This window comes from Sceloporus occidentalis, unplaced genomic scaffold, assembly GCF_023333645.1.
Source record: "Sceloporus occidentalis isolate IW3139 unplaced genomic scaffold, rSceOcc1.0.p SCAF_8, whole genome shotgun sequence".
Lineage (NCBI taxonomy): Eukaryota > Metazoa > Chordata > Lepidosauria > Squamata > Phrynosomatidae > Sceloporus > Sceloporus occidentalis.
Genome location: NW_028316988.1, coordinates 10,170,466 through 10,314,644, shown reverse-complemented (window position 1 = coordinate 10,314,644; position 144,179 = coordinate 10,170,466). Strand labels below are relative to the sequence as shown.

At 45.3% G+C, this 144,179-nt stretch overlaps 1 protein-coding gene across 3 annotated transcripts; it reads left to right on the top strand.

Annotated features, from left to right (window-relative positions):
* Positions 1 to 40,194: 40,194 nt before the first annotated feature.
* Positions 40,195 to 138,393, top strand: LOC149307851 (adherens junction-associated protein 1-like). 3 transcript variants are annotated; one of them, XM_089534515.1, is made up of 6 exons: positions 40,195 to 40,791; positions 79,154 to 79,902; positions 109,612 to 109,699; positions 117,267 to 117,509; positions 121,934 to 122,066; positions 134,268 to 138,393. In XM_089534515.1, the coding sequence occupies exons 1-5, from the start codon at positions 40,763 to 40,765 to the stop codon at positions 122,004 to 122,006; spliced, it is 1,182 nt and encodes a 393-aa protein (XP_089390641.1). In that variant the 5' UTR covers positions 40,195 to 40,762; the 3' UTR covers positions 122,007 to 122,066; positions 134,268 to 138,393. The 3 variants fall into 3 exon arrangements, with proteins under 3 accessions (XP_089390641.1, XP_089390640.1, XP_089390642.1); XM_089534514.1 differs by lacking the exon at positions 40,195 to 40,791 and adding an exon at positions 48,065 to 48,141; XM_089534516.1 differs by lacking the exons at positions 40,195 to 40,791; positions 121,934 to 122,066 and adding an exon at positions 48,065 to 48,141.
* Positions 138,394 to 144,179: the final 5,786 nt, after the last annotated feature.

Genomic DNA, 144,179 nt, shown 5'->3' with positions numbered 1-144,179 from the left:
GGTGGGATTTTCAGGCTTTGTGGCCATGTTCTAGAAGAGTTTATTCCTGACGTTTCATCAGCATCTGTGGCTGGCATCTTCAGAGAATGCTGGCATGGAAGAGAGTGGTGTGTGTATCTATATACTGCAGTGATGGCAAACCTATGGCACTCATGCCAGAGGTGGCACTCAGAACCCTCTCTGTGGGCACCCCAGCACAGAGTTTGCCAGAGTTTGTTACTAGAAAGCCAGAGGGATATGGCACTTTGCAATAAATAAGTGGGTTTTGGGTTGCAGTTTGGGCACTCGGCATCTAAAAGGTTCACCATCACTGATATACTCTGTGATCCTGGGTAGGGAGGAGTGATCTCTGACCAAATGATGTCCAGCCAGCTCAACACCAGAACTGGATTTTATGCCTCTTATCCAAGACAAGTCACCAGTTGCTCTGGCTCTTCAGAAAGGTCCCATTAAGCCACCTGCACGTGTCCGCCATTGCCGCCGGTCACTTGTTCTCAGGTCTGAATGAGGCACCTGCCCATGTGGCTGTTGTTGCATGTCTTCTTCTGACCTCAGGGCAAAGTGACCCACAATAGGGGCAATATAGTGATTGGCTTAGCAGGACATCCATACAGTCAGTTGCCCAGCTTCAGAACTGAAAACAATGCAACAGGTCCAGGAGACTTTACATTGTGTCCAGTCCTGGACACCACAATTCCAGAATGACATTGACAAGCTGGAGTGGGTCCAGAGGAGGGTGGCCAAAATGGCAAAAGGTTTGGAAGCCACCGAGCTCAATAAGGAGCAGCTTAGGGATCTGTGAATGTTTAGCATGGAGAAGAGAAGGTCAAGAGGTAACATGATGGCCATGTTTAAATATCTGAAGGGACATTATACTGACGGTGGAATAAGACCATCTTCTGCTTCTCCAGAGACTAGGACTTGGAGCAACGGATGCAAAGTACAGGAAAGGAAAGTCCACTCAAACATGAGGAAGAACTTTCTGATGGCAAGAGCTGCTTGACCATGGAAGATGCTGCCTCAGAGAGTGGTGGAGTCTCCTTCTTTGGAGGTTTTTAAGCAGAGGCTCAGTTGCCTTCTGTTCAGGGTGCTTTTATGGACCTGGGGGTCTCTTCCAACTCTATGATTCTATGTGCCAGAATTGTGTTAGGGACATACTTCACCTTACATGTTGTTGTTGTGTTGCCTTCAAGTCGTTCCTGACATAGGAGGAACTTCCTGACAGTAAAGAATGCACTCTCTCGGAGGGTGATAGAGTCTCCTTCCTTGGAGGTCTTTAAACAGAGGCTGGATGGCCATCTGTCAGGGATGCTTTGATTTGGATTTCCTGCATGGCAGAAGGGGGTTGGACTGGATGGCCCTAGTGGTCTCTTCCAACTCTACGATTCTATGATTCTATGATATGGAGACCCTGAGAGGAACCTTCCATTGGGTTTTCTTGGCCAGATTTGTGCCGGTGTAATCATTTTGTGCCTGGCTACAGGGATGTACCCATACGCCTCTACAAGCCTGCTTTTGAAACCCTCCATTCTTTCATATAAGGGCAACATAAGTGACAATGCACATCCTTGTAGCACCAGAGATGCAAACTACAACTTAGGTCTCTCTGTAGGAACATTTGCAAAGAGAAGGATGCTGGACCTGAGCGTCTGACGGGAGAAAGTGCTGGCACAAAAAAACAAACAAACAACGGTGGCGGTTTTAAACTTTGTTGAGTCGGAAAGAGGGGGGAAAAGGTGTTGTTATGGAAACTAATTGCCCGTATTCTCCCAAGGAAACCCAGGTTCAGTTTCAATGCAAAGAGACACATCAGGAAGGCAGAAGGATAATATTTCCTTTAAAAATAGAGGGAAATGAATGACTCCGTCTCCCTGTGTTCATGTGGATAATGGTTCGGGAAGGAGGACCCGTGGCATTTTGAACTGGGCCTTTGCATGCGCCGTGTGGGTGGTTTCCTCGCCGCTCAAGCTAAACATGGCAGAATCCAAGGGAGGGAAATGTAGGTGGCTTAAGCTCATTGTCTGCCTCCTCAGATGCACTATTATGTGAAAGGTGGGGATGTGCAGAATCCTTGACGAAAGAAAGTACTTGGTTCATTCTTTCAGACTTTGTACAATGAGACCTCTGGCTTTCCTGTGAAGAAAACATACAGGGGCCAGTAAACATTTATTTTTGTAAAACAAAATACCTATACATAAAAATATAGTCATCCCTCTATAAATGCAGATGGTTTATCCACTGATTCAGGGGTGTCACTTGGAAAGTGTGGGGTGTATGGACACCTTAAAGTGGGATGACACCACCGCTCCCCAAATATCTGCCTTTCTTTTGCAGAAACAGGCTGTCCACCTGTGTCCCTTTAAAATTTTACAACTGTAGGGTGATTCCATCCTATGGATTCTTGGGATCTGCAGTTTGTTGTGGCACCGGAGCTCTCTGACAGAGAAGGCTAAGCATCTTGCAAGAATACAGATCCCAGAAACCCATATCATTGAACATGGCAGTTAAAGTGGCGACAAGCTGCATTCATTCTGCAGTGTTGATAAGAGATGAAGGCCTGGATGCTATTGGTTGGCTCATTTAATTGAGAGGATTTGCACAAATGTTGCAATGATACTACCCTGGTTGGGACCACCAACAAGATTCATATGAGGTTTAATTAAGGAAGTAAAACCATGCCTAAGAGTATCGGTCCATAGTGCCTACTTTAAGGTATCAAGAGTCTGTGAGCTGTGGTCAGGTGAAAGCCACGTTTTGCTACTGGAAAATGCAATGCAAGAGATAAAACAGGTGTCATGTGGTCCAAGATCAAAGACATGGTAGAATAGAGCCAGAAGTGTCCTGCTTACCTCCACGGAGGAGAGTATACCAAGGAATAGTCCAGGGTCCAGGCCAAGGGTCACACAATACCAGTCAGTCAGTCCCAGCAAAGGGCAAAGACGAGACCATAGTCACAAGGCAAGTCCAGGGGTCAGATAACCAAAGTCATGAATCAAAAAGCAAGGAACACAGGAACAACGAGACTGCAAAACTGGATGTCGGTTGCAGACAACTTCTGCAGCTGGAGGTCTTTGAAAAGGCCTCTGCTTCTCTCAGCTGAAACCTATTAGCTCTCCTCTTGGCTTCTAGCACTCAGCATCCCTCAGTGAAAACTATTGGAAGAACACCTCAAAGGCTCCTTGACCTGCCTTGGCTCCACAGATCCTAGCACTTGCAGCCTAGAGTCCATAGAGTCTGTTTCTCCCTTTGCATCTTCCTAAGCCTCCTCTGGGACTGGAGATCCAGGCAGCCCCAGATCTGCCCCTGTCTCAGCTTCCTCCGTGTCTTCAGGGCCTGAGTCTCCTGACCGTGCCTCTAAGTCAGGCCCAGGCCAGTCTATGATAAGATGTTCAGGAATTATCTGTAGTCCAGTCATTAAAGACAGCATCCTTTAGCTCTGCTCTGCCTGAGACCTGGACTGAAGCCTCATACTGCATCTGAGAAGAAGAGTCTAAGAGTGACACCTGCATCTCCATCTTTCTCTGAGACCTTGAGGTCTCCTTCTTCTCCTCTTCCACTCCTACTCTGATCATGAACAGAAGGAGAGTTTGGCTGGGTCTTTAGGTCTCTGTTGAATGTCTTACCACCTGGTAAGTCTTCCCCTTTTCCTCCTTCATCTTCTTCTGAAGAACATTCAAGGGAGAACCATGACACATAGGTGAAGAAATGATAGAGTAGACAACACAAAGAAGGAATAATAATAATAATAATAATAATAATAATAATAATTTGTTTTATTTATATACCGCTATTCCAAAGATCATACCGGTGAACAGCAAGTAAGCTAATTAGCAAGTAAGCTAATTTGCCCCCAACAGTCTGGGTACTCATTTTAGCGACCTTGGAAGGATGCAAGCCTGAGTCGAGCTTGGGCCCTTTTGCTGGTCTTGAACTCGCAACCTTGTGGTTTTGATTGCCCTGTAGTGGAACATACACAGGTCCTCCACCTCCAACTCAGGAGATCCTTCAAGATGGTGGCATCTCAGCTGGTTTTCTAGGGATTGTGTCACCTTATCCAACATGAGACCGCCAGAGAGTAAATGCCTTCCCTGTAATACTGGTCTACCTTCTTAGATACTTCCTTTGAAAGGAACATTGATAAATCAACTGTAGAAGAAGCATGGATGAGGCGGACGGTGGAAAGGTTGGTGGCCTTTTGGTGTCCCTCAGGCAAGAACATCAATTCACTTTGGCTCTGCTGCTTTCGAAGTTCATTCATTTTGTCCAATCGGCTCCGCAGCCAATGCTGAGGTAGCAACCGAAGGCTGGGCATCCAATTTGGCTGGGCTTCCCTTGGGCAGCCGACTGCATGTTTGTTTAGTGTCTTTCGGCTGAACCCTTCCTTCCCTCGTCTGCAAGGGGCACTGGCTTGTCGGAGGAAGGCTGCTGGTTGATAAGGAATGTGGCAATTAGGAAGGTGCCAGAAATTGGGTATTAATAGAAGTGCTATTAGAGGATTTATGGGGAATTTAAGATGCAGTGTGTTCGCTTCCACGAATGCCTTGTCTGTTTAAGAGCGGTAATTGCCTATTACCTTGCAGCTTCTGATGAGAAACACGGAGAGATACAGCGTATATGCAAAAACTGAGTGCCAGTTCAGGGCGTCTGTCTGCAATTTCAATCATGAGACTTTAATAAAAAATCTCAAAGATTGCAGAGAAGAAGGGAGGGAGGGAGGAAAGAGGGAGGCTTTGAGTTGGGTAAACTAAGGCACTAACACACTTGCCTCAGCTACATAGTTACATCTGTATAACTAAAGTCTATATCTGCAATGCAGAAATCATTCAGTTAGGCATGACTTTATTTGCCATAACTCAGTGCTATGGAATTCTGGGATTTGTAGTCTGTAGTGGCACCAGAGCCTTCTGACAGAGAAGGATAAATATCTCACCAAACTAAAAAAATACCCTTCAACACCCATAGCATTGATCCATGGCAGTTGCAGCGTTGTCAAACTTCCAGCTGTTATTATTATGGCAACTAGACAGACCCATCAAGTTGGTTCTCGAATGGTGAGCCAACACAATGGATGATTCCAGTCCTAATTGGTAATTCCAATGGATTTATCTGGGACTATCAGTAGGATTCAGGACATATTTCCCCCTTTCTCCTGTCACTTTTCCTTGCACCAAAGGATGCTGTCTGGGAGCAATGCTGCCAATTGCAGGCACATAATGAAACCTGTGGAAAGAACATAGGAATCTGGAGAGCTTTTGAGAGGAGTCGGTGATGTGTTTGGCAGGTGTGAGAGAAACAACTGAGTTACGCATCGGGAAGATTGACGGAGTGGAGTGAAAAGGGGAGATCTCTCCTCCTTTCCTTGCAAAACAAAATTCCCTCCCTTCAGCCTCACGGCCCCAAAGACTTTCAGATGTTATATAGAGAAAACAAAAAAAGTAAATGAAATAGTAGTCAGAAAAAAACAACATAGCATTCTCTCTTGCGTATTCCCCTCTCCCTCTTTTATCCTAAAAGCAACGCTTGGCTTCTTGATACTCTTTCCATCCCAGTCACCTGGATTGGAAGGATAAGGCCAAGGAGCACAAGGATGCCGAAGGAAGGAAAACCAGGATTAGAAATCGGCCCGTTGTGTTTGAGCTTCCATTTGGGGCTGGAGATTATCCCATAGAATTATTCCGAGGATAAAAGCATCAAATTGGGGGTTGATGGGGACGCAAGGGACAGTGTGTCCAACCCACTGCCATCCAGGAATACACAGCAAAAGTGCTCCTAAAGTTGCTCCTCTAAAGTTCATTGTCCTTCTGACATGGAAGTTCTCAACTACAACTGGTCTGGACATATCAAGGCAACCTGTTGAAAGAAATGGTCAGCCGTCATGAGAGGAGGAGGATGGTGATGATGATGACGACAGAATCATAGAATGATAGGATCATAAAGTTGGAAGAGACATCTACCATAGACTTGACTATAAGTTGACCTCATGTATAAGTCAAGGGCAAGTTTTGGGGCCAAAATTATGGATTTTGCTATGACCCATGGATAAGTCAAGGGTAAAATTTAGGGCCATATAGCAAAGGATCTGAAGGATGAAGCAAAGCTTTCCTTGGGGGACTGATGGGACATTTTGCCTTCATGATAGGCAATCCCTGAAGGCTCAGGTTTGGGTCCCCAGGAGGATATATTTTGACCTTAGGGCCTGAGATTCCACACCTAACTTTAAAAGAAGTGACCCAGCCCCCCTTGGAATTTGGAGCAAAACTTTGCCTTGAATCCACAGGGGAATTCTCTTCCGGATTTCGACACCTCCCAACCTCAGCATCTCTCTCTCTCTGTTTCATTTCCTTCTTGTTGCTCTCAGGTTCATCCGCATGTGACACAAGGCTGGAGAGAGCGAGGAAGCCTAGACGTCTCCTTTCCCCTTTGTTTGCTCCTGTTAATTGACACCTTCTATTCCTGGCTGATTCCCGGTACCTGGCTCTTCCTCATCTGCATGCCATTTGCATTGAGAAGAACCCAGTGCAACTCTTTCTCAGGCACAGAAAGGCTCTTTTATCATATGAGAGGGAAGGCATGGAAAGTGTTGGGAATACCAATTTACACTCCCCTGGGTTTTTCTGCTTGGTTCTAGCAATGGGCGACAATATTCCCTTCAACAAGCTCCAGCTTGTAACTGGCAGGTTCAGTCGAGATCTTTTCCTGCAAACGGCGAAAGCCGGTGGCTTCCATGACAGTGGGGCAGCAAATGTGCTCTGGAATTTTGTACCAAACTCAAGACCACAAAGACAGACACCCCAAATGTGTGCAAATACATCTTTACTGTTACTGTAGGACTTTATACTAACCCCAAATGCTTCTGTTTCCCTCTGCGGCAAACTCTCAAAATGGTGGCAGGAAGTGGTGAGTTCCTGTCACCATTTTGAGAGGGACCGCCAAAGAAGAAAAGAGGTAATTGGGTTTGCTGTGTGTGGTTGTGTGTGTCTGAACCCCATGCAATTGTGCACCCTGATTTGAAAAAAACATGACAACCGTGGCTTTTTTGGGTGGAAACAGGAAAGTGGACAAAACTGCCATTTAGAAACGCACTGGATAAAGGGGAAAAGGCCACTGAGAAGTGTAAATATTTAAGGGCTGCGATCAATAAACGTATTTGTCATGCAGCCTGAGACGCACATGGTAATTCGCTCGACAGAGGAAAACATGTGTTGCCAAAAAATGAATTAATCACTCCCGACCGCCGCCTGGAGCATCCATCGCCTGCCAAGGGCAAACGGAGTCACCCAAAGTTATGTTTCCGCTGGCACCGATTGGGGCATTAATGGAGACCGTGTTGGGTTCGGGTTCCTCTGATAAAAAGACAACACAACCAACGGGCGAGAAGAAAAAGGCAAGAAAGGGCTTGCCGATAGTGGTGAAAAATGCCTTACTCCCCTCAAAACCAGTGTTGGCAGTCCCAGCGTATGACTACTTCTGGGGAGGATCCATGTTGTTCTGCCCTTAAACCAAGTTTGCTCCAGACGAAGCGAATTTGGGCTAAGCCCCACTGTTTCCCAGAAACCCTGGAATGACTTCTGGTTCTTTTTAAGCATGTAGATAGTGGGATCAGATCTTCAGATAAGCATTAACTTAACAGATCTGATGAAGTAGTCTCAGTCTACAAACGTTTATGCTACAAAACTCTTTCTCTCAGTGTTCTCTTCCTAACAAATAGCTTCCCAAAGGATTCAAGACAAACTGGACCTCAACGGCTGGATCTCAAAGGCAGTAGCTTTTGGTCTTGCTAATGGGATTTAAAGTTAATTTCCAGGATTGAATCTCCCAGTTCCCAGATCCATGAATACCCTCCCATACCATCTGAACTGAGGACAACCAAAACATCATAACCAAATTAACTCCTTTGCCTGACCAAGAAGCCAGCAGAGCTTCGAAAGCTTGCAATATACATGGTGCGCATTTTGGTTGATCCAATATCACTGTTTTGTGGATTTTGGATGAGGCTGTACTTTGCTATATGGCCAACATGTCTAGCCCTGGATATGTTTTCGTTCTCTCGGTTATTCCCAAAAGTGCTAACAATAATTTTTTGTGTAATGATCCGGAGTAACCTAGGTATGTCTTGGAGTTCTACCAGTCTTTGCTTCTAGTGAAAACCTGCAGTTTAGGGAGGAATATCTAGAATATTCTGGAGAGCTCTAGTGTGTTACTAAAGTACAAATCCTAGGATTCCATAGGATGCAGCCATGGCAGTTAAAGTGGAACCGCAGTGCTATAAGTATATAGTATGGAAAGACAACTGGTCTTCTTGAGTCCTAGTCCAATTCTCAAACCATCTCAGAGATTGGAGGGGTCTCATTCATAGGGTCAGCATAAGCTGAGGTTGACTTGAAGGCAGTCAACATATACACAAACACACAAACACACAAATGCAAGCCCCGAGCAGAATGCCAACCAGCGCTCGTATCAAAAAAGGGGAGTCAGTAGGAGAGTGGCCTACTCTCGAAATAATACTGGCTTGTAGCATTTCAAAGAAGGATATTACACAACTCTGTGCGATCTTGCCTTGCCACTCTGAAGTCTATTTCGAGAATCAAAGACTAATATATCTGTTCTTGCCTCTGTGGTGTGAATTTTTTAAATATATACTTTTTTATTATTATTATTATTTCGGTAGAGAAATATTCCGTTTCAACAAGCAAAGCAAAGCCACACACAGTAGATTAAAAGAAATGTTCTCACCCCCGGGGAGGCTGCACCGCAATCTTGCTAAACAGCCGAGTTGAGAAAAGGGAGAATAACTTAAAGAGTGTGCTTTCGGAAAAAGAACTCTCCAGAAACAAGAGTGCGGAGTCAGATGCTGGGCAAGCCTGGTTTGGAGCCAGGATTTGGGATGATATGAAAGGAGAAGGCTACAACCTTGAGGTTCGTCTGTTAGAAAGGGGCAGGATGAAATAGAGTTAGGGAAGCCATGTCAACATGGAGAAAAAGAGACGTATTCCATTTTGGACTGAACTGTTTAGATCAAGCACAAGACCAAAAACAGGTAGAACATGGGTCCATACAATCATAGAATCTTAGAGTTGGAAGAGGCCGCAAGGGCCATCCAGTGCAACCCCCTTCTTCTGCCATGCAGGAACTCTTCATCAAAGCATCCCCATTGACAGATGGCCATCCAGCCTTTGTTTAAAGACCTCTAAGGAGAGAGAATCCACCACTTTCCAAGGGAATGTATTCCACTATCGAACAGCCCTTACCTTCAAGAAGTTCCTCCTAATGTTGAGGTGGGATCTCTTTTCCTGGAGCTTGCATCCATTGTTCTTGGTCCTTTTTTTCTCTGGAGTAGCAGAAAACAAGCTTGCTCCCTCCTCAATATGACCTCCCTTCAAGTATTTAAACAGGGATATCATCATATCACCTCTTAACCTTCTCTTTTCCAGGCTAAACATCCCCAGATCCCTAAGGCGTTCCTCATAGGGCTTCATGGTTTCCAGACAGGTCCAATGTGGTAAGAGGCCCTACCTCTGTGTTCCAGTTGCCATTGCTCTGGCCTGAAGGAGAAAAGGACAGCCAGGCACAGCTCCATCATGGCTTGGCCCAGCCACTTGTTCAGAAGCGAACTGTTTAGAAGCGTTCCTGAAAATCACCTCCTGTGGGATGAATCAGGAACGGAATGGGAACTTCTGTCATCGTCCTTGTTCTAGCGTGCGATAAAATGCGTGATAGCCCCCATTCTGTTCCCATCCCATTTTCATCACACCCCAATCACGTCCCAAGGGGCTATGCGATAAACTCCCATGTTTCATTTGCCATTGGTCTGGCCTGAGAGGGAGAAGAGCAGCCAGGGACAGGCAAGGTCCAATGCGTCTTCCAGGGCAATTTTCCAGAATGCCCTAACTCTTGGAGGCCTGACTGTTGCCAACACTAGCTTAGTTTAGATGCCAATGTAAAATGTGGCTGGGAAGGGGATTAAGTCTCACAGGTCCTGGCTGCTCTTCTCTTCCTCAATGGCCATAGCAATGGCAGTTGGAGCATGGAGAGAAGGTCTCACGCCAGCCATTGGAGCCCAGGCACAATGGAGCTGTTTCTGGCTATTTCCAGGTAAAAACCCACATTCAGATTTTGGTGGGTCATTGAGATTGAGATTCTCTGGTTTGGTCTCAGAGCTGTAAAAGTTGGGGTCAGAGGCCACATGTGGCCCACGGGTCAGACTTCCCCTGCCATTGCTTCAGAAAGCACTAATACTTGAGCATAAGGCCATAAGCAACGGTAGTATGCTGGAGACACCATTCCAATAAAGTACACTGAATTCCTGTGGCATTCCCGGCATGAACTGGGTGGGCAGACGCTTTCCATATGTAAGTCAAACCTACCAGATGGCCCCGAAAAGGCGAAGATTTCTCTTAAGGCCCGTCCCTCCCTGGTTGGAAGTCGATAGGATATTTGTATTCAGGAAAGGCCCAGGCATCATTATTCTAAGTTTCCCCCTTGATTAGATATATCAAAGGCATGTCTTGAAGAGCCCAGCGCTTTACATCGCCAGGGCCTTACGATAAGTGAAAAACGGTCCGACAGGCCCTTTTCAATTTCCTTGTTAACACCGATTCCTACTTAATGATCCACCGGCGAATCCATGCCGTTCATTTGTAAAACACACTGTTTGCTTTCTGGGGATGGTCTCGCTCGCTGTCACTCACGCCGAGGCCTCGGCATATCAATTGGCAAACTTGAACGCGAGGGGACTTCTTTAGCTGGGAAGGGAACGTCGTTTTTACTCCCCCCCTAGAACTACTTAGCTGTTTTGTCACTCCGCTTATCTCCCGCACACCCTTGTGATAGGCATTATCTGGACACCAGTTTTCCTTTCCTGATAGCCAGCTTCGCTTTCTGCTTTTTGGGTGTCATGTGGAATGAATGCAGAGGTGAAAAAGCTCCCTGCAAATATGTAAAGCGTGATTGCACATTTGAAAGACAGGGAAAGAGGGGAATCATTCACCATGATCTCCTCTTCCAGAGTTGGGACAATGCCCCGGGAGGACATGATTCCAACGGATGTAAGGATATAAGGCATGATGCAGTGGTTGGAGAATGCAAAGCTAGGGTGGCCAGATGGAGATTTCAGATTACTTTGCATGGCTGTGAATGCCAACCAGAAAGAGCACCAACTCCTCTGAGATGTGGTGCTTGAAGGCATACAACTTGAATGCACACAACAGTTGCAGAGGTCTATAGATACCGTGGACTGATGGAAAGGAAAATGAATGGGTCCCAGAGCAAATCAAACCTTTAGTCGTCTTCCCAGAAGCCAAGATGACTAAAGTGGGACTGTTGCCTTTGAGAGTTCCTCAGGTTTAGGTGGAATTTCTTCTCTTGGTGTTTGAATCCATCAGTTCATGGTTTAGTTTCTGGAGGAGCAGAAAACAACCTCACTCCATCTTCTATGTGACATCTCTTTCAAGATGGCTACTCTTTGGAGACAGTGTGGCATAGTAGTTTGTGTGTTGGACTAGGACTCCAGAAGACCAGGGTTCAAATCCCTGTTTGGCCATGGAAACCTATTGGTTGACCTTGAGCAAGTCACACACTCTCAGCCTCAGAGGAAGGCCATGGCAAACCTCTCCTGAACAAATCATGCCAAGAAAACCCTAGAATAGCTTTGCTTGAGGGTTGCCGTAAGTCAGCAGTTCTCAACTTGTGGGTCGTGACCCCTTTGGGTCTAAGGCCATTGGAAAACACATATTTCTGATGGTCTTAGGAACCAGGACACCGTTCCTCTATCCATCTTTTATGGTTGGTGGTCACCACAACATTAGGAACGGAACTGCATTAAAGGGTCACAGCATTAGGAAGGTTGAGAACCACTGCCTTAAGTAAAATAATGACTTGAAGGCAAACAACAGCAACAACAGTTGCTGCTGATGTTGTTGCCACAATGCAGAAATAAAGAAGTTTGACACCACTGTAACTCCCGTGGTTGAAAACTATAGGTTTTGAGGATCTGTAGCTTGGAGATGCACCAGAATAGCAGGTTGGATGAAGGTGAACCATTTCAACCAGAATGCTGAAGGAGAGGAATATGGGATCAAGCATGAGAATCATCAAGGGATTGAATGGAAAGTATTGGCTCCCCCTTATGGAGACCCCAGATGGGATTTATTGGGAGACGGTTGTTTTGCAACGATTATTTCTTCCCAAGGGAGAGACACGGATGCCAAGGTTCACACTGGCTTTTTGAAGCTGGGGAATTGGAGAAGGTGTGTTCGAAGATTAAGTCTTACAAGATCCAGGGGAAATTAATTCCTCTGACACTGAAGGAGAGGAAAGAGACAGGCGGGTAGACTATAAAATTAATGAGATCCTTCCAAAAGGAAGATAAACAATTAGACACATTAGGAAAGAGGGAGAGGAGAAATGCAAACCTGTTGCCGCCCAAACCACGGAAACTAATTAAACCCAAAATTACAACGTAACCGTGTGGAAAGGCAACAACAACAACAACAACACGGAGAACCGAATGAAAAAGAAAAGAGAGAAAATAAAACAAGGGTGAAAATTAACAGGCTTAATATTGCTCTGGCATTACGATTATGAACAAGGGCGGGTGGCTTGGAGAGACTTGATTAAATTCATTTATCCTCGGCCGCAGTGGCACACAGAAATAAATGCCAAGGTAGGGCAGGATGAAGCCTGGAGGGGATTAGCTTTACCTTGGTCTGTGTGAAGCAATTCAGACGTTGCATTGGGACCATTTTTGGGAGGCCAGTCGGCGACGTCAAGGACCTTTGGCCAGTCTTCAGAGTGGGCAAATTTCAAGTAGCCCAGACTGAAGTCAAGTGGAACCATGATGGAACCTTTGGCTTCATCCTGGCTTCTTAGACTGCAATGTAGATGGTAACATTTGCAAGGAAGAGCATGGCGATGGCGGATTTGGGGAAACGGAGTGGCCATGGGAAGATCTCCAGGTTTAAGTCTAAAAGAGCTGTCCAAGGCTCATGGCAACCCTGTAGAGGAGACATCTCCAAGACTTCCTTTCCTCCACTGTTCTTCTAAGCTCTTGCAGATTGATACCCATGTTCTCCTTAATTGAATCCATCGATCTGGTGGTCTTCCTCTTTTTCTATCACCTTCTACCTTTCCGACTATTATTGTATTTTCCAGTGAGTCTTTCCTTCTCATGATGTGGCCAAAGTACGGCAGCCTTGGTTTCTTCATCTTGGCTTCCAGGAAGAGTCCAAGCTTGGTCAGTTCAAGGACCCATTTGTTGGTCTTGTTGACTGTTGGTATTCTTAGCACTTTTCTCCCAAACCCATCTCAAATGAATTTATTTTCTTCTTATCCTCACAATGCTATGAAATCCTGGGGTTTGTCGTTTGCCGTGTGACACCAATATTCTCTAACGGAGAAGGCGAAATATCTCACAAAACTACCAATCCCAGGAATTCAGGGCACTGAGCCATGAGAGTTAAAGCAGTATCAAACTGCATCATTTCAGCAATGTAGATTAGGCATTCATTCTGTCACCCTCCTCAAAGTCATCTCTAGGGAAGATGCTAGTCCTCATTCTTGATGGTAAAGGATGCAATTTCAATGCCCAGCTTTTAATCACCAATCTTTTAAAAGCCTGTGTTTGTTGTCACAACTGCTATACATCACTCTGCTTCTTGGAGGTTACCCATCAGAGAATCCTATTATGTCAAGAGGCGTGTGATTCTGCCATTGGGGTAAGAGGCTCATGCACCATTGTAAATCTGAGGGGGGAAATGATAAATTACCAATGAGATTGCTTGCCAGATTCCATATTGCGGCAGAGCCGTCGTGAATTGCAACAGAGAAGCCAGACTGACCTTGGACAGCAAAGATGGCAAGAAGTTCTGAGAAGGCATCCTTAACAAAGATCTCCTCCAGACTTAATTTCCAGCAACATAATAATTCAACCATCAGTTGAATAATATATGGCTCAGCTAGCCAAAAAAGAAAGCAAGCAAGCAAGAGAGAGAGAGTTAACCTTAAAGAAAATCATTAACTGCATGTCTAAGGTCATTTAGAAAGTGGGGATGTAGATGTTGCTAGAAACGAAGGACGGTAGGTAGGCCAGCTTTGGAGACTTTGCATTAAAGAAGAGAAACGACTTTATATATGCATGTTTTCTGCTTTCCTGAATGTTCTCTCTGGTTTTCCCAAGAACAAGATGTTACTGTCTGAAGCAATCCCCGTGTTCAACTGTTGGTACCTGCAAGTAGACAAGGTGATTAAAAAACACATTATGTAATTGTACCATCCCATAAATTCACTGGCGAGGCGCACAGTCTTCGTCGTGAGCTGAGCAGAGGGTCGAAAAGAAACCTGGCAACATCTGAAGAAACGTGGTTATAATCAAGCTTTCTATTTTCCCAAACTGGCCAGCTGGAACATTTAGGAAGTCCGCAAGGAGGAATGGAGGAAAATGCTGTTGGGTTTGACAGTCCCGATGAAAGGAGAATTTTTGCATCTCTCAAAATGTGTCGAGGGGATATAAATTAGCTGATTTCATGCCGAACACTGCGTTTTTGCATGGCTAAGAAGTCGTCTCGGAGAAATTAAAAATGCACGCAAAATATTGGGTGTTTCTTGAAATGAAAGCAAGGAAGCTAATTCAAGCAGACCCAGGAATGCACTTCAGATTAATGGGGGGGGGGGGGGGGGAACCGGAGTCATTTCTTGCAAAAGTAAGTTTGCAATAGTCGGGGGAAATGCATTTTAAAAAAGGTTGGTTTTCATTGCGAGAGATAAAAACAGCAAAGTTTTGCCACCTCAAAACGAGGCTGGAAGGAAGGACAGATGAAATTGGAAGAAAGTGGCCGATATGGAATGATTTCTCCACAGAAGATGGTAGAGCCAAAGGTATTCCAGGGATCACCTTGACCAACGCTGGAAATGCACAACGCAAGCAACTCTGTCCATTCAACCTCTGTTTGAAAACCTCCAATGAAGGAGACTGTTGTAATTGGTAGATCAAGACATATTTTTGTGGCCTACTGGGGTCTTCTCAAACCTTCATACTCACTGTTGTACCGCCCTTTGAGAAGGCAGTGGACACAATTTAGCCTCAGGTATGAGGGTTTGGAGGGTGGACATCACAGAGCCTGAAACTCAGTAGCCCCAAACTGTTCATAATGATCCACCATGGTCTGGAAACCATTCCCTATGAAGGACAACTTAGGGACCTGGGTATGTTTATCATGGAGAAGAGACGGGTCAGAAAAGGCAGGATAACCATGTTTAAATAGTTTAAGGGGTGCCATATTGAGGATGGAGCAAGCTTGTTTTATGCTGCTCCAGAGGACAGAGCAATGGATTCCAGCCAAAGCAAAGATATTCCGCCTCAGCGTTAGGAAGAACGTCTTGATGGTAAGAAATGTTGGATAGTGGAAGACGCTGCCTCAGGGAGTGGCAGAGTCTCCTTCTTTGGAGGTGTTTAATGGATGGCCATCTGTTACAAGGAGCGCTGGGATAGTGTCTTCCTCCATGGCAGAATGGGACTGGGTTGGATAGTCCTTGGGGTCCCTTCTGACTTCATGATTCTATGATTCTAAGTCTTGGGAGACTTGAACCCGCAACCAGTTCCATTGCACAGCAATCCCTGACCTCTTCTCCTCCGTGTACTTTTTCTGGTTCAATGTTTACAGTGGGGATGTTTTTGTCGAAGTCGGGTGGCAATTTTTGTGTCTACTGTAGCCTGCGTTTCTCCATCGTTCACCCCGCTGCTATTCAGTCTTACATTTCCCTTTCATTACCTTTTCCCCTGGACTAGTCCCACTCCACCATATATATATATATATATATATATATATATATATATATATATATATATGCACAGCTTATTTGAGTGTGTTTGTGTACGTCTCTGGAACATCTCGTTCCTTCCCCCCCCCCGGGGGAGCTTTTCATTTGGGTAATGACATTTCTTAAGATGTGCAACATCCTCATCAGGGGAAGAGAGAGGGAAAGAAAAGCTGAGAGATGCTCCTCTTGAACGGGGGAACTTAACAGAAACATGCCAGAATGCAAAGCCCAATTGTCTATGTTTAATGGAAATAAATTGTTTCCTTTAACAAGGAGGAGGCTGAATGGAGACGGCGACTTGAAAGGTGTTCTGCGCCTTATTATCCTCCGATAATTGGGGTTGCAAGCATCTCTCCAGTCCTTTTCTGCTCAGCACCTGTCTCTGGAGCACCGTGTGAAGTAGGAAAGCCTCCAGGATAAATTGCCATGCCTTTGGCAAATGAGCGAAAGCCAGCCATATTCTATGGAATGCAGACACAGCCAAATGAGGTTTGATTCTCCTGGAGCATAAGAAAAACACCTTGTCTCTTTCTCAGGTGGAAAATAAATCAGTTTGGACTTGATTTGTTAGAGGAAAGTTGCTTTTTCTCACCTCTGGACACTTGATGCAAAAAATGGCATCCTTCGCCTTGAGCAGCTGCCCATCAATAAGGCTGACAGAGTCCGTCAGAAAATCTAAGCAAATGCACAAACATGTGCATATTTTCAAAGGAGAATGGCTAGAACGCACTTAAATTGTAAGGATGTGTGTGAGGAAGGGATTCACAGGCTGAGATTTTGGATCAGGCAGGTGGGTTACAATGATCCATCTCCACCAGGGTTTTCCAAACTTTGGACCTCTAGATGTTTTGGACTTCAGCTCCTTACTTTGGTCAAAGACCGTAAATAAAATTGATTGATCCATTGACTTCAGCTCCCAGAATTCCTGGCTGCTAGTCAAGTGGCTATGACTTCTGGGAGTTAAAGTCCAAAACACCTAGAGGATCAACGTTTGGAAATCGCTGATCTAAACACTTCTATGTCTTCTCCCCAGAGTAGCCATCAACTCCCAATGAGCCCATTGCTACTACTACTATTGCTGCTCCATGGGAAGCGAGAGGAGGATAAAATCCCAGAATCCTAGTTGGAAGGGGCCAAAGAGGTCATTCAGTCCAATCCCCCCCAACTCAAGGCAGGACTATCTGGTAGAGCCTCCCCAGCAGGGAGTTGTTTAACCTCTTTTGGAAGAGGTCCAGAGAAATGGAGCTCACCATCTCTGAAGGCAATTGGTCCCATTGCTGAACCACTCTTACCACCAAGAAGTTCCTTCTAATATTCAGTCAAAGCCTACCCTCCTGTAACTTAGTCCAACATTCAGGTCACTACACCACACACTGCCCTCTGTCCTTCCACATTTGTCCACTTTTGACATAAAGAAAGGTGGGAGAAGATGCAGAATGGTTAAAGGAAGGCCAAGAACTTGGGGAGATGTATGTGCATCACATAGCTATGGAGATGTAGCTACATCTCTCAATGCGAGTTTCCTAAAATTCAGCTTGTAAGTGGTACAGGCCCATTCCTCCCAACTGTCCTGCTTACCTTTACTGAGGGAAGTATACAAAGCAATAGTCCAGAGTCCAGTCCAAAGGTCTCACAATACCATTCAGTCAGTCCCAGCAGAGGCGAGAGCATAATCACAAGGCAAGTCCAGAGGTCAGGAACAACGAGGCTGCAAGACCAGATGTTGGCTGCAAAGATCCTCTGCAGCTGGATGTCTTTGAAAAGGCCTCTGCTTCTCTCAGCTGAAACCTATTAGCTCTCCTCTTGACTTCCAGCACTCAGCATCTCTCAGCTGAAAACTATTCGAAGAACACCTCAATGGCTCCTTGACCTGCCTTGGCTCCACAGATCCTAGCACTTTCATCCTAGAGTCCATAGAGTCTGTTTGTCCCTTTGCATCTTCCTAAGCCTCCTCTGGGACTGGAGATCCAGGCAGCCCCAGATCTGCCCCCAGAGTTTATCACATGGCAGGAATTACTCTTAATTTCGAATGAAAAGAAAGTGGGACCAGAATGCATTCATGTGAATTTGCTAGTTCAATGAATGTATGTGAATTCGAATTGTGGTCAAACTGACTTCTCACTGCCCGAAAATAGTTTGCCATTGCCCGTAATTGCATGTGATCACCTCTCACACAATAATGTTAAACCCCATGATTGCGTTCGGACTGACTTCCCATTGCCCCAAATTGCGTGTGGTAGTCTATCACACAATAATGTGATAGCATTCGGATTGCCATTGGATTATACTTCCAATTTCCCTTGTCTGATAATGTCCCTAGTCTCAGCCTCCTCCATGTCTTCAGGGCCTGAGTATTCTGACTGCGCGTCTAAGTCACCCCCAGGGCAGTCCATGACACCAACATGGACAGTTCAGTGTTGGCAGAGAACAGGGAGATGAGTGGTTTTGCATCCAGCTGTTTTCCTGTGGCCAGATGTGCTGCCACAGACGTCCACAGGGACTTCCAGAGATCCCTGGGAGATCCTGCAGATGATGTTCTTGCAGCATGTCCAGACACATCCCATTCTATCCTTCTGCCCATGGAGAATGAGCTTCTTGCAAGGTGAGTTTTTTGGGGATGGGATTTTGTTTGTTGCATGGTCAGGACAGAATTCTGACTTCCCTGACAACTCGAAAAATGCGTAGAGGTGGCATAGATCCAACTAATGCCATCATTATTCATTAACTCGGTGGCAGCCAAAGTATCTCATTTGGCAATGCTTATGTTCTCCAAGTCTGGAATACATTTTAGGACATCTTCTATCGAAACCAGGAAATAATGGAGTAGGAGGTCGGAGTGATCTCAAAGGTCAAAGCTACGGAATGAGGACAATCCTCTCATCCCTCATTTTTTCTGTCACGATCTTCTCAGACGTCTCTCTTGTGGCTCTGCTTAAGATGTTATTTTGTTCCCTTGGAGTCTCTAGGCAGAACACACACAGAGCATCACCGGTCTGCAATGCCCCCGAAAGTCACAATTCCCAAAGCTAGTCATGAAGGCTGGCGCATTACCCATAGCGATTTGCCAGCCCTGTTGAAATCTGAAGTGCATTTGTCAAACTCATGTTGTGCCAGCCCTGTATCCCGCGATCAAAAGTGACATTATGTCTTCATGCTGCAGCAGTGCTCCTTCTGGAACGTCTCACTATATATATATATATATATATATATATATATATATATTTGAGGGGGGAAATCCTCTCTGTGCCAAATTGTCTTGTCTCATCTCATCAGATCCCATCTGTTTTTCTCCAGTATTAACTTTTGCAACAATGCCAACTTATCTCTTCTGAGGCCAGCTTGAGACTAGTTCCCTCCGGGATAGACAACTTTTGGTACCTTTAGAGGGATCGATCCTCAGTAAATTTGGCATTTTGATTAATTAAAGTGTTTGTATCTCATTCTTTGTTGTGGGATCTCAGGATACCTTGCAAATAAAACAATATGCACAATTCAAAACAACTTCATATTAAACTTAGTTTAATTACATTAAGCACATGTTTGGGTGTTGGACTATGGAGATCAGGGTTCGATTCCTCACTTGATCATAAAAATCTACTCAGTGTCTTTGGGAAAGTCACACTCTCTCAGCCTCAAAGGATGGCAATGGCAAACCCCCTCTGAAGAGTTTGGCCACCTTAAGGTTGCCATAAGTTGAAAATGACTTATAGACATGCCCATGTGGACATGCATGTAGACATGTCCATGGGCACATGAACATATCCATGCCCATGAGGAATGAACATAGACATGCCCATGGGGACATGAATGTAGCCATGCCCATGAGGGCATGAACATGGACTTGCCCATGAGGACATGAACATGGACTTGCCCATGTGGACATGAACATAGACATGTCTATGGAAACATGAACGTAGCCATGCCCATGAGGAATGAACATAGACTTGCCCATGTGTACATGAACGTAGCCATGCCCATGAGGACATGAACATAGACATGTCTATGGGGACATGAAAGTAGCCATGCCCATGTGGACATGAATATGGATTTGCCCATGTGGACATGAACATAGACATGTCTATGGGGACATGAACGTAGCCATCCCCATGAGGACATGAATGTAGACATGTCCATGAGGACATGGATGTAGATATCCCCATGTGGGCATGAATGTCACCATGCCCATATAGACACAGAATGAACTCCATGTAGACTATTCCATAATCTTCCCTGTAGGCCTCATAACTCCGACTGCAGCAATTGCTTTAATTTACACTATTTTAAAAACTGATTACTCTTTGCTAGTAACTTTCCACGCTTTGACATCAGTTATCAGGTGTCACCATCCCGGTTGAAATTTAAGCAGCCTTGGCTTAAGCGGCACCTTGGCAAAGGTTGGGAGGCTCATTCTGAATTCCCACTGACCGGCGGTTTCGAAGAAGGCAAGGCTTTTTTAATGGAAAAAGGGAAAGTGCAAAATGAAAAGATGCTCGGATTAGAGGAACAGGAGGCCAAAGCGCCGGGGGAGATAACAGTCAGCAAACAGTGCCAGCGGATGCCAGTTCATTGCGGCCGGCCCTGCTGCATCTAATTTGGATCAGATAGCCCTTATCGGAACCAGGAGAGCTCACATGTTAATCCGCCATGCGTTTTTGCTCCGGTGTGTATGTGTGTGTTGTCTTATCAGGGTTACACAAAGGGCAGGGGCCATCACTGAAGAAGAACTATGCCCTGACGCTTGGTTACAACCATTGGATATATTGTCCGCTTCTGCATTCATCGGAGAAACTTGAGATATCAGAGATATTGGCAGAGAGCCTTGGGCAGAGATGGTGCTACGGGGAGAAATCGGGAGGCTAATTGAATAATTTTTTAAAATTATTATTATTATTATTATTATTATTATTATTATTATTACTTTTTCAATATATAAACACACACACATGACATACTAACATTTAAAAACCCGCTTAACAAAGAACAAAAGTTTACGGGATTTAAACGAGAGTCAAATTAGAGAAAACGTGGAAATGCCTGAAGTTTATCACACGGCGTCACTGTTAACGTGAAACAACGCAAAGTCAAACCGGAGAAAAACGGCAACGTTTTTACATTTGGGAAATTCCGAAAATTAAAAGGTGGCGTTTTTCTCTGCTTTAAGTTCGGTTTAACTTTGCGTCGTTTCACTTTAGGAGCAATTCGTTGCGACAAACTTCCCAAATTTGCAGGTTCTGTTTAAATCCGAATTTAATTCAACTCTCGTTTAAATCCTGTTTTCCCGTGGGATTGCTTTAAGAATAATAATAATTCCACCTCAACATTAGGAGGAACCTCCTGAGAGTAAGGGCTGTTCGACAGTGGAACACACTCCACATTAACAGAACATTGAAATGTATTTTCCTGGCTTCTAGGCTTGGAGCAATGGGCCTTTTCCGTTGGCAGGGAAACTATAGCATCTGCCCTCTCCAGCCGAGCCGAAATTCTCATTTATTGATTGAAATAATTAAATCCTCCCCTGTATCTAGAGATCCCAGGACAGCATGCAATAAAATCAATTTAATCGTTTTAATACAATTTGGAACAGTAAAACATAATGGTTGTGATGTTGTATTGGGGTTGCACAACATAAATCACTACTACGGAGTTACACAGCACTTGTGTTCAGTGCCAGCATTGAACAAGACTGCGTCTTGAAAGTAGATTTGCAAATGGATGCCGCATGCATTTGGGTGCTATTGGTCAGCGGCTGTAGTAGGTCCTCACCAGGAAAGGCTCTGTAGTATCACCGCAAAGGTTTTGTAGATCCAGTGGCTCTTGCCAACTTAAAACCAATCAACACTTTGGGATTTGCTCGCCGCAATAAATTTTTGCAGCTGAACTGAACAAACTAACTGACCAACAAGGTTGCAACTGAATATCTCCTGGAGGATATTTTAAACCATCATAAAAATCACGGTGAGCTTGCCCTCTCCAAAAGCTTTCAATAAATCTCTAAAAAGTCTTCTCTCCCCATTTAATTTCTTCCCAAGGGGAGTCCTTTTCTCTCCCAAAGAACTTTTGACTCAGTACAACTTTCCATCACCTTCTTCCAGGGTTTGAAGGTGGATCGGTAAAGGCAAAGGCAAAGGTAAAGGAGGAACCCACAAATTACTCAAGAGGAGCCCGAGGCAACTATTAAGCGTCCAGGAAAATGGACGACCTTCTGAAATATCAGGACAGATAAAACACATAAATTAACAAAAAGGGAGTGATTGGTCAGGCATCGCTACGTCCGTTCCTAAAAAAATGTGTTACTCTCCGGAACAAAGCGGCTGGATTGCCAAGGACATTTTGCAGCCCAAAATGAACTAGGTTCTAGGAGAGTGAAGCAGAAAAGGCGAATCTCCTTCACGGCGCTGCTCTCGACGGAAGTCTTGGAGGAAGAAAGACTGAGCAAAGTTTGGAGTTTATCTCTCCTACTCAGTATTTGCAAAGTGGCATCCTTTGCGCTTCTCAACCTTCCTAATGCCGCGACTCACAGGTTGAGAACCACAAAGGGGTCGCGATCCACAGGTTGAGAATGATAGATTATAGTGCTGTTCAACCCCCCAAAGGGGCCGCAACCCACAGGTGCTGGGGACGTAGACCACACTTTGTAACACCATTGTAGGGGATGGTCACTCACCATACATCTCAATATTTGTAGTTTGTGGTGGAGCCAGAGCTCTCTGACACAGAAGGCTAAATGCGTCACCAAACTACAGATGCCAGAATCCCATAGCATTGAGCCATGGCAGGTAAAGTGGCGCCACACCGCATTAATTCTGCAGTGTAGATGCAGCCCCAAAGTGTTGATTTCCACCACGCAGAGATGATATGGGACCTTCCCTGTTATTTTCAAGGAAAGGAAGGTGGGCAAGTGGAGCCAGGTCAGCCTCATGGGAAGAACATATGGCGGGATCAGCAATAAGAGAGTAGATTTGCCCCGAGCGTAGACCTTATTCGGAAGCCTGCTTGAGTCGTTTCTCCCTGTTGTGCTCAAAAGGCTTTAGCAAGCAAATGTCTTTGTTCTTCTGGGCTTGCCATAAATATTCGGTGTTGACTTTAATGTAAGGGCCAGGCGTTTCGGTCAGCCATTGTGGGATGATTCATTCCAAAACATCCCATTCGAGAGGAGATGCAGTGCGCTTTCCTTCCATGCGCACCAGATGCAAAAGTTGGAATCCTATTTGATTCTGAAGGATGTTAAAGCCGGGAGAGAAAGATGTTTGAGTAAACCTTTTTTAACAACAACAACAACATTTTATCTCTATTCCACCTCTCCTTAGGATCAAGGCGGCTTATAGCAACAATAAAATTCATACAATATAAAATAAGTCCCATTATTCCCTCCTTCCTTACACGAAAGCATACAATTCCAACATAACACTAATAAAATATAATTTAAATCATTAAAACAATCCATTTCCCCCTGACGTTTGCCCATTTCACTGAGCGAAGCCCCTTTGGGAGCTTCTCTAAGTCTGTCCAGAAAATTCAGAAAATCCGTTTCTCTTAAAGAAAAAAAATCCATCTCCAAATGGAATTTCATTTCGGGGTAAATCCAGTTTTTCTCATGGTCTTGGATTCAACCTTCTCTGACTGAGTTCGGGGGTCATGCAAACAGGTGAGGAAAACAAATGCCAACAGACAGAGGAAATTTGTTTTAAGAAATGTTCATGAATTTGAAAGCCGCAAGAGAACAGAGTCTTGCAGCCCAATATATTGAAACGAAAGCAGGAAGGAAATGCAGGTTTGGAGAAATGCATCAGAACTGATACTGTAAGATATTCCTGTGACTGTTGTAAGTCATGTCTCTCAATCTCTCTCCTTCTCTCCTTCTTTTTCTCCTCTTTTCACTTTTTACTAATATTAGCACACTTTACCGCCATTCTCTGTTCGCTCTCTTCCGTGGAAGCATAGGTTTTTAAACCCAGGAGCTTGTATGAACGCTCCACATCCCATATGTTGAGAACATGGGGATGTTTTCCCTTTTTGTGCAAGATTTCTTAAAGGAGAACCAAGATGGAAAGAGGCATTGATCCCTGGCTGCACCAGCTGAACTCCTAAAGAAACCTGACCCTCTCCCAGGGAGCTGAGTGCGAGGCTCATGTTCTCATGTCCTTCGTTCAAAGGCCTCTTTTCTCAGTGCTCAAAGGAGATCAGCATGACAAGCATTCGCTTCTCTATAACAGGAGATGCGGGAAATGTCAGGTCAGGAGGACTCTGGAGACAAAAAGCATTCTGTGCCCCTTTGAGGCTCAGCCAAGGCAAGGCCTCCGCCTTGTACGAAACAGAAGGCCTGCAAGAGGCGCACGGCGGGGTGGGTTTCCTGTCAGCTTGGTTTCGACAACAATTTTGCCCGCATCCGAAACATCGGTTGTATCCAAAAAAAAGTTGAGATCTTCAACAATGGACTGCAGAAGAGTTCCTTTGCTGAAGTTGGAGGCTTTCACGGAGGCTGGAGTCCATAGATTTCTTTTGTGTGGCTGCATTCTGGAAGAATTTATTCCTGACATTTCGCTTGCAACTGTGGCTGCCATCTTCAGAGGTCAGTTGCATGGAAGTATATGGAGTATACATACTTGTGGGACCCTTGTTTGGGAGGAAGTGGTTTTGCGTGTTAATGGTGGAGTTAGCATTTGTGCATTGTACTGTGTTGAATGGCAAAGATGTGTTGTGTGTGTGTTTTGGGGGGGTATATGTGTCTATTTAATTGGTAATTTGTTGCTGGCAAGGAAACCTCTTGATGTAAACCACTTCCTCCAAGAAAAGGGTCCCATAGGCATATATACCCCACACACTTCCATGCCGCCAACCTCTGAAGATGCCAGCCACAGTTGCAGGCGAAACATCAGGAATAAATTCTTCCAGAACACGGCCACACAGCCTGAAAAACCCACCGAAAACGTCCTCCGCTCCAGGAGTTTTCTGACCCAAGGCTGTCCCAAATCCCTCCCATTGCCTCTGCAATCTGGAGTGGCTTTCTACATACATGTCCCACTATGCCACCTGCCAAAATTGTTGCCAACGTGAGTAAAAAATGCTCAGCATTGATCATATGGCCAGGAATATTGCTGTGACCACAAAGGGAGAAGCTTATGCTGGTGGCACCTGGTGGCACAGTGAGATGCATGTATGAACAGCCACCAAAGGTCTCTCCAGAATGCTCTCAATCTTCCTGGAAGATCCAGAGCAAACCAAGTTTTTAGTAACTGGATTACTATAGGGATGGCCCACATTCAGTGTGGAACTGTCCTGCCCATGTCAACACAGTCTGCACCTGGATCAAGCCTTTGGCCCTCCATCATGTGGACAAGGCAACGTGAGAGTTGGGGGGAAAACTGGTGTAAATGGCCTGTGTAGACATGCAGACCTGCTGTCAAGGAATCATAAGATTAGGAACAGGAATCGCATTCTGAATTTGGAAAGATTTAAAGGAGATATCTCTGATGTCTTGGCACCGTAAAGTATGGCACCTAGCTCTGGTGGATCTAAGCAACTTCGAATAGCTAAAGGAAAGTAAGTAAGACACAACTTTGCATGGTTTGGAATTGGGGAACAACAAAAACAACATAATGTTGGTCTTTCAAAGGCATGCAAGTCTTTTTGGCTGTCTAAAGAAACCCTTTCGACATCTTTTATTTCAAGCATTATGGCTGGGTCATTTCATTGAAAAGTCATTTTGTGGACTGCTATCAGGAGAGAAGAGGACCAGAGGATCTTGTCTTGTGAAATGGGCGTTGGTTGAGGGCCTGGGCCCATTGAGGCAGCCATTTTGTCTCTCTGGAATTGGAGCCGTCGGTTGCCTCCCTCTTCCACTTTCTGTGTTTCTTGTCCAAATAGTATGCTTTCTGCTTGCTGTTTTGCTGCTATGCTTTCCAGTTCCGCCAGCGTACTAGGCTCATGTCTTGCTATTTCACTGCTTTCTAAGAGAGGTAAGAGGAGCTAATGAGAAGGTGCTGTAATAAGCAATGCCATCCTTCTTGCTCACAAAACGTAACCTCAGCCCAAAGCCGGAGCGTTTAAGTGCGTTCCCTCCTTTTCCTCTCCTGCTCCTGGTGGTTCGATGAAAACATATCCAAGCGAACGGCTGCAGCGAGTTGTGCAATAAACCAGAGTTTAAGAACATGTAGGCAAGGAAATCAGAGTTGATGAGAAACCAAGGAGCCCTGGAGCCACAACTCCATGGAAGAAAACTCATATATTCCAACAAGAGACTGAGCTCATTAGCTCTAAAAGGGTTCAGAGCTTTGCAAAATCCCATTTCTTTTTCAACCTTCGCCCGCCTACAGACACAACCCCAAAGCCCATGAGAAAACAAGGAAACCAAATGACATTCGGTTTCCGGAGCAAGGTGTTGTGATAGATAGCTACACAAACACACACATGCACCTGATATTATAAAAGGTGGGAGCGAAAAGATGCACTTATCTAGGAAGTGAACCAGGGAGGAACAGGGATTAGTCCTTCTTTGTGGATTCCTCCTTGTCTGAAAAAGGCAGCCAGGTGTGATGCTCTGCTATTGGCAAGCCACATGAATTTTGCATTTGGTGCAGTTAGGTTTAGTGAAAGAGAACCAGGTGCCAAATCTTGATTCAGTATTTCACAGATGAAATGTTCATGGACTTAGATTGGGAGGGAGCTCCTTTAAGGAATCAAGGGGATTTAAAGCAGTGTTTCCCAAACTTTGGTCCTCCAAGTGTTTTGGACTCCAGCTCCCAGAATTCCTGACTGTTGGCCCAACTGGCTAAGGCTTCTGGGAGCTGAAGTCCAAAACAGTTGGAGAACCAAAGTTTTGGAAATACGGAAAGTGTCCTCATCAGCATCACCGTTGTTGTTGTTGTTGCATGCCTTCAAGTCATTCCTGACTTATGCTGACCCTAAGGCCTATCATGGCATTTTCTTAATGGCTGTGAACCCTTGTCTCCAGAGCTGTAACTCCAACCCTACGCCATGTTGGCATAGCTAGCTAGAGAGAGAGAGATAGATAGATAGACAGACAGACAGACAGACAGACAGACAGTTGTGTTGTTGTGTGCCTTGACATCCTTTCCGACTTATGGCAACTCTAAGGCAAAGCTGCCATGGGGTTTTCTTGGCAAGGTTTCTTCATAAACCTTTGCCATCGCCATCCTCTGAGGCTGAGAGAGAGTGACTTCTTCAAGTGGGTTTCCATGGCCAAGAAGGGATTCGAATCCTGGTCTCCAGCGTCACATTCCAATGCTCAAACCACTACACCGCACTGGCTCTTTATTGAACGGAGACATTATGGAGATGCCCAATTCCCGCAGATATAAAATCCCATACCAAGACGTAAGTCCCCAATCAGATTCTGGCCAGGAGAAATCTGAATGACCCCCGAATCTGCTGGCGCTCTTTATGAACAAGTGAGCTTTCAGGGGAAAGAAAAATGGGGAAAACAGAGCTACAAGGACAAGTGACAAAGGCACTTCCGTAAAGGAGGTGAGCGGCTTGAAAGATTCCGCGGCATAAATATATTTTGGGTCATTGCTGCTAAATCATTGCCATTGTCCCATAAATAAAGGCAGGCAAGTGCGGCTCGTGTTGGAGATTTCTTTACATTTGCTTGGAGTCCTGTTGGTTTGTTGGTTGGTTGGTTTCTCCACGTCGAAAAATAAACCAGTCAATCTTTCTGGCTGCTGAACGTTACTCAGCATGTTTGTGTTTGGTTTGGTTATCTTGTTTTGTCTTTTTTCGCCATCTGCTTGGTTTTCCTTGGCAATCGGTTCGAGGTTTGGCTTTGTTGTTGTCACCGCCGCCGCCGTTTTCCTCGCAAATCCAGTTCATGTATATATTACATTTTCAGAATTTTTTTTCCTGACTAATAGAAAGGAAAGAAAGAAAGAAAGAAAGAAAGAAAGAAAGAAAGAAAGATGTAATTGTATGCGGATGCATCATCTGTGATTTCTCCATTCTTCCCAAATATTCCTCCTCCTGCATTCACACATTGCTTCTCCCTCTAAGAAAAGCAAACTGGTCAGAACTTGAATCTTTTTCTCCTATATATGTGTGTGTGTGTGTGTGTGTGTGTGCGCGCGCGCAATTAGTGTTGGATCAGGGCAATCTGTGCTCCCCGTTTGTGGTGTGAGATTGCTAACAACTCAAGGCCCTAGATATCAATGGTGAGGATCTCCAAGAGAGAAGAAAAATGCTTTTCCTCATACAGTTTAACCTCCCCTGACATGCTTTATAGATCAGCCCTCTTATCTGATGAAAGCGGTGGAATTGGAGTCCATCATCTGGAGAGAAGAGCTGGATTTGGGGAGAGGTTGCTCTCTTTTAAAGAATGATGATGCCACCATGATATTCCAGGTAGAAAAGAAATGAGGACGGCAGGCATGGGGCTGCTTTGCCACATAAAACAGATTGTTATATTATTTCTTCTGCTTCCCCTTCTCCTCCTTCCTCTCCTTCCCCTCTTCTTCTTCATCTCCTTCTCTTCTTCATCACCACCTTCTTTCCTCCTACTTCCCCTCTCCTTCATCTCCTTTTCTTCTCTTCCTCCTTCTCTTCTTCATCACCTCCTTCTTTCTTCTTCCTTCCCCTCTTCTTCTTCATCTTTCTCTTCCTCTTTCTCTTCTTCATCACCTCCTTCTTTCCTCCTCCTTCCTCTCTTCATTTCCTTCTCTTCTCTTCCTCCTCCTCTTCTTCACCACCTCCTTCTTTCTCCTCCTTCCTCTCTTCCTCTCCTTCTCTTCTCTTTCTCCTCCTCTTCTTCACCACCTCCTTCTTTCCTCCTCCTCCTTCCTCCTCCTCCTCTTCTTCCTTTTCTCTTCCTTCCTTTCCTCTCCTCTTTCCCCTTCTCCTTCTTTTCTTTCCTCCTCCTCCTCTTCTTCCTCCTCCTTCTCTTCATCATCTCCTCTCCCCTTCCTCCTTCTCCTTCTCTTCTCTTCCTTTTCTTCCTCTTCCTCCCTTTCTTTTCCTTCTTCTCCTTTCCCTCCTCCTCCTCTCCTTCTTTAAAGTTCATGACCAGTGCTTTGAATTGTATATGTATGCATATGCACATATATGTATACACATGTATATCTTTTATATCCCCTCCCTTTCCCCTGAACTGAATTGACAAGCTAGCTGGGAATTTGGGGAGCTGAAGTCCAAAACCCCCAAAGAACCAGTTTGGAAACCACTGAAATTCAAAGCACTTCTTGTTCCAAGTGTTTCAGGCAAGGGACACTCCACTTGCACACAGCCAGACCAGTGGGAGTCACACGCTCTTCAATTAAAATAGAGCCGCAAGTTTATTAATGCATTACAGATGGATAGGAGAGGGTTTATTAATATTAAAAGGTCTATTAAAGGAGTTCAAACTTCAACCAAATTTCTATTCAACCCCCAACCTGGACTGTGTACACCTCTCTGTTTCATCTTTAATACATTTTCCAAAAAAAGCCCAACCCAACAATATCCTTCTCTCAGTCTGGTTTCTTATATTGTTGTGAAATGTATGTGTGAACGCATTTTTAGTAGTACTTCATGTATGCATTCCCTATTTCATAAACTTGGCTTGTGCAGATTCTTAAAACGTACACATTTTGGCTGCATCCACCTTGCAGAAATAATCCGGTCTGAGACTGCTTTAACTGCCATGGCTCAATCCCAGCAAATCCTGGAAATTGTAGTTTTACAGGGTTTTTAGCCTTCTCTGCCAAAGAGTGCTGGTGCCTCACAAAACTACAAATCCCAAGATTTTGTAGGGTGGAGCCATGACAGTTAAAGTGTCAAACTGCATTACTTCTATAGTGTAGATGCATGCTCAGTGACCTAAAGAGTCAAGGAAAATATGACCCTCCAAATAACCCAGTCCTGAGCTCTATAGTGCTATTTCTTTACTCCAGATACAATGCTATTGAGCTGGAGCTTCTGGAAAATCTTCAAGAGAAGCCTTACGCAATGCATGCGACTAACCATAGACTGTCAACAATGGCCAACGTTGGCCAAGCCCAACTTGAGTTGACCCATTGACTCAATGGTTGAATGGTGACTCAACACATTGGTCTCTCCTATTGATAGTTGGGCCTAGTCTAGATGGGAGCAGCCCATCAGATGACGGCCACACATAATCCCAGCAGGATTTGCATTTATTAAGTGGAGTAGCAACGCTGGGGATTTAATTATAATGAATTTTTTTTGATGGTGGAGAAGACTCGAGCAATATCCGTGCCGCCAACTCTCTGCTTCCCCAGCTCAGCTTTCACTATGAGTTTGGCTCCTGATCAGCCATCAGTGAGACAGTAAAGTAATAAACATCCCTGCAACTCGGGAAGTTGTGTTATTAACCCTGACGTGTTAGTTGCGGCATAAATCAAAGTCTAGTGAGCTGTCAGGAACCACATGCTCCTTCATCCCTTGGTTGTACAGAGAGGGAATGAGAGGGAGACAGATAAGTTTATCACATTGCCCCCAGGGACGGTCTCAGTGCACAACGAAAGGGAGTGGGGTGGGACTTGAAGGTGGCTAGGGATGCATTTTATCACACACTGGAACACCGCTGCTGCTGGACGTTCCCATTCTGTTCCCAGTCTGTCCCAGAGGAAGTGATTTTTGGAAATGCTTCTGAACAGTTCCTGAAAATTGCCTCCTCTGGGATGGGTTGGGAACGTCCGCTGGTGGCGTTGCAGAGTGCGATAAAATGCATCCCTGGTCGCCTTCCGGTCCCCTCTTGCTCTCTTTTGTTCCACGCCGAGACCGTCCCTGGGAGCAATGCGATAAACTATAGAGAGAGAGGAATCCAAGATTTCTTCCTTGCCAAGACCAGAACAAGGAAGGGAATCCATTGTGAGGAACCAGTTCACACAATCTGTCTCTGACAGTATATTGACCACATCAGTTGTGGGTCTTTTTGCTTGGAGAGCTTCTGGGTCATCCCTAAGGTCAGACGTTGGCCTGCAAAAGAAGAAAATAAAGAGAAGGAAAAAGGGGACGTGGGAAGGGTGTAGAGCACATAGGTGTTTACATTCATATAAGCTGATCACATTTCCAAAGCCATGTTTTCTTGGAGTTTGTGTTCATAAAGAATATGCCCATGGGCAGCTAAAGCACTGAGATCTTCTGACCATTGAGCCGTCATTGGAGAACATTTGTCCTTCCAACCTTGGAGAATAACTCTTTTCGCATGCAGGATGTTAACCATTAGTTCAGTTCCACATTGCAGAGATGTCAGTTTAAAAAAAAAAAAACACGGATGTCTACAAACGCCAAAGATTTTTCCAATACAAATTTAGTACATGTTGCAATAAGCTATTCCACTGGAGTTGCATGGTGCTCTGATTTTAATTTGATCTATTGCCTTGCATTAACCATCCTTCTTGGCTTGTAGCTTGATGCAATTCAGTAAATGCGATGTTTCTTAAACAACAGTGATTGTATTCTTCTTCGGCGTCATTTATCAAGGACACAGACCAATCCATGCCATTGGAAACACCAAGGAGAGGAAGCCACAAATGAAGGAGGCAAAAGGAAGAGACTCAAAGGAATGAGGACTACCATGGACTATTGATGCGCAGTGTCTTGGCCAAGATTCATAAAGAGGAGGAGGAGGAGGAGGAGGAGAAAGGAAGAAGGAGGCAAGAAGGAAAGATGAGAAAGACGAGGAGAAGGAGGAAGAGGAAGAAGAGAAGGAAGAGGAGGAGATTGGTGTCCAGGACATTTTATCTGAATTCCCTTTGCCCCCCAAATCTTGAAGACTTAAGATGCTGCAAGTCACATATCCTCAACCTCAGGGAAAAGCAATGGCAAACCTCCTCTGAACAAATATTGCCAAGAAGACTCTATGATAGACTCGCCATAAGTCTATTAAGATTGCCATAAGTCGGAAATGACTTGAAGGCACACAACAACAACAATGACAAATATTAGCAGTCGGCCCAGAAAGCCTATTTGACCTTGCCATCGTGGATATGCAAAACCCTTCCTTTTGAGTCTGCTTCAGAAGGCCCCCGTCATTTTACAAAAACCATTGTCGCACGGGGAAAAGTGTGCATGGAGTTCAATTACTTAGTCAGCGGTAATGCAGGAATATTCCTTTCTGAGGAAATTGGAAAAGCCTGAATGGCAGGATCCCTTTCTCGGGGAAGAGATGAAATAAAACAGTGATTAGAAGAGAATGCTCTACATAGGCGAATGTGCAGTAATACATCTGCTATGCATTGATAAATAGCACCATCAAATAATAGGAGCCCCAGGCATCGAGACGAGGGCAAGGGAGGGAAAAGGTACTAAAAATGGCTTGCATAAGTAGATAGACGCATAGCTTCCTCCTCGGCTCAGAAACTCCTTGAGTATGATTTTGCAAAAAATTTAAACATAGGTACTTGGAGAGAGGAAGCCAGGACGAAATGGCTGCAAAGGGGACTTAGGGTGGGATCTGGAATCAAGGGATTGTTTTCTGCTTCTCCAGAGACATGGAGCAATGGGTTCAAGAAATTCCACCTCAACATTAGGAAGAACTAATATAGAATCTCGTTTCATGAAAGTATGGACCAAGTCATGTTCTATCAGCAGTGGTTGACCTCAGTTCTCCCACAAAACATGCCCAACTTTATAACAACAAACAGTTTATTAATTTATATACCACTTCATACTGAATTAACAGTGTCTAAGCGGTTTACAACTGTAAGCTAATTTGCCCCCAACAATCTGGGTACTCATTTTAGTGACCTCCTCGGAAGGATGCAAGCCTGAGTCGAGCTTGAGGCCTTTCGCTGGTATTGAACTCACAACCTTGTGGTTTTGAGTGAGTGGCTGCAGTAAAGGCATTTAACCACTGCACCACCATATCGAGTTTACAAGTCCAACTGGGAATTGTATTCCAATTCTTAAGCAAGTGGTTCCAAAATTTTGGTCCTCCAGATGTTTGGGACTTCAGCTCCCAGAATCCCTGAAGGTCGGTCAAGCTGGCTGAGGTTTCTGGGAGCTGAAATCCAAAACACCTGGAAGACTGAAGCTGAAGTCCGAAACAGCTGGAGGACCAAAGCTGAAGTCCAAAACATCTGGAGAACCAAAGCTGAACTCCAAAACACCTGGAAGACCAAAGTTTAGGAACCACAGCTGTAAGAAAATTGTACACATTCTCTCTCTGTCTTCATCGTGTGATGGTCCTTCTGTCCTGTCCACATTGAGCTTCCAAATGGTAGTAGCCCTTGAGGAAATGCAGAGTAGGTGATGAGGAACAGGTCAGTTTCTCTTGACAGGGATAGTCTAAAAATAATCTCTGTGCCTCCTGTGCCCCATTGGCTTCACCGGGGCTGAGAAGCAAGCAGTTGGCTTCTTAAAAGCCAAGGTGCTCACAGGTTACTAGCCTTCAGGGTGATGGGACAACCCAAATGTGTCCAACTGGAGGCTTATCCTAATAAAGGGTGAGCAGCGCTGTTGGCTACTGATGGTAAAGGTGTTGCATTAAAATTGGACGCAGCTGCTAATGGGAATGGGCAGGCTGCTCCTGGCATAGATTCCCATTTTCTTGGGCATAAGAATTTATCAAACAGTGGTGAAATGTAGCTCCACTGGTGCTCACGTTTGGGCCTATGGATGTCCTGCCAAGATGATGGAAGATGATGGCTGAATCCATCTGAGTCGGAGAAGAAATGGTTAAGTCAAACGGGTCTTGGTTGCAGAGGCAATTCTTCGATGCTCCTTGGTAACCGTCTCCAGGAGAATATCTTTCTTTCCACCCACAGGCGATTTAGCAGATGCTTCCGTCAAGGGCATGATCGAGGGCTCCCAAAGCAATGGCTGGCAACGTTCCTGCGCACCACCCATTCATGGGGGGAACAAAAGGGTTACAGAGAGGGTGGGACAGGACAGTGCTGGTCATTCATGGCCCAAAAAAGGAGAGAGAGACATTCACATCCCCAGAAGGACTGGGCTCTCTCTGGGCAGATGCGTGTTGCGCAGAGCTGGGTGGAATGACTGGTGAAAACTGCTTGGTGGGATTGCAGAGTTGGGGGGTAGCAGGAGTCATGGAAGGTGTCTTCTCCAGTGGTGCTCAACTCCATGGTCCTCCAACCTTCATCTCCCAGAAGCTTCAGCCAGTGGAGGGGTGATGAGGCATTCTGGGAGCCGATTTCCAAGGGATCCGGAGCATCAAAGGGTTGGAAGCCAGGGCCTACGCTGGTGGTTCTCAATATTTGGTGTTTTTGGACTTCAGCTCTCATAAGCGAGGCCAAATTTGGAGAAGTTCTGGGAGCTCCCGGAACACTGCTTTTTGCACTTTGAACTTAGTTCACGGCCATTGAAATAAGCTGAGAATGAAGGCGGAAGTGGAAGGAACCGAAAAGTGGGATGGCAGAGGATTAATCTCTGCCAAATGAGGACGATTGGAAGGCATGCATGTCTATCATGTCTGCCCTCACTCTGTTTCTAAAGGCTGAAGATCCTCAAACTTTTGCCACCTTTCCTCATAGGAGAGTTTCTCCAGTTCCTTGGACAGTTAGGTGGCCCGTTATGCTCTTTACCTTTAGATCCACCCATAACTATGGCCCTGTACAGATGGGCCATTAAGCATGTCCTGGCGACATACTAAGGTTGCCTCGGGGCATTGCTTATATACACCCTGCAACCCTAGTACGTCACCAGGACGTCAAAATGGCAGCGCCCTGTCTACATTTTGACGTAACAGCCGCAGTGCGTCCAAACAGCATGGCGCGGCTGTTACGTCCTGGTGCCACTGCAGGGCGCCTGTGGCACCCTTTCAGTGGCGCCGGAAGGAGCTCCAAAACGGAGCTCTTTTCATGCTGCTTATCGCTGGCACAGCCTTTACATGGCTTTCTCCCTTTCCCTGCCACTGTCGGGGTGTCCTTGGGGCATGAAGCTTCCCCGAGGCCTGGAAAAGCAGCAGATTGGGGCATCCAAGGCTGTTGCTGTGGCAGCTCAGGCCCCAATCTGTCAAGGAAAGGGGTGGGTGCAGGCCGCTCCAAAGGGGCAGTCTGTATCCCACTCCAAAGGGGCAGTCTGTATCCCGCCTAAGTCTCTTGGAAAAGACATTCTTATGCTTGCAGAAATATCTGATTGTTTATGCAGAGGATGCATTTCCCTTCTTAGGCTCTGCCATTTCTCTTTTGTAAAGAAAAGCAATAGTTTCATTGCATTTTCACTTATTCTTTGCAAGACGGTGATTTTGAAGGCTGGGAAGCTGCCCCGAGTCTTGCTTAGAAGGTCAGGTTCCAAATCTTTCTCTCTAAATAAGTAGGTGTTTTTATATTGTTTAGGGGAAGCCAGGAAGCATCAGAGAAGATTGTGAAGGCCACAGAGAGCATGGAAGGAGAAGCTCTCCACTGAATTTTAGAGCCTGGCTTGGGATGAAAGCACCCACCCACTGGGCAAGGCAGCCCTGGGTGATAAAAGGAAACAGCTGGGGATAATGCTCCATCTGGGAGCAAGTCTGGAGAGCATGAGGAGGTGGAGAGAGACATGCCAGTTTCCACAGAAGGAAGCCTTGCAGACAGAGGAAATGGAAAAGGAAGGAGGGTTTGCTCAGGAAAGCCTTCTGCTCTGATGGAACAGAGTTAAGACGAGTTCCTTTTGGGGGAGCAGGGGCTTCACTTCCCAGCATCCCCTGACCAGCATGGCCACTGGACTCTGGGAACTGTAGTCCAAAGAAAGGGAGGAAGAAGGTCCACCAAAGGTATTCATGGATTAGGTTCCTTAGATGGCTCCTGTAAAGTTCAGAATGGAGGTAAAACCTTGTGCCGAACCATCACTCTGCTGACATGAGAGCCATTGGTCTCTGTTGCTTATTCCAAAGAGACCTCAATGAAATCCTTGAGCTGAGATTTTGGGATGAAGGTGGATTCAGGTGAACTTCCAGCGGGTTCCTCTAAGGATTCATCCTCTTCTCCAAAGCAATGAAATTCTCGGAACTAGATTTTGGGATGAAGGTGAGCTTCCGGTGAGCTTCCAATGGGTTCCTCTTCTCTTCTACTCCCTTCCAGTTCCTGCAAGCCTTGCATCACCCTCCCAGGAAACATGCTGTTTCATATTCCTGTTTTTGCACATTCCTTTAAAAAATGAAAATTGCGATCGAACTTGTGAATGTCACACCTTCTTCTCCACCGAGCCCCGGCCTGCCGAAGACTCTCAAGAGCATCAATGGCCTGGTATTGAGCAGATGGAGTCGGACAGACATTGTCCCTCATCCAAAGTATGCCTGAGCCTGCTATCTCCATCTTGTCCCTGTTTTGTCCTATCCCTCCCTGCCTCTTCTTCTCCAGGGACCCGGGTGAGAACATTCCTCCCAGTTGCCATGGAAACCCCATCATTCGGCCTGATCCCAATTTCTTTGCTATTTCTCTCTTTCCCTCCTCCTTTCCTCCCTCCTTCCTTTTGCTTTTGGAAAAGTGAAGAGAGAAAGGCTCTCAACTGGCCAAGAGGCAAATCGCTGGGTATTAAAAACTCCAACTTGTCGCCTGTCCGGTTACAATCAGGTTTCTGCAAAAACACAATGCTATTGTGGCATAGTGGTTTAAGTGTTGGACTATCATTCTGGAGGCCAGGGTTCGATTCCTGTTTGGTCATGAAACCCATTGGGCGAGTCACACTTTCTCAGCCTCAGGGGAAGGCAATGGCAAACCTCTTCTGAGCAAATCTTGCCAAGAAAACCCCATAATAAGTTTGCCTTAGGGTCACCGTAAGTCAGAAATGACTTGAAGGCATACAACAACGGGTTCTCTAGTGCATTCCCAACAACTACAAGGGCTTTGCCAAACTACAAATCCCAGGTTCCCATCAGATGGACCTTCGGCAGTGAAAGTGATATCGGACTGCTGTTATTGTATTGTGTGGACATCCCCCATTTTTGAAAACAAATAGAGAAGAGAAGTGACTACAGGGAGACAGATGTTTCCCAGTTTACATTCAATGTTGGAAGATAGACGGAGAGATTTATCTCCCGTTCTCATGGAAGCAGAGCTCAGGATTATGCAACAGAATGGCAATGCAAGGATGCCATCCATCACGCAGCACAAACAAGCGGCGTACAGAACAAGGAAACATATTCGACAAATTCGTGGAGGAGTCAGACTACCCGTCTCTGTTTGCAAGGTTAGGAGGATGCCTGCAAGGCATCATCCACTTTCATGGGAGCAAGTCCCACTTCTCAGTGGGCTTTCCTTCTGAGCAAATATGTATAAGATGGAGCGGCAATGTTGCAAATAAATGGTATCTCCTGGTCCAGAAGCAGTGTACCTGACTGGACACAGGACAAAATAAAAGAGGTGGATTATTGACCATCATACTTTTTACCATTCTCAAGGGCATATATTGCCTTTAGGGTCACCAGACTAAAAGGGCTGCCAAACTATTGAAATAACGCTCCATCTTTCTGAATCTGAACTCTAATGTGGCGATGCCCAAACTCCGGTCCTCCAGGTGTTTTTGGACTTCAGCTCCCAGAAGCCTCAGCCACCTTGGCCAGTGGTCTGGGATGCTGGGAGCTGAAGTCCAAAACACCTAGAAGGCCAGAGTTTGGACATCACTGCTCTAATGCATAGTGTGCATAGTCTTGCATAGTATCTTATGCATAGTCCTGCATAGTATGCATAGTCTTCCATAGTATCTTAGACTTGGAAGGGATCCCAAACACCAACTAATCTAATCCTCTGTCATAGTTTAGAGTAAAACCTGGAGCAGATTTAGCATCCCACGAACATCCAAAACCGTCCTTTGCTGGGGCTGCCTTTGCTTCACATTTCAATCAGAGCAGCTGGTGGTTCTCAGCAAGCTCTGGCGCTCTGCACATGCTTTCCTATCATGCCTTTCCCCCGCTCCAAAGTGAAGCCTTGGCAAGTACTACAGCTCACATGTACGCTCTGGTGGGTGTATTTTAAAGGCAGGCTGAGCCTGCTTTCTTGTGCAAACCATCACTTTTCCCCAGGAAGCCGAGCAACGCAGTGACAGAAATCGCACGCGGAGCCCAAACAATTCCCCACCAGAGTATTCACCCACCTGTAGGCCGTGACAGAAAAGTGACTCACAAATCCAGATTATGCAACCAAATATTTCAATATTTGGAGGACTTCATATGAAATATCAGATGGGGAAAATATATTGCAGGCCCATGAGTCTGATTTGGAATCCTTTCAAGAAAATCAGAGAGAGAGAGAGAGATCCAGGGTGCATCTGCACTGCAGAAATGATGCTGTTCGACATTGCTTCATCTGCCATGGCTCAGTAATGCTATGGAGTTCTGGGATTTGTCATTTGGGTGATATTTAGCCTTCTGGTTCCACAATGAACTACTGATTCCATAGCATTGAACCATGGTTGCTAAAGTGGTGTCAAAGTGCTTCATTTCTGCAGTGCAGATGCAGCCCTAGGCAGGGCTTTAAAAGCACTGTCAAAGGTGCCGACTCAGTTTCAAGAAGGTTCGGCATTTCTTTGACAGCAACTTTATATTTTGTATTGAGAAAAAGAGGATGATGAATTTCTTCCTCCTTCCCCATCCTTTTATTTATCTTCAACACAATTCCATAGGATGGCACTGCAGCACTCAAAGTGGTGTCAAACCGCATTATTTCCACGGTGTAGAAGCATCTTATAACCGCACCTTCCCTGCAGAGGCAGCAGAGGTCAAGAAGACCTCTAATACACAGAATAACTAATCTGGGTTTATTGGATGCAAGCTGGACAAAGTCTTTTGAGAAAGCTCTTCTCTTACTTAGGTAAAATTAAGCCTATTTTGCTATTGTATTATTTTTTTAAAATGGTGTTTATGGGTTGCCTTGAAAACTTAGCTCCAACAGATTCAGACCCTCCTTTTACAGAAATTGCTACAATCAGTACTATTTAAATATAAATTGGGAATGACTTGAAAGCACACAACAGCAACAACAAAATGTGCACACACACAATATATATATATTTCTTTTCTGGGCTTAAATATTTAAAGATATGTGCACACACACACACACAAACACACAATATACTTCTTTTCCATGCTTAAACCCTTGATGAAGATATGTGTCCACACACCCACCCAAAATACATTGCTTTCCTGGGCTTAAAGATATGTGTTCTAGATACACAATACCCTTCTCCTCCAGGCTTGGAACCCCACCAACCCCATGTCCTTCTCCAGTCTTGAAGATGTGCCCCCACCCTTCTCCTCCAGACTCCAACCCTTGAAGACATGTGTCCACTCAATGCTCTTCTCCTCCAGGCTCCAACCCTTGAAGACATGTGTCCACTCAATGCTCTTCTCCTCCAGGCTTCAACCCTTGGAGATATCATCCATCTATTCCCCCCCAGGTTTCAACCACTGGAGTATTGTGTCTACAAACCCATAATCTTCTCCTCCAGGCTCCAACCCTAGAAGACATGTGTCCACCACCCAATGCTCTTCTCAACCAGGCTCCAACCCTTGAAGAAATGTGTCCACCACCCAATGCTCTTCTCCTTCCGGCTCCAACCCTTGAAGACATGTGTCCACCACCCAATGCTCTTCTTCTCCCAGCTCCAACCCTTGAAGACATGTGTCCACCACCCAATGCTCTTCTCAACCAGGCTCTAACCCTTGAAGAAATGTGTCCACCATCCAATGCTCTTCTCTTCCAGGCTCCAACCCTTGAAGACATGTGTCCACCACCCAATGCTCTTCTCCTTCTGGCTCCAACCCTTGAAGACATGTGTCCACCCAATGCTCTTCTCCTTCCGGCTCCAACCCTTGAAGACATATGTCCACCACCCAATGCTCTTCTCCTTCCGGCTCCAACACTTGAAGACATGTGTCTACCCAATGCTTTTCTCATCCAGGCTCCAGCTCTTGAAAAGACCTGTGTCTACCTGTGCAATGACCTTTGGTCAAAAGTAATAAAACTTGATTTGACCTGTGTCTACCACGCAATTCTCTTCTCCTCCAGGCTCCAGCCCTTGAAGACATGTGTCCACCCCCCCATACCCTTCTCCTCCAGACCACAACCCTTGAAGACATGTGTCCATCACCCAATGCTCTTCTCCTCCAGGCTTAAACCCTTGAAGAGATGCCTCCATAGACACAACACCCTTCTCCTCCAGGCTCCAGCCCTTGAAGACTCCTGTCCGGACCCCCTCTCATTCCACCCTCCGCTCCCCCAGAGGCTGTGGCAGTCTAACCGATGCAGCCAATGTTCTTTCACTGGTGGACATCACAGCCCCTCCTGTGAAAACAAAAGAGGGAAGTCATTAATGGGGGGAATCCCCCTTTTGAGGACCCTCTATAGATATTTGCAAGGGGATGCTTGCTAGCAAGCGGGGGATAAAGGGGGGGGGTCTTCCTCCTCCTCTTCCTCCCTCCCTCTAAGAAAAATTGAGGGGTTTGTGACGTCACGAGGGAGGGGAGGGGGGAGGACCAGAGCTCCAGCGACCGGAGGAGCAGCAGCAGCGAAGGAGCATCGCAGCTGCCGGGCCGGGGAAGAAGGCGAGAGCCGGCCCGGCTGCCTTTGCTTGGATGCTGGGGGGCTTGGATTGAGCTTTGGGGGGCCCTGAGAGAGAAGAGGAGCCCCCCATAAGCCACCCCCTCCTTCCCTTGGGTGGAAGAAGAAGAAGAGAAGGAGGAAGGAGAAGAAGAAGAGGAGGAGGAGGAAGAAGGAAAGAGCTCTCCTTCTCCATCCTTTCCCTGGCCATGGCTGGGAGGGACCCTTTTGGGTGGGACCTCCCCCCACAGCAATGGCAGGGGACCCCTATCACCTCCACCTCTTAAACTTGGTGGCCAACTTTTGCACCTCCCAAAAAAGGGGCCCCCTGATGCAGAGGTTGGACTGAATCTGGGAGCAATTGAATCTCTTGAATGTTTTTGGAATTTTTTTTCTTGGGGGGTGCCCTTCCTTTCTGCTGAGGTCCAGCCCCTAGGTAGGACCCATGGCTGGGCTGGCCAAGAACTGAACCCCCAAGCCAGCCACCCCTCCCGCCTCCATTTTGGGCATCCCTCGGCGTAAGGATGTGGATGCAGCGGTTCTGGGGGACCAGGTAAGACCCCTCCAAGACGTTGGTTGAGTTTGATGGCTTCGGGATGGGATGTGGAGTGTCTCCTTTGGGGAAGAAGGTGCACAAGATGACCTAAATGCCCCCCCCCCAAAAAAATCGGTTGGCTTTGACAGAAAGCTTTCCCTTAAGAGTTGAGGTGACTATGCGTCGTTGATGATGATGATTTATGATGGTGATGATTTGGGGGGTGACCTTCCTTTTTCATTTTAAACCCAAGGGACTAGAAGCACGAGGATTCAGTTCCTCCAAAGCAAAGGGAGAAATCTTGGTGGACCATCCAGGTTTTGCAACATCCAAGAGCCTTTCCATCCAGGAGCTCTTCTTCTCTTAGTTTCTTGGGTTGTTATTTGGCATGGCTGGTTCTCCCCCCCCCCTCCAAACAAATGGGCTCCTTTATTTTTTTGGTCCCCTCCCCCCAGAAGATGCATCCCTTGGAGGACAGCTCCATCCCTCACAAGCCTTCAAGGAGAGGATAGATCCCCAAATTCCCTTTGGGAGGAAGGTGGAGGGACCTTCAGAAGGATGAAGCACCCCAAAAGCACCAGGGTTAGGCAGAAGCCAAAAGCACACCCCCCCCCCCACACACACACAAAAATCTGGTTGGGCTTTTGTTGGTCCTCTCACCCCAGAAGGTGTATCCCTTGGAGGAGAGCATCATCCATCTCAAAGGATGGGTCCCCAAATTCTCTTTGGTAAGAAGCACTTTCAGAAGAAGGATGAAGCACCCCAAAAGCACCAGGATTGGGAATGTGGATACATGGAGCTCTTGTCCTTGGAAGTGGATGCTGGTTCATTTCCGCCCCCCTCCAATAAAAATCTCATTGGGCTTCTTTATTTTTTGGTCCCCCAACCCCAGAAGATGCATCCCTTGGAAGAAAGCTCCATCCATCTCAAGCCTTATAGGGAAGGATGGGTCCACAAATCCCTTTTGGGAGGAGGGATGGAGGTATCTTCAGAAGAAGGATGAAGCATCCCCAAAGCACTAGAATTGGGGATTTGGATCGATACTTGGAAGTAGATGCTGGTCCTCCCCCTAAAAAAAAATCCTCAGCCGCTCCCCAATCTTAAGCATGTATTGGGGTCAAAGGGATTGCGCAGTCTAACCGAGGGGGGCTGTGTTGTCTGTTTATGTAGGTCAAGTCCCTTCTTCCCTAGATGCCACAAACTGGGGTGACTTCAGCCTTTGAACCCTGGGACCTGCTCCTGAGGAAGTTTATAGGGCATTGCTTTAAAAACAAGGAAGGCAATGGCGAAAGATATTGGGAAGACTAGGTGGGATAGGGAGGGAGGCTACACAGCTAACTTGACTCATGGACCCATGGTTTTCAGGTGGCTGAGGGTGAAATGGCATAGCTGTTGTGCAATCTGTATTTTTTGTGTGTGGTTGTGTGTCTGTCCCTGTCCTCTTGTGGTAACTTGTGGGGCAACACACATGCAGAGGCATGCATGGAGCCAACCTGTCAAAACTTGCACACATCTTGGGTGTACTGGAGTCTTGTCAGGGCAAAAAGCAAGAGGAAAATTGTATATGTGTATATGTGTGTGTGTTGCTGCAATGACCAATTGTGACCCATCTTTTCAGCCCTTATTGTTATTATCCATAATAATATCTTTGGGACATTTGGCTTGCAATCTTGTTTGGGGCAAGAGTTGGGAAGTGGGACCGATCAGTTTTCCGGTCTCTGCCTCCAGTTCCAAGGATTGCATCGATAATATTGGTATTGTTTAAAAACAAGGATGCATCTCAATTTGAAGGTGACAGCCTTTCCTGGGAGGCAGTGTGTCTGTGTCTGTGTGTGTGTTGGAGAAAAGGGAGGGCGAACGCCAGATTGTCCTTCGCATGTCTGTCCACTGGGATGCAGTAGACTCCTGGTTTGGGTAGAAAGCGGGCAAGGAATGGGAGTTTGGTTTCACACACCTGTAAAGGATAACGAAGAAGAAAAGGGAGAAGTAGTGAGAGAGAGAGAAGGTCCCTTTCACTCTGCTGGACAGGTGGACAACTCACAAGATTTGCAAATCGGTTATGCAACACACTTAGTTGTGGGCTTAGTCTCCCAATTTGAAGGAATTTTATTTTATTTGCCAATAAAACCTCCCGTTCTTGGCACGTATGTATGTGCCTTCAAGTCATCTGCTGATTTATGGTCTTCTTAGGCAAGGACTCCTCAAAGGTGGCTTTGCCGTTATCATCTTCTTAAACAGAGCCTACAGCACCAATGGTGGTCTCCATTCAAGGACTAGCCAGGGCTGACTCTGCTGAGTTTCCAAGATCAAAATGGCTGGTGCCATTGCAGAATCTAGGCCCGGGAAGGGCATTGGCTGGGAGACGTTTCAAGTGTGAACCTCCCCTGCAGGTTGGACCAAGCCCGTAGTCCTCTTTCCATGGAGACTGAGGATTTCAGAACAAGCCCAGCCTGGATGCTGACCTGGGTGTCCACTCTCCATTCCTAGGCAAATGCAGGAACAGGTCCTGAGAGGTTGGTTGGACTGTCTTTCTGGTCTTTTCTGTCTGGACCGAGAAGCACTATGGTTGAGCTACAGCTTTCTTCAAACCAGAGGGAGCATGCCACCATTTTCTTTCAACAGTGGTGGGAACACCTAGTCTTTTTTTATTCCTGCCTCCTCCCCTCAAAAGCATTGGATGGGTTCATGAAAGATGTATCTCATTTGCTTCCAATCTTGGATTCCCTTTCCCCCCACAACTGGAGAGGAGTTGCCTTGCATGGAATGAGCCCATGTGTCCTTCTCACCTTCTATTCTGATGAGTGGTGGGACTCCAGAATTTCATGGTGAGATATCTTTCCCTTCTCCGCTTGCTGTCTATAAAAGAGGTCAGACTCTGTGTGGATACAAGATGCCAAGGTTTGAACCTGGGACCTTCTGCAGTGCTTCCAGTGCTGTGGGCATCTTGGTCGTTGAACTGTCATCATGGATGCCAGTAAGGATCATGGCCAGGGAGATATGGCTTCTTTGCTTTCTGCTGGATCTTGGATGGAATGGGTTGCTTAACCAGCAAGGGGTTAATCTATGGCACGAAGGTCCTCTAAGGGTCTCCATGTTGGTAGTGGGTCTTCATTATTTCCTCCTTGCATTCTTACCTAGCCCTATCAACCATGTTCTCCTTGCTAGGTCTTTTTGGGTTTCTGGTTTTGACATTGGCATATCTGGCAGGGCTTTCTGATGTCCATCATGTACTGCACAACAATAGCTAAGAAACACCAGTGTGTTGGAATCTGCTGTATATTCTGATATTAGTTTGCTGTCATGGCCTTTTTCATCACAGGGAGGGCATTTCACAATCTCCACATGGATCTGCGCAACAGGGGAAACCCTCTTCTACGGACACGAGAGCTAATTGGGTCTTTTCATTAAGTGCACTGGTGTAGAAGTCTTATGTAAGCCCTTTTTTGTTGTTATTACTGTTGGAAAATAGTATAAACCGACACACGTTCCCACTCTTGCTGCATCTGGGGACAGGAATGAACACGAAAAGAGTTAGCTTTCGCCTGAATAGCTGCTTCTCAAATAGTTGCCTGTGAAGGGTTGGCGGGCAATCTGTTTTTCCATCTTTTTTTATGCCTTGCGGATGGTGAAAATAAGCAAGTCTGGGGTTGCAAACTTAAATCCGAACTATGAGAAACTGAAAGAAGAGGGGAGAGAAACCTTGGAGAGATAAAGACATGGTCAAACCAGGAGTGACAGCAAAACTGATGCAGAGCCAGATCATAACCCACCTCTTACCAATACAAAGCAAATAGCACTAGAAATAAAAGTTAAGAGTCCAGGATTAATTTGTCGTACTGCAGTTCGGGAAATGATGTTCTTCTCTGTGTGTGTTTGTGTGCTTTGTTTTGTTGCTGGTGCTTTGTTCCTTCCCTGCAAAATCCTTCCCCTGTTTTGCCCCCCCAAAAATGCAGCAAACATCTGGATGGCCCCAAAGGCCAGCATGTTGCAAGACCGAAGCACGTTGTTTTTGTGTTGCATTTCTCTCGCAGTGTGTGCATATGTGATTTGTCTGGACTTTGGGTGGTAGAGGTGAGAATCTGTTAGACTTGTTTGTTGCATCTGGTGCTTCTTGTTCTTGTTCGTTCTTCTGACCATGAGGGCAATAAAATTCGCGGATATCTTCCTAGGAACGTGAGCAGAGGCGATCCAGAAGAACTGGAGGAGGGAAGACCTGGAAAGCTCTTTCAGAGGAGCTGAAACCAACCCAATTGGGTGATTGCTTGGAAAAGGAACTGTGTTCTGTTCCCCAAAAAAGTCATTTTAGGGATTCGGGATCTGAATCCATAACCCATGGGGTCGATATTTTGGAGGGTTGCAACCTCTAGTACACACTATTTTGCACCAAGGTAGGGATCCAAATGCAGCCTCCTCTACTAGGGTTGGGACTCTCCAGTTTGGCGCCACTTTGAGTCTGTATTTCTGTATTGGGAGCTGTAGTTGGGCGGAGGAGTTACTATCCCTCAGATCTATTATATTATCTTTTTTTGGTAGCACTGAGGCTTTAGTATGTGTGGTGCTTTGCAGGATATGCACTCCCTGCAAAGCAACTTTACTCACTCTGTGTAACAGGTGAGATAGATTGTAAACCAGGAGGGAAGATAAAGCTCTCCATTGGAAACATCTACCATAGCCTTGCAAACCATTGGAGCAGCCAGGATACAGTAAGTATGGGGAAATAACCATCTTCAATAATTTAGAATATTCTTTCAAATTTTAAACATATTCTACAGGGATTATATGCCTGATTTACTCCACTTACTTAGACTGAATAGGATATTTTATTTTGCTGTTATTTCAGGTACATCTGTCAGATCATTGCCTTATAACATGGGGTTTATTTGTGAACAATATACTATATTCCCATTTTTTGGCCTTATTTTCCAATGAAGAAGATGCTATGCATTTGGATATTTTTATACTTTTCATTTTGTATGTTGTTTGGAAGTTCGTATACGTCTTATCTTCCAGGCACTTTGGATGTCAGGTATTTTTATACTTTTCATTTCATATGTTCTTTGGAAGTTCATATACATCTTAATTTCCAGGCACTTTGGATGTGTTTATACTTTTAACTTCTGTCTGCTGTACTGTCAATGCCATGGAATTCTGGGAATTGCAGTTTGTTGTGGCACCAGGGTCATCTGGCAGGAAGGGTGCACATGGCTACAATTCCCAGAATCCCACAGCATTGAGCCATGGCAGTTAAAGTGGTGTCAAACTGGATGATTTCTGCAGTGTGGACGCAGCCCTATGGGCCTCCTTTCCTCATGAGTCTGGACTGGTTCCCTCTCTGCTCTTTTTTCACCAAAAAGCAAATACTTTTTGATTAAAAACAAGCTTTTCATGGTTAAGTAGTTGCGGGATGGTTGCCTTTTTATGGGGTGCGCATGCTTCTTTTTTATCTTTAATGCAAATGTTAACACGATTTTCCACCTCTTAAAATTAATGACATTTTAATATGGTACCTTGTTTCACTGAGCTTCAGTTATTTTTATAAGTACTGAGCACTGTAAAGGCAACATGTAAGCTGCCTTGTGGTCCCATGTTGGGAGGAAGGTGGGATTTTGATCAATGAATCAATACTATTGCCTATGCTTGGGACTTCTTAGATTAGGACAAAGTGGTCACCAAGAGAGGTGGGGGAACACGGTACATTATGGATGTTGGGGTGGAGAAAATAATTTATCTCCCCTCCATCTTCGATAATGCTTGAATTCAATGTTGTCTAGCAAAATAGACCTCAACTGGAAGACTCAATGGTCAAGAAGGACATTGACAAGCCAGAACATGTCCGGAAGTGGGTGACCAGGATGGTCAAGGATCTGGAAACCAAGCAAAGGTCTTCCTAATGTTTAGGTGAGATATCTTTTTATGTGATTTGAGGCTGGATAGCAAGCTTTATGTGGAGTGACTTCTGGAGCTGGGTACATTTAGCTTGGAGAAGAGAAGGCTGAGTTGATATGAGGGCCATCTTTAAATATCTGAAGGGATGTCATGTGGAATATGCTGCCTTGGAGTGTAGTGCAGGCTTCTCTGTGGGCTTTCAAACAGAGGCTGGATGGTCATTTCTCCCATGGATTGCTTGGATGGTGACTTCTTGCATGGCAGAATGGGGTTGGATGGGATGGCCCTTGGGGTCTCTCCCAACTATATGATTCCATGGTTCTATGGACGCTGTTGATGTTGATGTAGATGCTGACCTTCCTACATGGCAGAATGGGGTTGGACTGGGAGGCCCTTGGGGTCTCTTCCGATTCTAGGATTCTTAGATGGAACTCTTCCAGAATCTAGACCCTGAACCAATGTTTTTTAAATCGCAAGAAAAGAGATTCCACCTAAACCTTCGGAAGAAGGTTTAGGTTGCCAGGGCTTAGGTCAAATGACAGTTGTTTGGAAACTGAAACAGGCCTTTCTTCATCCTGTGTGCCACACTTTTCTCATAAAGCAAAAGGAGAGATGTGGAGGGAGAAACTTCACCTTGCTTTCTGAAGAGAGGACAGTCTTACAGAGGAAAGGAACAGAGGGATTCAAATCCCTCTGTTTCTGTTCCATGGAATGACTGCAGCCATAATGTCCGGAATATGGCACAAAATGTGATGCGCGCAGTACGTTGGCATCCACACATACAATGGAGTGATGGATGGGAAGCTGAGTCAGTTGAATGTGGAACAACAACCCCCTGACTGTCTTTTCTTCTGAATCAGCCAGCCTTTGGGTTGGGAAAGACAAAACTGCTAGACAGAGAGATTCCCTTTTCTTGATCTCTGAAGAAAATGCCGGAGTGGCAGTTTTCTCTTGTATCCTCCAGCGGTCAAGCCCAGTGGCCTATGCATTCTGGCATAGTAACGGTTGTGTTTTGCTTTCTCTAAAAAGCCTGTCTCTCTCCATCTCTTTCTCCTTCTCCTAAACAAATTGACTCCCGGACCTTGTAGTGCACTCTTTCCTCCCAGACCGGCAGTTCTGCTGCGACCTTTCGGAGGGCTGCATCCTTACTCATCCGCGTCCACAACAATTACACCTTGGATTGTTGTGTGCGTCTGGATGCACAAAGGCCCAGGCCTGACCATCTGCTTCAGGGGCAATGGGGCAACTTATGTAACTATGATTAAAATAGGTAATTGCAATGGTTCCTCCCAAGGAGAGGAATGGGGAGGGCAGTGAGTGCGAGAGAGAGAGAGAGAGAGAGAGACATAAGCCGCTGCAGAGAGCATTCTGCTGGCGCCTTTTCTGATGCATCAATGCTGCTGGATCCGCTCCCCCCAAAAGAACAGGGATGCAGCATGAGAAACATGGATGCACCATGTGGCTTGGAGATCATCACCAGAGGTGAGATGCCAGACTGGAAACACAAACCTTGTGCCTCTTTGGTCTGGTTTATGTTTTGGGATGTGCTCATGCCAGCAGGGTTGTCTGGGGATGACTGCAAGGGAAAAATATATTAGCAAATATCCAAATTGCAGGTCGAAACATTGGAAACCTTGGTGAGGAAGACACTGGACATATGAGAATCTCACAGTTTGGGACTTTTTCTGGGTGCAAAATGCCCATAGGTGTTGTTTTGGGTGTCTTGCCTAAGTAAGGTCCCTGTGCAGAAGACATAGTTTTCAGTGCAGAAGAGAATATTTCTGTGAAGAACATGCCCTTTTTAATAGTAATACCAGAAGCTAGTGAACTGTTGCTGTAGGTTTAAGTATGAACTTTGAAGGAGATGCTCAACTTCCCCGAGTTGCTTCCCTTTTGTCCACATTGCTCTCTTTCCTCCAGCAAGGAGGGCCCTTTGGATCCAGGCAGGCCTTTGAGATTTAAGCTGTCTAGTGCATGGGTGTTGTTGTTGTGTGCCTTCAAGTCGTTTCCGATTTATGGTGACTCTAAGGCAACCCTATCATGGGGTTTTCTGGAGCTGAGAATATGTGGTCGTCCAAGGTCACCCAACAGGTTTGCATGGGATTAGGTTTGCATTGTGTTTTCCCACATAGCAAGGGGTTGGATTGGATGGCCCTTGTGGTCTGTTCCAACTCCATGATTCTATGAGCCAGCAGTCTGGTGATGTAGCAAAGGCAGCCAATGCTATTTTAGCCTGTATGAATAGAATCATCATTTCCAAGGTAAGAGAAGTACACTCATCCTTCGATATTTGTAGATTTGATTATTCACAGATTTGATTAATATGGTCTCTCTAGGAATATCTAGGTCCTCCAATGCAACTCTATGGTCAACTTTAAAAGTTGCACTGAAAGACCTAGAGATTCTTAGAGAGAATACTCTACTAAGCCTTTGTAACTCCTCCCATGCAACTATATGGTCAACTTTAAGTAAAAATCGCACTGAAAGACCTAGAGATTCCTAGAGAGAATACTCTACTAGACCTTTGTAGCTCCTCCATCGCAGTTCTATGGTCAGTATCTGCCGGACGTTGACCAAAGAGTTGCCCTGGAGGACCTAGAGATTCCTAGAGAGGTGTCCTCAGGTAAAAACATGGTGCTTTGGTTATTTGCAGTTTTTCCATATTCACGGTGAGGGTCTTGTGCCCCTAACCCTAGTGAATGTGGAGGGACAAGTGTAGTAGTAATCCCACCATATTCTATCCTGGGCAGGCCTCCTCTGTAGCCCAGCATCCAGTTCTGGACACCTCATTTTAAGGAGGAGGCAGACAAGGAACAAGTTTGGAGAAGGGCAACGATGACGATAAGGGCTATGGAGAACAAAACATATGAGGAAAGGTTGAAGGAGTTGAGCATATTCAGCTATGGGGTGACATGGCCACACTCTTTAAATACTTCAGGGTTGTCACAGAGAGGAGGAAGTAGACCTGTTCTCTGCTGTCCAGAGGACCAGGTCTAATGAGTTACAGGAGAGTAGATTTTGGTTGAACATTAGAAGGAACTTCTTGGTTCAGCAATGGAACCCGTGACCTAGAGAGGTGGGAAGGGGGCTATGTTTCCAAAAAAAAGGATGGACCTGGTAGGGATTTTCTAGCTGGAGACCCTGCCTTGGGCAGGAGGCTAGTCTAGGTGGCCCATGGGGTCCCTTCCAACTCTAGTGTAGTGGAGTCTCCCTCCTTGGAGGTCTTCAAATGGAGGCTGGATGGCCATCTGTCGGGGATGCTTTGATTTGGATTTCCTGCATGGCAGGAGGTTGGACTGGATGGCCCTTGTGGTCTCTTCCAACTCTATGATTCTATGTAGTTGTGGATAGCTAGAAATGAATATCTCAAGCTCTGCTTGTTCAGCGGAAGGACCATCGGGGTAAGTTTGTTTGTTTGTTTATGAAGCCATTCATTTCCTTGCTCTTCTCTCCCTTCAATGCCTCTCAAGGTAGCAAACAAATACAATTATGGGCATGAACAATAAGTAATCATTGCCAGTTCATTGACATACACAACACAGCGGTGGGAACAATGAAACAGCTGGCCGGCAAACAAGGGAGAACAAAAACGGAGTTGTTTGCCATAGCAGGGAGATGTTGGAACAACAGAGAGGGATTCAGCTGGATTTCCCAGGCTATAGAGGTCTCAAGGTGGGTCGCACAGTCAGAATGGGGGCTCATTCACAGATTCACTGTAAACTGTAGTGGCGCCACTGGAAGTGACACCACACCACTTCCACTCCCAGAAATTAGCCGTGTTTTGCCAATCTTATTTCCTTGGAGTTTGGGATAAGGTTGCCGTTTCAGGGTCATCTCAGGTCCTGAGGTTTCCAGGCCAAAATCCGAGACCTAGATGTGGCCTCCAGGGAAGCCATTAAGCAATATGCAATAAGCACCAGCCATGATTGTTCACAACTGATCATTCAAACACACAACACACACACAGGACATATTTTCCTGTTTGGAAATTAAGGCAGGGATTTTTCTGGGCTACTCCCAGATCAAGGTGAAATGAGGGGATTGTTGTTTCTCATTAGTTTATAAAGATGGGATAAGGAACATTTAATCTAGCCTCCTTGTTTCTAGCCAGAAGGTGAGCTCTTGCTCCACATCAACTAGAAGGAAGGGAGCTCACTAAATGCATGGACCTTCTGTTTCAAATATCTGCCTTCAATGGTACACCTAGTATATTTGATACCAGGTGCAGATCATTTTTTCATACCTCCTATCCTCTCTGCAACAGCTTTTTCTGGGTCTGGAGGACCTAGTGCCCAGGTAGAAGAGTGAGTTGACCCACTTTCTCACCTGACAGCAGACCCAAAAGGCACCCTTCCCAATAGTGCACTGAGGGATCCCCTCTTCTGAGGTGTCACCTGGTGATGTACGCACTCCATGCACCCCCTATTGACTCCTTTGTAGCCCTTACGTCTTTTCTGGATATGAGGCCACCAGACCTAGAGAATTCAAACTCTCCTCTGATACCTGGAGATGACATCAGTCAGACCCAGACCCAGAGATCTGACAACCCTAGTTTGCGATGTTGTGAGGAAGTGGGAGGCAAGAAACTCCAACAACCCACGTTTTTGTAGCAGTTTTGGACAATCTTGGCTTTAGGATCTTGGTGTGGGGAAAGGAAAGGGCTCTCAGTAGCTCTTGGTGGGAGCAGAGGCTAGAGAACTCTCATGTTTAAAAGGCACTATACCTCTAAATGACATTAGTCTGTTTGTTGGCTGGTCTGCCACAGAGGCATTTCGTTGGTCATTGAGGGATACAGGAGCATAGGGCTAGCTTGGTGGTTTTGTGGAAAGCATACTGCAATTTTGTAGAAGGCACATTGCATTGTCAGTTCTGTGGTCCTCCAAATGTTGTTGGACTACAATGAGGAGGAATTCTGGATATACTCATTTCTAGCAACCCACAGCCACATAGATCTTGAACCTTATTTCTAGCTACTCATAACCAGATAGAGTTGGAAGGGACCCCATGGGCCACCTAGAATCACCTCCTGCCCAAGGTAGGATCTCCAGCTAGAAATACCCAGAGTACCAAGTACCAATTGCAATTGGACTGCAGTTCTGGCCATTGTAGTCCAACAACATTTGGTGGTGGGTCTTCTGTGGTCCTCCAAATGTTGTTGGACTGCAATGCCCAGAATTCCTCCTCATTGCCTATACAGGCTGGGAATGATGGAAGCTGATGTTGAGGGCCACATGTTCTCCAGCCATGTTCAAGATCGACTGTGGCATGGTCCGCTTGGCCATATAGTCTTATTTGCAAGCTGTTTCTAGAGGGACACACTGAGCCTGAGAAGTTACTTTGAAAAGCATACACACGTGTTCTTCTCAATGGACAATTAATGTTCTACATTTCTACATTGATCGCAAGTCGCACTGGTTTAGCACGCAGGTTTATTTGAGCGGAAGGAAGCACCGCAATTTTGTAGAAGGTACATTGCAATTTTGTGGAAGGCGCACTGCAGTTTGGTAGAAGGCACATTGCATTGCCAACAGCACTGTCTTTCTCTTCATGAAAGAAGTGAGCCACAAATTGATTCCAAAGAGCAAGTCCACCAGCCATTTATAGTTCTCCTTGGGCCATTTTTGGCTTTTTGGCTTGGGGCAAAGGAGGCAGGAGCTTAAAGCATCCCTTCCAGCACTTAATATCTCTGGTTTTGATAAGGGTACTGGGGCTGCAAGATATCCTAGAAGGCTTTTTTTCTAACCTTGGATCCATGGATTCTGGCTATATTTGTGTCAGTTCACTGGTAGGAATGTTAATTTTCATCCTTTTCAGCCTTGCAGCCAAAATCGATAATTTTGCTTTCCCCTTCTCTTCCCATTGTGAAAACATCTTTGAAAATTGTAGTTTTTGAAGACTATGTGCAGTTTGGACTTTATTCTTTGCATATATATATATATATATATATATATCCCCTGTGCATTTTTCCTATCAAAAAGGGCATTTTCTGCACAGAAAGATTCTCTTCTGAAAACCATGCTTTCTGCACAGGGACCTTGCTCTGTGGGCAGAAAAATGCCATTTTTCTGTGCAAAAACAACACCCATGTGCATTTTTTTTCACCCAGAAAAATGCCTCAAATGGTGAGATTCTCATTTGTTCAGTGTCTGAGTTTCCTGAATGTTGGATTTGGATATTTGCAGATATTCTTTCCATCTCTGTTTGCTAGACATGTACTTTGAACATGCTTAGAGGCACAGTAACCTTCATTGTCACTTTATATAGTAATGGGTTCAGAGGGAGCAGACTTTGTGGTTGTCTTTACTGGGGTTGCCAGTTTAGGATCTTTCCAGTTTGGGCATTGCTGGTGGCAATGCCATTAAACATTATGCATTACATATCAAATATTATGCATTATATACCTGTCCGGGAAAGCAGCCAAAGGGCTGATAAGGCAGCTAGTTCCCAAACAAACAAACCCCCTCCCAGCACAGCAAAGTCAGTGTAAGCTACACAGTCCTGGAGATTCACAGTAGTTCTACCAAAAGGGATTACCAAGAGAATTGTCAGACGGTCCGAGGTTCAGGGCAACAGATAGGCAGGTCGATAAAGCAGTCCAAGGTCAAGGTTTCCGGGTAGTCAAGACAAGAAGCCAAAGGAGCCAGAGACAGAGTCTTTCCTCTAAAAGAGTCAGATATCCACTGGCAAAGAACCACACATGCTCTAGGTGCTTAAGAAGGCAAGGAGCCGGCCTTCAGCTGTGTCTGATTACAAAGACGCTTCTGATAAAGCCTCCGAGATCTTCGAAGGCCCTCTCTTTCTGCTTGACGCTCATTGAAGGTAGGCACACTGCCCAGATCCTCCTCCGTGTCCACAGCCTCGGCACCAGGCAAACTTGACTGCTGAATCTCTGGAGGGGCCATAGACTCTGCTCCAGCAGAACTAGGGCCAGCCTCTGGCTCCTCCATTACAGGTTCAAGCCCCAGGGGCTCTGGCTCCTCCATTACAGGTTCAGGTCCCAGGGGCTCTAGCTCATCCTCCGAGTCCTCCAAGCCATCCTCCAGGCTGGGCATGACAATACCAAACACTCTTGCTCACCGGTTGCCATGCAAAGCGACATACCCGAATGTTGGGAATTAAGACAGAAAGCTAAAGGGGCTGTTCCCAGATCAAGGGGACTATTCCTTCTCACTTACTCAGGGAGATACGACCAAGAACATTTAATCTAAGATGACTTGCTTCTAGCCAGAAGATGGATCCGCAGAGCAGAGTGGAGGGTGAGTGCTGGATCCTGGGAAAGAAGGGGGAAGCCAATTTTGTAAATGCATTTTAGTAGTTTAGTCACCCTCCTGCAGAGTTTTCGGAGCAACAAATTTATTATTATTATTATTATTATTATTATTATTATTATTATTATTATTATTATTATAAATTATAGCCAGCTGCTGCTTTACTATCTGAGCTGGAGGTTTGTACACAACCTTTTCCTCTTGCTTGGAGGTGAATCCAGCAAAGTGGAGGAATTTGCACCTTTGTCCCTTGTCTGGAAATGACAAAAAACTGGAGACTCGGGGCCAAGCCTTAAGATCTGCCAACCCTCACCCTGAAAATTTCACACCAGCCAAAGCCCCACAGAAAGAAAGGGATTGTCTTGGCCTCTCTTGTCTTGCACATAGATGCATCCATTAATTCTCACTGCAGCAAGGGGAAAAACCAAGCAAGTGCGCGTCAAAGCCATGGGAGCATATGTCTCTCCTCGGCCGCTCCAGGCATCCCTGCCAGGCTGGAACTGCATCCGGCTTTTTGCAAGCTCCCCCCCCCCCCCCACTTCTTCTACTTCTTCTTATAAGCAAATAAAGCGGGAGTTTTATGGAATTGAGCCCCTGGCTTTTCTGCAATCTGCGGCCGACATCAGCTGCAGGCTTTGAGCAAAGCAGTGGCTCCGTTTCTGCCATGGCGGCGGGATTTAAAGGAGAGAGTTGTTAGAACCAGCTTTCAGGCCCTGGTTTATAGCTCTATAAATGGGAAGCTGAAGTGCATCGACGGACTCAGTATAAGGCAGCTTTCTACAGTCCCGTAATGATGCGGCGGAGTGTGTGTGTGTGTGTGTGTGTTTCAGCTGTCACATTTCCATTTCGGAAAAGGCTCTTGCTCAAGCTTCGCCGGCAGAAGGTCCCAGGTTTAATCCTCTGCAGCAGCTGCTGCCACATTGCAGAGTTACTGCAGTTTGGCACTGCATTAACTGCCATGGCTCCATCTTATGGGATCCTGGGATTTGTAGCTTGTTGGAACACCAGAGCTCTCTTGACCAGAGAAGGCTAGATATCTCACAAAGCCCAGAATTCCATAGCACTGAACTGCATCAGTTCTGCAGTGCAGATAGACCCAGCTTGTCTCTTGCCTTTCCAGAGACTAGAAACATGAGTCAATGGATTCAGGTTGCGACCAAGGAGGTTCTACCTAAACATTAGGAAAAACTTTCTAATGGCCAAAGCTGTTTGACAGTGGGATGTGGAATATCTCAGAAAGTGGTGGACTCTCCATCTTTGGAGGTCTTTAAACAGAGGGAAAGTGGGCATCTTTCAGGAGTGCTTTGGTTGTGCATCCCTGGAGGGCAGAAAAATTGGACGATGGTCCGTACAGTCCTTTCCAACACTCTCTGATTCTGTGACTATATCTGTGACTGGTGGATGGATTCAGTCAGGGAAACCTGAGTTTGTAAGACCTCTATTGATAAAAGAGATGCTTGGAGGTCTCTCATTCATAAGGTCACCATATTAACAACAACTGTTCGCTGGTTTTGCAGTTCGTGGGGATCACAGAAATGGCATTGTGCATTCTCCATTGCACATTGGCTTTGCAATTTATGGGGACTGATGAAATTGCATTGTGCATTTTTTGTTATTGCACAAGAACAAGAAGCCTGTGCCTTGGAAGATGTGTCATGGGCTGCACAATGGGGGTATTCGAATGCTGTAGGACAACCACCTAGTAACTATGCGAGTATCGATTAATGCTATGCAAAGGTGAGCAAAAGGACGGATATGAGTTGGATGTGAGGATGGCATGGTGATAATGACGATAGAAACTGCACCGTTTTTCCCTCGCAACCAAAACCTTTGATCCCTTCCTTCCCTTGGGAATGTATTAGCTCCAGCTTTAATTTCTTTTTCTCTCTTTGCCTTTTGCTAACGAGATGCAAATTAACGCCAGGAAAAATCTGACTCACCCAGCAATTAGATCTCCCCCAAAGTTGTGTGCCCAACAAACTGGCACAATATTGTTGAGGCTTTTGACAAAGTGACGAGGCGAAAACCCCAGAGAAGCCACATCAGTGAAGGGGAGATGAAAGAGCCTCCCGGGTGACTCACGCTCACCTTTCTCTTCCCCTCCGAGGGGATCTCGGCTTGAAAGGGAACCCAAATGCCACAGGAGGGGACCCTTTTCTCTTTAAGATGGTGTGGAACGAGGATGATAAAACAAATTGGATTTCTGAGGTTGCCCTCATGCAAGCAATCTATATGTGCCTATTACTGGGGGTCTGCGATTCTCAGTTCTTTTGTCGTCCGCTGCTATTGTCCTTTTTCAGGAGGAGTTTAGAAGTTGTCCAGGCATTCTCCATTGGGATCGGTTGCTTTTTAAGGGGTGCAGTTCCCTCATCTGTAAACTTCAGGATTCCTCTGAAGGGGACTTTCCTTCCTCTATAACGGCGGTTCCCAACCTGTGGGTTGGGACTCCTTGGGGGTCGAATGACCCTTTCACAAGGGTCACTTAAGACATATATTTCTGATGGTCTTAGGAACTGAGACATGGTTGGCGGTCACCACAACGCGAGGAACTGTATTAAAGGGTTGTGGCATTAGGAAGGTTGAGAACCACTGCTCTATAACTTTATGGCCATGCCTGCATGGACCAAATAAAATGGCCTCCCCTGTCCGGACAATGCACGGCCCAATTCGGGTGTGAGCAGACCAGACAATGGCTGGCCCGTTCAGTACCAAAACTGGGGTATACCCCTGTTTTTGTGGATTAAAAATGTCCCCAGTTGCTCCAGGTCTTCATGGAAGATCGGGAGCCCTCCATTCCAGTACAGGGCAGATATTTGAAACAGGTGCTGCTCTATTGCCTGGATTATCTGCCGCGGCCACCAGTCATTCGTTCTGAGGTCAGAATGAGGGTCCCATGCCCAGGACAAGGAGAAATTGATTCAAGGTTTAGGGAAAGAGACTCCACCTCAGCATTAGGAAGAACTTCTTGACGGTAAGAGAGCTCTTCAATGGCGGAAGACACTGCCTTGGAGCATGGTGGAGTCTGGAGGTTTTGAAACTGAGGCTGGATGGGCAATTGTTGGGAGGGCTTTGGTGGTGTCTTCCTAAACATCCTTCCTAAACATCCATGGCAGAATGAGGTTGGACTGGATAGCCCTTGGGGTCTCTTCCAACTCTAGGATTCTATGTTTCTAAGACTTAGCATTTACAGAAGCAAGCCTAGCAGTTGATCCATGCTCATGTGGCATTCTGTGGGTCTACTGGAAGCCTCCACAATGGACATCCCTTCTCAGCATAGGAATCATAGAATGCTAGAAGAGTTGGGAGAGACCCCAAGGGCCATCCAACCCTATCCCATTCTTCCATGCAAGAAGATACACAACCAAAGCCCTCCCTGTGACAGATGGCCACCCAGACTCCACCACTCTCCAAGGCAGTGTCTTCCACTGTCCAACAGTCCTTACCATCAAGAAGTTCTTCCTAAAGTTTAGGTAGAATCTCTTTTCTTGTAGTTTGATGGAGTTTCTATCTTGATGGAGTTCCAACCGTAATGGAGTTCCTATCTACTGGTGGAAAGTAGATCCCTTCCCAGCCCTGCTCCCCATAGGTATCCTTAGGGTCAGTCTTGCATCTCTGTGAGGTGGGGCGGATCAGCACAGAAGCACGATGCAGGTGGAACTCCATCCATGACAAACAATGCCCCCAAACATCCTTTACATGAGTGGACATTTGCCCAGTTAAATGGTCTGCATGACTTGTTCTCACAATCTGTTTGTACAACATTGAAAAGAATAACGGAACTAGTGTTTTTGTCCAAAGAGGAATTGCTAAATTCACCTTGCATCATTCTTTCGGCGAAAGACGGGATCAAATGCCATTCCTGGAGGTCTGATTTGCTTCTATGGAAAACAAGCTGTTGTGAGTCAAAATGATTTCTCCCCCAGCTTCATCCTTGACCTGTTCGATGCTGAATTGTTTGTTTTCTGCTGCTTGATGCCCAGGTGGGGAGAAAAAATGGAGATGGCTCTGGAATTGATTAGGTAGACAATAAGGACGTGAGAGGAGGCCAAGGGCTTTCTGACACACGGCAGAGCAACCTGTCAGGGAGAACGGGCTCATTTTTCATCTCCTGGCTGGGGGGGGGGGAGATGCCTTATCTAGCCAAGCCGCATCTATCAGAGTCGGAGCCAAGGATGCCAACGTAGCGAGTATATGGCAACATGATCTGGGTCCATCAGGAAGTTGGAGGGCAAGAGATGACGCCTCCCTTTCGATATTAATATTGCCTTTTTTCAGGTGAGACATTTCAAGGGAAGGCACCTTCGTTCCATAAATAAGATAAAGAGTTCTCAGAAGGGAGTTTGCCATGCGTTCCTCTATATGATTAATAATTAATTCACAATATTTGCTGCCCAAAATTGCACCGTTTTGATCAGTAGAGGAGTGTAGATGCGTGGTGTCGAATTTGGGTTTATTTAGTAGGAAAGTAATGGTGTTGTGGTGTGAGTTCTGGACTAGAACGCCGGAGACTAGGGTTCAAATCCTGGCTCGGCCATGGAAACCCATTGGGCATATCACTCTCTCTCAGCCTTAGAGGATGGCAATGGCAAACCCCTTCTGAAGGAACTTGCCAAGAAAACCCCATAATAGGTTCAACCGTAGGGTTGCCGTGAGTTGGAGATGACTTGACGGCACACAGCAGGCAATAAAAACTAGCCCTTTCTGTGTCATTGGATTGCTGCTAGTGTTTGGCTTTGATGCTGACAAGGACTCCAAAGCCCATCAGCCTGGTGACCAAGACCATGCTCAGTAGAGAATGGCCTCTACTGAATTTTTTGAGGCTGACAACTTGCTCCTGGACAGCAATCTGTAATTAACACCCCTGTCATTTGGGCTAGAAAATACCTTTGAGCTGGGTCAGGGCAGATCGATACAGCAATGAACTGGAATGGCTTAGCAATTGAAGGCACTTCGTTCCAGAGGGAGAGGAAAAGAGAGAGAGAAAGTCCCTGAGGTTGTGCTCAGATCTTTATGCTTGGGTTTGGCTCTCTCCCAGGCTCACCTTCCGCATTGCATCGGCCAGAACTGGAGTCATGGGTAAAGGCGCATGACTTCCCAGGACTCAGGGAAAAAGAGAAGGCGAGAGCTTCAAAAATGGCCTTTTGGGTGGCAAATCCTTCCACTTGCAAGACTGGAGGTGCATTTCAGAAAAGGCAGTGTGTGTGTGTGTGTGTGTGTGTGTGTGTGTGTGTGTGTGTAAAACAATGCAGACAGCTTTGGGGGAAAAGGTCCACAGCTGATAAATGCAAAGCTGCTTGGATCTGTGGGGACTTTGTGCATAGGACACAAAAAAGGTGCATTAGGAGAAATAGGGACATTGTTGCTCACATTATAGAAAATTCACATGGAGAATGCATTTTGATGCAAAGAGGAAAAGCAAAGCCTCCCAGCCTCTTATGAAGAGAGGATGGGAAGAGAATGCAGATGGGCTTGAAAGAAAGGCAACACAGTTAAGATGCAGGTTATTTTTCAACGTTTCTAAAGCTAAAGATGGTTATTATTAAGGTGGGAACGTTCTCTATCATTTTTCCCCAGGCAATCTTTGGGAGATGCCTTCGAACCCTGAGCAAAGAAACCTTTGCTGGATGCCCCAGAGTAAAGCTCAGTGCCAGCAAGAGATGCCAAGTTGGACCGGAGTCCTTTGCCAGGGGAGATAAACCATGCCAGCTGTGTTTGAGGTTTTTGTGAAGAGGAGATACAACGCAAATTCCTCCCTGAGATGGCATCATTCACCCCACCAAAAAAGGAGCCAAATTGTAGCTTTCTTGGAGAAGCTACATTTGGCAGTGACTGCCAACCACAAGGCCAGAGAGCTATAGGCATTCTTATAGACTCAAGTTGGGAACCTAATGTGTTTTATTTTGGGGGGGAAGGGGCTGAAAATGTCCCTGTCCTGGGCAGCTGCGGTGGGTGGCTTCCATGTTAGTGGGATCTCCTCAAACTTTAAACTTGGGGTATAGGGTTCAACCATGTTGCTTGCCCTGGTTTTCGTCTCTGAAATGTTGGGGAGTCTGGCCTACCTGCCCAAAAGGCATGAAACCCTATCTGATCTTGGAAGCTAACCAGGGTCAGGCCTGGTTAGTACTTGGGTGGGCAACCATCAATGACTGCTAGGTGCTATAGAAGAAGGAATTGGCAAAACCACCTGAGTCTTTCTTCCCTAAGAAAGGAAATCTAGGGGGTTGCCATAAGTCGACATGAAGACACACACAAATATCTTAAAAGGCACCAGATCCTGACTGATCTTGGAACCGAAGCAGGGTCAGCCCTGGTTAGTCCTTGGATGGAAGACCAGCAAGGAATGCTTGGTGCTGTAAGCTCTAGTCTAGAGAAGGAAATGGGCAAAACCACTTCTTTATTTTGGGGGGATTGTAAACCGAAGTTAGATGTCCGTCTCTTGGGAGTGCTTTAGTTGTGCATTTCTACATGAGATGCATATGTGTTTGTGTATGTGTGCGTGTGTAGGATTTGAACAAGATGGCCCTTGGGGTCCTTTCCAACACTATGATCCTATATTCCATTTCTTGGGCATGTGAAAGGCAGGATTCCTGGGGCAACTGGTTGTCAATTACGCAAACGGAAAGTCCCCCGACCTGTTGCGATGTTCTTATGATCTCCTTGTGTTCGTCTGTGTCTTTTGGCAGACTCTTGCATCTTTTATGTCGGTTATAAAATCTACTGTACTTGGCCCAAGGACACGAATGTACTAGCGGAGTTCGGGGCTGGTTCATTTCCACATTCCGTTTGTCTTTTTGTTGTTGTTGTTGTTATCGTACTGAATTTGTTAACGCACCTGCTCCATCTTGCTGTACATTTTCGGCAGCTCCCCAAAGTCCAAGATGTATGGTTATTTGCACGTCCTGCGTGTCCTCCAGGCTCTTGTACGATATTTTCTGGACTGCTAGGCTTGTCCTCACTTGGTGTGTCTGTTAATATGGCAAATCTCTTGTTGTTTAAAAGGAAAACGATTATGTAAGACCGGCGAGCAAACCGAGTCGGTTGGGGGGGAAAGGAGAGGCTCACAGGCTTTCTTTGCAAGCGACTCTATTGTTCACATTCTCTCCTTGTCTAGCCTTTCAGGCAGACCATGAAAAAGCAACAATATTTTATGGGTATCTCTCTCTGTATGTGTGTCTCTGTGCCTTCAAGTTGCCTTTTGACTTATGGCTATCCTTTGGGTTTCGTAGGGTTTTCTTGGGCAAGGAATCCTCAGACGTGGTTTTGCCAGTTCTGTCCCCTAAAATATAGCCTACAGCATCTAGAATTCATTGGTGATCTCCCAGGGATGGCCCTGCTTGGCTTAAAATAAATTCATGAAGGTAGAGCCATCAACATCTACTAGTATGGTTTTGGGTGGGTTTTGGGGGCTCTGTGGCCATGCTCTAGAAGAGTTCATTCTTGACGTTTCGCTGCCAGCTGTGGTTGGCATCTTCAGAGAATGCTGGCATGGAAGAGAGTGGGGTATATATATACTCCTCCCTACCCAGGGTCACACAGTACTCACACACACACACATCCCACTCTCTTCCATGCCACCATTCTTTGAAGACACCAGCTACAGATGCAGGCAAAACGTCAGGAATAAACTCTTCTAGAACATGGCCACAGAGCCCCCAAAACCTACCACAGAGCCCCAAAAACTATGGATGCTGGCCATGAAAGCCTTCGACTTCACATCTACTAGTATGGCTGGTTCTACATCACCTTTTGTATCAGAAGCTATGAGCTGGGTATGTTCACCTTGGAAAAGAGAATACTGAAAGGTGATATGATTGTCGTTGATGTTGTTGTTATTGTGTGCCTCCAAGTCACTTTTTGCTTATGGTGATCCTAAGGTGAACCCATCACAGGGTTTTCTTTGACAAGTTTCTTCCAAGGGGGATTGCCATTGCCAATCTCTGAGGATGAGAGATTGTGACTTGCCTAAGGTCACTAAGTGGGTTTTCATGATTGACCGGGAAACTGGACCCTGGTCACCAGAGTCCTACTCCGGTGCTGAAACCACTACACCAAGCTAGCTCTGTACCCAAAGGTCTATCGAGTAGAAGCTGGCTGACAGTGGTGCACAGACTATAGTCTAGACTGGACTTTAGTCCAGATTGAAGTCCAAGCTTTTGGACTCCAGCTTGCAAACCACTCAAACAGCTTGGCCAACAGGAATCCTGGGAGATGAAGTCCCAAAGATCTGGAGGACCAAAATTTGAGGAGCACTAGGGCATGAAGCAAGGGAGTCCAATTATAAGAAAAATGAGTCTACCTAAACATTAGGAAACACTTTTCTTCTTCTTCTTCTTCTTCTTCTTCTTCTTCTTCTTCCTCTTCCTCTTCCTCTTCCTCCTCCTCCTCCTCCTCCTCTTCCTTCTGCTTTGGTCAAACATCTCCTGGAATCTTGTGTTCAGTTCTAGACACTAGAGTTCAAGAAGGACATCAAGAAGCTGGAAAGGTATCTGGAGAAAAAGACCAAGGTGTTAATAATAATAATAATAATAATAATAATAATAATTATTATTATTATTATTTATATCCCACCTCTCCAATTGGATCGAGGCAGCTTACAACATTAAACAGCATCAAAATGCATTACAATACCAAATAATAATTAAGATCATAAAAACCACATCACCTAAAAACCCACCCTCAAATTTAAAATATTTCAGACCAAATCAGACCAATTGCCAATAAGTGTTAATAGGACTGGAAACCAAGTCTGACGAGGATCGACTTACGGAGCTGAGTAGGATTCAAAGATATAGCCATGTTAGTCTTTAGAATCGGTATGTTTTCGCTGGAGAAGAGAAGACCTAGAAGTGACATGATGGTCATCTAGAAATATCTGAAGGGAGGTCATAGAGAAGATGGTGCAAGTCCAGAGAGACAAACCAATGGTTCCAAATGACAAGACAAGGGATTCCACCTAAACATTAGGAGGAACTTCTCGACTGTAAGAGCTTTTCAACAATGGGATGGACGACTTCAGAGAGTGGTGGGATCTCTTTCCTTGTCATTTGGAACCATTGGTTTGTGTCCTGGTGGGTCCTCTTGGGAGGTCTTTGGACAGAGGTTGGATGAGCGTCTTTCAGGATTTCTTTAGCTGTGTATGGTGAGGAGTTGGTATCCCTTCCAGCTCTCAGATTCTGTGATTCTATGATCCGCCGTGAAATGGGTTGATTGTGAGTTGAAATATAGGGGCTGACTCTTGAATATAGGTTTTTGGAAATTTGGAAATAATTGTAGTTCCATGCTTCCCAGGGAAGGATTCTCCCAGCCTCCGTCTTGGCGATCCGCTGCCGGGCTTGGCGTGTATTTGGTATGCCAAGGATGGGTTTTCGCATGGAGCCGAATGAATGCAATGCATGGGGCAGGTGCAGGTTTCGGTTTGCACAAAACCCCTTTGTTGAAACCAGACAAACTCTGAACGTTGAGAGTGACAGAAAGGAGGAAGGATTGCCAATGAAAACCTCCACTGTCTCTAAGCCTTCTTAGTTAATGCAGACAGTGTTTGGGAAAGCCCTTCCAAAAACGGACTCAACTTGAAACACAGGCAATGTAGAAAATGGATGCAGGCCTTGTTATCGTGAAAGGGCAAGAAAAAAAGAAGATTGATACTGCAGTCGTATGCCTTTTAGCAAATCGTATCTGACGTTAATTTTATTTTAAAAAAATTTAATCCAATTTTTATTTGTTGACAACCTTTGGCAAGGAAGAAACAGTGACAGGCTGCATCTGCACTGCAGAATTAATGCAGTTTGGCGCTGTTGTTACTCCAACCTGGAGACTGAGGATGATGAGGATCTGTATTTATATCCAGCCAGAATTGGGATTTAAGGAATGCAATCCAGTTAAAACAGTCAATGTTAAAATGGAATTAAATGGTCAAAAACTATTTAACATATGGCTATTAAACACCAGAAAAGGCCATTTAAAAACATCAGAATTAAAAACAATACTTTCTATGAAACATACTCAGTTTGGAAAGCCTGTCAGAAGAAAAGAAAAGGTCAGCAAGGAGGAGGCCATTTGGGTCTTTCTAGGAAGGGAATGCCAATACTGAAAAATATGATCTGTCAGAGCAGATCCATTAAATCAATGATTCCGAAACTTTACTCTTCCAGGTGTTTTGGACTTGAACTCCCAGAATCCTTGACTGTTGGCCAAGCTGCCTGGGGCTTCTGGGAGTTGAAGGCCAAAACACCCGGAGGCCTGAAGTTTGGGAAGCACTGCATTCAATGAACTTCTTCATAGTGTAACTGCAGCATAATGTGACTCCAGCATGCCTTCACTCTGATCCACACTGCAGGATTAAAACAATCTGGCACCATTTTAACTGCCATGACCCCTGGGATTTGTAGTTTGGTGAGGCACCAGAGCTCTCTAACAGACCAGGCTGAAGACCTCACAAATCCCAGGATTCTGCATGATGGATTCATGGCCGTATAAGTGGTGCCAAACTGCTTTAAATCTGCAGTGTAGATGCACCTTCTGACGGGGTTTAACTCTAGCAAAGTGCAACTCCTGCATTGCATAACTACAGCATAATGCAACTCCTGCATAATTTATTTCTGGCAAGGCACACAACCTTAGTAACAGCACAACTCTGGCGTAGTGTAACTCTGATGTATATTTACACCATGCAATTGCTGTAGGGGATCTTGAATAGTGTTTGCTGGTTACCTTTACAGGAAAAACCACCTTGGGAATCACTGTAGAAGCTTGCAGGTTGTCTTCATGAAGGACAGCTTCTCTCTTTCTCTTTCTCCTTCCTTCCATCCCTCCCTCTGCTTTCCAAATATCCCTTGGTATAGTGGGCTCAGCAGGCGGCTGCCTCCAGATTTGCTCTCCCTTGCTTCTCTTTGCCTGCGAGGCCTTGAAATAAAAGAGCCGCTGAGGCGGCGAAAGCTGGGCTGTTCCTGCTCTGTGGTTTCTAAGGGATGAAAGTCTAAAGCGCTGGATGTTTGCAGGGAGTCCAGGCCTAGCAGCATGGCGCCTCTGATATTGCAGGATAGACAATGCGCCACCGCGGCAGTGGGGTCAGAACAACGGGCGCATAAGGAAGCATGGCTCGGTCCGCGAGAAAATAAATAACCCTCCCAAGAGGGTCTGTTTCAGGCTGCGGATGAAGATATATAAGCTCCGATGACATCTTGGCGCAGTTTCTCCTTTATAGGATCATACCAGAAGCTTTAGCCAACCTGTGTATGCTAGGCAAGTGGTACCTATAACCCATTCCCATGTTGTGACAGGCTGGCATTCTGCTCTTTGTACATGGCCTTACATGTGTGTGTGTGTGTGCAAAAAAGAATGGAGTAGTTTTGTAATGTCCATAACTATCCAAAGCAGTGATTCCCAAACTTTAGTCCTCCTGCTTTTTGGACTCGTATGGGCATTCATTGTGTAATGGTAGCCAATGGTGCAACTGATGTGCCATGGCTTGATGTGGGATGGGCACTGAACCACATTGGAAGACTCCCCAGTGTGCACCCAGGCACTGGCTAGGAAGGGCCTAGTGCACATCAGGTTCGACCTAGGTTCGAACTAGGGTTGCCATAAGTCAGGAACGACCTGAAGGCGCATAATAACAAACAACAACGTATAACTAAGGATTAAGCGTGTAAGTTACAACACATAAACATAAGATTAAAATGATCATTACATAGTAAAACCACCCAGGTTAAAATATACTGATTTAACATTCATAGTTTAAAATTGATTGGGTAGGCCTGCCAGAAGAAAAAGGTTTTTAATGATGTTTTAAGCATGTATAGCTATTGAATTTCTCCCAGCAGGTCATTCCCCAGTTTAACACTAGCATCTCAACTATCATGTGTCCATCCAATGGAGCCCTGGGATTTGTAATTCGGTGAAATGCTTCTGAGTCTCACCTGAAAAGCAATAATCCTACCCCCCCCCTGAACTCCAGCACCAGAACTATCTCTGAGAACATTTTGAGATTCTCCCCAAATTACAGACCCCAGAACTGCATGGGACAAAGCCATGGCAGTTAAGGTGGTATCTAACATCTCTAGCTATGTAGTGCAGGTATGTTCCCTTGAGTTGGAAAGAAGGTCCTCTTTGGGTTGAGGTTCACCATCCTAGGAAGACCTTCATTGACTTCCATGGATGTGATGGACACCAGCTCTGTTGGGAACGGGGTCCACTCAGCAGCCTGCTTCTCAAATGGTGTAACCACTGAACCTGCCTGCCTTCTTTCCTCACCTTGACTTCCCATCTCTTGAGAAGACAGCAGAGGCCACCATCGCTCTTCTTCTCCCCTTTTGGCAGCAACTCCGGAGATGAAGCTATTTCACCCTCTGCTAACTCTCCTCATTCCAACTATCAACTGTGAGCTAGTGAGCCTTTGCAGATGGAATGAGAGGAGAAAGCGCTGTGCAGAGATGGAGGGGGGACGGGGAAATGAAAAGATCCATCTAATGGTTTCTTTAATGGCTTCCTCATGAGAAAATGGGCACAAGGTGGAGATGATGCTCCTGATGAAGCACATAAATGGGTATATATATATGTGTGTGTTTGTGTGAGAGAGAAGGTTGGTCTGCCCACTTTTGCATCCGGACCCATCCACTTTGCATCTACCCACTCCTACATTGGGTTCTTTGCCCTTCCTACCTTTATTTGGCTCCACCCACAGTCCGTCTTGATCTTCTGCTCATGGTCAATGTATGTTGTAGGAACGTCCAAAGACATGTGCATGTGTGAGTCTGTCCGACATCCCTGTGCAAATAATTGTCCAGGCTTGCCAACCAAGCCTTTGGCTCAATGCAGTATTTGTGGCTCTGCGTAATATGGAACAATTCCCCAACCATAGTTTTCTGAGGGTCTTTCATAATAATTATTATGATGATTATTATTTATATCCCGCCTCTCCCTTCCGGGATCTAGGCGGGTAACAACAGTCCAATATAACAGATATACAGACAGTAATAAAATTTCCCTAATCCCCTTAATCCTCCCTCCTTCTGCTAAAATTACACATAAACATCAAGATAAGATACAATATCCCCAGTACAGTGTACTTAGTTACAAATTTTGTAACTAAGGATCGATGTAGGTTGAATTATTCCAAGAGACCATCAGGAGAGGCGGTAAAAGAGTGAATGGATCCATTTGGTTAATTCAGCTGGAAGTTAGTCTGGAAAGTCCTGCCGGAAGAGACCCATCTTCATCGCCTTTTTAAACGCCTCCAAAGATGTAATATGGTGGATCTCTTCCGGCAGGTCATTCCATATTTTAGGAGTGGCAGCTATGTGGCCATGTTCTCGAAGAGCTTATTCCTCACATTTCACCAGCATCTGAGGCTGGCATCTTCAGATTCCCCAAACCTTCTGGATTCCTGGACACTGCAGTCTTTGAAATGTGCTCACAAGTGAAATTAAAAAACCCAGGCACTTCACTAGGATCTCATCTCAGCCTTTTGGAAGCAAAGCTCAGTTTTCTAGGATTCCCTGCTGTGGTCACCCTCCATCCAGCCTCATCAAAGCCACAAAGGAGAGATGTCCTTGGGAACGTCAGGTTTTGGAGCTCGCTGTGATCTCCTCCCTCTTTGCTCAGAGGCTGGAGATGTTGGCTGCCGTCCATCCCAAGGAGAGGTCAGGAGGACGAAGTCTCAAGGTCCTCAATCCGGCAGCGTCAGAGCTGGCGCCGGGAAACAGCAGGTCTTCTCAGCCCCGGCGTCCAGCAAATGCAGATTGCAAATGCAGCATCAGCAGTTCTGCGTCTGGCCTTTTTAAAAAATAAGGGCATCCTTATTCACGGTCTCATAGCCATGAAGGTTTTATTGAGAACATAATAGTGACGCTCGGCTGAGAAGGGGAGGAGGAGGGAGAAAGGGCTTGTTTCACAAACATGTTTCTCCCTCCACCCTTCCTTCCTTGCAGTATTATCCAACTCTATAGTTAGAGGTAAAATGTTGGACTCCAAGAGACCAGGGTTCAGATCCCTGCTCAGCCGTGGAACCCCACTTTGGGCAAATCATACTCTTATCATCCTCAGAGGATGGCAATGGAAAACCTCTGAATAAATCTTTTCAAGAAAGGTTTATGATCTGTTCACCCTAACTTATGGCAGTCCTAAGGTGAACCGATCACAAACCTTACTTGGAAAGATTTGTTAAAGGCACGTAGCAATGACAAGAGTCTCCACCTTGCATCCAGAAGCTCCCAAGTTCATGGCATGCTTTCCAAGCATGGAAAGACTCATGTCTGGAACAATGGAAAGCTGGTGAGTGTGCACCAGAGATTTGTTGTTGCGCTGATGTGCCTCCAAGTTGATGCCGATTTATGGCGAACCTATGCTAGGGTTTTCTTGGCAAGGTCTATTCAGAGGAGATTCATCCTAACCTTCCAATCTTGGACAACCCTCCTAAAAACAGATATAAGAAAGAATGTCCCCAAAATAGAAGCCGGAAGTGATGTCACATCACTTTGGGCATGCTGAAATGTGTTGGTGAGCGCAAGGTGGAGTTGTCCACTTCTTGTGGACAAATGGTACAGTTGTCCACTTCTGGTGGAGACCTATGAATCTTAGCCAGGGAAGACCAACCATGTAGTGTAGGACATCAACTGATAGAAGTTCCAGTTAATGTCTAGAAATTGAAGTTCAGCACCTTCTGGAGTCTGCCTGCTTGAGGACCACTGGATTAGACCATACAGAGCTAGACCGGCTTCTTAGCTGAATCAACTAACTTGATAGAAAGCCGCCTCGCTGTGGCTCATTCGTCTGGGTTGGCATGCCCTCTTCATGATCCAGTCACTCTTAGCTGGGGCAATACGTTGCTACTCATGTGTCTCTAAATGCACACCCTTTTGGAGAAGTGACACACTGTGAGAGGACATGCGCCTCTGGCAGCACAGCGCTCTTGATGGGGAATGAGGATGAAGTTGAGTCATTGGCCAATGGCATTATGTTGGCCTTGCAATTTAAGGGTAAACATCAGGAAAGCTTGGGTCACACAGCGAAGCGTGTTTGGAATCCCTTCTCCCCTTGTCTAGCTGTGACACATTGTGCCTGGCATTAATGTAAATGTGCTCTTTTGGGTTTGCTGTGAACTCTCAGAGCTTTCTGAGGCTTCCCATTAGCCATCTGAACAGCTGGCAGCAAATGTCAGAATTCAAAGAGGGACATCACAACGCACTGGGAACCTGGTTCTGATGCAGCTCAGACTGGGATCAGACAAATCCAGAAAGAGTGAAATGCAAATAAAGAGTTGGGTTATTCATTACAGCATCCCAGGATACCTGGAGAACCCAATGGGCCTCAGCCTAATACCCAAAGCCCTATGATCATTGTAGAGAAGTACTGTAGTGTTGTGCTTGTGGACTTACGTCTGCAAAAGCTCATGCTAGTAGCTTCTTTCTTACAGCTGGTCTCAAAGGTACAGCAAGATCCCTTTGCACACTTACTATAAAGCCAAATTCAAAGATATAGTCATGTTAGTCTGTAGAATCAGTATGTAGAGAGATCTTGTAGCACCTTTGAGACTCACTGAAAGAAAGAAGTTGGCAGCAGGAGCTTTTGTAGACTTAAACCTACTTCCAAATGCATCCGACAGAGTGGACTTAAGTCTACAAAAGCTCATGCTGCTACCTTCTTTCTTTCAGCTGGTCTCAAAGGTGCTACAAGATCCCTTTGCACACTTAGTATAAAGAAGTTAGACTAGGGTTTTGGAAGCTAAGCAGGTTGAGTCCAGTTAGTACTTGGGTGGGAGGCCTGAAATTTTGCAATGCTGTTCCTGGCGGTCAGAGCTGGCAACATGGGGCTGGATAACCCAATGCCTTGACTTCTCACCAGGCAGATTCCTGTGTTCCTATATTTTTTCATTGGAGAGGGAGTGTGAGAAAGCAGACGTCACGATGCCACTTTCATTTGTAACATGTTATTCCTGCCTTGAAGCATCGCTTGGAACAATCATCTTGTCTGTGAAGCAGCCAAGGAAACAACAGAAGAGGAAAAGAAAGGTTCATTCCGAGAATGAACGGCTGGGTATTTTATTTTTTTGGCTTGCTTTGGCGACTGAAGGAGCTCAATGCCCTATCCAGCCTTGTCACACCCGGAGCACTAAAGCGACAGCCTGAGGCCAATGTGCTTGCAAAGTCAGTTTTGCTCCAAGGGGTTGCACAAAGTCTGTCCTTCCCCATGGAATAGCCTTTTATCACTCATTAAGCCAAACTGCATAATGTTAATCTTTGTCCTCATTGTGTTGCTTTTCAAATGAACTGATATCAGAATTCGCATTCACTTGCATGACAAGCTACTCTTAGCTTGGTTGACAATAAGTGCAAATGTATTGATCCTAGAGCTGGGGGTGTTGTGCGCCTTCAAGTCATTCCTGATTTATGGTGATCCTAAGGGAAGCCTATCATGGAGCTTTCCAGGCAAGATTCCTAGCCCAACTTTCAAACCACTACACAATTGCAATGGTGCACACAGGTGGAACTAGGATGGAGGAAGACCTCCACCCTCTACATTCCTGTCTGCTGGTTGCATGTATCTGCCCAGGGTGATTTGGGGCCAGGAGATGGACCCAATCCCCATAAAGAAAAAATACACTCTTCTGGATGTCCTAGGGTCCTCCAGAGGTCCAGGAGAAGGTTGCCCTTGGGGCAAGTGAGGGTCACCAAGGGCAATGTATCTGCACAAGCACATGTTTTTGGACTCTGCTGAGTTTGCTTGCAAAGCTCCTGAGTTGCCTGGCCTTCCGTCTCAGCTGTTTCAAAGGTGATTTTGCTCTGTGTCCACTGAGACCCCCATCTCATTATTCCTTCTTAATTCTTATCTCTGATAAGCTTCCCACCGAGGAGTCTCTGCAGGCCTACATTGGATTGCTGATGATCTTGTCACCAGGAAGGCAGGGAATATCTTAAGATGCACTTCAAAAGCAGCATATGTGACGTTCACAGAAATTATTCCCTTCGTCGAACTTTTCCCCATTGTTTTGATGTTTTATTAAAAATCCATTTCTGCCAGCTCCCAACCTCAGCTGCTGATTTCTTAATGTATTTCTCTCTCTCTCATTCTCTCTCTCCCCTTGACTTGATATAGTCTTCGGAGAACAGCTCCTACTCTCAGGAAGTTCTTCCTAATGTTGAGGTGGAATCTCTTTTCCTGGAGCTTGCATCCATTGTTCCGGGTCCTGTTCTCTGGAGCAGCAGAAAACAAGCTTGTTCCCTCCTCAATATGACATCCCTTCAAATACTTAAAGAGGGCTTTCATATCAGGTCTTAACTTTTTCTTCTCCAGGCTAGACATCCACAGCTCCCTATTCCTTATAAGGCTTAGTGGTTTCCATACCTTCTACCATTTTGGTCACCATCCTCTGGACACGGTCCAGCTTGCCCCCAACTGTGGTGTCTAGAACTGGACACAATATTCCAGGTGAGGTCTGACCAAAGCAGAATAGCGTTGGACCATTACTTCACTTGATCTAGACCAGTGGTTCTCAACCTTCCCTCATGTTGTGGTGACCCTCAACCCTAAAATTGCGATGTCTCGGTTCCTAAGACCATTGGAAATATGTGTTTTCCGATGGTCTTAGGGGACCCCTGTGAAAGGGTGGTCGCGACCCACAAGTTTGGAACCGCTGATCTAGACACTATATTGATGCGGCCTAGGATCATATTGGCCACCTTATAACATTCCTGACTCATGTTCAGTTGTTGCATTCCCAGCTGATGCTGAAATTCAACCTCACATGAGAAGTTCCTTTTGACACTGGTAGAGGATTGAAATAAATAAGTAGAGACGAAGCGAGCTATTTGGACTCAGGCCATTTTCATGATTACATCCTACTTTCTCTCTGTAAAACATCTCTTGGAGATGGAAATGACTTAATGACGGGAGATCTGTTGCCTTCTCCAAGTGACCCAAGCACTCCATGGCTACGCCATCCTGAAATGGATATATCAGGAAGGCAGCAAGGAGGAACCATTGAACAACAGAGGTTTTGAAAGAAAGGTGGTATGGAGATAATGTAGGCAGCTTCCCTGGTTAAAACAAAATCTCCTCTCAAATCACTGTAGTCTCTCCTTCCCAAAGCAAAACAAATGCTCCGCCACCCTTCAGCCCCACGGTAAGCATGCCTGAATCATCCTGATTATAGCAATTGCCGTAAAGCTCTTTTTGCCAAAATGGCTTTGCATGATTGCTCAGTCCATTACTAATTTGTTTTCAGGGAAAACACCTATTTTCTAGATTAGCAGCCAAGGGTAAAGTATCCCCCCTTCTTTCCTTCCTTCTTTCCTTCCCTCTCTCCCAGCTCTCTTTCGGTCCTTTTCGGTGTATATAAAATGCTTAGAGGGAGAGCAGAAAGAGGCTGATTGCTTCTTGCTTGCGTCGACTTGTTTTTATTGCTCAAGAGCGCAGGTGGAGGATACCTTTTGCCTCGGAGAAGCACATCGGGAAAGGGAGGCCACAGACGGGGAGAGCCAAATCTTCTCCGTATTTTTGATCAGAACAACCTGTCGGTTCGTGGCAATTGCAAAACACAAAGATGTGAGGAGGCAAGCTGAAAGCTAGAGTGTTTTGTCTCATGTTGGATGGCGGTTCGGTGGGTCTTGCTTTTCGCTCAGACTCAGTCTATTGAGGGTAAATAGGGTTCGGCGCCTTGAAATAGCAAATACTGTATAGACTCATGTATAAGTCTAGAAATTTAGGTTAAAAAATTGACCCAGAAAACCCTGATTCAACTTATGCATGGGTCAATATATGAGAGAGAGAGAAAGAGAGAAACCATCCCCTAGTGAAAGGCAAGAGTTCAATCCGCCCTGGAAGCACTGAACCCCTGCTACTCTCTCATCCATCCAGTCTTTAAAATGAGCACAAATAGTTACGTCTGCTGACATTTTGTAAGTTCTTTCACATTATTTTCCTTTGCTTTGTCATTTCTGTCCTTCATTTACATGCCCTTAAATTATATACTCCGACTTATCCGTGGATCGTACCAAAATCCATAATTCTGGCCCCAAAATCTGCCCTCGACTTATACATGAGGTCAACATGAGGTATTTCCTATTTCTCTGCTCCGCTGTGTTGGATATGGACATCTTTGTGTTTTAGAAGGCTTTCATGGCCAACATCCATCGTTTTTTGTGGGTTTTTCGGACTATGTGGGTATGTTCTGGAAGGGTTTATTCCTGACATTTTGCCAACACCTGTGGCTGGCATCTTCAGAGAATCCCCCTTGAAGATGCCATAGCCCAAAACCCCCACAAAAACTATCTTTGTGGGGGGTTTATGCATTATTCAAAGGTACACCTTTTCCGTCATGTTTTACCTTCTGAGGAAAACATTCCTCCCTCCATTTTGGACCTGTGTGCCATTTTAGTCCAGTGCATCTGCGTCATACGCGGGTTTGAGCATACACTTAAATCTGTGGAGATCCATGCGGGAGCGTGCAGGGTGCAAGGGGTGGCGTGTCCCATTGGAATGAATGGGGTGTGTGCTCATGGTGCATGCACGCTGTCACCATGGGCACAAGCCCCATTCAAGTGAACGGGGGTCAAGCATATGTGCTATTTGGCTTACACGGGGGTCCGGAACGGATCCCCCACATAAGCCAAGGGTGCACTGTATTTCATGCACTGTTCTTCACTGTTCTTCCCAAAGTGCATTCAAGTTATGAGATGCATTTTTAAAAAATATAAGTTTTTCCCCAGAACAAGTCAGAAGACTAGAAATGTACCAACTCGTGGCCACTGGTTCTGTGTTAAGATCTGAGAGGGTACAAGTGGCATATATTCGTTACAAAGGAGCAAATGTCTCCATCCCTCTTTGTGGCCTTTCGCTCAGTTGGAGAGGGAATGGAGAGCCTTTTCTTTATGTTTCCAGCAGAATCCGCTCCTTGAGAACACAAAATTTCCTGTATCTATCGCCGCACAATTTGGCGGTGTGTTGCCTAGACAACCAGAACTCCCACACATTGCTGTTTTATATGGAAAGACATCCTGACAGCACTCTCTCTTCTCTCATGCACACGCATGAAAGCGAAGGCTTGAGTGTGGCGCCAGATGCCCTCCTCATAGAGGATGGGGCATGATGGCTTCTCCATGCTCCCGGTTTTTAAGCTTGCAGCTGGAAATTGGGAGGCTGCATGCCACACGGCTGTCTGTCTCCTCCAGACTTTTTATGGCATGACTGGAGCAAGTGTGCTGTGAAATGGGAGGCTGATGGAGAGGATGGAGGAAACCTTGCGAGAGGGTCAGCAAACAGCTCGGTTCCTCTGGTCCTCAGCTGAATGCAATTGTTTTGGAAGTCCTGCGAAGGGAGATGAGAAGCTCTCTGCTCTCTGTCTCAAGGATGGCCCGACGTCCTCCCCAAAATGAGTTCAGCTTCTCCAAAAGCAAAGTCGAAGACTTTCATGGCCGGCATCCATAGTCTTTTGTGGGTTTTTCGGGCTCTGTGGCCATGTTGCAGAAGAGTTTATTCCTGACGTGTCACCAGCGTCTTCTCTGGAGATGCCAAAGCCACAGATGGTGGTGAAACGTCAGGAATAAACTCTTATGGAACATGGCCACAAAGTCCGAAAAACCCACAAAAGACTACTCCAAAAGCCTTGGGCCAAGAGAAAGGCAGGACTGACCACAGACACCCATGGTCTCCTTCTTCATACTCAACTTTCAACTTTCCAGCAAATGAGAGGAAAAACTTGCCTTTTCTTCTTCCTCCTCCCTCATTGCTGCTTCTTCTTCCTTCTCATTTCTTACACTTCCTCCTCTTCTTGCCCATCTTCCTCATCCTCTTCCTTCTTCTTCTCTTCTTCCCTCTCCTTCATAATAATAATAATAGCTGAGATCTTACATGAGGGAGACATTGCATAGGGGGATGCACACGTCTTGCAATGATGCCTTGTGGGTGAGTTGCAATGTTGTGCAATTGGGGCCCACAGCCTATGTGCATGTGCTGCATGGTCAAAATCTGTGTGCAACAGAGCACAAGGCATACGCACATCCATGCACAGTGTAGATCCATGCGCAGTGGGGATCCATGCACAATGCACATCCATGTACAATGGCCCCCAGAGGCACAATGCTCTGCAACCACAACCTTGGCCTGAACATGGCTGTTTCTCCTTGGCCAAAAGGGCCCAATCGCTTCCATGTGGGAATTTGCACGCATGTAAGGCACTAGCTGGATCCTGACCACTGTCACAGGTCAGACTCTTCCTTTCCAATGCAGTCTCTAAATTATATTAAAACCTTTTTCCTTTGAACACCCAGTGAGGCCCAAGGAAGGCGAGGCTGGATTTACTCTCTAAGCCTAACAGCACAAAACACACACACAACATTCATAACACAAAGATCAGTCACAGTGATAATGGATTCTCCTCAGCCAAATGATGTTGGAAATTGCCTTTCCTCTCTTCCAAAGAGATGTTTGCAGTGGACTTTTCTCCGAGGAAGAAGAAAACAAGAAAACTCACCAGGCGCAGCGCTTCTTGTTATTGCTTTATTATTGGCTTTAATTATTTTCAATCCAGTTTAAGATTACAGTTCGTCTGTAGCTTTATCTTTCCGTTTTAATTAATCGGCTTGTGACCCGCTGTTGAGTCCCAGACCGAAATCCTATTGTTACTTATGGCAAGAATAGTGCCATTGAAGCTGAGGGATTTACTCATGTACCGACTCCTCATTCAGTGGGTCTACTCTAGCCAGGAGTCTTCAGTGGGATAACAGTCCCAATTGCGGAAGAAAGTGGGCACATGAATCTGTTTTTGCCTTCCTCGTGTAGGTACACCGCTGTGTACAAGGACTACGTGGAGAACCATCTTCTTATCTGGATTTCCAGCCCATGGTGGCCACCACTCATCTACCAATGACTGCAGCATCCCTTCCCTTATTCCACTTCAAATTTAGGCATTGAGGAGGAAGGTCATTCTCCACTAAGCATCTTCTTGAAGGAAGCGAGGAGTAACTTTGTCAATTTTCTCCCCGCTGCAAGAAAGCCATACTTTCCAAAGCTGATTCGCGATCGCCTCCTCCTGTGCAAAACTCACATGGCGTTGTTTGGCGCAGCCTTTTCTGTGCAAAGCAACCACAGGCGGATTTTGCGCAGAACAATTCCTGAACCGCTGAGATTTTCATCAGTCCAGGAGTCGTTTTGTAAAAATTAATTAATTTTAAAAATTCATAAATAAATAAGTAAATATGTCACGGTTTCTCAACACTAACTCCCCACCCGGCATAGTTGTACTGTATGGATTTTTATTGTAAGCCGCCTCGATCCTGATGGAGAAGCAGGGTAAAAATAAAGTTTAATTATATGTGTGTGTGTGTGTGTGTGTGTGTGTAATAAAACTTTATTTTTACCCCGCCTCTCCATCAGGATCGAGGCGGAAATATTCCAAAAATGATCAATATATATACAGCGCGCCCACGTCATATGCAGGCGCGCATTACATGGACTTGAGCTTATGCGCTCAAGCTGCGGGGAGCACGCAGGGCGGAAGGGGCGGCATATCCCATTCAACTGAATGGGCGCATGCGCCCATGGCGGCTGTGCACCGCCGCACCGCTCCGCCGCCGTACATGAGCCCCATTGTTTCCAATGGGGCTTGAACATAGGCGGAATTTGCCTTACACGGAGGGGTCTGGAACGGATCCCCCGCGTAAGGAGAGGGCCGACTGTGTGTGTGTGTGTGTATAGAGAGAGAGACCATTTTGGGAATATTTTCAAATATTCAATAAAAAAAGACTGAGGGGTGCCATGTTTGCCCATTTTAAATACCGAAAGGTCTGTCACATGAAGACAGGGCAGGGCTGTTCTCTTCTGCCCAAAAGGCAAGACCAGATCTAATGGCTTTAAGTTACAGGAAGGTCGGTTCTGATTGAACATTGGAAAGAACATCTTGAAAAGGAGAGCATTTTCTCAATAGACCCAATGGCCTGGAGAGATAGTGGTGTGTCTCCTTCTCTGGACGTTTTTGGAAAGAGGCTGGACTGCTCCTAGAAGAGGATGCTCTAGCTCAGTGGTTCCCAAACTTTGGTCCTCCAGATTTTTAGGACCAGCTCCCAGAATTTCTGATTATTGGTCAAGCTGGCTAGGTCTTCTGGGAGTTGAAGTCCACAACATCTGGAGCACCAAATTTTTGAGAAACATTGCCTAGCATTGAGTGAGGCGGTTCAACTCGATTGCGCATGAGGCCCCTTCCAACTCCACGATTCTGTGATCCGGTCCCTTCTTTGCTCTGCCCTTCCTCATGAATCATGGATTGCCTCTGCGAAGAACGAGGCAGATCCAGCTGACCTTTCATTTCTTGGACGTTGCGCCTGGCCCTGACCGCATTTCCATAAAAAGGATTTTTGCAGCCCTGTCGGCGCACAGCCAGATCCCCGTGAGATCTCTTAATGACCTGCGTGACCAGGTTAGCATTGGCCGCATGTAACGCCAAGTCAGCAAGCCATAATGCAAAACCATTCTCCTCTTCCCCTCTAGCTTTCTTTTTTCATCATATTATATATATATATATATATATATATATATATATATATATATATATATAGTCTATCAGAAGTGCTGGATGAAAGGCAGTGACAAGGGGTGATCTCAAGATTACAATACAATGCAGTGAGTCAGGCGAGTTGTTGCTGAGAAGGACAATGGTGGCGCTTGGCGACTGTTGGAAGTGAGAGATACATAACAGTTCCTTCTCTTTCCAGAGCACTGTGAATACCAGCTGTTATCAAACTGCAAAATCATAAGACCAAGGGAGGGTTGATATGGCACTATGTCTTCCTCTCCTCCTTTTCCCAAGGGCTAGCTTGATCTTAACATGGCGGGAGCGCAGTTTGGCAAAGCACCTTCGGAGATCGAAAGGGCCAGAATCTCCCAGCCAGTTTGGAAAAGATCATTTGAGACTAAAAAATCCCCCAAATCCCCCATCTCTGGAAAGTTCCTTTGGGACTAGAAGTCCCAGAACCTGTCAGGATTTGCATGGCCCTTCAGAAAAGCAGCAGGCCAGAATCCTATTGAGGACTTCAGTCTTTGCAAGTGGACTTATGCATATGGGAATTAGAATTGGGTAATTTCGTAACATCTGTGATCAGTAAAGGACTGCTATTACTTTACTACATGGGCAAGCCGGCAATGTAACCAATGCACAATGGGACTGATGCACAATGGGATCGAAACATATGTGTAATGGGACCAATAACATTGTGCATCAGTCAGGACACTGACTAGTATGTTGTGTACGCTGTGTAAATTTACAGCGCTTTATAAATAAAGGTTAATAATAATAATAATAATAATAATAATAATAATAATAATGTTAGAGGCTTCTGGCCACTGTTTTAATGCTCTGTATACCAACCTCATTCATTGTGCTAATGCAATTCACTACTGCAGCAATGATGGACAAGGCTTTTGTCTTTGCAGAACATAGGAGTGCAAAGAGATGTGGCAGGGAGGAAATTTGCCAAAGGATTGTCCCTTCTTACACACAACAATAAAACAAGTAGTGTTTTCCCTCCCTAACTCAAGTTGGATTCTCTTGTTTGTGTTCTCGCACATTGTTTCTTTGCAAAGATTTATATATTGCTTAGATCCCAACATTTCAAAGTGGTGTCTGTTGTTAAAATGTAATGTAAAAATACACAGAATGACTGCAATTTTTAAAATGAGGTCCAAGGAACTGAAGTTGGGTGGGATGGAAGAGAGAAAGTTTGCTTAGATAAGTCCAAATTAAGTAGGTTCAAGTCTATGGAGTTTATCATATGAAGGAGATCGGGGGTTTATCTCATGAATATCCTGGAAAAAATGCATAATTACGTGAAACGATTTCACATGACGGCGCACAAAACCTACCATTAAAGTGGTCACAAAGAAGCATTAACGTGCATCTTTTTACTTCTGAGATTTCAGCGACAATGTATTTCTGATACCACTTTATTTGCGCAATTGCATGTGGTAACCATTTGCGCAATTACTTGCCATTTTCGCTTTCTTTGCGGGATGCTTTCAATGCACTTTAATCTCTCCTTAATGCCCAAATTAGCCCTAGTATGATAAACCCCTATGAAAGCTCATGCTACTGACTTTTACCTTTCAGCTACTCTCAAAGGTTCTACAAAATCCTTTTACATACTGAGTTTTCTAGACTAACACAATCTTTGAGTTAGATAAGTATGTTTTAAGAAATTATTGTTTGCTTCTGTCTAATGCGCCCGCATCTCTCTCCGCAGGTCAGGTTATCCTGTACGAAGCCATGCTTGGATTTTAATAGCCATGTTTCGACTTGCCATGGATTTCACCTCTTGTGACTCTTTGGGCCAAGGCCATAGACACCCCTTGTTGCAAAGACCCGCTCTCCGGTACGGATTCCCTCACGGCCCTTTGTGGAGTCTTAGATCCGGGCAGCAAGCGAGGGCTCATGGGATTGCGAGGCACCACGTGTTTCCCTATTTAGAACGCTCTAGCGGGCAGCTGCCCAAAACGTATCATTCCAAAAGGCTACACAAAGCCACGGACCTCCTCTGGAAAAGCGGGCAGCCGGAACGCTTGGCCGCTGTGAAATCAGGACTATTCCTGCTGGCCTCTGGGAGAACAGAGTCCTTGAAACGGAGGAAAAGGTACCTCCGGGCCATCGGCAAGCCCACCATGGAGCCGGAGGTGATCGTCTGGGGGTCGACCAGTCCGTTGGATCCCCTCGAGAGCAGCACCTTCCCGGGGATTTACGAGAGCACCACCACCACCTCTGTTTTACAACGTACCACCATGACCACCACCATGACCACCACCACCATGACCGCCACCGTCACAACCCCTACCCCTGCCGCTTCCACGACAGTCCAGCCCAAAGGGCCTGGCCCTGGATTTAACACCCCCAGGAAAAACCCAGGTGGGGTCAGCACAATGGGACCACCGGCCACCTCTGACGGCAACAGGAAAGAGGTCGACGCTCCTCCACCGAAGACACCAGGAGATAGTTCAGGTAGGTTGGGATCCATGTTTCATGGGGGTCTTCTTGTGGGCATGGCATGCTTGTTTCTTGCTGTGTTGACCTGGGCCACATAGGAGGGGGAAAATACAGGTTGTCCTCATACTTGTTGATATGGAGATGGACACGTTCTGGGGATCTGGGGTCAATTTCCCTGGGGGCTGTGTGGGGTACAAGAAGGAAAGTAAGCTAACAGACTGGAAGTCACCAGGTGTTCACTCCCAGTTAGGAAACATTAATGGATGCTTCAAATGCAATGTGTTTAAAAAGGGAAATCACTGCTCCTTGAGGCTGGCAGGAATGCAATTAATCTTCTACTCATTTATGGCAGGCAGCATGATTCCCATCTCTTCATATATTTCTGTTTCTATATCTATGTTTATGTGTTTATGGAAAGATAAAGTTAAAGACACATCAATGTTTAGGGTGTAAAGAATATTCACGGATTTTCTCAGATTCAGTGAAGGCATTGGGGAGGGCTTAGGAGGATTGTCTCAAATTTTGGACTGGATGGTCCTTGGGGTCTCGGACTTTCAACACCCAATGGCCCCGATGCAGAATGGTCTTCATGCCCAATTAATGCCCTTGTTCAATGGTCACATTGACTCTGTTGCGCACTGTGTCCCAATGTGCAATGGAAGCTCCCATTGTGAAACAGTACATCTTGCACAATGCTCCATTTTGCATGGTTGCTATTTTGCTAGCATAGTTGTGTATCATCTCAATGACACATTTCTGTCGCTGTACAGTTATGCATTGTAGAGTCTGATACGGCAACTGGGTCATTATATTTTATATATCTTTTATTATTTGCTTGTGCTTTTTCTCCCTGCGTTATGTCTTGCCGACAGCCTACAGTCACGGGCGATCAATTTATTATTGGCATTTATCTCCCGGTCTCAATTTGTTGACATTTATCCGCTCGTGTCTGAAAAGTTCGGCCGGTGCAAAATGCGGGCCATCAATCCCCCTTTTTCTCTTTCCTAAGCCTCCAGCTGCCTTCGTTTTAAGAGACTGCAGGCGGGGAGTGGTTTAGTGGTATTTTAAAAAATTGATTACTGTTGAAAATGGAATTAAATATCAGTTTCAAGAAAAGATTTCAGCCACGGAGCAAGCTGGAATTTGCTCTGATCCTTCATCTTTATGTAAGGAGTTCTCCGGGGGTTTAAAGGGGGCTTGTCTCTAAAGCTTTGTAAATCTGGGCCACGTCGGCATAATCAAATGTAAACCCTTTCCTTGTTCCTTGGATTGCTCCCCACCGGAATCGCTCAGACATGGGCAAAGAAGTGGGCTTTCACTTTATTGGGAATTAGGTTTGCCGTCCCTGAAGTTAAACCAGAGAGGCTCACATTTGAAGTAAATTAAATTGCAGAATTGCTGGTCACTGGGAAAAATAGAGAGAGAATGGAATTGTTTGGGATTTTACAGTATAATCTATACCCGGATTAATTTCTCTAATGGAGCTGTCTTCTGGAAGAACAGATATTAACGTACTCCTGTCTCTGAATACAGAACTAGTCATTAGAGGAGATGTATGGGCTCTTGCTATAACCAGAAGGCTTCTCTCTCTCCCTCTTTCCAACTCAGGAAGAAGAAGAAGAGCAGGGGAATGTAATGGGAAGGAGGTTGACCAAGCGATCCCTCGGAGTAGTTAATTCTTTAATTGTATTTTTTAAAACTTGGGGTCTAGGCCAACTTTCTCCCAATGTGGGAGCCAAAATGTTTTGGATCCAGATTCCTCCCTTACCTTGCTCTCTTCTTCCAGAGATGACAGGCAGCTGCCTTACAACATTTGTTGTTGTGGTTGTGTGCCTTCAAGTCATTTCCAACTTATGGCGATCCTCAGGTGGATCTAGCATGGGGTTTCCTTGGCAAGATTTGTTCAAAGGAGGTTTGCCATGGCCTTCCCCTGCAGCTGAGAGAGCGTCACTTCCCTAAGGTTACCCATTGGGTTTCATGGCCAAGCTGGGAATCAAACCCTGGTCTCCGGAGTCATGGTCCAATGTTCAAACCAGTCCCATCTTGTCCATGAAACCCATGTGGCCAAGTCCCATGCTCTCAGACTCGTGGGAAAGCAACGGCAAACCTCCTCTGCACAAACCATGCCAAGAAAATGCCATGATAGGGTGGTTGTAAACTGGAAACGACTAGAAGACACAACCACAACAGCGGGAGGAGGAAGCCCCAAATCGGGTATAGGTGTCGTGAAAGTTTGGACCCAATTTGGGGGTTTGAAGGACACAGCAAGCCCAGAGGACACAGGGTGAGACGCCCATGTAGACACCCTAAAGTTAAGTATTGTTGCTGTTGTTGCTGTTGTTGTTGTGTGCCTTCAAGTCGTTTCTATCTTATGGTGGCCCTAAGGCCACCTATCATGGGGTTTTCATGACAAGATTTGCTCAAAGGAGCTTTGCCATTGCCTTCCTTTGAAGCTGGGAGAGTGTGACGTTTTAGGGCTGAGCTGGAAATTGAACCCTGGTCTCCAGAGTCATTGCCTAACACTCAAACCACTGGGCCATGCTGGTTCTCAAGTTACGTTAGATAAGTAGCTGATCTGGAAACTTGGTCCATGTTTCTACAAACGTTTCCACCCATTTGAGTGACTCGCTCGGTCCGAGGCCTGACAAAGGGTCTGAGGGTGGATGGATGGATGGGGCAAGAGCTCCACGTTGGTCCATGCGGAACCACGTTTTCTGACCCTGGCCGCCAACTTTTCCTGGAGGGACCTCCATAGCGAGGTGCATCAATCCATGAACCAGGCTTTCTGGAGCTTTGTTGCTAATAGCAACACATTCCCGACTTGCGTTTGAAGTGGCGCGATTTCCACCCACACACACCTTCCTACCGAGAAAACACTCGCGTAGCGTTGGGAAGAAACCCCAAAGGGCAAGTCTTCTGGAGTCTTTCTCAGCAGCTTGGAGGTGAGAAGCTAAGGACGGTTTGCCATTTGCTCCAGTGCAGAGGAAAAATGACAAGGTTTTGCTGTTTGTACATAAAACACACATTTTTATAACAAACTTATAAAAACCAAGCCACGCTTGATCAATAAGACACAATGTGTAATCTTGGCTCCCGTTACACGATGTTATGCCTTGTTATACATTATATCGTGTACCGTGGAAACAAATAGAAATGGAGAGTCGGAGGAACCTGAAAATATAACGTATGAAGCTGCCATGGAAGAGGTTTCCCGCTGCTCTTCTGTATGAACCTACCATTTTGGTCATGCATCATTCGTCCCATCCTCCATGATGGACAGTTAACGTTGTCCCGCCTCTTCCTTTTCTGAGATTGGAGCATCTCATCTGATTATTAAAAGTTAATCATCTCCTGGTTGAAAAATGGGTTTCGTGACATTGAAGGAATGCAGTTGGGAATAATAGCACAGAGGCAACAGTTTTGTGCAAGAGCCAGCATGGAATAGTGTTTTGAGCATTGGACTATGACTCTGAAGAACAGGGTTCAAATCCCAGCTCAGCCAAGGAAGCCCACTATGCAACCTTGGGTGCGTTACACACTCTGAGCCCCAGAAAACCCTTTGGGTTGCCATAGGTCAGAAACAACATCAGTGCCATACAGAGGTGACTCATTCAGAAGCACCTCCAAGATGGTGATGGATACAGGTCAAGCTGAGTGTGAGGACTGTTTCGAGATGAGGGCTGAAAATAATTTAAAGTACGTCTCCTCGTGCAGACTGGGAAAATGCATGCTTGAACATTATGACACCATAGAAACCCCGTGTTCAAGTTGTGAGGACCACCTGCTAATTCTGTCAGGGACAAAGCATCCGTGAGCAATAGATTTCATCTTGCTGTTGTTGGTGCCTGCCTTCAAATAGTTTCCGACTTGTGGCGACCCTATTGTGGGGTTTTCTGGGCAAGGTTTGTTCAGAGGGGATTGTCTTTGCCTGACTCTGAAGCTGAGAAAGAATGACTTGGCTAAGGTCACCCAGTATAATAGTCATAGCTTCAACTCCATGGATAGCTCCAGTCCTACTGCCCCATGGACATTGGAGCCACCAGCTGCCACTGTTAAGTGACTCCTTTTTCCATGGGTCATCCCAGGTCTCTCTCCAAAATCTCAAGCTCCTCCTCCTCCTTCCAACAAGGTTGTTTTCCTTTCCCCTCCCAGACTTTCCATGGGATTGGAGACATTCTTCCTCTCATTTTCCTGTTTGACCAAAGCAGTATGTTCCGCATCTCCCGCTTGCCTCCCTTTCCCGGCTGCTGGTGTTTTCTAGGCAAATACCTCCAGTTTCTCCTAATTACCGCTTTCCCCAAGGGTTAAGGTTTGCATGGAAGATAAGCCTGCCATTCAGTAATGATATCTGACAAGACGGAGCCACGGCGGGAGGAACCGCCGCAATGCATTTCGGTTTGAACCGTCATTGGCTGACCGCTGTTAATTGCCATGGCATGGATTGGCCTTCAGCAGATTTCTTTCCTTCGTGAGGACATCAAAAGGAGATAGCTGGAGTTAATTTATCCGACTGCAAGTAGCGAGGCTGCGTGGCTTTGATACCTGTCTTTGGGCTTGGATCCTGTCAGTCAAAATGTGGCTCGCTTTGAAGTATCCATGGCCCAAACCCTTGTAAAAAATCGCTGAAAGGGGATATAATTGTATATAGCCTCCAGGGCTGTATTTACAAATAAATCCTGGGGCATTAATGAGAGAACGGAGTCCACATTCAACCGCAATAACAACAGCAATGCAACAGGTAGTCAAATAATCTACCAAACTAGTAGATCCATCTAGAAGGGCTCCCTTCTGAGTGTTCTGAGTGTGTCCAAAATTAATCTGGTCGCAGTAAGAGTTCTTCAAGTACTCTGAGATTCAGGAAAAATGGACTACTCCATATGAAATCCTATAAGTTAGTTCCAACCTGAGTGTTGTTGTTAATTGCCATCGAGTTGGCTTTGACTCATGGCAACCCTATGAATGAGAGGTCTCTAAGACACCTTGCCATCAACAACCCTGCTCAGATCTTGCAAACTCAAGGCTTCCTTTAGGCATATTTGTCTTAACTTGAGCAGATTCATTGAGTCAATCACTGGATAGAGAGTCAACGTGTTGGTAGATCCCATAACTTCAATGAGTCTTCTCTAGTTGGGACTAGAAATGGGATAGTTGTTGTTGTGTGCCTTCAAGTGGTTCCCCATGTAAGGCGACCCCAAGGCAAACCTATCATGGGATTTTCTTGGTAAGTTTCTTCAGCGAATGTGACATGCCCAAGGAAACCCAGTGGGTCTCATGGTTGAGCTGGGATTCGAACCCTGGTATCCAGAGTCCTGGCTCAAAGCTCCAACCATAACACGATGCAGGCCAACATTTTGATGCTGTTGTCTGAAAGTGGCATATTTGGTTCCCAGGTGAAAAACGTGGCAGGGCTCATGTACATTGAATTGCGGCATGGAAGAAGAAGTTTTGACAGGTGTTGCTTGTTGCCTGGTGGCACGATAAGCAACACCTGCAATGATCCCCTCTTCTGCCCAGCTATTAAAGATCCATGAGTCCTGTCCTGTTTTTCACCTGGAAACCCTACGTGCCACGTTTTGTTCTTGGCTCCATTGAAACATATTATTTGGGGGAGCTTAAGTTGCTTTCCTCAGTCTGGCACTTTCCATCTGTGTACAAATCCCACCGTCCAATTTCTGGCTTTGGTTGAAGGGATTTGCAATATAATACGTCTGGAAAGTGCCCAGATTGGGCAGCCTTTCTAAAGCATGGTATACGACACTCGATGCAATGAACCTCTGCCACACATCTGTTGTATCCCTTCTCTGCAGTTTGCTCCCATACCAAACACCAAAGGTAGTTGAGTAGTCTAATACATGGGGAATTATGGTAAAACGGCCTCTAAAAATGCATTTAGAAATGTTTAAAAATAACGGGACTAGGCTACTTGTTGCATCAAAATGGGCACCAAGGATGCCTAATCTGTCAAATACAGAACTGTGTAATAGGACAGATAACAATATTGTCAACAGCAATAATGCATTTGTAACATCAGTGAATTAATGCCAAGTAGTATGTATGTAAGAGCCAGCATGGTTTAGTGCAGTACTTCTCAAATAGTGGGGCGGGCCCCCCGGGGGGGGCGCTAGGCTCCGTAAAGGTATGTTATGCAGAGGTGTACTTATAACAATTTTATAGACAAATGATACTATTTACAGTCGCGTGGGGGCGCGAAATGTTTTCTTCTTCCAAGGGGGGGCATGACAGAAAATAATTGAGAAGCACTGGTTTAGTGGTTCAAGCTTTGGACTACAACTCTGGAGACCAAGGTTCAATTCCCTGCTTGGTCACAGACACCCACTGGATTTCTAATTTATGGCAACCCGAAGGCAAACTCATTGCAGAGTTTTCTGGGGCTGAGAGTGTGTGACTCCCCAAAATGACTCAATAGGTTTCTATGCCTGAGTGGGGACTTGAACTTGTCTCCAGTATTCTAGTCCAATGGTCAAACTACTGCACCACACTGGGCTCCTATGAGCCATAGCATAGTATCGTTGAATACTATGAACTAGTAAAAAAGGTGAATGGGTAGAGCAAATCTAGCCTGAATTCTCTGTAGAAGACAAAATGACTACATTGAGGTCATCATAGTTTGGACATATTGGGAGATTATGTGACTCTTTGGAGAAGACAGTGATGCTCAGCAAAGTGGAAGGTGGTGGGAAAAGAGGGAGACCTCATTACAGAAGGATGGACTCCATCAATAAGCTGCCCTGCATTTGCAAGACTTGAACGGGACTGTTAAGCATCTTTTGGAAGCATCTTCTCTCATTCATAGGGTTACCATACGCCAGCGTCAACTTGTCAGCAACAACAAAGGCACCTAGAGTTTTCCAACCCATGTGTCAAAACCGACTTGGCAACACTGAACACCCACAACATCCCACTGTTAAACAGGGCTGGTAACACGGTTGTACGACGTGCCGGATTTAACCTAAGCATGTTCTCATAAAGGACTGTAATCCTTGTGATGATCAAAAGTGCTCCATTTTGCCTCCTGAAGAGATCTGGGTAGAATTGGGCTTTGTGCGTTGCCGTTTTACATGCGCGCTCCCAAGGACGCTTGCCTTTGCTGCTTTGTCCTTGTCAATAGAGAAGCTTTTTGGTGAAGCCACTCACTGACATTCACCGAATTCCACAGAGAGAGGTTCGATGACGCCGGAGCCGCCATGTTTCCAGTTGCGAGGAGGAATGGAGCACGTCTAATTAATATCAATGTCAAAGAAAACCCGTTAAAGGGGAAACGACAGGTGATGGGGGAAGAGAGCGTTGTGCATTCAAGACCTTTCCTTTCAACTGTACGTTTGAAGCACTTCCTTTCCCTCCAGCAGAATATAATGGGATTTCAATCATGCAAGCATCAGTTAAAACATAAAATCCACCAAAATGAAGCAGGGAGAGTAATATCCTCTTGTATTTAGGCATTAACCACTTCTTGGCTCCAAGTAGTCAGTCCATCCTTCAAAATGCAGAGGTCATGATGTAGGTGCATGCCTCTTACCTAAGGATATATAGACTCTGCATGGCTTTTTTCTCATCCTTGATAGAAGAAGTATGCAAAGGGAACTTGCAGCATCTTTGAGGCTGACTGAAAGAAAGACGTTGGTAGCATGAGCTTCATAGATTTGAGCCATAGAAATTAGACATTCATTGGCATGGACAACTCATTCAACCTATTCCATGCTCCCAGCTTCGTTCTTTCCATTTGTCTCAAAGGTGCTACAAGATCCCTTTGAATGCTGATTTTGCCGACTAACATGGCTATACCTTTGAATTCTGCCACCTTCATGAAAAAAGGTTCCTCAAGATGTCAAGGCATCCAGCCAAAAAAGACTATCAACTACTGTGAGATTTTTACGGTGCTTTTTAGTCATCCATCAACAACACATTAGCTTAAATCAATATTTCCCAAACTTTGATCCTCCAGATGTTTTGGACTTCAGCTCCTAGAACTCCTGGTCACTGGTCAAACTAACTAGAGCTTCTGGGATTTGAAGTCCAAAACACCTGGAGGACCAAAGCTTGGGAAGCCTTGGCCTAAATTATATTGCCAGTCCAAACTGGGGGCGGGGGGCACTGAGCCAACTGGATTTACCTTCATGATGTCCCACAGTGGAAGAATAGGTTGAATGTCAACATAGGTCCAGTTTCTATGAATGGATGTGAAGAAGGCTGATAGGAAGAGCATCATTTGAGATGTGGAGCTGGAGGAGAGTTCTGCAGATACGTCTGACTGCCCAAGAGATGAATGAATGGATCTAAGAGCAAGTCAAGGCTTTCCATAGGAGCCAAAATGTCTTATCCTAGGCTATCGTACTTTGAACATAACATGAGATGACACGACCCATTAGAAAAAAGATGATAATGTAGAATGGAAAGTAGTAGGGAAGGAGCAAGATCTTGGATTCCATCAAGGAAGCCACAGCCTGAGTTTGGAGGACATGAACAAGCATGGGAAGAAGGGGTTTGGATGCCTCATTTGATAAGGTCACCATAAATCAAAGCCAGTTTGACGACAATTGACAACAGAGTCAAGCTGGGAGTAACCAACAGGATTCTAGCCACAAAAGTACTGCATATTATGTAAAAATACACAAAACCCATCACATGAGAGCAGTCATTTAGAAGGCTGTATTCAGCCACATAGCCTTAGCACATCTTTAAGGTCCATTTTCCCTATGCAGTCCTATTTTCTGGAAGGCACGCGGCCAGTTTTTTTGGGGTTTTTTAATATGCAATTTTTAATTTTAATTTGAAAGAGCAAGACGAATCACGAGGTCCTAATTTCTAGGCTTTAATAATTGTGCGACAGGCTGTGCGCGTTCCTCAAGATGCTCTCGTTTTGGTGCAGAAGGCTTTGCGTTCCACTTGGAGACACCATATGTTCAGAAATGAATGGAGATGAAGGGACTTGTCGGCGCCGCTTAATCTGGTTGATTGAATATTACAGTTTGCGGTATTCATCTTGTTAAATTTAGTGTGGCAATAAAACGACAAAGAAATATGCTTGTTCGGCTTGGCTGCACCCTTTTCTTTTTGGGGGTTTATTTGTTCCCGTGATGAAATGCGAAATAAAAATGGTGTGCATTTGTTTTTCCGTACGGTACCCCAAAGATTATAAGGCGAAGGTGCGCTGGATGCATTGTCTTCTGAATGCTGTGGGTAGATTCCATTTGTGTGATGCTGGGATTCCAGAGAGGCATGCAAATTTTCCTTAATTTCATTCTTTCATGCAAAAACCAAGGAACTCAGAAGTATCCTTCTTAGTGGGAGAGTGTTTAGCTCCTCACTTATTTAGGGAGACAGGATTAGGAACATTTACTCTAAACCATGTGCTTCTCGCTAGAAGGTGGATGCAGAGGAGAGTGGATGGTGAGCCCAGGAGACAAGGAAAAAGCTAACCAAGGAGTTTATCACACGAAAGAGATCGGGTGTTTATCCCATGAATATCCCAGACAAATTGTGTAATTATGCGAAACGGTTTCACACGATGTCGAGCGAAACCCGCCATTAAAATGGCCACAAAGAAACATTAACGCACATCTTTTTACTTTAGTGATTTCAGTGACAATGCATTTCGGATATCACTTCATTCGCGCAATTGTGTGTGATAATCATTGGCGCAATTACTCACTGTTTTCTGCTTTATTTCCGGGATGCCTTCAATGCGCTTTAACCTTGCTTTAATGCTGAAATTAGACCCAGTGTGATAAGCTCCAAAGTAAATACAGAGCCCTGCTGAAGAGTCTTCAACAAATGAATTAAATCTTGCAAATGAGTGTAGGCTTCTGCTGTAATAGCTGAGCTGGAGATTGGCACACCGTCCTTTCTTCTTGACTGGAGCTGCTCATACCTAATAATAATAATAATAATAATAATAATAATAATAGAATCATAGAATCGTAGAGTTGGAAGAGACCACAAGGGCCATCCAGTCCAACCCCATTATGCCATGCAGGAAATCCAGATCAAAGCATCCCCATTGACAGATGGCCATCCAGCCTCTGTTTGAAGACCTCTAAGGAAGGAGACTCCATTACACTTCAAGGGAGTTTGTTCCACTGTCGAACAGCCCTTACTCTCAGGAAGTTCCTCCTAATGTTGAGCTGTAATCTCTTTTCCTGCAGCTTGCATCCATTGCTCCCGGTCCTAGTCTCTGGAGCAGCAGAAAACAAGCTTGCTCCCTCCTCAATATGACATAATAATAAACTTTTATTTATATCCCACCTACTCTGATAAGGCTTGAGGTGGCTTATATACCCATATACCCACGTCCATTGAGAAACCTCCTGATACTAAGAGCTGTTTAGCAGTGGAATATGTTTCCTTGGAAGGTGGTGGTATCTCCTTCTTTGGAGGTTTTGAAACAGAGGTTGGATGGACATCTGTCACAAGGAGGGCATGGATGTTATCTTCCTGCATGGCAGGAAGACGTTGGATTGGATGACCCTTGGGGTCTCTTGTAACTCTGTGATTCTTCATTTTGACTTGTGTGTTCGTTTTGCGATGGAATTGAAAATGGAGAGGGAGGACTTGTATCCAAGTTGCCGTACCTGCTTGTAGCCAAGGCAGTCTTAAGCTGTACCCTCTTGGAGGAAAGGGATTACCGCTCACGCATGATCCATTGGCATCCTAGTAGGTTATTATTATTATTAATAAGACCGACAGGGATTCATCTGTCACCTCCCATGAGGCGAAAGGAAAAATAATGGCCCGGAAGGTGAGGGGCGTCTGGCTGGGCTGATTAGAGTCGGTGGCAGCCAAGGCAGGTGTTCCCGCTAATTGACATCATTTGTCCTGAAAATGTGCTGAGATCAGGGGCTGAGCAAAGGCGCCGGGACAGAAAGGAAGGCGAGGGCAGGATCCCAGGGAGAGAGCCATGCTCTCGGGTAGAAACCGTAGCTCAAAAGCGTAGGAGCTCAACTCAAGACATGGCTTGATCCCCCCCTTTTTAAGGAAGGTCGGGTCTCTCCATTGGGTTGTCTCCCTTTTTTGCAGACAGGGAAAGAACTCAAATTCTTTCCATCCTGTTTATGAAGAAATGTTTTCATTATTGGAGCTTATCGCGTGGGGCTTGGGGAACGCAAATGGCACGGAAGGGAGCGGGAAGGGAATGGGGAAATCACCCATATTACCACACGGGGGAACACCACTGATGCTGCGGAAGCCCCCAATCCGTCCCTCATCCATGCCACAGGAGGCGATTTTCAAGAACTGTTCAGAATCGTCCTGGAAAAGGATGGGGAATGGGTTGGGGACTTCCAGCGGCATTGGCGATGTTCCCCCATGCGGTAATATGGGTGATTTCCCCATTCTGTTCCCTTCCCGCTCCCTTCCGTTACGCGCCATTTGCATTCCCTGAGCCCCGTGTGATACGCTCCATTGTCTTGAGCTACTGAACGCATCAATGTATGATTTAGGAACATAGGAAGTGGTCTTCAACCCAGGATGCATTTGCATTGCAGAAATAGAGTGGTCCCTCCACATTCACTGGGGTTAGGGTTGAAGGATCCCCACAGATGTGGAAAAACCACACATAAAATCACTGTCATTTTTACCTGAGAGAACACATGAGAGAATGTCAGGAATAAACCCTTCTAGAGCATGGCCCCCTGGCCCAAAAAACCCACAAAAAAACTATGGATGTCGGCCATGAAAGCCTTTGGCGTCACAATCTCCAGGTCCTCCAGCACAACTCGACGGTCATCCTCTGTCAGAAGTTGATCGCAGAATCATTGCTGGAAGACCTACACATTCCTAGAGTACTTTTCTGTGCTGGAAATCGTATTTTTTACATGGTAATATTATTCTCTGTGGAGGAAGAAGCTGTTTCCTGCACAGAAAGGACAAATGCACCATGCGCAAAATGCACTTGGAGGGCCTCAATCGCAGCAGGAAGCAGCTTTTTCCATGCAGAAAAAACTGTTTCTTCTACTGTGTCGCAAGAGCTGTCAGAAAGCCTGAAAAACTGTAGCTGCTTTTGACATTTCTGGCCTACGCAGAGCCATGGTCTAAGTGGGTTTAAGGCAGCTTCCTATGTTCTTGAGAAAATCTATGCGCAGGACATGGCTTTTTCAAGTTCCTTTTCATAGGCCGGTGCCCTCAGCTGTCACTTTTATTAAAAGTGATATGTTAAAAGCTTGTTCCTTTGCTCCGGCCCATCAATACTGGAGTGTTGAACTCGGCAGAAAGGAAGAAGGGGGAAAAGAGGAGGAAAAGAAGACAAACTCTTTTTCCACGCTGCTTAGAAAGCCTATTGATTCTTCCGGTTTTAAAAGGCTGTATTCTACCTTGATTGAAACCTCCGTCAGAGGCTTAAGGTAGCTCTTTTCATGCTTGAGTTAACAGTAAAAGAGTGGGTCTTTTATTGACTGGTCAGCGTACTCATTTTCTCCTTGATTTACCTCCGGTGGGTTTGCTTTTTTGTCAATTTTTTGTCTCTTTCCATTTGGATCTCAGGCGCATTCAGTGGGGCTTGGACCCCTGATGCTCAGAGGTGGCGCATTGCATTGTTGCATGACCCCCTTTTCCTCCAATGTTGGGGATATTGCAACAACTGTGATAACCCTGCCTTGTGCGCATAACCAAAAGTGACGCTTCCTCACTTCCGGTTCCAGGAATCAACCAAAACATGGCTGATCCTCACACCTTTGGTCTTCTTTCAGAGCATGGAGGCATGCAAACTGCACCAAACCGATAGATTTTTGTACCTGTCTGGACAATTTTCTGCATTTTTTAGCTATTTTCCCAGCTACTAACCAATGAGCTTCCCGTTTATGTAGGGTTGCCATATTCTAGTCCCTTGTGTCTGGATATCTAAATTGTATATTATGCAAATTATTGTAATTATGCATAGTGTTAATTTGCATTCTGATTGCGCACGATTATGACTTTTTTTAGTCCCTTCAATCCGGGATTTTCCAGGTATTCAGGGACAAATGGCAACCTTAGGTTTATGGTGGCTTTGGGAGGCAACAAAACAGGGACCCAAGCCCACATGTGGCTCATGGGACATGCTTTCTTTGCCCCAGCCTTCAGGGGTCAGTTTCACATGGAAAAGAGAGCACTTGTGACATAATTCGCCGCTTATTTCTGACCAAGTTAACCTTGTTTGCATCCTTGCAATACTGAAGAGAAAACAAAACTGTTACATGATGGCATCTTCTTCCATGTAAAGGGTCGCCATAATTCAGAAGCAACTTGAAGGCACACAGCAAGCCTGCTGGGACTTTTCTTCTCCTCCAGGATTCCTGTGTTGGAACCAGCTTTCTCTGACCTAACGCACCCCAAATCTATTGGACTACAGTTCCCATTCAGTATATGATGGGAAGCATAGTCTACATTTGTACTCTAATAATAATAATAATAAATAATAATAGTACATTTCTGCTTGGTACCTAGCTGGGGAAAGCTTGCTTGGGCATCGTCTCACATCCAAATCTTTTGTCTCAAAGCAGGGGATTTATTCTTTAGTTGTGCGCAAGAGATGTCAAGGGAAGAAAGAATGCTAGCAATCCATTGTTCCTCTTGGAAATGGTGCGTCTGGGGTGTGTTACCAGCGAGCTGAAAATGCAATCAACAAACTATCAAGACTCCAATTCCCTGTTTCTAGAAAGTGGGGAGGAAAGGCAGAAAGGAACGGAGGGGGGAGGCATGGAGGAAACCTATTCCCCGAACTGCCGTTTTACAGCAGAAACAGATTAAGCCCACACAAGTGGGATTTGTATATTTGCGTTCCAGTCCTACAAGAAAGAAGTGAAGGCATCTTAATGCAGAGTTAGCTGGTTTTACCCTCGATTGAGCCTAAGAAAGAAACAGGGAAGGTGGATCGAGATGTTTATCCTGGTCTGAGCCAGCGATGGCTGGTGGTTTCTCCGTCAGTTGAACGTCTGCTCTGCTTTTTGGTCTAAGGCAGTCGTTCCCAAACTTTGGTGCTCCAGATGTTTGGGACGTCAAGCTCCCAGGATTCCTGCCTGTTGGCCAAGGTGTCTGGGGCTTCTGGGAATTGAAGTCCAAAACACCTAGAAGACCAAAGTTTGGAGACCACTGGAGCAAGCTTTACAGGAGCTATCCAGATTTACATGGAATCACCAACCACCATTGATTGGTCCAACCCATTTATTTCGACAAGAGGCTTTGCAAAACTCATACTGTTCTCCAGGGTAGTGCTCAGAAATGGCTCCTGAGGCAGGAGCTGGTTGTTATTTGTTGCTATTATTCTTATCTGCCTGCAGTTTGGTCACAGCTTAGCATGACCCTTTCCTAGGGTTGTCTTGGTGAGATTTCTTCAGAGGAGGAGTGCCATTGCCATCCTCTGAAGCCAAGAGAGTGGCACTCGCCCAAACTCACCTGGTGGGTTTCCAGGGTTGAGCAGGGATTTTAACCCTGGTTTCCCAGAGTCTAAGCCCAGCATTCAAACTGCTAACTCTCCCTTCAGGTTGACTCTGACTTTTGGTGTCCCTCTCCTAGAGTTCCTTGTCCAATTTTAATCGAAGGAGGTGTGTTTTAAGAGGTTGTATGTTTTATAGTTTTTTAAATTGCATTGGGATGTTTTTAACATGTTGTTGGTGATACTTGTTAGTTAAATGTTATATTGTATCACTTTTGTTGTACACCGCTGTGATCGAATTTGGAATTTGGAATAGCGGTATATAAATAAAATTTTATTATTATTATTATTATTATTATTATGGCTTTCTTTTGAGGCTGAGAGAGTGTGACATGCCCAAGCTCATTAGTTTCCATGGTTGAGCACCAGTTTGGACTCTGGTTTGCCAGTCTAACACTCAGACCACTGTTTCATGCTGGGTCTGCTTTTTCTTTTTAATGTTGGAAACATTTCTTCAGAGGAAGTTTACGATTGCCTTCCTCACAGGCTGAGAGAGTGTGACTTGCCCAAGATCTCCCAAGGGGAGTCCCTGGCTGAGTGGGGCTTCAGATCCCATTTTTGTGGAGTGCTAGACCAAGGGCCCTTTCCCACAACACAATTTTATTGTTACGATTCCATTTTAACAACCATGACAACATCCTCTAGAATCCTGATGTTTAGAGAGGTGCACCAAGTCTCTGGCCCAGGATTCTAAGTTCCCCTTTCCTAAACTACAAATCCCAGGATTCCATAGTATGCAGCTATGGCAGTGAAGTGGGACCTGGATGCTATAATTGTGGAGAGTGTGATGGCCACAGGACTCAGATTGCTGGGCCACGTTGGCACTGCAGCATCTGAATGAAGTAGATGGAGAAAGAGAGAGAGAGAGATGTCCAGGATGCCTTGTCTTAACACAGAATGAATTTGTTCAAACACCGCAAAGCTCAGAGGTCTCTGAAGCACCTGATCTTTCAATTGTAACCTTTCTGATTATTTTGACATCTTCCGTTAGAGTCAATTACACTCGGCTTGCAGGAGCTGCGGCCCCAGACTCCGCTCTGGCAGAGATGAACTTTTACTCTCTGCTGCTGCTGTGTTTAACTAATATGCTTTGGGCATCAAGAGGAGGAGAGGAGGAGGAGGAGGAGGAGGAAGACATAGGAAAAGGATTAGGAGGAGGAATAGGAGGAGGAGGAACAGTAGGTGGAAGAAGAGGAGGAAGAAAAAGAGGAAGAAGAGAATGGGGAACAGGAGGAGGAGAAGGAGGAAGAGGAAGAGGAGGAGGAATAGAAAGAGGAAGAGAAGTATAGGAGGAGGAGGAAGAGAAGGAGGAATAGGAGGAGGAACAGTAGGAGGAAGAAGGGGAGGAAGAGGAAGAGGAGGAAGAAGAAAAGGAGGCAGAGGAAGAGGAGAATGGGGAACAAGAGGAGGAGGAGGAAGAGGAGGAATAGAAGGAGGGGGAAGAGAAGGAGGAATGGGAGGAGGAAGAAGAGGAGGAAAAGGAACAAGAGGAGGAGGAAGGAGGGAAAGGAATGGGAGGAGGAAGAGGAGGGGGAGAGCTCCTGCAATTATGATCCATCATGAAAATATAAATAAAATGACCAGCTAGATGGATCTGTCAGTTTTCTTTCCTCCTGCATTTGATTAAAGAAACAAACCTCCGAAAATCACTTGAATTTGCGAGGGTTTGCAAATTTTGGAAACCAGCTGAGTGGCTGATTCTCTTCTTTAAAGTCCTCCTTAGCCAAAAGGTAGGGCAGTCTAGCTTTTGGGAACGCCTCTGTGTTAGGAAAGCAAAGAGATTTCTTTCCCTTAGCCAACACTTTGAAAGCGAGCCCTTGAGGGGACCGAGGATTTCTTGGCTGTTAATTAGGAACGTATGGCTCCCGGCAATTGCGGCGCTGACTTTTATGGCCGTGGCTCAGCGAAAACCTTCGTCCCAAATCAATTTTCATCAGAAGCAAATTACGCAAGTGGCCAACAGGCTCCCAGAACATTTGTGAAAGATCCAAAGACTAGGGAGCGGAGATATCCGTAGGGCAGAACATCAAGCTGCGCCGTAGAGCCTTGCGTTTTGGCTTTTGGGTGGAAGTCAGCCATTTTGTGGAGGCAACTATCTTCCCTGGTCTGAAGGAGCTCCAAAGTTAGATTGTGCGGATATTCGCCTTCATTTCACCTGTTCATGAGGTGCTTCCACCATCCCATACCTTCTACCATTTTCTTTGGTCAGTCATGTGGGTGAACTCCATTGTGTTGGTTTTGTAGAACATCAACCAATGGATCCAATTCAGAAGAAAAGAGATTCCACCTGAACGTTAGGAGGAACGTCTCGATTTTGCAAATTTGGTAAGAACACGCAAGGATTCAATAAACTCGTGGAGGATGGGTTTATCAATTCCTGCTAGTCAAGATGGCTGCCTATTGCTTCAAGTAGGTTTCTATGCAGAATCTGCAGGATTCAAAGGTTGGTAGAGTCTCCTTCTTTGGAGGTCTTTAAATGGAGATTGGTTTGCCATCTCTTGCGATTGTTATCATTGCGTATCCCTGTATGACAAGGGATTGGATTAGATGGTCCTTATGCTCCCCTCCAATTCAAAGATTCTGTATAGAAACCTACTTGATGCAATATGGAGCCATCCTGACTTGCAGGTATTGATAAACCCATCCTCCATGAATTTATCCAAACCCTCTGTGTTCCTACCAAATTTTGCAACATCTGAATTGAATACCGACAATCTGCTTCAAACAAAAATGTCCAGCAAAAGAAGTGAAGCATGCATAAGCCATGCACCAGATTTGAGGCAATGTGTTTTTTCCCCAAGCATCCTTGGAATGGCTTGGGAACGGGGAAAAAACATTCATTGATCTTACGTTAGGATGAGAAACCTTTGTGAATTTCCATCTCCGGTGAGCTAAGCTAGGCCTAGAAAATGTTGCTGCGAAGCAGTAAATATCCAGGGAGATTAATATTGAAATAATGCAAATTTTTGGCAAAGTGAGGGCTTTTATTTCAGGGGGTGGGGGATAGAGGGGTCTTCCATTCAGCTGCATTGAATGTACTCCTTCCAAAGTGAATGTTCAAGTTACAGATCATTTAGAGCGGCCCTGCCCTTTGTAGAGCGTTTGTCCTTTATTTGGAAAGCCGCACTTGGAGCTGTGCAGCAAAAGGGCCCTTTTTGGCCCTCAGATGACGGACTGGATAATGAACTAGTCCTCAAGAAAGCCAAAGTTAGCTCTTGCCATTTTGGACAATTGAGGTTAACGTGTGGCATTGAACGCAAGCTGGTGGAATGAAGGATAATTGGGTAAATAATCCTGAAGAGCTCGGTAATGAGAGCGAGTGCTTAATTACACGTTAATTACCAGGCAGTAGATTGCCTCTGGAAATTGCGCAGGGGGAAATTGTATCGTCCCTGGAATGCCATGTGGATGCGCCTGGTGCGCCTGGATTCACACAGCCTTCCTTCAAAGGAAGTGTGCTGAACATCGTCCAGATAATGGCAGGAAGAGAAGGACCATGGGCTCTGATGATCTGCCAAATGGGACAAAGAACATGCAATTCTAGGGGAAGGAAAGACGTGCGCAACTACTTACTGGGCAACTACAAACTGCTTTAGCTCTTCTTTGCTTGAGTCTCCTTCCTCATTCATAACTGATGCCATCTTGACCACAGTTTTCACCTGCAAAAGGATGGGAGCCATGTGCCTACATAGTGTGGCTATTAGCAGTCCTGGGCCTCATTCCCACTTCCAATTAAAGCGGTTTGTGATCCGAATCGATGGATCAATTCAACAGCGGAGTGTGGTTTGCACTATGTTTGCCTGGATCGCATTTTTTCCCCTCTAAAATAACCCACTTGTGGTTCGCATTCACAAATGAACTGATTCAAAATGGACCCGCTCCAGCCGACCAAATGGCAAATTTAAATCAATTCCGATCTGCATCTGGTTCACATTTGTGCAGAATTCATTTATCAAAAAAGATGCGGGGGGAAATCGGCATCTCTGAAACACTTTAGTGATTCGGTTCAAGTGGGAACCAGGGCCATTTGAACCAGTTCAAACCGATTTGCGATCTGGTTTAAAAGGTAGTGGGAACCAGGCCCTGGATCCTTTGCTGGGAGAAAGGGCAGGAGAGAAACTGGAGATACAAGCAAGCAGAGCGAGCATGACATAAAGCTTTGCGCATTGGACTATGACTCTGGAGACCAGTGTTCGATTTGCCCTTGACCATGAAACCCATTGGGTAACCTTGGGCCACATACTCTCAGCCTTGGGGAAGGCAATGGCAAAGAAAGTCTTGCCAAGAAAACCCTGTGAAAGGTCAGAGACGACGACGACAACAACAACCTGTTGCGACATTTTGTATTAATGATAGTTTGGGGGGCAGTTGCACATAGACTTCATTGCAGTAGCCCAGCCAGCAAGTGAAAAAGTGCAGTCGATGTGATGCAGATAAACAGGCTTGACTTGGGACTATCTCATCTTGACTCCACCATCAGTACCTAACTCCACATCCCAAGCACTGTGCTACATCATGTTGGCCAACCTATTAAATTCCAATTTGGGGGATGTTTTCTGAATATACCATAATTCTTCTTCGCCCCTCTTCCTCCATTTCTAAAAGACCAAGATCAGTTGGATCTGCTGTAAGAGCTGAAGGTGAAAGCCAAGGAACGATGGTTTAATTCAACCTGAAGGCCTTCGAGGGGTACATATCCACTTGCTTACACAATAATGCTTGCTGATGGATCAAACTTCGGTCGACATGCCGGGCTGGGAGGGCGACATATGGAAAAATGCCCTGCCATTTCCAACTCAGTGGATGGGGCTTGGCTTCGCCGAGACGCAAACTGACAGGTTTTGGTTCTTGCAAGAAAACAGAACAGAAAGCAGTCTAAAGACACAGAGGTGAGCATGAAGTGCATTCCATCAAGATGAGATGGTCCAAGTCAAGCCTGTTTATTCGCATCACTCCAGTGCCTTTGAAGAGCATGCTTTGCAGGGAATCACAAAATGAAAGGAAACGTACAATAAAACAAGATTGAAAAAAAATACGCCAGAAGAGTAAAAATGAGATGAGATAAATAATAGTTGTATTCCCATCTCTCTCTCTCTTTCGCTGCTATTGCTGATGGTGGAAGCTTTATGACATAGGAGAACAGAATTGATTGATTGATAGATATTGATATTGATATGTTTTTTCCCCAAGTTTTCCCAAACAAGGTTAAGTTAAAATCTTACTTTACAAAGGGTAAAAAAGGTATTAAATAAAAGTATTGTTTTTAAAAAGTCGGTTAAAAATAGTCAAAAGCATAATAAATAATAATAATGATGATATTTATTTCCACTCCGCCTGTCCAACAAGATCGAGGCAGCTTACAATACAATACAATACAATAAATCCCACTCTCCCCTCCCTCTTTAAACCAAATCAAGACAATAATTGCAACATAACAATAACTGTAATAAAATATAATTAAAACCCATTAAAACAGGATTACTAGTAATAGCGAAGAAATACAGCACACCAAAACATACACACTACTGCCTTCATAAGAGAGCCAATGTGGTGTAGTGGTTTCCGCATCCGACTACGGTCCAATCTGCACCGCATTCATAATTCAGTTGGATGCTGCTTTAATTGCCACCGCTCAGTGCTGTGGAGTTCTGGGATTTGTAGTTTGCAGCTGACTGTGGCAGCCTCTCCTCGCTTGTCTGTTCTTCCTCATTAGCAACCTTTTCCTGTCTTGATCACACTCTGAGGTTGCTTGGTCACATGCATCCCAGTTTTCGGCTGTGACACATTAGAAGGTATGGTAATGGGGTGTTTTTGCGATTTCTTTTCACACTAGACCAAATTGGCTTCTCTCTGGGTGTCTGCCATGCTGCAATGAGCATACTCCCTTCTTCTGTCAGGATTTCAGGCGATCAGGTGCGATAAGTCGGGGGACGCAAGGCAGGATGTAAACCTTTTCCGGCGGCATCGGGGACGTAACTGAAGGTGACAGCAAATCATTAGTGTTTGACTATAGCTTATCCACGGTGAATGTGGAAACTCTTTTGCTCCGTTGGCTCAGAGCATCAACTAAACAGACACAGGGTTGGCCTTGCTTTTGTGGCTCAGGAGATGCCTTGCCAGCTTGTGCAAGGATCGTGTTGGATGTGAGATCTGGGTTTGGAAAAAATATGGCTCTCTTGCCATATTGTGGCCTACACCACAGAAGTTTGCCAGTCCTCGGCCACATTGCAGAGTCCCAACACAACCTGGTTAGTGAATTGTGAAGATATGTATCAGGTTGGTGGCAAGAGCATTACAATGTGCCCAAGGGAATTCTGGCACACTTTGGGCACTCCTGGTACATCCTGGACATGTCCAATGCACATTGAGCACCTTTGATAGACATGGGGCACTGTTGGTAGACATCGGGCACTTCTGATATGCACTGTGTACTTGTGGTAGACCTTGGTCGCTTCTGGTAGACATTGGGCACCTTTAATAGACTTTGGGAACTTCTGGTAGACATCAGGCAGTTCTGATAGACATTGAGTACTTTGGTAGACATTAGGCACTTATGATAGACATTGGGCACATTTGGTAGACATTGGGCATTTCTGGTAGACATTGGGCACTTCTGGTAGAGATGGGGCACTTCTAATACACATTGGACATTTCTGGTAGACATTGCACACATTTGGTAGACACTGGGCATTTCTGGTAGACACTGGGCACTTCTGGTAAACATGGGACATTCTGATGCACATTGGGTACTTCTGATGTTCACTGGGTGCTCTACTTTTGTTCCAGAACTTCCCAACTGGTGTCTGGATGTGCAGTGGGCATCTCCTGGATGCTCATTGGTGCCCATTGCCCATTGTACCATGGCACATCAGTAACTCTGCCATTGTGCAATGGACACACAATGTAGTGACATCACAGCATCAGCTGAGTGAATATGGACATTGCAAAACTGCTCAGTTCTGTTTCCTAAACAGTCAAGTCCATCTTTGAGACTGTAACTGAATAAGGATATGGATATGGGGGAGTGATGAAAGCCATTGCCCCCCAAGTAAGATTTATGTTCCTAGCACATGAAGACGAAATAATCAGGAAGCTGCCTCTCTGTCACAGAATTCAGTTTAGAACTTCTGCAAGAGCGTCATGCAAGAGAGAGAATCTGAGAAACAACAAACAACAGGACCAAGGTGGGAGGAAATCTCCCCGTCTCCTTACTCCAATCTCTCAGAGCCGAGGGATCAAGGGAGGAATCCAGCCAGAGGCGCAGCATGTGCCATCCTGCTGTGACTCCGCTTGAGCTGGTCGCCCGGTGAGCTGAGTAAATGCCAGCAGCCATGGACGCCAGCTGTTGAATCTCAGTCGGAAAGCCGCATTACCAAGTCTGATAGAATCACACACCATGCACCTTCTAGGAAAACATGCGCTCGGGGGTTCTCTTGAGCTCTTCTTGTTGTTATGTGCTTTTGGGCTGAGTCCAACATAAGGCGAATCTATCCAAAGGTTTTCTGGGCAAGATTTATTCAGAGAAGATTTTTGTGGTTTTTTCAGACTATGTGCCCATGTTCTACAAGAGTTTATTCTGATGTTTTGCCAGCATCTGTGGCTGGTGTCTTCATCTTCCTTTCTCTGAAGATGTCAGCCACAGATGCTGGTGAAACATCAGGAATGAACTCTTCTAGAACATGGCCACATAGCCCAAAAATGCAAAAAAATTGATGGATACTGGCCGCAAAAGCTTTCAATTTCATATTCAGAGGAGGCTTGCCCTTTCCTTCCTTTTAGCTGAAAGAATGGCACATGCCCAAAGTCATGGAGCGGGTGTCCAAGGCTGGGTGAGTCTTCTGGAATCCTAGTCTGACATTCAAACCACGGCATCACACCAGCTCTCATAATTTCTTCAGAGGTGGTTTGCCCTTGCTTTCTACTGAGGCTGAGAAAGAGGGACTTGCAAAAGGTAACCCAGTAATTTTTTCTTGATCAGTGGAGATTTGAACCCTGGTCTCCTGGAGTCCTAGTCCGGCACTCTAACCATTACACCACATTACACTTGTTGAGTGCCTTCAAGGCAATTCCAACCTCCAGCCATCCTGCCCTAGAATAGTCTTGGCAAGATTACTCAGAAGAGGTTTGCCACAGACTTCTCGCTCTTCACAGTCAGCTCAGGCACAAGCAAACTGCAGCATCCTCTCCTCACTTGTTCATTCCTCCTCATTCATAACTTTTGCCATCCTGACCAACCAAATGATGTCGCTTGGCCGCTGGTGTCCCAGTTTCCATTTGTAAAACAATGGAGGGTATACTAGAACCTGTCAATGGAGAGGCATTGAGCCGATGAGCTGCAGCCGGACCCTAAGGAAAGGAAATCTGCCTATCGTCTTGGCTCTGCAAATGAAGTGTTTAGGTAGTTTTCCTCAAGCGGCCTCCTTCAGTCAAGTGGAAGGACGCCTTGCAGGAAAACACAGGGTGGCTGCCGATAATTGCAGCAGCCAGGCACCACTTGCGCTTCATCCCCCGCGCATAATTAGTGCAGCTAATCCCACATCCAGATGTCACTTCAGCCAATGATTACACCGGGCCTTTTTCATTTGCACTGCTTTTGATTAGTTTCCGAGCAAAATTGAAAGCACTGACAACGATTACTTAGAAAGCCCCAAAGAGCTTGGCTACCTGAAGGTCTCCTTCTCTGCATCCAGAAAACATATCCAGGGGTAGCTGGGTTGGCCATGGGGCAAAATACAGTAACATCCCAAATCTGCAAAACAGTGTTCCCTTTATTGGGACAACCAAATGCAAAAAATACATGTTGCAACATGGATTCTCCCCCCCTCCAAATTTGGTTGACCCAATAAAGGTGGTTGATTTTGTGGGGTTTGGATGTTATTATCCCTCTTTGTATGGGAACCTTCCTACAGAAGGCATACAAGACCAGAGGCTGTTGTAAAGTATTAGTAATTTTGAAGATACATTTCCGGTGATCTAAAGTCAGGACGTTTTGGGAAGCAGCACCCCAGTTGTGCAAGTCTCCCCTCCAAAAAGTCTCTTCTCTTGACTTTCAGGAGCGCAGCAAAGATGTGTGTGTGTGTGTGTGTGTGTGTGTGTGTGTGTGTGTGTGTAATTCTACTGTGCCTCTAATCTGCTTTAACCTCCTGCTGGGACCATGGCTTTGTAAACTGACCCAGTTATTTTATGCCACCTCTTTCTGGCTTTTTAAATCATTGAATCTATGCTGTGTGTGTGTATGTGTGTGTGTATCTAATTTGTTGAGATTCTGTGTCAGGCTGCTGCAAGATAAATCTCCACCTCTGCAGTTAGGCATTTCACAGCCTTGGTTTGTGCAACTGAACCAAGATGTTCAATGTGCAACTGAATGCACAACCAAAGGGGCATATTCGTGCGTAGCACACAGTGTGCTTCCATTTGCAATGAACATTAATGAGCAGTACACATCCATGCACAGTATCTCCACATGTGCAATTCTGGTTCCACAACCTTGAACTAAATGCCATTATTCCACACTGGACAAAATAATCCCAACTACTTCTGCAGGAGAATTTTGTCATTGTTTTTATTCATCTTTGGGTTGGCTGCAGCTTATGCGATTGACTCATAGGGTATTCTTTGCATGATTTCTTCAGAGGAGGTTTGCCATCAGTGCCTCACTCTGAGGCTGAGAGAGAGTGACTTGCCCAAAATTACCTAAGGGAGCTCCTTTGGCTGAATGGGGATTTGAAACCTGAGCTCCCATCAAAGTCCAACACTTGAACTGTTACACCACTCTGACTCTCCAAGGTTTCCTTGGCAAGATTTAGGTTGATCACCATTGCCTTCTTCTGAGGCTGAGAGAGTGGGACTTGTCCAAAGTCACCCATTGAATTGCTATGGCTGGGCGGGGATTTGAACTCTGTGCTCCAGAGTTGTAGTCCAATGTTCAAACCATTCAGATCTGTTGTTCTTATGCACCTTCAAGTCAACTTCAACCTATGATAATCCAGAATCCATGGATTTTTGTATCTATGGGGGGTTAATAGCACCAAACCCCAGCAGATACCAAGAGCCCACTATAGCTCACAGCCAAGGAGAAAAGGGATGAAGTTTCTGACATCCCCAGAAATAGTCCTAGAATACTTCAGACCCCAAAACCTTTAGCCAAGATTGGTGTGAAGCTGGAAGAGACTGTTATGAGCAGATTGACTGAGTCAAGGTTGTAGGACTTGGACAGGGCTTTTGAAGGTCTTTCATTCATAAGGTCATCACAAGTCGCACCTCGCTGAATGGCAATTGACAACGGTGACAACAAGGTTTCTGCCCCTTCGCTCCTGGTAGTCTTACACCCGCCATTGCCACGAAGGAGTCTTTGGGGGCCACCCGTGCTTCTCCTTCGCTGTTGGTCTTTGTTACCGTTCCCCGGTGTGTCTTCATTCTCCACCTGGTTGCATCCTCGCAGCAGCTCCGAGTGATCCTTTCTGTCGGAGCTAACAAAACAAGTTGAAGGAGAGCAAGGAAATAAAGAATCTGTCCACAGGCTATCATTACCAGAGCTGTTTGGCAGCAGCTGTCTCCGTGACTCACGCTAGCAAAGGTGACCTTGGCTTTATTATATGAGATTGTCAGCGGTGGTGTCTCCAGGCCTGTGATTGATACTTCAGATGCGTCTTGGCAGAAGGAACCCACCCTTCTTCCTGAAAGGCATCTCCGCTTGCTGGCATTGCTCATTGTCCCTGCCTCTCTCTCTGAGCATTTTATTTCAGCAGGTCAAGATCTTATACACTGGTGCAAATATATGTGAACTGGTGTGATGTGGTAGTAGTCTCAGTGTTGGTATAAGACTCCAGAGACCAGGGTCTAAGTCTCCGTTGAGCTATAAAAACCCACTGGGTGACCTTGGGCACGTCACTGTCTCTCACTGAGGAAGGCAATGGCAAACTCCCGCGGAATAAATATTTTGTAGAGACATCACAGAATCACAGAGTTGGAAGGGATCCCAAGGAGTCATCCAGTTGAACTCCGTTTTTCCATGCTGGAAGGCACTATCAAAGCCCTCCCTGGGACAGATGCCCATCCAGCCTCTGCTTAAAACCCTCAGAAAAAGGAGACTCTGCCACACGCCAAGCATGATGCAAGTATTTGAATGTTATGGTAGTACACAGGGAGACCAGGGTTCAAATCCCACACAAGGATGGCTTTGGGAAAGTTACACTCTCTCAACCTCAAGGGAGGCCTATGGCTGCAACCTCCTCTGAATAAAGTTTGCAAAGAAAAATGGTACGAAAAACGGGGTTGTTTTGCAGAGAAAGCAGCTTTTTCTGTGCAGGGAGCAGCATTTTCTGCATAGGAGATAATATTTCTCACGCAGAAATATTAATTTCTGGACAGAAAATACTATTTTCTGCATGGGGAAAAAGCTGTAATTAAGGATTTGTTCTATGTAAAATTCGCACACAGCTGATTTGCATAGAAAATAGCATTTTTGTCCAGGAAACAGCATCTTTTTTGCATTCGTAATCCTGGACTTATTCTGCGCAAAATTCACAGGTGATTGGTTTTTGTGCAGAAACAGTGTTTCCTCTGCAGGAAGTAGCATTTTCTGCATTGACAATAATATTTCAAAGCAGGAATATTATTATTATTATTATTATTATTATTATTATTACTATTGTCGATGCAGACAATGCTGCTTCCTGCAGAGGAAACGCTGTTTCTGCACAGAAACAATCACCTGTGAATTTTGCGCAGAATAAGTCCCCAATTGCGAAAAGCCTTCAAAAACTGCGTGGGTTTCAAAGACATTCTTGCAGCTGGAAGACATTTGCTGAAATTATCCATTGCTACCTTCAAGAAGAAACTTAGTGGAGAATGACATCCCTGCTCTGCATGCAGAATTGTGACTGTTGTAAGTGTGAGCACATAGCCATGTAGTTCAACAGGGTTCAGTTCTCTCTCCGTCGGTACAAGTAAAGTATCTGAACAGGGCATGGAAAAGGCTGCGGTTTGGTGTGAAATCCCATGCTTTGCATGCAGATGTTTCTAGGTAGGGACAGAAAAGAATTCTCTTAGATTTGAAAGTCTCAGGAAAAGAACGTTGCTTTTGCATCGGTCGAGATTTGAAAAGAGACATTCGGACAACACAATGCAGGTTAAAATGTAAATGGCTAGAATGGAGTGGAAAGAAATCCCCAGAGACTTGCTTTAGTTCATGGGGAAAATGCATGAATTAGGTAAAATGCCTACATGAATGCACATGAATGTAGAGATGAATGCACATGTTTAGTTCATGAGGAAATGAATGAATGAGGTAAAATGCATACATGAATGCACACATGAATGCATACATGAACACACATGCTTAATACATGGGAGAGATGCATGAATTAGGTAAAGCACATACATGAATGCACATGCTTAATATATGGGAGAAATGCATGAATTAGGTAAAGTACATACATGAATGTGCATGTGTAGTACATGGGAGAAATGAATGAATTAAGTATAGTACATACCTGAATTGCAAATGTTTTTGTTGTTGCCGTGTGCCTCCATTTTGGAGAAACACACATGGCAACATATATATCTGAAGATGCCAGCCACAGATGCTGGTGAAACGTCAGGAAGAAACCCTTCTAGAACATGGCCACATAGCCCGAAAAACCCACAAAAAACTATAGCACGCATAGATTTCCATGGGCCATTTCACATGACACAGTTATAATGCTATGATTCCATTTTAACTGCCCTGGTTCCATTCCATGTAATCCGAGGATTTACTGTTTATAGCGGTGCATTTCAACATTGCAAATGTTGTTGCTGTTATGTGCCTTCAAGTTGTTTCTGATTTATGGCAACCATGAAGCGGTGAACCTAATCTTGGCAACATTTGTTCAGAGGAGGTTTGCCATGGCCTTCCTCTGAGGCTGAGAGAGTGTGACTTGCCCATAGTCACCCAGTGGGTTTCTATATTTCCATGGCATTGTCCTCGCTCACAAAGGCTGTCACCTTTGTGACATTTTCATGCACCCAACTCTGACTCTCAGGACAGTGTTATAGTCATATTACTGTCCATATGGTCAATGGTTCTCCAGCCTTGGTCCTCCAAATCTTTCGGACAACAGTTCCCAGATTTCCGGGGATTTCTGGGAGCTGAAGTCTGAGACCTCTGAAGCAACATGTGGCATTATGGTTTGGGCTATGACTCTGGAGACCAGGGTTCGATTTCCAGCTTGGCCATGAAACCTATTGAGTGACCTTTGGAAAGTCACAAGCTCTCAGCCTTAGGGTCGCCATAAGCAGAGCCAGCAATGGATGGTGGTTTCTCCATCAGTGGAAAATTTACTCTGTGTTTTGGTCCAAGGCAGTAGTTCTCCAGATGGTCCACCATATGTTTTGAACTTCAAGCTCCCAGAATTCCAGACTGTTGGACAATGTGGCTGGGGCTTTTGGGAGTTGAAGTCCAAAACATCTCGAACACCAAACTTTGTGTCTCCATAAGTTGGAGATGACTTGAAGGCACCCAATGACAACAATGCAGACAGGAGTAAGAAACAAACAGGAGGGAGAGAGAACGGAGCACAAAGTGGTGCCGAAGCATCGGCGGGTGGAAAATTACGATGCTGAGCAGGATAAAAGAAAGATGAATATTCCAATGAGAAAGCGGAGGGAAGAAAATCTAACCCGTTGAAATTGCTAGTTTCTCTACCTGGAAATCAAAGCGGTTGAGGTTTGGGCAAAGCTCTAGGCCTCGGTGTCACCCAGATTGTTCCGATTGTCTGTGTTAAATGGAACAAATAGTATCACTGTTGGCCTGAATGGGAGTTAATCAACGTGTGAATGACGGTTGCTGAGGATGGCCCACTGCTGGAAGACAAAGGGAGATGCCAGCGACATAATAGCTGCTTTCTGTTATGACATTTCTCAGCCTGAATGGCGCGGGAAAGGCGTTCCCCATCGCTCCTCGGAAGTGAAGACGTGTCACAACAACCGTCACTTGTCAGCACTTACATCGTTGCAGCTCTTACCTGCCTCTTGGCTGGTAGCTATCCTGGAGATACCTTACGAATCATGGGAGCTGATCTTTGCTTGATGGTTTCCATAAACCTGTGGTATTTGTTCATTTATCAAGCCAAGGTGGTGTAGTGTTGAACTAGGGCTGCATCTGCACTGCAGAATGAATGCAGTTGGGCACCGCTTTTATTCAGGAGAATGCACATGTTTAGTACATGGGAGAAATTCATCAGTTAGGTAAAGTACATACATGAATGCACACGTTGCAAAAACAGGATGCAAACACCACATGCAGAAGGTCCTAGGTTTAATCCGATGCAGCAGCTGTTGCTACATTGCAGAATTAATGTGCGTTGACACTGCATTGACTCCCATGGCTCCATCCTATGGGATCTTGGGATTTGTAATTTGCTGGGGCACCAGAGCTCTCCAACAGGGAAGGCTAAATAGCTCACAAACACTTCAAATCCAAGGCTTCCATAGGATTGAGCCATGGTGGCTAAAGCAGTGTCAAACTGCATTAATTTAGCAGTGTAGAGGCATCCTAGGACTCCAAGAGACTAGGATTTGAATCACCCCAGTTGGATATGGCCCTCCAAGAGCCCTTGAGGGACTTATGCAACCCTCTAGTCTCCAACAAGTAGGTGATTCCCATCCTTGATGTAGGTGATTCCTATTGATTCAGTTGATCTGTTGTGTGCCTTCCAGTCATTTCCACCTTATGGTGTCCCCAAGGTGAACCTGTCATGAGGTTTCATTGGCAAGGTTTGTTCGGAGGAGGTTAGCCATGGCCTTCCCTTGAAGCTGAGAGTATATTGCCTAAGGTCACCCAGTGGGTTTCATTACCAAGATGGGAACTGTAAATGAAGAAATAAGTCTCTCAACCAGAAGTTGTGATATCATTAGTGAGTAGACTGAGTTCTCTTGTCCATCCTCTTGACTTCCTTGGCCAATTGTGTGACTTCAGTGCCATTGAACCGATTCTCTCTGCAGGAGCAGATATAATTGCCCGACAAGAATAAAGAAAAACATAGCTCAGGGATGCTGAATCTGTACCATTTCCGCACCATTTTGAAAGTGCATGGCAGGAGGTTGAACTTGATGGCCCTTGAGGTCTCTCCCAACACTATGATTCTATGGTTTCATGCCTTCCTTGTGGCCCACACCATCCAGAAGGTAATGTATCTCCTTCCAGTTGCACTGAGTTGCTTCCAGGGTTTAGAGCCAGATCACTCACTGCACATCTAAGATTTCTTTTGCTTTCTATATACATCTCCATTCTTCTTTTATTTTTATTTCCTCTACAGGTCTGGCTGTCCATCAGATTATCACCATCACCGTCTCTCTCATCATGGTCATTGCTGCTCTGATCACGACGCTCGTCTTAAAAAATTGGTAAGGACCTTCCACTCCCCCGGGGTTTTTGGCCTTAGGATGGGCCCTGACAGTGGACAAAATCTAGAAAAGAGGCTGACGTTTAGAACCAAAAATGTTAAGCCAACTGTTGTTGTGAGCCCCAACTAGAGTCAACCCATTCAATCAATGAGATTCACTTAAATATAGATCATCAGGCAGCTGTTGGTTCAGTGTCTCTCCCTCTAGTTGGGACGGGCTGAGAAGATCCAAGCCATTGAGTAACTTGGGCTTGTTGAAAGTAATTCAGAAATGTCATTTTTCAGGACTGTGTGTGGTGTGACTTTCAGAAATAATTAAGGATGCATTTCTTTTTTTGGCTAAATTAGTTCTTGGAGGAAACCAAAAGCAATTTTAGCCATTTACCTCCCAATGTGAGAAAGGCTTCCAAAACTGAATATTCACAGAAAAGGACTTATTCTGCCCAAAATTTACACACACACACACACACACACACACACACACACACACACACCGGAAACTGAATTGTTCAGAGGATACTTGCCATTGCCTTCCTCTGAGGCTGAGAGCATATGACTTGCCCAAACTGAGCCTTGGTCTCCAGAGTCATAGTCCAATGCTCAAACCACTGCACCACACGGTTCTTCAGAGGTTTCCAACTTCAGCTCCCAGAAATCCCAGGAAATCTGGGAGCTGTTGTCCCAACATTTTGGAGAACCAAAACTGGAGAACCCATAATCTAGATGATTCCAGCCAAATGGACAGTAACATGACTCACCCAGTGGGTTTACATGGCCAAGCTGAGATTCAAACCCTGGTCTCCAATCCTAGTCCAACACTCAAACTGCTACACTACACTGGCTCTAACTCCAGGTTACTCATTCTTAACTGTGATTGTGAATCCCATCCGTGATTTCTCCTCCATTCTCATAGGGATGGAAGGCATCCCCTAGTCTTGGTCACCTACCTACCTCCCCCTTGATGGTCATTTAAATCTAAAATGGTGAAGGGCCTGGAAACCACGAAGCCTTATGAGGAAAGACTTGGGGAGCTGGGCATGTTTAGCCTGGAGAAGAGAAGGTTAAGAGGTGATATGATAGCCCTGTTTAAATACTTGAAGGGATGCCATATTGAGGAGGGAGCAAGCTTGTTTTCTGCTGCTCCAGAGAATAGGACCCGGAGCAATGGATGCAAGCTGCAGGAAAAGAGATTCCACCTCAACATTGGGAGGAATATCCTGACAGTAAAAGGTGTTCGAAAGTGGAACATACTCCTTCCTCGGAGAATGGTGGAGTCTCCTTCTTTGGAGGTCTTTAAACAGAAGCTGGATGGCCATCTGTCGGGGATGCTTTGATTTGGATTTCCTGCATGGCAGAATGGGGATGGACTGGATGGCCCTTGCGGTCTCTTCCAACTCTATGATTCTATGATTCTATGATAAGAGGTGTAGAAACATCTCAGAGCATCTGCCAGGAGCATGGGATGAAGTGCAGAACTGCGGACATGGAGCGCTATGTTCCATATCCATGTAACAGGATCTCAGCCCAAGTTTCCTGTGCAAAAAATTGTGTTGTTGTGTGTGGCCACTATTCTGTTGAGAGCTTCCATTGCCCACAACACTGCATTGGCATAACATCATGGAAGTGTCCAGATTTGGATGTCAAGGTGGGAGACCTACAGCTGCATGTAATTTTGGGAAAAACACAGGCTCCTACACCAACTGGGAGTATCCTTGTGGAACACTGAAATGAGAGAATGCACACAAAAAAGTATGCCCCTGCTACAAAAGAGACACAACTTCAATACCAGAGTATGCTAATGTTATCCAGTATTAGAAGCTGTCGCAAAGTCTGGCGAATTCTTGCGCAAGGAGGTCTCAGAGACCTTCTTTTGGAAGAGAAAAACAGATCTTGTGACAGGTGGCCAGTTGTTGTTATTTTAACAAAGCCTGTCCAGATACGTTAAGACGCCCTTTCAGGTCAAGAAAGAGAAAATGTGTGAGCATTCTTGATGTCTCTAACGTGGAATGGCTTTGTGGCTTCTTCTTCCTCCTCCTCTCTTTGGATGGATGGATGCTTTCATTTTGTTTGATCCGATTTCGTGAACCCATCCATCAGAAACTTATGTGCGATCGTCTTTGCCGGAAGCCAAAACCTGACGGAATAGACTGATGGTTTCATCTAGTTTCCCCCCGCACCCCTCTTCCTCCGATGCCTGTAGGGCAGAGATTCCCAATCTGCTGCTAGTTATGGCAAACATGCTTCTTTTCCGAGTTAAAATTGCAGGCACATTTCATACTGCCAGCTCAAAAGGTTTTGCTATTAGAATTGCCCACGCTCTTGTGATCCCGCCACCTGCGCTTCTGTGTTCTGGGCACGGTTCTTCTTGTAGGGTTACCACCTTGCAATCTGGCTACTAATGCTTAAAATCTCCCAACGAACGGAGGCTATAACTAGGGAAGAAGAACATCATTACTCCTTGCTGTTCATCCCCCAGTTGAGTGGGTTTCTTGGCTACTGAGAAACCCTTGCTGAAAATGAATAGAGGGGATGATTTTTGTGGCTTTTTCGGGCCATGTTCTAGAAGAGTTTATTCCTGACTCTTCTAGAACATGGCCACATAGCCTGAAAAACCCACAAAAATCTATGGATGCCGGCCATGAAAGCCTTCAACCTCACAATAGAGGAGATTCGTTGCAGTTTGTGAAATCTTTTGGAGAATCGTTGACGGGAAAAATTTGCAGATAAGATTCGCTGTCACGGTTGCAGAGGCGTAGCACAGCATAATCTGTGATGGCTCTATAGTCAGGATCCCTCTGTAGTTTTGACCTGAATTGCCCAGAATTTAGGAATTTAAGATCCAAAGATGAAAGGCAATTGGGGGTTCCACCGACGTGTATGGCTTTGTCAAAGCCTTTCAGGATCTGGCTCTGCATTTGTGAATGCGCATGTGCATTGGAAGCACTTGAATGGCCTCATGGCATGTAGGGCAGGACAAGTGTGTTACGTAGAACGAGTCGGATTGGAAAGAGATGTACAACCAGATCGGCGAATCCGACAGAGGCACAGTGAGAAGCCTCAGGAGAACTGGCAACACTTTCCCCATTTCTTCCATCAGTCTGTGCCGGTTTCTGTGCAATTCTTTTGCAGCGCAAGAGGGAAAACAGCTGTGCTGCGGGTGGCCATGCTATCTCCCTGAGTCCTCCTGAGCGCGCGCCGCCTGTTTAACATGCTCCGTATCCCTTGGCCCCCATGTTCCCATCCAGCCTCATTTGCTCTCCTTTCTTCTTTTCGCATCAGCTATGCATATAGTAAAATAGGTTACGTCTTTGCTTCAGGCGTTCCTGCCTTTACCTACTTTCCTTGTCAAATTGACCTACTTTGAGGTCAGCTTTTATTATTATCCCCCCTGCCACCTCCTTCCTTCCTTCCATTGCAAGAACGTGACGGCACCTTTGGGAGATCTGCATGGGGATCTGCATGGTTTCCCTTGTCTTTTTCCCCCTCTCCTTTTGCTCAAAGGCAGATCCCAGGCCACTGTTTCTGCTCAGAAATACGTTCCTTAAGAGCTTCAAACTGGTGATGGTTTCTCGGCATAATTGGACCGGGTGGTTTGATGGCTCACCTTCAGTGATGGGACTGAATCTGATATGGAGGAAGCGAGAAAATTGGAAAGTCATCCAAGAAGATCGGGCTCCTTTTCCTTTTATTCCTCTCCTTCATCACCCCTCAGCCCCCTCCCCATCGGCTTGTCAAAAAGGATTAAAAGGGAAACCCATAGTAGAGCAATTTTGGGAAGTCTCTTCTGCAGTGGAGGCATCTATCCACTCAAATCTTGCCTGAATATTCCTGGTACAATGCTGGGCTAGCAGTTTCCCTGCCTCCAATTGTCCCTCTGTGTGCTCTATGTGAGAGTCTTCTCGATATGAGAGTAAACAACACCCAGGTGATATCATTGGATTCAAGCTGCAGGAAAAGAGTTTCCACCTAAACGTTAAGAAGAACATATTGATGTCAAACAGACAGTGGAATGATACGCTGCTGCCTTGGAGGGTGGCAGAGCCTCCTTCTTTGGAAGTTTTGAACCAGAGGCTGGATGGCCATCTGTCACAGGGAGGGCTTGGATGCTGTCTTCCTGCATGGCAAAATGGAGTTGCAATGGATGGCCCTTGGGGTCTCTCCCATCTCTGTGACCATTATGTTCCTGCAACCCTGGAGGAGGTGGAGGTCACAAGGAAGCCAACTTGGACTTTGCTTCTATCCAAGCATTCGTTCGTTGGTTAACTAAGTAACTAATGTAGTAGTATGTAGAAAGATCTTGTAGCATGCCCTCCCACCCTAAGGCCTGGCCATCAACAACAGAACAATATACAGATTAACATAGAGGTCACTCCTCCCTACCCAGGGTCACACACACTCTCTTCCATGCCAGCATTCTCTGAAGATGCCAGCCACAGCTGCTGGCGAAACATCAGGAATAAACTCTTCTAGAACATGGCCTCATAGCACCAAAAACCCACAAAAAATACCTTGTAGCACCTTTGAGAGAAAGAAAGAAGTTGGCAGCATGAACTTTCATAGACTTCAGTCTACCTCCTCAAATACATTGGGAAGTAGACCTTAGTCTATGAAAGCTCATGCTGCCAACTTCTTTCGTTTAGTTAGTCTCAAAGATCTCTCTACATACTGATCTTTCAGACTAAGATGGATGTATCTTTGAATGCTAACGTAGTAGCAGTAGCATTTAGTATTGCAGTCCGTAGACCAAACAGCAGACAAAACATGTAAAATATCAGATGTTGTTGTTTTTGTTGTGTGCCTTCAAGTCAATTGCAAGTCTTCTTCAAGTCATAGGACATGGCCCAGTTTAGTGCCAATAAGCCCATGTGTGTGGCTGCCATTGTGGCCAATCCAGGGCCAGTTCCAGAACATAATGCTCCAGAACTGACCCTGGACTTATGACCAGCTCAGGCAGGACCTCAGTGTGGGGCTTGTTTCTATATGAGTGGACATATGTCTGCAAGAAGTAGAATTGAGTAGTTTAGTACAATAACTGTATTCCGTAAGCTGGTTGCCTTGATGTTACTACACAGCAGAGCCAGCAAAGTCTCCATTGAGCATTGGTCCCAATTATTATTATTATTATTAACCTTTATTTATAAAGCGCTGTAAATTTACACAGAGCTGTACATACAATCTTTTTAATTGGACGGTTCCCTGCCCTCAGGCTTACAATCTAAAAAGACACGACACAGAAGGAGAAGGGAGTGGTGGTGGGGAAGGGGCCTTTCTAGTAAGATAATACATATAAAATACATAGCAATACAGGAAATGATTCAATAAAACAGACAACAAAAGAACATCAAATAGCAAGTGACAATTATGCAATGCCTGGGAACGCTTCTCTGAACAGGATGGTCTTCAGCTCCGTTTTGAAGCTGGTTAAGGAAGTGATGGCTCTTGCTCGCGGGGGAAGAAGGTTCCAGGAGTGAGGGGCAGCGAGTTAAAAGGGGCGAATCCGAGATGGGGCAGAGGAAATCCTGGGCTGGGACAGCAGACCTTGACTACCGTTGGTGCCACTGCACATTGAAACACCAGCTAAATGATGCTGATGGGCGTTGGTAGAATTCAGTACACATCGGGACATTCTTACCTGTGCCCCGATACCCATTTTTGCATTTCAGTAGGAGGACTGCACAGTGCCTCTGCTACGTAGCTAAGTGTGTGCAAAATTACACAGTGTTGGACATGGCATAGATCCGTGGTCATATGCAATAATTACGCATGGTGCATAGGGTGTAGCATTTTACAGGCACACATGAGGGCATGCGGCTCAGAAAAGGCCTCTGTGAAAAGGTTGTTGGTGGGATTATGTAGGTATTACACCTCCGAGTGCTTCTTGCATTGCATTATGAATTCACACATGTGCTTCAGCAATGTAAATGGGTTAAAAGATGCAAATAAACGGAAGGGAGTGAATTCCAATGTACGGTACATGTGCTCCAATTCCAGAATTAATTTCAGCATTCTTAAATCAAAATCCAGGAGGATTGGCAGGCCAAGAAAAGTGAACCAGAAGAACAAGAATAGCACAGAAGAGGGAATTAATTACATCAGCAGTCCAAAAAGTAAGAGAAAGAGAGAAGAGTCTGTGTTTATGAGGAGTTTGGGAAATGTGCTAAGCATGCCGAAAGATATATGTGCATACCAGGCTTCGTATTTGAGCATGCATGGATACACCACTTAGCACCAGTCGTTTCCCATTAATTATCACGGCCCCCATTTAAAATTCAGATTTGATTATGCTAGATAAATAAATACATGCATAAAATGCACCCAAAATGTGATCGCTTGATTGAGGCCAACGCTTCTCGGATGCTTCTAAAAAATGATAATTGAATTTGAAATCGCAGGTATAATTAGCAGCGGATAATAGAGTTTCCTCTCCCAGGGAGCCAAGTATTTGTTTCTGAAGCATCGTCTCTCTTACCTATTTGCATTTTATGATCTTCCAGAGAAGCCTGAGCTGCACGCATTGGGACAATAACCTTGTTTTGGTAACAGGGGTTGCCAGGGTATGGTTTTACAAGGTTACTCTGGAAGCCTTGAGGTTAAGTAGGGATTCGGAGCAAAGCCGTATGGTGTAGTGGTTTGAGTGTCGGACTAGACCTTCTGATGCACACTGGACACTTCCAATGCACACTGGGCTTTTCAAATGCATTTTGGGTACTTCTGATGCACAACAGGGGCTTCTGAGGTGTGGTGGTTTCTCCTTCTTTGGAGGGTTTTAAACAGAGGTTGAGTGGTCATCTGTTGGGAGAGCTTGGATTGTGTCTTCCCGCATGGCAGGATGGGGTTGGGTTAGATGGCTCTTGAGGTTCTTCCAGCTCTAGGATTCTACAATTAAAAAGTTAAAATGCCATTAAACTGACACTAGCATTAAAGGTGAATGGAAAGCATGCCCATTTTAAAAAGTAAAACAGGAACTGTAGGCGGTGCAGCACATTATGCAAGGCCCTTCCTTTCCCCTCTGAGAAATTAGTTCTCAAACACTTATCATTTTCCCCAATGATCATGTCATCTCATGATGTGTCCAAAGTACAATATCCTCCATTTAGTCATTTTGGCTTCCCAGGAGTACACTTGTCCCTCCATATTCGCTAGGGTTAGAAGCACAAGACCCCTGTGAATATGGGGAAAGCGCAAATAACAAAAACACCATGTTTTTACCTGAGAGGACACCTCCCTTGGAATCTCTAGGTCCTCTAGCGCAACTCTTTGGTCAGCGTCCAACACACTGACCATAAAGTTGCAATGGAGAACCTAGAGATTCCTAGAGAGAACATATTCATCAAATCCATGAATAATCAAATCCGCAAATATCAAAGCTGCAAACATGGAGGGATGAGTGTATTTGCTTTTGGATCCATTTGACTTCTGGTGCCACGTTTAACCATCTTCACAGGCCTGTTTGGTCCATGCAATGGTAACATATAACAAGGATAGATATAATGGTTTTATGTTGTTTCCTTGGTTGCCCCTCTTTTGACCCATCTCCTTCTTCTTTTTTGCTTTCCTTTCCTTTGTAGCTGTGCCCAAAGTGGGAACACGAGGAGGAACGGCCACCAACGCAAGATTAACCAGCAGGAAGAAAGCTGTCAGAACCTGACGGACTTCACTCCGGCCCGAGTGCCCAGCAACTTGGACATATTCACAGCCTACAACGAAACTCTTCAGTGCTCCCACGAGTGTGTAAGGACTCCTGTGCCCGTCTACACGGAGGAGACCATCCTCTCCCCAGGGGACTATAAGGCATCCTTCAATGGGAACAGGTAAGGCGAGAGAAGCTCGGCCGCACGGTCTGTGACTTGGAGTGCATCCACACTGCAGAAACTAATGCCATTTGATACCACTTGAAGTGCTGTAGCTCCATCCTATGGTCACTTTGCAAGGTCTTTAGCCGTCTCTGCCCCAAATGTGCCAATGCCCCACAAAACTCCATATTCCAGGATTTTGTAGGATACACTCAAGTGGGTGGTAAAAGTGGGGTCAAACTGCATGGTTTCTACAGAGTAGATGTGCCCTTGGGTTTCTTGGAGGGTGAGGTCTTTCCATCGATATTGGTACCCAGATGGAACCGTTTCCCATCCTGCTGTTGGAGAAATGTAAGCATGGGGTCCCGCATCACTGACTCCGTCTTTTGTTTCCCAATGAGGGATCGGTGTTGAAAAGGTACTTGGGAAATATTAAGTGTGATGTCGATTCCATCAGTTGTCTCTCCTTCCACCCCGTGGCTGAAAGTGTTCATGCTCATCTCTGTGTCCACCCTGAACAGCCATTTTGGAAAGACACATGGATATTGGCGTTCTCAGCCCAGGAGTGACGACGTCTGTCTGTCTCTATGTGTGTCGGTGTGCATGTGTGTTTGTGGTATGTGACCCTAGTCAAGTTGCCTCCAAGACCATGGCGATGGGTTGTTACAATGGCAAGGCAACTGATATGGCTTGATCCTGAATAGGCCATGGTCCACCTTGTGAAGTTACTACCTCTTTTTCCAGAGATGAAAAATTTCCCAGAAACAAAGGCAGGTGGGAAGTTAGGACAGTGTTTGATACAAAGACAGGATCTCCTTTCTTGCATACTGTGCCCAGTTTAATTGTAGGCCAGGACTGGTTTCAAAATGGTTTCCCTTCCTTCCCTCATGTCTTGTTCAATGATACTGAACATAACTTTGGTATCAGGAGCTATCGCATGGGTCTGCACTGACTGCCAAGCTTTTTGCCTATACCTTATGAAGCTGGGAACCAGAAAGGATCCCAGTTTTATCCCTCAAGATGGGTGCTTCCTTGCTCTTTTTCACTTGGGTAGCATCTATGCTGCGAAATGAATGCAGTCCGACACTGCCTTAACTGTCACGGCTCCCTGCTATGGAATTATGACATTTGTAGTTTAGTGAGATGTTTAAATTCCACCGTCAGAGTGCTCTGGTGCCCCAACAAACTGCAAATCCCAGGATTCCATGGGATGGAGCCCGGACAGTTAAGGCAGTGTCAAGCAGCATTCATTCTGCAGTGTGGCAGTGGCCTTTGAAAACCTTGAAAGTAGGATGGCTGTTCTCCATATCTATGAACCCACTGCTAGCCATTTCAACCCTTCAAAAGGGCCAAGGCCAGACTTCCTAAACTGAGCCATTAGGTCACATCTGACATCTGTACACTGCATTGCACATTCTGGCAAATGGATGCTGGATCACATGAAGACAACTTTAATCAGATTTTCCCCTCCTGTAAGCCCTGACCTTGGAGGCTGGGATGCCATCTAATGGTGTTGGTTTCCCTCTAACAACATCAGAAATGGTCATCCGACATTTGATCCTTTGCTTTGCTATTTTTGCAACCGGGGATCCTTTAGCCGCTCCCCCTTTACCCTCGTATACCCTCCAGTAATGCAGGCAAAAGTCTGAAGGCCGACAACCACCATGGAGATGTTATCACAACTAGAGATATTATCCAATGATTCTGCTAACACTCAACTAGATTTTCAGATGATCACACTAAATGAGATTATCAGGTTTTTCAGAGAATCCAGGAGGGAAAGAAATTCTTTGGCCCTGGTTGAAATGACATCCCATTGAATACAAGAGGAGACATACAAAACGCACCGTTTTAAGCTGCTATGCACAGCTCAGTGCATCTGTTGTTTGAATGGAAAGTGAGATTAATGAAAGGCCACTTCTTAGCATAAAACCAGGTTAATAAAAAGAGCCATCTGCAGAGTTTTTTCACTGTGAGATATTGACCCACTGCTAAGGCTCCGGTGGCATGTGGCTCTGAAGACATTGTTGGTGGTGTGTGTGCGCGTGTATGTGTGTGCGAATTGTGCATCATGCGTCTCCATGTGAAATCCACCCCCCATCTCTGTAAAAGATGTGTGCTGTTGCTAGGATAGGAATATGCTCATGTTTAGATAATCTGGCTACTCCAAATTTTGGACATCTGGATTTGGCCAAGTGGCTGAGATCCTACAATCCATATTCCAGTTCATTGGCTGCACTTTTGATCAATAGAATTGGATCCCATGAAGGTGCCCTCTGTTCTTCACAGACTTATGCTTCCTTCCTTCCATTCCTTCAAGGCCCTAACAAGTGAACATGATCTTCTTTTATCAGCCATTTTGCAACATTACCTTTACAGCATGGTTGCCCTATTCCCATGGCTGATTCCCATTTGGCCTTCAGAAGATCTGAAGTTGTGCGTAGCCAAGATTTCTCAGCCATCTTACTTTCCCTTGCAAAAAAATACCCACATGGCCCAACACCATTATGGATACAACATTGGAGAACCCGTATTGTGAAGGTAATGTTTAAGTTAGATCTGGTTTTCCTGTCCTTGGCGCTGAAAACCATATCTCTGTGAACACTGTTGGTGTGTGAACAGGGATGCTCCAACCAGTCTTATGTTTCTTGGTTTGAGGTACCTAAGTCCACCAAAATCTGGAAAGACTTGGTTTAGCTGATTCTGAGCCCATGACTAGTGCAATGGTTTGTGGCCTGAAATGCTTTGCACACCAAAAACATCTCCAGAACTTCAGTGAGGAACCTAGTTAAGATCCTGAGGAACCTTTTGGATGGAGAGAGGAGAGTCCAGGTTTAGATGTAAGATGGAGGAGAAAGAGAGGACACCAATCCCACTGGCCTTCCCTCCAAACTACACACAGAAACAAATGTATAGAAACAGATCTTGAATGGCTGGTAGCTCCCAGGTCAGTGGAGGGCATGGGTGCACTCTGAGATATGTTCCAGCCTTTCTCCGAAGTGCTGGGTCTACCCTTTGGAGAGGGTTCAATTCCTTAAAATAGTGGAAAGTCTGGAAGGAGAGGATAACTCCTTCAAATCTGGAGTTAAATCCAGAGTGGATCCAGCGCAACCCTAACATGGAAGCCACCAGCCATACTGGGTAGGAGTTCGGGAACTGGAGATAAACTCTAGAAACCTATTGAGAGGTGCTCTGGACATTGGCTGAAGCATCCAAGAATGGACTTTCTGGTGGGCAGCTAGCCGGCAAGGATTTTTCAACCATTTCATGGAGTGTCTGTATTTGTGCACATTTTCAGCGTGAACCCCAGCCAACCCATGCCGGCGTAACAATGTAGTGGTGGTTGGATCAGTTTATCGACGTGTTTGTTTTCCTGTCGTCTCTCTGCAAACTGCAGAGGACTCTTTCATCTGTCTGTCACCCCATTACTCTTCCTTTCTCTGTCTTTCCCCTCCTTGGCAGATGTGCATTGGCTGGACAGGGCTCATTGCAATTATAGTTATGTCTTCAGTTATGATTTGTATCTTAAGGTGATGCTTTGTTGGAAATTATTGGTCTCTGCATAGTTCTCTTGTAATTTTTTGGGCTGTGAAAAGCTAAGGATCTCAAATATTGTTTGACGCTGCCAGAATGTATGGCGGATTCTGGGACAGGAATCTCAAGTAAGCTGTGGGTTCCCCATTAGGAATTGGTGGCTTCCATGTCAAGGGGATGGAGAATCTGCTCTGGGTCTCAGCATGGACCAACATTTATCCAAGAAGGTGATTTCTTATGATAAAAGAAGCTCAGCGCCTTGGATGCCACCCAAGTCTTCCCAGGGGCAATCCAAGGCACTGAACTCTTCTCCAAGATCTCAAGTCAACCAACCTCCAATGGAGTTATCCAGAGAGACGGATCCTTTCCTAAAGGGCTAATAGGTCGACTCAACGTCCAAGGAGATATCTAAGGTCCTGGGGCTTTTCTCTACAATAAGACTGGTCCGTTGGATAGCTCCTTTAAAATACAGAGTACATTCCCTGCCCCACAAACATGGAAGTCGCCACCGACGGTGCTGACAAATTTTACTGGCAAATCATAAAACTGGAACAAAGCACAAAAGACGGATGAGAAACAAAATAACGTCAATTTTCTTTAGTACTTTTTGAGATAGCTTAGTGTCACCGCTTTGAGAATGTATTGACTTCTTCCCCCCCCCCCCCATCTTTTTTTAAAGAAAATTGGAGAAGGCTTTCAAAAAGTGGCCATTGTTCCCTCTTGGCAGCCGTTCCCTCGCAGAAACCAATAAAACCGTTCAAAGCATTATTTTAAAAAGTATCCCCCCGACCCCTCCCTCAAAATGCAATATGATAAAAGCTGGGTTTTTGGCTGCAGGCCTCGCCAAGGCTTGCTGGCTGTATGTCGCAGACTGGCACAGTGCGAGTCGGTTTTTCTGCTTGCTGCAGACCCTCCTCTTCTGATCGGCACCTCATTCCTGTGGCCTTTGTGTCTGAGAAATGGTTTGAAATCTCCTGCTGACCAGACGAAGTCTGTTTTACTTCCTGGGGGGCTGGGCAGACGCCATGTGTCTTTTTCCTGGTATGTACTTTCTCTCTTCCCTCCTTCTTTTGAACCCCCCAAATTGCCAACCCATGCAGCTAGGGAGACCGCCTCCGGACTTCCCAATCCCACCCCTGCTGTGATCCTAGACAGCTAGTCCAGTGGCCTGTGTTGGGCATCTTGACTAAATAACCTCTTCTGTACTTGACCAGTTTGCGCCATGCATTGGAGGAAGTAGACCTAAGTCTATGAAAACGTATGCTACAACTTTCATAGGATTTCATAGACCAGGTCTACTTCTTCAAATGCTGTAACTCAGGAGCTTATTGCATGGGGCTCTAGGAACGCAGCTAGCACGGAATGAAAGGGGGTGGGAAGGGAACGGAATCGAACGGGGAAAGGACACATTTTGCCACATGCTGGAACGCCGCTGATGCTGTTCCGTTCACCATCCGTCCCAGAAGTGAACAGTTCTCAACAGTTCTTGAAAATTTCCCTCTGGAGGATGGATGGGGAAATGGAAAGGGGACTTCTGGCGGCATCAGCAGTGTTCTGGCATGCAGTAAAATGTGTCCTTTCACCATTCCATTCCCTTCCCGCCCCCTTTCGTTCTGTGCTAGCTGTGTTCCTAGAGCCCCATGCAATAAGCTTCTTATTGGGCACTGTTAGTCTCCAAGGTGCTACAAGATCCCTTTGCATACTATACTTAACTAAGTAATCTCTCACGGCTGGATCCCTCCAAACCCAGTGGAGACATCATTTGCTTATGCTCCAATTGCCATTGGAAAGGATCTTCTTCTCACCAAGCAGCTGATGTAAGTTGGGCAGGGGTTGCAACGCAGCAATAGAGCTGGATATCACACTACACTGTTACAGTGCTATTATTCAGTAATAAATAAATAAATAAACAAACAAATAAAATTTTAATTTATATCTTGCCTCTTTGTCCGGAAGAACCAGGGTGGCTTGCAAGTTAAAACAGGACAATCCCGTGGCAGAATGGGGTTGGGCTGGATGGCCCTTGTGGTCTCTTCCAACTCTATGCTTTTATTCCACTTTAACTGTTAGGGCTGTTCCTTAGGAAACCCTGGGATTTACAACGTGTCGTTGATGTAGGTGATTCCTATTGACTCAGTTGGTCTACTGCTTGTTGCTGTTGTTGTGTGCTTTGAAGTCATTTCCGACTTACGGCGGCCCTACGGTGAACCTATCCCAGGTTTTCTTGGCAAGGATTTGCTATTGCCATCTTCTTGAGGCTGAGAGACTGTGACTTGCCCAAGGTGACCCAGTGGGTTTCCATGGCCAAGCCAGGATTTGAACTGAGTTCTAGTCCGATGCGCAGACCACTATGCTGGCTTTGTTTAGAGAGTTTGCAGAGAAATTGAGAATTATCAGCCAGAGAAGCTCTGAAACTTCCTGAAACTACAAACCCCAGAATGCCACACAGGGGTCAGCCACAGCATTTAAAGTGGAATAAAAGCACTAAACCAGTGTGGGATGCGCTACTGTCATAACCAAGTAGCGATGGTGAATATGGAACAGTGATAAATGAGTAATTCTAGGTAATTTCTCCATACGCACAATGGTTCCTTGTTCATGATTGGGACTCTGTTGCCATAACTTTCCCCCAACTTACTTTCCCAAGCATCAGCAGCATAGGAAGGAAGAGGCCCATTCTGTTGGTGGTTGGAGAACGGTGGTATGATGTTGTTGCGTGCCTTCAAGTCATTTCTGACTTATGGCGACCCTAAGGCAAACCTCTCACAGGTTTATTCAGAGGGGGTTTGCCATTGCCATCCTCTGAGGCTGAGAGAGTGTGACTTGCCCCAGGTCACCTAATGGGCATGAGCAAATGACATTTCCATGCAATGGTTATGAGGGTAGCCATCCAGGAAAGGTAGATAGGGGATATTGGCCAATACTCACTAGCCTTCCCAAAAGTGAACGCATCCCATGCTAAATGAACCTCATACGTTTACCTTGATTTTAATTTATTTCCCCCTCTCCCTCTTTGGAAAACCTCTTTTGGAGTTGCACAAGACACTTATCACAGCAGGGTTGGAATTGGTTGCACGCCGAGACGGTGGTCGAGGTATTGAGATGAAGCATGTTTCAGATTTATCGACCGTCTTGGAATGGGTTGCCGTGCCATTGTTTTGTTTTGTCACTTGCTGTTACTTTCATTTGCCTTATAATAATTGATCCCGAAATGAGATTAAGATGCACTTAGAAATTAAAAACAACAACAACACTGTCTTTAGGGGGAAAGAGAAAGCGAAAGAGAAAGAGAAGAGGCACTTAGTTATAAACACTAAAAGAAGGATAGATCACCTTGAGGAAGGTTTCTTTCCATTTGGGGATTTCCTACCTTCTTTGTCTTTGTGGGTCTAAGATGGGTAACAACTTTTTATTGTTAAACACCAAAGAAAGAGGTGCCACTATCCTCCAGCGTCTTCCACTGTCTTTTTGCACCGTTCCTTTCGGATCGCCTTGCATTTTGCAAAAGAATGTGCCCAGCTCAAATGTAACAATAAATGATAATGCTCCAGGATGTCAGGATTTAATAAAGCCGTTCCACTCCTCTGGAGAGAGAAACCTAAACCGTACATATATCTTTTGTCAACCCAGTCATTTTGAAACCTTGCTGCAAACAAGATTCGGCGTTGGCCTTTGACCCGCTGCACAAGTATCTGAGCGCGAAAGCAAAAAGGGCTATGCATCCTTCAGTCCTTCGGTCTAACAAATTGCAGGTCTCTCCCGAATGAAATTTGCTCGCCTCTTCAGACGGCGGCTTGCTCAAAAGTGCCCTTTTCACACCAAACTGGGTCACCGTCTTTCTAGGACAGATTTGATTTGTAAGGGAGTTGATTTAAGAACAGCATCGCCTCTCTAAACGTTCGGCCTTTTTGCCGACAGAACGGCGAGGTGAAACGGTTTCCTGCCCAAAATGGATGAGGACTACATTCCCATTGATATTTTTTTGCTTGAACGTTGCAAGCCTGGGCGGTTTAATTTGACCCCATGAAAGCAGGTTTGAGATGTTCGCCATCATTGTTCACAATGTGCATTTGGCTTGTTACTTATTGCCTGCAAGCATTGCAGATAATGCCTCCTTCACAGATATATCTGGTTCTGACATAATATGAATGTAGGATTTATTAGAGTCACTGCAAATCAACTTGTTATGTCCAATTCAGTCATTTTCCTCTTCATCATTATAGAACACATTATTTTTAAGCAGAATTCAAAGGGTGAAGTCGAAGGCTTTCATGGCCGGCATCCATAGATTTTTGTGGTTTTTTCAGGCCATGTGGCCAGGTTCTAGAAGGAGCAACATCAGGAAGAAACTCTTCTAAAACATGGCCACTTAGCCCAAACCCCCCACAAAAATCTAAGAATTCAAAGACATAGCCATGTTAATCTGGAAAATCAGTCTGCAAAGGGATCTTGTAGCACCATTGAGACTAAGGCCTGTTACAGACTGCCAAAATAAAGCTGCTTGGGGCCTCTTTGGAGGTATGCTGTTTAAATGATGCATGCATCAGAAGAATCCGGAATCTGCACCAAAGCTGCACTCCAGTGCTTAGGAATGGAGTGTGGCTTTGGCGCGACCTCCGGACTCTTAGGACCCATGCGTCATTTAAATAGCATACCTCCAAAGAGACCCGAAGCAGCTTTATTTTGGCAGTCTGTAACAGGCCTAACTTTCCATAAGTATAAAAGGTTCTACAAGATCCTTTTGCATACATTAATTTTTACGCATTAAAAGTCAGTGACGTAACTTCTAAGCAAAATCAGCATTCCTCGGTGCTTTAACCTTTGGGAAGTTTGGCGCAATTGAGGGAAACACTGTGGCCATTACGAATAATCCCGTAAATGATATTTCAGATTTAATTCAACTATTTTAGTGAACAAACAAGTTCACAAATTAGTTTCACATCCATGCTGGCGTTGTCATACGGCGAGGTCAATCTTCCATTATCAATGTAGCATCAGTGGGTTTAGTATAGTTCCTTCTCACCTATACATTGGCATCCAAATACTATGGCTCTGAAGCCCCAAATTTTGTTGCTGTGTGCCTCCAAGTCATTTCTGGTGACCCTAAGGCAAACCTATCATGAGGTTGAAGGCTTTCATGGCATGCATCCATAGTGTTTTGTGGGTTTTTCAGGCTCTGTGATGCTAGGTAAATGTTCCCTTTCATGCTCACAGAGTGTGAAAAGGCGATGGCCATTAGAAAGACACCAGAGATGGCATCTTCAGAGAATGCTGGCATGGAAGAGAGTGGGATGGATATATATATATATATATATATATATATATGAAGAGCGGGGTATAAATAAATAAGAGGGTGTGTGTGTGTGTGTGTGTGTGTGTGTGTGTACACACACACATATACTGTGTGACCCTGGGAGTGATTTCCATGTTAATCTGTGTGTTGTTCTGTTGTTGAATGGCAAGGCCTCAGGGTGGGAGGATATTACACAGATTGACATGGAAATCATTCCTCCCTACCCAGGGTCACACAGTATATATATATACCCCACTGTCTTCCATGTCAGCATTCTCTGAAGATGCCAGCCACAGAGGTTGCTGAAACATCAGGAATAAACTCGTCTAGAACATGGGCCACAGAGTCTGAAAAACCCACAAAAGACTATCATGGGGTTTCCTGGGGCTGAGAGTGTGTGACCCCCCCCAGGGTTACCCAATGGGTTTCCATGATTGAGCAGGGTCTCCAGGGTCAACCCTGGTCTCCAGGATCATAGTCCAACACTCAAACTTCTACGCCATGTTTGCTTTCAACTCCTCCAACTAAGGAGGTTTAAACGAAACCATTTAGGGTTTCAACTCAGAGTAGAACCAATGGATTGACTCTGGAAATGGTTGCAAGGAAAGCTCTGTCCATCACTGGTGTATTTCTAATGGCCATCGCCCTTTCACGCTCTGTGAGCATGAAAGGGAACATTGACCTAGCATCACCCCTGGTATATTGTCTTCGGCATTCCTGGCCTCATCTTCAAAGCCATGCTTTGAAAGACCGAACGGGATGCAATCTCTTTGGTGAAATGAGTTCTGGATCACTTGGTTGCAGAGTTCGAGTCACCCAAGCCATGGACCCCATTGAAGTCTGATCATACTGGAAATGTTGTTGCAATTCCACCTTTCCTCCTTGTCCTTTAGCTTCTTGGGCGCCTTTCATTTCTTGCCTTTGAAGGTGGCCAAGGCTGGGGGAGTGATGAGAAATAACTCGTCCTCGCACCTCGATGGCTTTGAGCCAAACATGGGAGCAAATTAATTGGTCAGCCTCAAATCCAAACCCACCACAATGAATCACGGATCTACCCTAAATGCAATTTCCCCACCTCCACTAAGTGCGACGCTGCTGCGAATTGGCCATTTAACATTGCGCTCAGCCGTTGAGCATTACAAAAAGGTAATTAGATTAGAACGGGGGGAAAGGGAAGGTAAAAAGTTAATGGTTTCCGCCAAAGCTCCACAGAGCAACTATTTCTGGGCTTCTGGGATGAAACGTGAACTCATCTGAGGCTCTGAACTAAGTGACAAAATTGGGAAGCGAGAAACGAGTCCATTATTATTTCTTTGGTGGGTTCCTTACTTAAACACATCTTTCTGTCGCTAAAGGCAGGAGGGAGATACACTGCATTTTTATTATGTCCTGAACCATATTTTTCTTGCAAACTTGCAAACTACTTCAAGAACTCTGAGCAAAACAAATGCTTTAAATTGTACCTTACTAGCAACACAAACTCAACTGGATTGGCATTTCCACTCCTCCGTTGGAAAAAACCACATACACTTTCCTCCTCCTTTCTTTGCTTCTCCAACACATTTTGGTGGCATTTTGGTCATGTTTATTGCCTAGGAACAGTAACAGGCCCTTGGAGTAATAAATCTGTTGAGCTACTTCTTTCTTGCCTGAGAGGTTTCATGGCTCAAAGTAGAGGACATTTTGGCATTCCTTCTGGACAGTGGCTTGAATGTAGGACTTGTCAAAGCAAAGGAGGACCTCTGGTCAGTCTATGGATACCAGCCCCATTCTGGAAGACCAGAAGAACGTCCAGAGCAAGTTTTTTGGATTTATGGGGCAAGATATGAAGGAGGAAGTCTGAGGTTCCTGATTATGGTGGAACTATTGATTTTGGTGGACCTAAACTTCTGGAACGCTTCCCAGAGGTCTACACTTCTGATGACTAATGATACTAGTGCTGTCCAGTTGTAATCTCCAAGGATCTGGGGTTGTTTCTGGACGATGGCCTTCAGACCGAGGATGAGGTTCCTCAAGTCAGCGTTTGACTTGCCACTAATTCAGAATATCATTTTATAACCTAAGATCTACAACAGAGACACATCTCCGATTCCAGAAAGTTGTTATGACTGATGAAGATTATCATTGCCGAACGGCGAACAACGTTTCAACAAATCAAGTCCTCCCGGAACATTGTTCCCAGTGGAAAAATCTTTAAACCATCTGTTGATAGTTATTAGCGTTCTCTCAAATATGCTGCCAGAGTCTAAATCCCCAGTTAATTCGGCCAGATCTGTTTCTAAATACAAATACAATAGCAGACATATAACATTTTATCCTATTCTGTTCTGCAAAAACTACAAATAAAAATGGAGCATTGATTTATTTCCATTTAAAACCCATCAAAGGTTTATTTAAAATCTGTCGACGTGCGTTATGAAATCTATATTGTTCGTGTACAGGGAAGATTAGCTTCTTAATAATATTTTGAATGTTTGTATGGGGGTCTACCTTACCTTCCAAGGGAAAGATATAATCACAGATGGTAGGCAAAAGGAGACATCTGGGGCAAGTGATGGAGAGAGATGGCAAAATGGTGGGTACCACTTTCTTGGCACTGCATAAAAAGGACATCTTTTTCAGGGTGATGGAAATTGTCCCCCTAAAACAGTCATTTATACATAATTTATACATATTTAATGTATTAAATGGTTTGGGGCAGTGATTCTCAAACTTTTGCCTTCCAGATGTTTTGGACTTCATATCCCAGAATCCAAATCATTGGCCAAGATGGCTGAGGCTTCTGGGAGCTGAAGTCCAAAATACCTGGCAGACCAGAGTTTGGGAATCACTGCTTTAAGGAATGAGATAGTCCTCCCATATAATCCAACCCATCCAACAAGGTCAGTTGACAAAGATAGTACTTAGAACACTGATAATACCTTTGAGGGTGAAATTGTTTTCATCCTTGAAAATACCTTGAAGGCACCTCAGTTGAAAGTGCCCCAACTGAAAATGCCTTGAAGGCACCAGGCTCCATCTGATCTTGGAAGCTAAGCTGGTTGGTGCTTAGATGGCAGCCACCAAGAAATAGCAAGGCTATATTTCAGAAGGAGGAACTGCCAAAACCACCTCTGAGTATTCCTTAGGACATAAGAAAACCCTACCAAGTTAATGGGGTCCCCACAGGTCAATAAGTGTTTGGAAGGCACCGACATATGTATCTTGATAGGATGGGGATCCGATTTGCCATTGCATAGATAAACATGTCCATGTTATCTTCTGGACTTCTGAGCAGAGGATGGAAATGGAACATGGCGAGTTGACCTCATTCTTCATGATACTAACAAATGCTCTTTCTTCTTGTAATTAATCCTAAGAGACCATGAGTCACGCTAAAACCGTTTACCTTGACTCAGGGGGAGCATGAGCACAGCATGGACAGCCCTCAGGGCCAGAGATTAAGTGCCAGGAAAAATGCAGCTAATGGCACTTGCAGATCGCTCTGCACTTTGTGGGACCGGTGAGCATAACGTCCAAAGACCAAGGAAGATGCACAGCATTGGAGCAGGTGTGGGCAACCACTAATGGGTTTAGTTGCCACATTGCTCCTCCAAAAATTGTGGAGGTCCGCAAACTCAGTGTCCCCCATACCCATAGCCCCATTATTTTTTATTTATAGCAAAACAAACAAACCTCTCTTGGACTATTCTGGGCCTCCTCAGGTCATGTTAGGTCCAGGAAAGGCCTTTGATTAAAATTAGGAAGTTAACTGCTGGTTGACTTCCGGATACCAAAAAGCCTCTCCTGCACCCCACAGTTATCCAAAAATGTACAAAAGATCTCACCCAGCAGGTAGAAAGCTTCAGCTTTTCCCCTCCTTTTAATGTGGAAGTATAACCAGCTCAGATTTACATCTCTACTCCATTTTGCTTTTGCATGCATTCATCAGTCATAAATAGGATGGAAAGATCTCTCTGCCTCCATTTCATGGCATTTCTTTGAATCCCCTTCCTTCCTCGCCTTTCTTTCGCATCTGGGTCCGTGAGGCATTGGTTCCCCTCTTCTTGCATGGAAATGCCATATGTGTGTTGAGATCTTAGGCCATTTCTCCTAATATAAACACTTCCCACCCCTTTTTTCCCTCCGTAATCTTGTGCGCTTTTCAATGCATGTCCTTTATAGGCTAAAGTAAATATGTGTGCGTTTTTCAAAGGTGCGCATATTTCATTTCATGTTGCTTAGTATGCATGTTTACGTATAATTTGGGGCAAGGGAGGAAAGAAACATGGCTGGATTCCTCTATCGTGGTGTACGTTACGTAACTTTATATGCGCATAGTTACATAGCAGAAGAACTAAGAAACCTTGTTACTGAATTGGAAAGGTGCAGAATGGGACATTGGCAAGAATGTGCTGTTGCACATTGGGATTGATGCACATTTGTCCTATAATGTAGTCCCGTTGTGCAATGGTCACAATGCACATCGCTCATTCCCCTGCATAGTAACATAACATCAGGCTTGTACAAAATACAGATGTTGAGGAACTTCCCAAATCTAATTCCCATAAATATAACTTAACATATAAAGATGTACATCCCCATCAGGACTCCAGCCCTTTTGGTTTCCTCAGTTGATGGGAATCCGAAAGATATGTGCATGCTTTCCTTAATAGCCTTGCAAACCATGAATTGGATAGCTCTGTGTTTTCTGTTTTGCTTTTTAAATATAAGTTAATGCACATTTCTTTCCCATTCAGACGTTCATTCCATTCCATTTCGGCACCAGTGTGCGATGTCTTCACGCACATGTCACATAAACACACATACATGCATTGACTCAGATTCTGCTTTACAGACTATAATGTTCCAGAACTGTAGGAATTTGTAACTGCATCTCAGAAACACAAGAGTATCCTGTTAGTGAATGGCTGAGATGCACAACCAGACTCCAGCAAGAGGGACTTGTAGGAGACTCCTAGTCTATGAAAACTCGTTCACTCAGTTAACCTCAAAGGTGCTACAAGATCCCTTTGCGTACAGATTGTGCTCTGGGTGCTCTGGTGCACATTTGGCACGCCATCAGAACCTAGCTGGCCTCTGGATGTACACTGGGGAGTGCCCTGATACACATTCATGCCCATTGCCCATTGACGCATAGCACATCAGTCACTCCACAGGCTACCGTTGTGCAATGGGCTACCGTTCATTGCAATGTGATGCAACAGGCTACTGTTTGCGCTCCACAGGCTACCATTCATTGCAGCCTTAGGGCAATGGTTCTCAACCTTCCTACTGCCGTGACCCTTTAATACAGTTCCTCATGTTGTGGTGACCCCCAACCATAAAATTACGGTGTCTCGGTTCCTAAGACCATCGGAAATATGTGTTTTCCGATGGTCTTAGGTGACTGCTGTGAAACGGTCATTTGACCCCCAAAGGGGTCACGACCCACAGATTGGGAACTGCTGCCCTTGGGGAAGATGGATCTTGTAAAACTGCTCAGTTTGATTTTGCACACTTCTGAGGCCGTTTACAAAGACATAAACCTAACACAGAACGCCAGCTATTCCTTTTAACATGAAAATCTGTCTGAACTCTTTTGAGAGTTGTGGCCACTGGCCAAAGCACTGTTGGTGACATACGCAAACGTTAAATCCAATGTATGCTTTAGTTCAGTTTATCTCTTCTAATGGCCATTGGCATTCCCTTCACAATAACCACATTCATTGTTCAAGAGCTCATCATCCAACCGTTCCAATTTCCTAGGCACCCAAGATCAGCCTTAGCTTTCTTATCTTGTATGTCCACTTTTCATCAGTCTTAACTTTCTCATTGTCTGTCTTTTCCTGGCTTTGTTGCACCAGAAAAGGACAGTAGGCAGGAGAAGACATCCAGGAGGGACCCAAAATAGGCCAAACCTTTGCCAGAAATAGCCGCGAATGGCAGCATGGAAGGTGGCAACATGTGGGCAAGTTTCCCTTTTGGTTTCGGACTGATAGCCATGCTCTCCGGCCCCATCACCAATTAACTTTAAAATGTAATTAACGTTTCCCTGTAACACAAGGCACTTATCTTTGGCATGTCCGCCAATCCTCAGTAGATGTACTTCTAATGATGATTTACTGTTTTGCTAATGTACGACCTAATCTCCCTTAATCTAAATTAAATATGTGGCGATGCTAGAACTCCTCATCCAGAGACTTATGGCTTTCTCATTGGGGGATGAGGGGAGATTGAGGGGACTGAGTCGAACATGCAAAAGTATTTGGAAAAACGATCAGTAACCATGTTTCTTGCATCTCAGGAAATCTTGATGGAGAGAAACCTAAACTGGTGAGAATTTTCACCAGTCAGGACTTATTCTGTGCAAAATTTGCATGTGTTTTCTGTGCAGGAAATAAGTTACCAACCACAGCATTTTCTGCACAGAAAATACAGTTTCTATGCAGTAAGGATTGTTGTTGTTGTTGTTGTTGTTGCTGCTGCTGCTGCTGCCCTGGCGAAAGGTTCTTCCTGCTTGGAAAATGCCATTTTCTTCATATTGAGTTGCATCTCGTCCAACCCTTTGCCTTTCAGGAATGCACAACTAAAGCATTTCAACCTCTGTTGAAAGACCTCTGCTGAGCTTCTCTATTCCATTGCCAAACAACTCTTACAGCGAATACAGAGACGCTTTGTATGACATCTTGACACAAGAAATGTGGTGGCGTTTTTCTCTGGAGGAGAGGGATGGAAACAGGGATCTGTGATGAGAAAGGGAGGAAGGAAATAGAACTTACTCTCTAGGAGCATGAAAAAGGAACATTAATATTAGTATTCGCTTTTCCAAGTTCTACTCCTTTGCAACGCCTTGGTGGGAATAGCTCTCCTACTGGGGAATAGCTCCAAGGTGGTCTCTGCTATCACCCCACCTGAACATTTTGGACCCTCTCCCACCTTTTTTTTTTGGCTTGAGGTGGAAATGTGGACTTAGCTTTGAGCTTTCTAAAAGCGGAGGCGAAGGCGCAAAAGGAGCGAGGAAATGTGTCTGGCCCGTCATTAAATCAAATGCGTTGGTCTGAATCCAGGCGCAGCTATATGTTGAGTAGAACCAAACTCATAACTCTGCATCAAGAATGATTTAGACGTGGACCCTATGACTTAATCCCAGGTAGAAAATACACAGCATTTTTGGACCTCAACTCTGGAGACCAGGGTTGGGTTTGCTGCTCAACCAAAGATGATCTTGGGTGACTCCACAAACTCTCAGCCCCAGAAAACCCCACAATAGGGTCTCCACAGGGTCGCCAAAAGTCAGAAACAACTTGAAGGCGCATGACAACATTAACAGGAATATATCCACCAGATGAAATGTTGGACAGTGAGTCAAAACCCCATCTGTCCAATGATGGATCTACTCCAGTCTTCCTCCAAGCCAATGACTTGAATCCTGTTGGTTACTCCCAACCAGAGTTGATCCATTGAACCAATTCTCAAGCAGACGTAAATCTGATCCATTTGGTGGTCTACTCTGACTGGGAATACAACGGGGGTTACACCAAGAGACTTCCCCATTGTTACCTATCTTAACCCATTAAAAACCAAGCAGGCTGGAAAGGAATGTCGGGTTCCAGTTATCTTTCAATTTAGTTCTTTACTTTGTTCCGTCCATCTTTTCTTTCTTTCTCGTTCTTTCTCGTTTTATTTTTCATAAAAGCCTTTAAAAATTAAAGAAAATCATCACACTCAATGGCTGGGTATTTCTTTCCTTTCTTTTTAATGTCTGTCACTTGTTTGATTTGTGGGTTTTCGGTCATTTCCCCCCTTCACTTATTGGAATTAACTGTCGAGAAAGAAGGGAGGGAGTTTTTAAAGGGTCGAAAGCCCTTGGAAATGTTTTTGTGATGGATTGCTCCTTCCCGTTTTTTAAGGTTATTGTTGGAAATGGCTCATGCTAACTATATTTTCTCCTCCTTTTTCCCCAACAGGATTCCACTGGTGAACCTGTAAAAATAAGTAAATGAATGGGTCACCTAAATACTACCATTTGTGTTTCCTGACGGAAGACTCAAAGAGCAGCCAAATATATTTTTATATAATTTTAAAAGAACGAAAGGGATCTTCCCCAACCTGGGATGGCATTTTTGTGGACTGGGTTGTTTTTCATGGGAGATGGGAGGGATGGGACCCGGAATCGAGTCGCGAGCGAAGACCGAGGAAAGAAACGCGCCGGACCGAGTCATGGCTTCCGTTCGGGAATATGCGGACTGTGGATATTTTCTTCTGAACCTGTGCCAATAATACCATTATGTGCCATGAATCGCCCGGGAAAAACGTCTCGAGAAGATTAGGTTAAGTGGGAAAATGTGTCAAAACCCTTTACTGAAAGCAAAGGTGGGGAGGGTATATCTCTTCGGTATTTCTTGTTACTATACATACCTGCATATATATATATATATATAAGATATATATATATAAAAAGAACACAAACACTTTTTGTACTGTAGCAAATTTTTGAAGAAAAAAATAAGAAATCTTAAATGTTCATTTTTTTAAAGCAAAGAAACAAGTGTTGTGGGTTCGGTATATATGATTCCGTTGGACACACTTAAGTATACGGACTTATAAAATATATATATATATATATTTCATGTTTTCTATTTCGGAAATTTAGTTTGCACAGACATACAGACACTCATCTTTTAAGTCTGTTTCCATGATGGGACGGTTGAGGAAACATATCAGGCCCCTATTTTATGGAGCTTGTATTGGTTCCAGCTCTTAGTTGGCCGCGCATGTGGCTTGGTGAAACAAGACTGAGAGACCCAAACCCAATTTTGGCGTGCAAAACCCTATTCAAAACCAATTCAAGTGTGAATTGGGAATTGGAATTGGAAATATGGTTGCACCGGGTAGCTCTGGCCCTCAGAGGTTGCATGCCTCAAAGTGGCCTACCATGGTTGGTGGCCATGAAGTTGTCCATTGAAATGGCTTTGGTGAGTCCATCCATCCACATGGCATTTCTTCGCAAGCAGAAACTCTGAGCTGTGTCCAAATAGGGCTTCCCTGAAAAGATGGGTTAGGACTTGGGTCTTCAACTATGTCAGGACTGACTGAACCGTGAACCAAAGTAGCATTAACTTCTGGATGGATTCAGATGGACCAAAATGGCCTCTGGAAATTTCCCCAACCTATTTGTGGCTGGATAAATTGGAGTTGGGGGAGAGACATGTCACAATTTACAAGAAGGAGACCTTTTCCGAAATTGTATTGAGGCAGAGGGGCTTCACCGCTGCTCATCCCAAAAACGCTGTTTGGTTTTGCTTTCACCCAACGAGTATTTGATTTCTTTAGCTCCCATTGCAAGTACAGTTGGCCCTCTGTAATCCATGGCTTCTGCAACCATGGATTCAACCATTCATGGCTTGAAATTAATTTTTAAACACATCTGGATTTTGCCATTTTATATAAGGGACACTGTTGCATTTAATGGGACTTGAGCATCTACGGATTTTGATATCCAGGGTGCGTTTGTCTGGAAGCAAACCCCAGTAGAAACCAAGGGCAGCAACACAATGGTGTTATTATTGGCAGGTTACAGACCGCCCGTTTGGGGCGGCCTGCACCCGCCCCTTTCCCCGGTGTATCAGGGCCTCAGCTGCTAGACTGGCAGCCTCCGAGGCCCCGATCCGCCGCTTTGCAGGCTGCGGGGAAGCGGCAAAAGGCAGCTTCCCCGCAACCTGGAAAGGGGTGTCCTTGGGGCTTCAAGTCCCAAGGACACCCCGTGGTGGCGGGGAGGAGGAAAAAGGGGCCACTTGGCCCCTTTCTCCCTTGCGTCACTGGGCGCAGCCATCTGAAGGCTGCGCCCAGTGACGCAAAGCAGGAAGGAGCTCCGAAGGAGCTCCTTCTCGGGTCACGCAAAAGGTGCACTATGCGCCACGGCGTGGCCTCAATACGTTACAACCGCGCCGCCTCATTTGGAGGCGGCGCGGTCATGACGTATTGATGGCGGCGGCCGTGTGGAACAGCCGCCGCCATTTTGTGTGCGCGGAGTGCGTACTAGGGTTAGGGGGGTGCAGAAGCATCACCCCTTCCTAACCCTAGTAAGCGCTCGTCGCGTACTTATATGGCGGTCTGTAACCCGCCATTATCAATTTTATTTGTGTCCCGTCTTTTCCTGAAAATTTTGCCCTCGAGGCAGTTGGGCCTCAAGACTAGGACTTTTATGCCCAAGATCTCACACCGCTTGAGGCATAGCTACTGCCACACAAACACACAGCCACAAACGGTGGAGAATATTCTCCAAATGGTGGAGAATATTCATTTTTAGGAGGATTGGCTGTTGGGAAGGCTTCTGAGAAACTTCACCCGAGCAAAACGCTTACTAGATTATACCGTCAGGTCAACATTTGGGCAGGAGTCCACTATGAGAAGGTCAGTAATGGTGGATAGCCCTCCATGACAAAGAGACCGGACATCTATGATGGATGTTCAACCGCAGGAGAGAGGGATGTGAACTCCATGATGCACAGTTAGTACATATAGGGTCAGCTATGGCCAGTAGTTCCCTTGTCGGTAGGGAAGCGAATCCAATCCAGAGTTTAGACCAGACTTTAAAGAAGCTGTTCAAGGTGTTAACCTTATTTTTGGGGATACAGTTCAACACCTTGCATAGTTTCTTTAGAGTTCCTTCAGTGGTCCATCCAAGGCGTTGAACATATTTTGGACATAGTATTCAACACACGTTTCAAGCTATCCAGAATGGATCCGTCCGCCGCTGACACAGAAGCCACCTGTATCCATTGCGTCAGGGAATTTTACTGCTAAATCAGTTTGGCGGACTAAAATTTTGTCCATCCTAGTTGCTATCCTGAGATGTTTATGACAAATCAACACGGACCACAAGGGACAGGTCTATTCTGGAACGGAACATGGATGTTTAAAACCCACCGCTCCATGTAACGGTATAAATAAGAAAACGGACAATGTATCTTTTAAAAAATTATGGGCCGATGTCTTGGTTCTAAGGATGTAAAGAATATTGAAAAACGTACTTGTTGAGCCATCGAGAATATTGTCAACCGCTGTGACGTTTCTGTCCTTGAGTAAAAGTGAAAGCAATGCTTTTGGGTCAAACTCCCCGTCCTGCATTTCTATGGGTTTTGTACAAAAAAAAGTATATTTGTACAAACACACAAAATACTGTATGCCAGACATCATGGGCTGGATCCTATTGGTAACTGCACCAGTGAGAGCAGACGCATTGAATTTATGTTGACCTATCATTGAACAGTCAACTCAGTGAGTCTACTCTGGTTGGGACCAATAGATAAGATCCAGGTCCATCTTTCCTGCACAACATTGGGCTTTTCTTTTGCAAAACAAAAAGTCTCAAAATGGGAGGAACCATTGGGGAAGAAACGATCAGAACAGAACCAATGTACAAATATATATTTATATTTATATACATATTGTAATCTTGACCGACAGGAAGGAGACTTTTGGATCGTTTTGTTCTTGTGCGCAGGAATGCGTCCAATGATGGCTGACATCCTTAGCTGGTACATGGGTCTCTCCTGGAATATTACCTGGAAATATCAACATGGCAGCCAAGTTTCTGAATGGAGACCCACCTTCTTGCTGGTTTCTCACCAGTCTTTATACAGATTTCTCAGTGGCTCTCTGTCTGTTTTCCGCGACGGTTGACTTCCAAACCCTTCCGCTGTTTGGAAAGATCTGCTTCCTCTCGTGTAAACGGAGTAAATACCCGAAACAGGGTCTTATATATGATGGCCTCTCTGCTGTTGGAGTTCCCCAAATGGTTCTGCCATGGAGACCCTGGGCCAAACCCACCCTCTTTCCCCCATGGAAACTGGTCTCTATTGGTTTCTTTGTTCACTCCTGGTGCAACTGTTTTATTGATTTGGGATTGCTGTTTTTTTGTTTTGTTTTTTCTTCCTTTTAAATATTTTTTAAAAATGGTTTGTTGATTGTATCGCTGTTGGGTTTTTTAATTATTATTATTATTATTATTATTTTTCCTGAGCTGCGTTGAGCGGTGAAGGGAAAAGCGGGGTATCCATTTCCATAAATAAATAAACAGATAAATCAATACTGGGCTCCTTGTAACCTTTGGTCTACTTCCTCGGATGCATATAGTGGAATAGAAACCAGGGAGAGACATACATATATATATATAGATATATGCGCTATTGGTATGTGCGAATGTCAAGTCACATTAAATTCAAGATTTCTCTAGGCATCTGGAGGTCCTCCAGCCTGACTTTATGGTCAACCTTCACCGGAAATATACGATTCGCCATTATCCATGAGTTTTCTTATCCATGGTGAGTCTGGGAACATTTCCCCCATAGATTCAGGAGGCATACTATATTTTCTCTACATTTGCTAATTCCCTCTGTTTTTCCTCCGATCCCTTCCCAACCATTCTGTGCAGGAATGCACCTCTGTTGCTCTGCACATGGACTGTGTACCTTGTTGTGTTCAAATACACAAGCGTGTTTTAATGTACACCACTCCGACAGTCCTGTAATAGGTTCAGGTAGGAAGCGCCATCCATTAGCCGCCGGAGATGCAACGGGGGAGATGATATTACAATAATTGCAGCCACCCTGGAGGGCCTGCAGCTGGAAGGAGATCATGCGCTCCTCCTGGCAGCAGGAAAAAGCAAAAAGGGAAAACATGATAATTAAGCCACACTTCTCTCTCATTAAGGATATGAAGGCGATTCACAATGCTGGCTCCCCTGCCTTGTTGCGCCTTTCCCACAGCAACATCCCCATTGGGTTGTTTCTCTACCGTTCCCAGGAAGCAAGAGCCCTTCATGTGGCATCGTTAGAGTCTGCCATCCATTCGATTCACAAGATCATAACATTGGAAGGGCATCTAGACCAACCCTGGAGCACCAAAGCTGCCAATAGCCAGGGTAAGTGGTTTGCTTTGGGTAAGTCATTCCCTGTGTCCTTACGTCTCGCTACAAGAAGACCTCAAAGGCGTTCATTTCCCCATCATCTATTCTATCCATCTTCAGCTGCTGGAAGGAGGAGGAGGAGGAGACGAGCAAAAGGTAAGTAATCGGGTGCAATACCCAAAAGAGGCTGGTTCTATCAAGACACACCAATGAGTAGAAGGAGTTGTAGATGCATTACATAGGAGGCAACAACCGGAAGGTTAAATGCAGCCTCTACCCAAAGCAAACGCTTCCTTTCCATTGCAACTCACGTCTCCAACCAGCTTTTGGAGGTCAGAGAAGCAACATTTGGGCCTCATTCCTACTACCTTTTAAACCAGACCGCAAATTGGTTTGAACCATTTTAAATGACCCTGGTTCACACTTGAACCGAATCACTACAGCGATTCAAAGAGGGAGGGGCATCCGCTAGACACATTTAACCCAGGTCTTTTTGATGCTGATTTTTTCCATCTCTTTTTGGATGAATCGATTCCGCACAAGTGTGAACCAGATGTGGATCGGAATCAATTTAAAATTGCCCTTTGGCCGGCTGGAGTGGATCCATTTTGAACCGATTCGTTTGTCAATCTGATCCACAAGTGAGTTGTTTTATTTTATTTCGCAGCAAGGAAATGCGATTGAGGCAAATGTAGTGGGAACCATGTTCCGCCACCGAACCGATCCATCAATTAAGATTGCAAAGCAATTTATTTGTAAGTGGTAATGCGGCCCTGGATACCTCCAGTCAGTGATGTGCAGCACATTGCCAGCCTTTTTAGTCTCCATTGATCAATTTCTGGCCATAAGGGTTGCCATAAGTCAGACATGAACTGAAAACACACAACGACAACAACAAACACAACAGCAGCAACAACATTCTGATCCTCTTTGTACAAAATTCTTCTAGGTTCTCCCTCCCACACAATATGGGGTCTTCCACACTACAGAATTAGAGCTCTATGCTTCCATTTTAACCGCCTTGGAATCCTGGGATTTGTAGTTCAGGGAGCGGATAGAGGCGCTCTCTGGTTGACCGTTCCAAACAACGCTCTCTGAACTACAAATCCTAGGATTTCATGGAAAACATGGCAGTAAAAGTGGAACCATAGAGGTATAGTTATGTAGTGCGGATCAATCAAGTTATTAGGAGATGCGGTCCTTGCAATGGATGCATTTATGGGACAGACGTACAGGCAATGGGATGGAAGATGGAGACTTCTCCCCTCGGTCCCTGGACTTTCTTGGGAAAGGGTTAGACTTGGACCTATATTTCGTCCTTTACCCCATTATTTCAGTGAGCCTTTAGGGAAAAGGCCAATACCTTTCCAAGGCAAGATTGTGGTGCAGACCCTCCATCATTGCTTAAACTCAATAAACATAGGGACAAAGCCTCAATTCACCCCCCCCCCCCCCAAATAAAAAGCAAAGCAATTTAGCTGCTTAATAAGTACGTTGTGTATTTGTTGTTTGGAACGATTCTGAGCAGGAAGGGGAAAATATATATAACAATTGCAAGCAGGCTTTTAAGCTTCAGTCAATATGCTCTTGGAAAGCGGCTTTCTAATTTTGCTCCCTTCAGCCTTTCAGGCGAACGCCACACGCAGAAGCTGGCATTAGCCACCCACCTTGCCAAGGAATAAAAATAAGTGTTGTTTTGTCATGCGCTGTCTCCAGAATCATAATAAACTCTCGCTACCTTTGCTCTAACGGTTGCCCATGAGTCACGCTCAACCAGTAGCCATTTTTAAAGCTTGGATCCAATGCTGGAAAACAACAACAAAAGAGAAGACTTTGTCCCAGAATACTTGGAGGAGGAAATGCACTTCTATCCCAGCTTGGAAATATATTGTAATAAATAATAATTTGTCACCTCAATTCAATATTTATTAAATTCAGGCCAAAAAAGGTTGCGATTATTAAAACGGAATTAATAAAACAACATTAAGATGGCGAGCCAACATGGTGTAGTGCTTTGTGCGTCAGACTACAATGCAGAGACCAGGATTTGATTCCTTGCTTGGCCATGAAACCCACTGGATAATAATATTTGTTGTTATTATTATTATTATTATTATTATTTGTATCCTTCTTCTCCAAAATGATGGAAGCGGCTTGCACTAAAATATCCATAAAATACAACAACCTCATGTTTCCTTATATCCCAAACCCTCCCTAATCCTATCCATAATAAGATACAATTAAACTATTAGACAAGTGTTTAAACAGTTATTGAAACAGGGGAGAGGCGGTGAGAGCAATAGTCAAATGAATGAGTCTTTGGCAAGAAGTCGCACTCTCTCAGCCGCAGAGGAAGGCAATGGCAAACCTCCTCTGGACAAATCTGGCCGAGAAAACCCTGTGATAGGTTCACATTAGGGTCGCCATAAGTTGGAAATGACTTGAAGGCTTAGGACAATGACAACAACAACACCCTGTTCCTCTTTGTACAAAGTTCTTCCAAGTTTCCCCAGTGCGGAAAATGAAGTTTTCTGGGCAAAACCACCATGTGCGAATTTTTCACTGAATAAGTCCTGAATTACCAATAGCCTTCGGAAACGTCATAAGTTGGTTTACTCCCAGTAGGAAGGAAATGGCCGACATTACCTGTTGCTTCTTTCTAGAAGTTATGTCCTTCAGTGGCTTCCAAGCTCCCAGAATGTCTGTAGTTGTAGTCCAATGCACAAAGTTGTAGTAGTTGGAGTCCAACACACAAAATACTACGCCATGTAGGCTTGCCATCCTGATACTCCGGGAGCTGAGGTCCCCAACATCTGAAGGACCAAAGTTTGGGAATGGCTGTTCTAGAGGAAAGTTTGTCAAGTCCTCCAAGGAAAAAGGAATGGCCATGGACTTGTGAGAAATAGCTGAGACCATCTACCATTGATGATTCCTGTGTCTACAGCCTGAAGAAGTTACTTTATTTTGCCTTATGGGAACCCCAACATTGATCCATGTTGCTTCATGGTTTTGTGAGAGCTTAAAATAAGTGCAGCGAGTGCTTTTTTGGACCAACAAATGTAGTGCATGAAGGCTGGCCCTCAGTTTCAGGAGCAATATCAACTATCGTGTGAGACATCCAGTCCATGAAACAAACCCCAAAACTCTGGATTTATCTGACCATTAAAGATAAGTCTTTAGGTAAAGCCATTCTGCCTCCTTCTTCCACCTTGAAAGACCGAGGAAATAGTTTCCTTGATGTGTAACGTAGGAGGAAGCTTAAAGACCAATTATATTGAATTTATTTCCAGTGCTGCAAAGAGCATTTAAGCATATTGCCCAATCTGAATTGCCATATTTGCAAAATAATATATATATGAGAAAGAGACATTAAAATCACCCAAAAAGAAAAAGGACCCTGGGTTAAATTGCAAAATGCAAAGGTATCCCAGGATATTGCAGAACAGTAATGAGAGAATCCAGGAAAAACAGGATTCTGTTGCATTCATGGCCAGGAAAGGAGAGGTCTGTTTCCCTCCCTTCATTTTTAATGCTCCACAAAATCTCGCCCAAGCTATGATACTAGACTAATTTAATTCATTTACTGTACGGCCTTTTGCAAATTAGAAACCTAATGGCAGACGTTTTAACCTGGATCGGTTGGGTCTTTCTAGCCCAACGATGGTGAACCTTTCAGAGGCTGAGTGCCCAAATTCCAACCCCAAACCCACTTATTTATTGCAAAGTGCCGTGTCCCTATGGCTTTCTAGTAACAAACTCAGTGCTGGGGCAATGGCGCACATACCCACAGAGGGCTCTGAGTGCCCCATCTGACACCCGTGCCATAGGTTCACCATCACTGCCCCAGGCTTTCTGGAGGATGGCTCCCTTCAGGACAAGGCTCCAGGGAGCCAGCCAACTCCTGGTTAAATAGCCAGGTAGACCCACATGTCCCCCTTGCAAGCTGGGTGCCTGCTAGAACTGAGAGGAGTCAGTATGTAGGAGCAGAAAGAGGCCACTCACCACCCCAGGAACAGCAACAACATCTGCCTGCTTGCTTGCATTGCTGCTACAGGCAGCTGTTCTGGAAGACTACTGCCTTATCTACATAGGACTCAGGGGAGATGTGGCACCTGGACCTAGGTATTGAAGGGGGCAATTGTACAAGAAATAACCATCTGCTTTAGTGGAGACTGGACGATGGGGACGGAGTGGAGCAGAGCGGTGGATGATGACCAGCGATGCGGCAGCTAAAAAGGCCAATGCGATTTAAGGCAGCATCAATTGAAGTCTACGGTCTAGATCAGGTGTGCCTAACCTGCAGCTCTCCAGATGTGTTGCATTTCAGCTCCCAGAAACCCATACCATTGGTCAAACTAACAGGGAGGGTATTATGAGGGAGGGAGGAAATTTGCATGCGGCTGGTGATTGGCTGAGGGGCAAAGAGGGAGGAGGAGCCTTTGGGGCTCTGAAGTCTATTCAGATTGACTGTAAATTCCTGAGGGAGGGAGGAAATTTGCATGTGGGTGGTGATTGGCTGAAGGGCAAAGAGGAAGGAGGAGCCTTTGGGGGCTCTGAAGTCTATTCAGATTGGCTGTAGATTCCTGAGGGAGGGAGGAAATTTGCATGTGGCTGGTGATTGGCTGAGGGGAAAAAGGAAGGAGGAGCCTTTGGGGCTCTGAAGTCTAATCAGTTTGAATGTAGAATCCTGAGGGAGGGAGGAAATTTGCATGTGGCTTGTGATTGGCTGAGGGGCAAAGAGGAAGGGGGAGCCTTTGGGGCTCAGAAGTCTATTTAGATTGAGTGTAGAATCCTGAGGGAGGGAGGAAATTTGCATGCGGCTGGTGATTGGCTGAGGGGCAAAGAGGAAGGCGGAGCCTTTGGGGCTCTGAAGTCTGTTCAGATTGACTGTAGAATCCTGAGGGAGGGAGGAAATTTGCATGCGGCTGGTGATTGGCTGAGGGGCAAAGAGGAAGGAGGAGCCTTTGGG

Bases quoted from the DNA above. Each gene is read 5' to 3' on its own strand.
- LOC149307851 (XM_089534514.1), top strand. From the start codon at position 48,089: ATGCAGCATGAGAAACATGGATGCACCATGTGGCTTGGAGATCATCAC. The intron at 48,142-79,153 runs GTGAGATGCCAG...CTCTCTCCGCAG, and splicing joins CTTGGAGATCATCACCAGAG to GTCAGGTTATCCTGTACGAA. The intron at 79,903-109,611 runs GTAGGTTGGGAT...TTTCCTCTACAG, and splicing joins GACACCAGGAGATAGTTCAG to GTCTGGCTGTCCATCAGATT.